Source organism: Perissodus microlepis, chromosome 20 (assembly GCF_051167445.1).
Source record: "Perissodus microlepis isolate ML-2025 ecotype Zambia chromosome 20, ASM5116744v1, whole genome shotgun sequence".
Taxonomy (NCBI): Eukaryota; Metazoa; Chordata; class Actinopteri; order Cichliformes; family Cichlidae; genus Perissodus; species Perissodus microlepis.
The window spans coordinates 32,787,450-32,891,206 of NC_140480.1; the positions used below are offsets into that span (position 1 = coordinate 32,787,450).

The 103,757-nt window shown below is 41.5% G+C and overlaps 3 protein-coding genes across 6 annotated transcripts; 2 read left to right on the forward strand and 1 right to left on the reverse strand.

Annotated features, from left to right (window-relative positions):
* Positions 1-373: 373 nt before the first annotated feature.
* On the forward strand, positions 374-13,147 carry slc35a2 (solute carrier family 35 member 2). 4 transcript variants are annotated; one of them, XM_084917442.1, is made up of 6 exons: positions 374-949; positions 2,301-2,483; positions 3,159-3,310; positions 3,749-3,871; positions 4,190-4,776; positions 5,362-9,340. In XM_084917442.1, exons 1-6 carry the CDS (start codon positions 901-903, stop codon positions 5,408-5,410), a joined length of 1,143 nt encoding a protein of 380 aa, XP_084773568.1. In that variant the 5' UTR covers positions 374-900; the 3' UTR covers positions 5,411-9,340. The 4 variants fall into 4 exon arrangements, 2 of the variants coding, with proteins under 2 accessions (XP_084773568.1, XP_084773569.1); XM_084917443.1 differs by lacking the exon at positions 5,362-9,340 and adding an exon at positions 11,275-13,147 and having other exon boundaries at positions 375-949; XR_014798930.1 differs by having other exon boundaries at positions 377-949; positions 4,190-5,280.
* A 10,525-nt stretch (positions 13,148-23,672) lies between these two features.
* slc6a8 (solute carrier family 6 member 8) lies at positions 23,673-66,282 on the forward strand. The gene is made up of 13 exons (XM_084916097.1): positions 23,673-25,341; positions 38,236-38,367; positions 41,069-41,339; positions 42,055-42,187; positions 51,283-51,417; positions 51,898-52,001; positions 52,148-52,272; positions 56,240-56,352; positions 56,696-56,833; positions 57,044-57,146; positions 57,483-57,583; positions 57,947-58,117; positions 59,436-66,282. Exons 1-13 carry the CDS (start codon positions 24,984-24,986, stop codon positions 59,568-59,570), a joined length of 2,019 nt encoding a protein of 672 aa, XP_084772223.1. The 5' UTR covers positions 23,673-24,983; the 3' UTR covers positions 59,571-66,282.
* A 6,410-nt stretch (positions 66,283-72,692) lies between these two features.
* bcap31 (B cell receptor associated protein 31) lies at positions 72,693-103,109 on the reverse strand. Its single transcript, XM_084916798.1, has 8 exons — positions 102,967-103,109; positions 99,367-99,466; positions 97,026-97,126; positions 95,979-96,123; positions 87,419-87,554; positions 74,622-74,748; positions 74,392-74,492; positions 72,693-73,559 (listed from the first exon to the last, which is right to left on the reverse strand). Exons 2-8 carry the CDS (start codon positions 99,456-99,458, stop codon positions 73,533-73,535), a joined length of 729 nt encoding a protein of 242 aa, XP_084772924.1. The 5' UTR covers positions 99,459-99,466; positions 102,967-103,109; the 3' UTR covers positions 72,693-73,532.
* Positions 103,110-103,757: the final 648 nt, after the last annotated feature.

Consider the following 103,757-nt stretch of genomic DNA (forward strand, 5'->3'; position numbering starts at 1 on the left):
GTAAAATCTCAGCAGTAGCCCATCTGGCAACTATGCCACATTCAAAGTCAGTTGAATCACCAGTGTTACTCATTCTGATGCTCAGTTTGAAGGTACAGGAAGCAGATACAAAGAAAACATGAAGAATTAATCAAACATGATGTTTTTGTTGGAGTACCAGCAGAATAAAGAAGCAGAGAGGAAATTATTTGATTAACAGTTTAACTGTTTTTTGATTGATCAGGTTTCTTATTAAATAAATAAAGTCATTTTAGTTTTTTATTTTAAAAATCATACAGTGAATTAAAATCAAAAACAGCAGACTGTAGTTCATAAAGGTAATCTTTACCCGTATGTGTGTGTTCGTTCATTGGATGAACGTCTCCTCCATGTTTGACCAGGAGGTGGCGCTGAACACTCAAACCATCTGACAGGTGAGGTCCCACCAGCAGCCAATAGGAATGCTCCCTGCTCAACCTGGAGGATAAGGAATTGATTGTTCGTCTGTTGGTAGAGGAGGAGAGAAGGATGTCTCACTCTGACAGTTTCTCTGGAGCTCCTGGTGTCCGGCAGTTTGTGGTCCTCCCTTCCTGCGCCCCGTTTTCTCCCACAGCGTGAGACCTCCTGCTCGCCGCTCCTGTCTCTGCAGCTGTAGTCTCTTCAGTTCCTGGACACCTCACATATTACACGAAGTATTTTTCTCCTCCTGATGATCCCGGTGGGTCCTCCGGAGCCTCCTCTCTCCTCCAGCCCAGTGTTTGTCGGACGGCCCCGGCGCTTTAGGCCGCGCAATACGTCGCGGAACGGGAGCTCCGGTGGGGTCTAAACTGAGAGCGGGGCTAGCTGGTGGGCTAACGGAGTGTTAGCCGAGCAGGCAGCGGTGTAAGGGCTCGGTTCGCAGGGCAGCACTGGGAGCGCAGCATGGCCGTGGGGGACCTCAGCAAGACAGCGACCCGCGGTCAGAGTGAAGGTGAGCAGTCCTCGGAGGGAGAGCCGAGAGCTGGGTTAACTTCACACGGCCCTCACGGCTCCGAGCCTGGGTCAGTGGGTGAATAAGACTCGGAGGGATGGAGAGTTTAAAACAATGAAATTGAACTTAACATAAATTAAATATAATAAAGTTTCTCGGTCTGTTTTAGCAGAGTGGTGGAGGCTAGCTAACTACCTGCTAAGCCAACCAGAGTAAACAGACTTAACGACGACTTGAAACTAGTTAACCAGAAAGATTAAACGGTGTGCTAGCTAGCTAATGCCGATAGTCAGGTGTTTATTAAATAAAACTTTAGGTGATTTTAAACGAGTGAAAAATAAACAGCAGCCTCAGCAGGTAGCGGCTAACTCAGCAGCTAACTAGTCCGTGTCTGTTAATGGGCTCTTGCCTGGCTGCTAACGCTAACACACTGCCATGATCAAGGTGCGGTGTGAAGGTGTGTTAGTGAGCGACGGCTGGTGACGTGGACTTTTAGCCCAGCGGAGTTTGTGGTTTAAAACACTCACACGCACGGCTATGCCTCTGCAGAGAACACACACTCCACTGTGCTCACTCCCCCTCCCCCTTAGTGTGTGTGCGCGCGTGTCTGTGTGCATGGGCTCGCAGGCCGGGCCAGCCACGGAGACCTCAGAGCCAGATGGAGTAGCAGAGAACCCGTTCTAGCTGATAAACGGCTCCGAATTGTTTAGAAATGTTGACAAACGTCACACCTTTGGCACACCTGAGTGGCTTCACATACATTAGGACAGGAAATAGACACAGCATGCAAACAGCCACCAGAAGAAGTCTCTCAACAAGGTGAAGGTGATGCTGCCTTCCTCCTCGGCTGTTTCCCATGGCCATCTAACGGACCGCATTGGACCCTTTGACGGGCCGGTTTTGGCCCCCATGCTGTATGTTTGACACCCCTACAGTACAGTGTTAAAGTTGCTTTCAGATGGAAGTAAAAGATAAGAAAGCTGCTCCTGAGAATCAAGTGAGTGTATTACTGATGGATTAAAAACTTTGCACTGAGGTTTAATTTTCCATTAATGGTAAGCCAATCAGTCAGCCGCATTGTGGCCTGTGAATGCTAAACATGCATCATGTTAGGCCTGCAGCATATGTTGCCATGGTGATATACCACGCTTATTTTTTTTTAATGGTTTATTAGTTCATTTTATTTGTTCGGTCCACTCAAGTTCTGTTTGGTTTCTTTGTGGCCCACAAAATACCCCTGATGCAGTCACGTCATCCTAAAGCGGAGCACCTAAACTTTGCTGCTCTTTTGTAAAATCTCTTCCTCGTATGAAAACTGTGGTGAGCCTTATGGTGAGCTCTTGTCCTGTAGTTAACAGACGGTTGAAGTACATCAGCCTGGCTGTGCTCGTGGTCCAGAATGCATCGCTCATCCTCAGCATCCGGTACGTCCGCACGTTGCCAGGCGACCGCTTCTTCACCACGTCGGCCGTGGTGATGGCGGAGGTCCTGAAGGTCCTGACGTGTCTGGTCATCATCCTACTGCAGAAGAGACGTGAGTAAATCCTACTGAGCTGCTTTCTTGGCTGTGGAGTTAGAAGAGTTAGTTGTAGCCTCGCAGGCTTTTGTAGCTGTTCTTGTTTGAAAAAACTGCATTAATTGATTGACTGATCAAAAATACTTAAAAAGATATAATTGATTAATCATCTTAAGGAACTTAAGACATTTTATTCCTGAACTGTACATGCCGAGCTTCTCTTTGCAGTGTTTGATAGACAAAAGAATTAATTTATTTTAGGAGATGATATAAAAATGAGTTACTTGGTTAATTACAGGAATATTCTTTGCTTGTAGCAGTGAGGGACGGCTTTAAATTCAAATAGTGATTTGATTTGGGTGGAGTTAAAACAGCCCTTACCAACAAAGCAGCAGCTTCCTCGTGTTATAATTATTCATACTAAATAAATACTCCAAAAAACTAGTATTTCTATTTAAAACTAACAAGGGCAATTATTTACATTTCATTATGTTTAACCCCAGTTTGGGTATAAGATGCAAAGCAGCCTCCTAACACTAGGGGGCAGCACCCCATCCCTCAATTTTGGGCCACTTACTCGAGCATGGTTTACTTTTTATTGCTGTCATCATAGACCTGAGCTGCTTTGGAGGCTACGATCAAAGATCAGCAGGCACAAAACCAGCCTTTAGCTCCACCCCTTTCTCTCTGCAGTAAACGTGAAGGAGACGGTGTACTTCCTGATTGACGTCATCGTGGTTCAGTACAAAGACACTCTGAAGCTCGCCGTTCCTTCTCTCATCTACACTCTGCAGAACAACCTGCAGTACGTGGCCATCTCCAACCTGCCGGCCGCCACCTTCCAGGTCAGACCGCGTTCACAGAGAAGGCACTCGAACCCGCCTCGTCTCTGCATGTCTGTTCTTATCGAAACAGCCGGGTGATTAACGGGTTTGTCAATTGACTGAACTTGGCATCTTTTTATAAACTGAAAGGTTTAATCAAACAATAACAGTCTTCTGGATCTGTTCTGTCATTTGATTCTAGTAGGACATAATCAATATTTCAACAGGAATAAAACTTCTAATAGTAATTTTATTTTATACTGTTCATATTTTTGGCATTTTTCAGATATTTTAGGAGCAATTTTCTTTACACGTTTTTATCTTGAGCTGCCAAGTTCTTTAATGACTTGTAAAACTTTTAATGCACAGACTTACAGACACTGAGATTTAATAAATGCTTCAGATCTGTGTACATTCGATTAAACACAGTTAAATGGTGACTTCCTTTCCCTCCCTCAGGTGACCTACCAGCTGAAGATCCTCACCACGGCTCTGTTCAGCGTGCTCATGCTCAGGAAGTCTCTGTCCAGAGTTCAGTGGATTTCTCTGTTGCTGCTGTTTGGCGGAGTCGCCATCGTGCAGGTGAGCTACCGCCACCTGCCGTTCCCCAGAAGCCCTGAAATTTAAGTTAACAAATCAGGCGGCTGCTTTGTGAAGCCACAGTTCACAGAGAGGCTTAAGAGTAAGCGTCTCTGCGGTTTCTGTGGCTCCAACTTTTAATGCTGAAATGAGCTGCAGACGGGGCAGAAAAATGCGGTGGGAGGTGAACAAACAGGGATGGGCGTAGTTAAGCTCTTCAGTCGGAATCGTGTGGGAACCTTTCAGGGACGATGTTCCCCGTAAACATGAAGCCCGGCTCGAATGCTAACCGATGCTGACGCATTGATCATCTCTCTGCAGGTGCAGCAGGAGGGCAACAAAGAGGCGTCGGTGAAGGACACCTCCACTCAGAACTACACCGTGGGCTTGGTTGCCGTGGTGATCAGCTGCTTGTCGTCGGGATTTGCCGGCGTATACTTTGAGAAGATCCTGAAGGGCAGCTCCGCCTCCGTGTGGGTGAGGAATGTGCAGCTGGGAATCTTCGGCACGGTGCTCGGCCTGCTGGGACTCTGGTGGAATGATGGCGCCGCCATCGCCGAGCGTGGCTTCCTGTTTGGGTACACCAGCATGGTGTGGTGCGTCATCTTCAACCAGGCGTTCGGTGGGCTACTGGTGGCTGTGGTGGTGAAGTACGCCGACAACATCCTCAAGGGCTTCGCCACCTCCTTCTCCATCATCGTCTCCACGGTGACGTCCATCTACCTGTTCGGCTTCCATGTGGACGTACTCTTCACTGCAGGGGCGGGGCTTGTCATCGGCGCAGTCTACATGTACAGCCTCCCCAAAGCGCCTGCCGGCTCGGCATCCGCGAGCTCCTCCTCCTCCTCCTCGTCTTCCACGTCCGAGAAGACGGACATAGACGCAGAGATGGAGGCGTTTCTGCCAAAGTCAGTGCTGGTGAAGTGATTCCTGTTTCTGTCTGCTCTCTCTCTTTCGGGCATCTCACTTCCTGTGTGCTCTTGGCGGGGTCAAAGGTCAAACTGGGCATCTATCAGAAAGAAAGAGGTTCATCTGCTGCTCGCTCACCTGCTTCCTCACCCCTCTGATGGCCTCCCGAGTCATCCTCCTCCTGACGTCCTGCTCGCCTTTTCCACACCTCCTCCTGAGCTCAGCCTTCCCTCCTGGCCTCCTTCTTTCCTTAACCTCCTAACCTCCTCGCCTCATCTGGACTATAGGATACTGCGCTTTCTTCTCCCCCTTCTTTCTCCTTTCTCTGCACCCCTGAACAAAAAACACAGACCTCCTTGCTTCCTTTCTCCTCCTCCAGTAATGTAAAGGAGGAGAAGATGGCCTCCTCAGACCTAAAAACTAAACCACATGCATTGTGATGCAGAGGAGAGCTGCTCCCTCCAGTATCGTCCTCCTTTTTGGAGGATGAGAGGGTGAGGAAGGTTTGTGTTTTTACCCCTCTCTCCCTCTCTTCTATCCTGCTTTTTCCTCCTAATCACTAATCTCTCCTCTCTCCTCCTCAGAGCTCAGGGAGGCGTGTCTCCTCCCTCTGCTGTCCACATCACAACCTAACTGCTCAAAGCACAACGGCAGCAAGAGGAAGAGGAGGATGAGGAAGGAGCCACAGAGTGTCAGAAACCCTCACCACCCTCAGTCTGTTTTCTCCTCCGCGGCGTCTCGCCAGCTCTGCCTTAAAACTCTTTAGTAAATGAAAAGAGACGCTGAATATCGATCATATGTTGATTATTGTTGTTGCTGGTGGAGGACAACGGCAACCGTAGTCTGATGGAAAGTTTTCACTGTGCAGCCCCCGTACATTTAAAGTGTCCTGTTTAAATTCCACCTTAAAACAGGAAAAAGGGACGGTTTCTATGGGAGCCCGAAGTGTTCAAGCAAAAATGTAACTTTGAATAAGTAATTTACATGTTTGTATACAAAATGTACACAGAAGTAAAGTAGCTTGAAGTGATGTAAGAACTTTTCAAATTCAATACACATTTTTAACCTAAAGGAAGTTCAGTGAAAATCACAACAATTTAAAATAAAAACGCAGCATTTGTAAATAAAAGTCACATGAATAGAAGCAGAATCGGAAAGTTAAAATTTAGAAAGATAAAGTGATAAAAATGTCGTTATGAAATGCAAGGAAGACAAAACCACAACATTTAATTAAATTCAATCAAAAGGTACATTAAAAATGCAACATTTTGAAACTTGAAAGTTATTTAGTCTTATTTTATTTTTCTGCAATAATCAGAAATGAGCTAAAGTCATTTATCTGGGTTGTAATGAGCTTTTGGCTCATTTGTAATCGTGTGTTGACTAAAAAAGCTAAATATGTGGAGAAATCATAGTAATGAAGACTAAAACCATAAATAACTCTCTGCTTTTGTTAAAACCTGCTTCCTTTTTTGTCTTTAATTCTGAAGTTCTCGCAGACGTCTGCTTCCTGTTTGCCGCCAGTGTTGCCCCTTTCCTTTTCTCGGCTGCACAGTGAAAACCTCCGGGGTAAATCGTTGCTCCTCCGGGTGCGTCTCCGCTGAGGGACTGTTTGTGTTGGTGCCTTTTCTCCTCATCTGTACAGAAGCCATACGACTGTGTTGGTGTAAAGTTTGCGGTGTACAGTTACGGGACTGTCCGGGAGGCTTTGCTTTATCTGCAGCTCCCGTGTCGGCGGGGAATGTGCTCGTTGATTGGAGCACCTTTAAACTACGATCGTAACGTGATGTTTGTTTGTTTTTGCCAAAATGTCCTGCCGCAGGCGTCTTGTTGAAGAAGGCGTCCTGCGGTGGCGTCCTGAATGTTTTTTCTGCTCCTGTTTGTCTCGATCATGTCGAGGCGGTTGTGGATTTTTATCTTTGTGTGTGTCTGAGCTGCTTCTCGGTGTTTACGTCGTTCAGCTTTGGGAGGAGAGGTTGAGTCGTTTTGGTCTCCTGATCTCTGCAGCAGGTTAAGATTCTGTGATTACAGCAAGTTTTGTTTTTCCTCACATCCACCACCGTCGCCGTGTAGCAGTTTGCCTCTGTTGTTGTTTATTTAAATCCTGCCAGCACTTGACGTGACCCCGTCTCTTCACGCTGGCCTGTTTGAGCCCCCGATTGGACTGATTGGTCCGTTAACACTCTCCGTTATTAGCCATCAGAACAGCTGTGTGGAGAAAAGAAAAAGCTCTAAATTAAGAAGGAGCTGGAAGGAAAGCTAGCTGTGTGCGGATAAAATGCTCCATCTTTAAAGTTTTTATACAGGCACAGCATTTACTGAACTACATTTCATTTAAAGCAGTTTACAGGTTATTATTGAAAATATAAATCTACTAATAAATTCTACTAAAATCTTGTTGATTCAGCAGCTTAGCATAAGTTTCCGTGTGAAGTGAGATGGTCTGCACTTCAGGCTCTTGTCACCACAGCACTGTAACTGCAGCTCGTGACAAGCTGCAAGAACTGTTACTGATGCTTATATGAAGCGCTATTCACTATAATTGTTTCAGGCTTCACAATACACTATACATATATGCAGTGGGATGTGGTTATGGATGGAGATGATTGAAAGTTGCTGCTCTCATGAGTCGGCAGCGGAGTCATGTTAACACCACCCACCACCAGTTTGGGCTGCAGCAGCGCCCCATTGCTCTCTCTGTACAGCAGGAAGTGGATAAAAAGGGGAAAGGGAGACGGATGCTAGCATGCGTGGTTCTGTCACGCTCGGCTGTGTCAGAGTAAACGCGTATAACCAAATAAGACGTGTGACAGGCCTGTGGATGCTAACCTGCCTGAGGGGAAGGTGCACTCGGCACATTAATCTGGCTTCGTGCGTGTGGTGTTAAAGTGCCACACATTAACGTCTTAGATTTGTTGTGCGTTCCTCGCAGCAGCTCTGCAGATCTGTAAAAGCTTCTTACTTAAAAAGGTTTTTTCCCCAGTGGAATATTTTTCTTGAAAATGTTGCCAGTTTAAACTAAAGAAGTTACAGTTCTCCTCACTTACAGTTAAACATAAACCACTGATGTGTAAAGATGACAAACTCTCAAATACAAGTTCACTAACTAAACCTCTGATAGATGTTTTTATTGTGTCAGAAAAAACCCTCAATTAAACCTAAAGTGGGATAAATGTAGCTCACAGTCTGTGAATATTAGGAGCTTGATCATTTCACGAGAAACTGACCTGAGGACGGAGAAACGCGGAGACACAAACACGAAGCCACATCTCCCAAAGCATAAAAATTAACTTTAATTATTTTTCCGATTTCTTATCATAATGATTGAAGGCTCTTTTTCTGTTTTCAGTGTGAGATTATCAAAATCAAACTGTGAAGGGACAAAAAAATGTTACTTTTATTTTCAGTTTTTGTAAAACAAGCAAACAAAAAACCTCCAGCTGATACTTTCTCTCTGGAAGTCTGAAATTAATATCTATCATACATAATAATATATAAGCTGTTTTTATTTAATGTGGGAATCTTTGGGGTGGTGGTGAATGAAAGGAAGAGGAAACCCAGCAGGAAGCTTCAGATTTCAGCCAGAAGAAGCTTTTTGTTCTAAGCTCTTCTTATGGTAATGACATAAATTTCTAGTGAAAATGAGTCCTTTTGAGTTCTGTGCGGCTAATAAAGGATCATTTCTGCACTTATTAAATGTTATGAATTGATCGTTGTAGATGATCATTTTAATCTCAATCTGACATTAAAATGTCTTTATGTAGACATATCAGCTGATTTATATCAGAGGAATTATGATGGGATGTTTATTTTTCATTAAACATCACATCATAAACTTCTTTTTTTTTTTTTTCATCAACGTTTTCTTGTGAAAATATAAAATTGAATCCCAATTTTCTCTCTCTTGCAGTGGCTTTTTCCACCTTTTTAGAATAACAAGACAACATTGATTCTTCTTTATTCACTCGAGGTAGAAACGGTGATAAACATCAACTTCTGCTCTGTAAAATAATCCTGTCACATCTTACAGATTCACAGAAAAATAACTTGTCGTTTGTTCCTCTTTACGTTTACTTTACCTTATTTTTCTCTACATTAAAAACTAAAATATTGCAAATTATATAAAATAAATTTTATATAGAAAATGATATTGACACAGGCTGATATCACTTTATTTAATTACATGAAAATCCATATTCATTTTATTTAGTTTGATTTTTTTCAGCACAGGCTGAAATGCAGATACTTGAACTTCAAAGTCAGTTTCCAGGTTTTCTCTCTGCTGACGCTCTGCAGCGCCTCCTGCTGGCAGTTTTAAACCACATCCTCGGATCAGATCCTGCTGCGGTTGTTTCCCGAGGTTTGTTTGTCCTCGGTGGAGATCTGCCTACAGGATCGGGTTTAGTTTCCTCTTCCTGTTGGTTTGAGTTTGTGTGAAATCTGTGTGAGCTGGTTTCATCTCTGATCTGTTTGCACTTGATTGTTGATTTGTATCAATGCCTCTGAATTTGTAAATACTTCCTTTGGTAAAAGTTTTATATAAATGAAGACATGGACTAAAAACTGTGCGGTTTGTCTTAATTTAAAGATCAGTGATAGTGAACGACACAGTGTCTGCTCTCAGGTTAGAGAGAGACGATTTCTGAGAGTATTCGGAAAACTTCGGGAAAAAATCTGGGAATTTAGAAGATACAATCGTGGAGAAAAAAAAAGTCTGGACTTCACAAGTCTTTAACCCTCTGTGGGAGTCGGCAGGTAAGGTGTGATATTCCAGCCTTTTATTCCAAATATGGAGACTTTAGTCTTCTTTCTCCCAACAGTGCTCCCGATACTCCAGTTAGGAGAACAATTAGTGTTCGGTCTTCTGGAAATCCTCCTCTGTATAAAATAACCCAGCTCTGTCAGAGAGAGAGAACAGAGCGCAGGGAAAACATGAGACGCTGGTTTAAACCAACAACACTGTATTTAAACATAAATATTAATATAGAAATATTTGTGATAAGTTTTGAGTTGGTTTTTTTTTTTTTTTTTTTTTTTTTTAAATTTATGAAAACCTGGTAAAATTGCGAAAAGAACATTTTAAATCATTTTTTTCTTTCTAATTTATTACTTTTGGATATTTTGAGGGTTTTTACAGCTTACATTTTTTAAAAACTGTTTATTTTTATACATAATATAACGTTATAAAAGTTATCAGAAGTGATCACTGTCTTTATGCGGACGTGGGGGACTCGGTCCTCAGGTTTAGTTAGATCCACGAAACTTTAACAGACTAAAGAATTTTGTTCGTCCTTCAGTAAAATGATTTTTTTCTGGTAGCGCTAAAAACACCGACTGTAGGGAGATAAGTGACGGTTTTTAAACGCTTATTGTTAAAGCCTCCTGTAACAGTAATGTTGTGTAACTGTAACTTATTATTTCACCTGTAATTAGTTTTTACGTACACTGACCCAGAGACTAAGTTACATGTAATGTATTATATAAGCTACGTCCTGTAGCGTCAGGAGATGTTTCTGTATTATCAAGCTAAAAGAAAACTAACTCATTTGTACCTCATACACTTACCAGCCACTTTATTAGGTATACCGTGCTAATACTAGGTTACTTCCAGAATTGCTCTAATTCTTCATGGCAGAGTCTATAATGGATCAGGAACACTACTCGGAGATTTTGGTCCGTATGGACATGACGGCATCGCTCGGCTGCGCACGCGTGATGTGAATCCCCTGTTGCGCCACGTTTGATCGGGATCAGGTGACTGCAGAGACCGTTTGAGTGCAGTGAATTGATCGTCAAGTTCAAGAAACGACTTTGAGATGGTCTGATCTTTCTGACATGGTGTGCGATCCCGCTGGCAGCAGCCATCTAAAGATGGAGCACTGTGGCCGTAAAGGGATGGAGATGGTCAGCAGCAGTGCTCGGGCAGACTGTGGGATGTTTGTGTGGGAAAATCCAGCAGATCATCAGATTCTTAGAAATACTCAGACCAGCTGGTCTGGCACAGAGTAACGTACTTCCCCTTTCTTCTTCACTCTGATGCTCAGTTTGAACTTCAGCGGGTCGTGTTGATCATGTTGATGTTCGACAGTTTGAAGCCCGAGTTCTTGGCTCATAGAGATTTCTTTTATATAATTTTATGTAATTACTAGAAACTTTGACCATATTTAATATGAATCTCCAAAAGTTGATTCTGTTCATCTGGACGTAGCGTCTGTGAGCTACGTCCAGATGAACAGAATCAACTTTTGGAGATTTACTTACCTGGATGATTGAGCATCCAGGTATCCAGGGATTTAATGTGAGCATTCAACAGAAAACAAGGTCAAACACGAGTCCTCATTAAGTAAAGCTTAAATACTGCAGTGCCCCTGTGATGTGATGAAAAGAAGATTTGAAACATTCAGCGTGTGTTGTAGCAGCCAGGATGATGTCTTTATCTAACCTCCTTTCCTCCTCCTCCTCCTCCTCCTCCTCCTCCTGCTGTATCTGTTCTGTAGGTGTGCAGGTAAAGAGAAAGGATCCTGAGATGGACCCCTGCCACCACCTGCCTGCTGAGATCCACACATTTCAGAGTACCCCCACTTTCACTCAGAACCACAGCACTCCTCCTGCATCTGCTGCACTAAAGCTAAAGTACTGTAGTCACAAATATTCTTCTAATAGTTTTCAGCTGCTTCTCATAAAGAAAACACTCCAGCGTGCACCATTAGGTGATTATTTGCCTTTAACACAACAAGCACACTCCAACAGCCGATAATGAACAACACACCTGTGGTTTGTTACGCTGTGACACTCATCCATATTTTTTATTCAGCCTTTTAAAGATTTCAGGAGCCAAAGAATAAAACTGAGGTGATGGACTGAATCAAAATGAATTCATTTCAAAAGTAAAGGCAAAAAAAATAAAACCCAAAAACATTTCCTCCAGGAAAGAAAAACATAGAAAAACCTATTTAAAAAAATCTAAAGGGAACATTATGACAGTAAATCAAAAATATTAAATACTAATACTAAATAAACACTAACACAATTTAAAAAAAAAAAAAAAAAAAAAACTCCTTTATTTTTTAAATAAAGTGGTCTATGTCATTTCAAAATAAAATCATTTGTCATTGTTTAAATCTGACAAATTTTTATTTTTTGTATTTTATTAAGTCAATTTTATTGTAGTATATAAAGAAAGGCCAGTATAATAAAGAAAATAAGTTTAATATTGGTGATTTCAAAACTGATGACTGAACATTTAGTTTATTTAAACTTGAAAAATCATCAAAGTTCTTTTAGAATAAAATATTATATAAAAAAACACAAAGATACAGGATATGAAGGAACAACATAAAACAAAATGTTATACTTGAATGACTGATTAGGGATTAATTCAGGCTTCGGGTACTGAGGGAAGCTGAATGGTTTGTAATGACCAGGTTTGTTTGATCGTGACCAAAGGAATCGTTTTTAGGATGCGTTGGAAAGAGTTTCAGCTGATCGAAGCATAAGAACTAAAAACGTTTCCTGTACGCTCGGTTTGCACCGACTCGCAGTGATCGTCTGATAAAACAGGAAAGATGAGTTAAAAAAGCAGCTCATAGATGGAAGAGAAAACCATTTCTCTTAAATCAGATGCCAACATGAAACACTAAACACTCCTGGTAACCGCGAGAACGTCTCTCACCATCAACACGTCAAACGTCTTTTTGAAGTCGCTGACGTTCATGCACAGAACGCCTCTCTGACTCCTTTTCATTGAATGTTGCTGAGGATTTCTACGAAAAGTGCCCTTAAGTGACCGTTTACAGTGTTTCCTCCTCAGCGTGCGACAGTATTTTATGCTTAACAACTGAAAGTTCGACATGTTGTGATTGTAATCGTATTCGACTCTGTGCCTTAAAGATTTCTCTTTTTTCTGAGATGTTAAAGGAGACCTGTTCTGCTTTTTTCATATCATTTTAAATGATCCAAATGCCACATGCCGCAGTCTTGTACGCCGCTCTAAACACTTCCAGTTTTTTAACAGGAAGTGCACCTCACACATTCTTAGTCCTTCCTCTCAATAGGCTCTCTGACGTTGACCAATCAGGAGAAACCAAGCTTCTTGGGTTTTTCAAACACAAAATGAGCTGAGTGGGCAGTGTAATGCAAAGATGAATTATTTAATGTGAATCATGCAAAGCTACTCTGATAGAGTTCCAGAATAAAAGCTGGAAATAAGCTGAACAGGTCCTCTTAGAGAGAGATCTGAAACTCTTGAGGCCATTAGTTTGAATTCTGTGAAGTGTTTTCATACTAACTGATGTTTCCATTTTTTTAAGATATGACAGAGAAATGTTTAAAAAAATAATCTTTGTGAAATTAAACTGATGAAAACGTTCAGTGCCTTTTCATTTCTTATTCAAGAAAAAAAATTGATGATCTGTTTTTAAAGGTCACAGACAGTTTTATAGACAGGCCCAGTGTTTTTTTTAGAGGCTCAGAAATATTTGGGAAAGTCTCGAAGCCTCCACCCTGGAGATGCAGTGGTTGATCAGATCATGAGCCATGTCTCTTATTCTCCGTACTTTCCTTGTTTTCATTCATTTCATTCATCCACAGATTTTTTTTTCCAGAGCTGTGCCGACTCGTTAAAATGTTTTTCTGGGATGTTTGCTCTTGAGTGTAACGGTGGTTTGCACCGTTTCACAAACCCTCTGTATTTCCTGTATTCATGAAGGCATCTCAAAGATGCTCATCTTGATTGATTGATTTAAAGATCTGAGGCTGTGCACAGAGGCAGATTTACCAGCTAGTATATTTCTCTGTTTATGAGACACAGAAACTTGAGCTTAACAAAATTTAATCAGCCCAGATTTGCTCATTATAGTGTAAATTTAGACTTCTTACTGCTGAAATGTAATAGCTGGAGTTTGACATGTAATTTGTCTCAGAGCCACCGAGGGGCGACAGAGGACGTTTTTTGAAAGGGAAGGAGGATGATGACCTTTGGAGATTCAGCTCCTCACTGCAACATGAATCCAGATTTTTATCACAATGGAAACTTAAACAAATCGAACAGAGCCGCCTTCTCATCCGGACTGTGGCTGAATCTGTGGGAAGCTTTATAAAATCCGGGTATTAGGACAAGCCACAGTTTTTCATGTGGTAGCCAAGACCTCCTGGGGGATCATATAAAGCTGTTAATTTAAATGTTTTACATAAAAACAGTTCCTGGTAAAAAGGAAGGGTATTTTTTTAAGATCACAGCAAGTTGACTGACTTGATTGACAAAATACCCTGTGTCATTTTTATTCAAATATAACAACAAGAAAAAAATGTGGAAGCGATGCATATTTATCTTCAGACATCTTATGCTGTTCATCATCTGTTTTCAAATGAGGTCATCATTGTCAGAATGCTCTTCTCTTCGCTGGAACGAAGGAGCAGAGCATCTCTAAGCCCAGATCTTGTCAAACATGGAGCAGACGCGCTGCAGCAGCAGAAGACCACACTGGGAGCTAAAAACTGGAAAAACATTTTCTGGTCCGATGAGCCGATTTCTGCTCCAACATTTGGATGTTTGGGCGAAAATTTGGTGTAAACAACATGAAACCATCGATCCTGCTTTGTAGCAACAGTTCAGAGTCGTGGGGGTACTGTCTTGGCACACTTTGGGTCCCTAGTAACAGCTAAGCATCATTTAAACACCACAGCATGCCTGAGTCCTGTTCCTCACCATGTCCATCCCTTTATGACGGCAGGGTACTGTCCTCTGATGGCTCCAGGATGACGCTCACAAAAAAACTCACAAAACTCAGATTATCTCAAAACGTTTTCTTGAACATGACGATGACTTCGCTCTACTCAAACGGTCACTAGATCTCAAATTTATATAATAATATTTACCCCAAAAGTTGATTCTGTTCATCTGGACGTAGTGTTTTCAAAACGCTACGTCCAGATGAACAGAATCAACTTTTGGGAATTTACTTACCTGGCTGTATCAAGACATAATAATATTTAATTATTAATTTTGTCAAATGCTTTTGTTACGTCCCTCTGCAGCCCCTAATCTCCTCAATGTTTTCAGCTGGTGCTAATTGGCCACACCTAGTCAGGTGTGGATAAAAGCACACCTGAGGCAAGCTTCCAGAGAGCTCACTTGTCTTTGCCTTGGTGGCTCCAGCCATTTTAGCCAACCTGTTATTCCATTTTAAGAAAAAACCTCTTCCTACTAACACTCTGGTATTCATCTTTTTTTTTATGTTGCGGCTTTTGAGCCGGGTTGTAACACTTTTAATGCAATTCAATTTTATTCATAAAGCGCCAAATCACAATGACAGTCGCCTCAAGGCGCTTTATTTTGTAAGGTAGACCCTACAATAATACATACAGAGAAAAACCCAACAATCATATGAGCCCCTATGAACAGCACTTTGGCGACAGTGGGAATGAAAAACTCTGTTTTAACTGGAAGAAACCTCCAGCAGAACCAGGCTCAGGGAGGGGCGGCCATCAGCTGCAACCGGTTGGGGTGAGAGAAGGAAGACAGGATAAAGACATGCTGTGGAAGAGAGACAGAGATTAATAACGAGTGTGATTCGGCAGAGAGGTCTATTAACACATACTGAGTGAGAAAGATGACTGAAGAAGAAACACTCAATGCATCATGGGAATCCCCGGCAGCCTACACCTATTGCAGCATAACTAAGGGAGGATTCGGGGTCACCTGGTCCAGCCCTAAATATATGCTTTAGCATAAATATATGCTTCATGGGAATCCCCCCAGCAACCTTGACTTATTGCAGCGTAACTAACGGAGGATTCTGGGTCACGTGATCCAGTCTTAGCAAAAAGGAAAGTTTGAAGCCTAATCTTGAAAGTAGAGATAGTGTCTGTCTCCTGAATCCAAACTGGAAGCTGGTTCCACAGAAGAGGGGCCTGAAAACTGAAGGCTCTGCCTCCCATTCTACTTTTAAATACTCTAGGAACAACAAGTAAGCAACAAGTAAGTGAGAGCGAAGTGCTCTAATAGGGTGATATGGTACTACAAGGTCATTAAGATAAGATGGGGCCTGATTATTTAAGACCTTGTATGTGAGGAGCAGGATTTTGAATGAAGGGAAGCCAAAACAGGAGAAATCTGCTCTCTCTTTCTAGTCCCTGTCAGGACTCTTGCTGCAGCATTTTGGATTAGCTGAAGGCTTTTCAGCGAGTTTTTAGGACCTGATAATAATGAATTACAGTCATCCAGCCTGGAAGTAATAAATGCATAAACTAGTTTTTCAGCGTCACTCTGAGACAGGATATTTCTAACTTTAGAGATGTTGCGCAAATGGAAGAAAGCAGTCTTACATATTTGTTTAATATGTGCATTGAAGGACATGTCCTGGTCAAAAATGACTCCAAGGTTCCTCACAGCGTTACTGGAGGCCAAGGTAATGCCATCCAGAGTAGGAATCTGGTTAGATACCATATTTCTAAGATTTTCAGGGCCGAGTACAATAACCTCAGTTTGATCTGAATTAAGAAGCAGAAAGTTAGCGGCCATCCAGTTGGAGATATCATATAGTCATAAATACATATTAGTTTCCGGGGGGAAATTCATGCAATAGGAATTAATACATAGGTTTTATTTCATTACGGTCCTGGAAGAGACGACCAGTGGAAAAAGAATCCAAGGTGGTAATTTTTTATTTCAAAAAAGGAAGAAATCATGAATCAACCTGCTTTGGTGACATCAGATACACTGAAGAAGAGATGACAGTCTTGTAGGAGATGGACACAAATCGCTGCTCTTTGCTACCCTCCAGGCTGATTTTTCTCTAGTTTTGCTTTTTATCAGCGTCCTTGTCACGACTGCAGGTGTAAAAGTGAAGATTATGGCATGAACAGGGTGATAATCTCATCTCTTCTCCTTTCATAGAGGATGCTCCAGTCTGTCCTCCGCTAAAGGAGGAAATAAAAGAAGCACTAAGGCAGATTTCTGTTGTGTTTAAAGACTTGGACCTGCTTTTAATGTTGCTTCCATGCGGATACTTCAGGGTAGGGCTGGGCGATACGGCCTAAAATTCATATCGTGATATAATTTGAAGCATGTGCGGTAACGATATATATCGCGATATATTCTTTTCTTCTGTATAACATATTTTACACACTATAAGGCACACTTAAAATCCTTTAATTTTCTCAAAAATCGAGAGTGTGCCTTATGTATGAATTCTGGTTGTGCTTACTGACCTCGAACCAATTTTGGCTGCAGAAATCTGTTAAAAAATGTTTTAGTACAACTTCGGTAAGCTGCACTGCTTGATGGATTGTCAGAGCATTACGGCTGCCGTAGTGAGGAGCTTCGCGGAGTAATCTGGGTCCAAAACTCAGGTCTGAAACAAACACAAACGGTCTAAATTCTTTCACCTTTAATAAAATGATCAGCGTTGCTGCTTTATCAGGTGTAACAATTAAGTTTAACATCCAGGCATCCATGAAAACAGAATTTATTACATTTAACGGAGTTAGAAGTCAGCAGGAAGTTGGCTCGCTAGTTTACACCTAAACATTTCATACCATGTTCTGACTGAGAGATTTTTGAAACTAATTAAAACGTACAGCTCTGCTGCCACTTCCAACATAAATGAAGACAGAAAACTAAACAGCAGTGGCGTTTTCAGGGTTACTGAAGTTGGACTACCTGGTATATAATGTTGTGCTACTGATTGCTAGCGACACAGCTATGTTAGCATAACATTAGCACAGTGAAGCTGGAGGATGAACGCCAACTTTTTTTCCACTCGATCAAAGTTAACGTGAGGGTCTCTGGTGGTCAGGGACAAATGCAATCGCACAGGCCAAACTTCAGTCAGGAGAACAACTGAGATTATTCATCCACAATACGAGGTTAGTTATTAATATACAGCAACAACATGGGAATAGAGCAGCTGCAAGAGAATTCAACATTAATGAATCAGTGTTACGGAAGTGGAGGAAGCGCAGTTTTTGGCTTTCCCCATATTTCAAAAGTGCTTCATCTCTTTGCTATGACTGTCGGCATAATTTGCAGATGATATGGTTGTAGCCGCTGCGATGCTTTCGACCAAAACAGGTGCAGCTTGATGACATCATCAACATGCGCTATCGCGATAGAGCGGTATAGTCAAAATCTCTATCGTTGGCCAAATTTATGTCGTTTCTATCGTATATCGTTTATATCGGCCTCCCCTACTTCAGGGTCGTGCCAATTTGTTAGAATCCTTCCTCAGAAAAACTGACTGCTCGTCTCCAGTCTGTCACTCTCTTATCCTAAATGATAAGAAAACTGAAATTGTGGTATTTGGCAGCAACGTTCCTCGTGGCCAACTTCGTTATGCCTTTGGTTCCCTTACCAGCTCCCTTTCTGACACTGTTAGCAATCTGGGCGTGTTGCTTGACAGCTCGTTCAAACTCGATAAACAAGTGTTTGCTGTAGTTAGATCTAGTTTCTACCAACTCCGTCTCATCTCTAAGGCTAGGCAGTATGTTCCGCATAAGGACCTGGAAAAGCTCATCCACGCCTTTGTGACCTCAAGGCTGGATTACTGCAACTCACTTTATTTTGGTCTTCATTCTACCCTCCTTCATAGACTGCAGACAGTCCAAAATGCTGCAGCACGCATTCTGACCAGAACTGGGTAGTTTGCCTGTATCACTCCTGTCCTAGCTGACCTGCATCGGCTACCCATAAAATACCACATCCAATTTAAAATACTGCTGCTTACGTTTAAAATTACCAACAACACAGCACCGAGCTACCTTAAGGAACTCCTTAAATCGTATGTTCCTGCCAGAGCATTAAGATCATCTACTCAGTTACTCTTGGTGCAGCCTAGATCTCGGCTGAAGTCTAGAGGTGACCGGGCGTTTGCCCTGGCTGCACCAGAGTTGTGGAATAACCTTCCGATTGTGATCCGGGCGTCCGATTCTATCCAATCTTTTAAATCACGGTTAAAAACCTATTTGTTTAATCTCGCCTTTCCTGCTTGTTAATGCTCGCACCTGACTCTTAGACTTACTCTATTTTTTCTTATACATATTTTTATGGCTTGTGCTTTTATTATGTTTTTATTTTGATATGCATTTTATATTACCCCTGTGTATTAGTGGCATTGACCTGTGAGTATATTTGATACTTTGCTAAGGCCTTATAATACTCGTGTTACTTCTCTGTCTCATATGTTAAGCACTTTGGTATACCGCTGGTTTTTAAATGTGCTCTATAAATAAAGATTGTTGTTGTTGTTGTTGTCACTTGCTGACGGGCATGACGGCGTTCCTTTCTCCTCGGGTTTCAGAGTTCTTTCACAACACTGAATTTTTGTCACAGCTACTTCACAGAGTTTCAAGTATTAGTCAGGGCCTTTCAGAGACCAACAGGCTGAGGCTGTTTCTCTGAAACGCAAGTGTCCACAGAAAAACATCCTGGGTCAGAAGCTCCAACCTGCCAGTGCTGGCTCTGGTTCGTTTGGAATTGCACTGAATTTCTGAACAACTGAAAGCCTCTTTGAGGATTTGGGGATTTTCTCCAAAACGTGTTGGACATAATTATTGATAGTGATAGATGTTGTTACTGTTTTCATGACCACGGTGTACCCATCTTCTGATGGCTGCTTCCAGCAGGATATTTGCTCACCTTTGGCCTCCTGACAAGTGGTCACCGCATGTTTTACCCTGAACGGCTTTACTCACTCTGGAGATTTGTTTCTCCGGCTGGAATTAAACCAGCAACCTTTCGCTTGCCAAGTGAATATGTAACCAGCTACACTGTGGCGCCTTCAAGCAGGATCAGCTCCGATCAAACTGCTTTCTTGAACATGGGAGTTCATTGCAGTCTTTTGAAAAGCTGTTAAAACCTTTTTTTTCGTGGTTAAAATGGATTTTTAACTGTTTATTTTATTGTCTTTTTATTTATTAGGCACCTGATTCTCTTACCTTTGGTATGTGCTGAGCAGGAGATTCACACCAGAAATGTGCAGCTGATAAATCTGCAGCATCCGTGTGACGCTATCATGTCAATGTGGATCAGAATCAATGTTTCCAGCACCTTGGAAAAAGTGGCTGGTGAGTGCATGTTACATTATACCCAGCTAGAAGTACACAACGTGTTAAAAAATAAAATAAAGTGTAACGCAGGCCTGCAGTGATCTTCTAGAAAAAGTTTTTATATGATTCCTACAGAAACTTTTCCTCTAAACAGAGCCGTTAGAGGTTCCTCAGAGAACCCTCTCTTAAGTTCAGAGCAGATATTTGATTAAACTCAGCTTCAAGTTGTTTCCTGTAGCGTCTCCTCAGTATTTTAACCTCATCAATCAGTAAGTTACAGATGTCACAGTCCTGCTCACGTAGCCTGACGATAAACGGTGCTTTGAAATAAAAATTGCATCACGTTCAAGTTGAGGCCTCTCTCACCTCGTTTTTACATGAAAGTACAGCAGAGTTACGGTTGCTGTTTGTCAGAACATATGAAAATATGACCTTCATATTTGTCACACACAGCAGGTGTTACTAATGAGCAAAAGTCACCTGTCAGGGTTTCAATCAAACATTCTCCTGTGTTGAAAAGGAAAGCCGTAAAAGGGACTTAATAAGAAGTTAGAAGCTTAGTGCTGAAGAACGAGACTGGGGTGACGATGGATCCTGTTAACTTGGATCTGCTGCAGAAACTGGATGGACTACAAATACTAATCTTAGGTCCTTCACCTCGTGTTCTTCTCGTGAACCACCAGTGGAAAATACGAGTCCATTTCACGTGTTTGTGAGAGGTGAAATGGACAGGTGCACTGAAGAAGCAACACCTTGTGGAATCTGTGCGAATGATTGTAGATGTGAAGAGAAAAGGGGGTCAAGCTGGTACCAGCAAGGTGTGCCTAATTAAGTGTCCACGTATATCACATAGAACAGCCTGCCACTGAAGTTTCAAGTCAGAAGGTCGTGTCCTGAACAGCGTGATGGTCTCTTCTCATTTCCTCTCATGAAGGATGCTTCAGGGTCAGTGAACCCTTCCTCAGAAAACCCAACCGTTGGTCTCCAGTCTGTCACTTTCTGACAGCTATGACGTCGTTCATTTCTCCTCAGGGTTTCACCAAGTTCTTTCACAACATCAGGTGTCTTTCACAGCAACCTCACACGGTTTCAAGTATTAGTCAGAGCTGTTCAGACCACTAACAGGCGGCGCCGTTTCTCAGAAACATAAGCATCCACAGAAAAACATCCTCGAGCTGCTCAGAAGCTCCAAGTTCAGCTTCAGAGCTTCTCACTCTGAAGTAAAATGAGAAAGCACTTATTTATCACCTGTTTGTGGTGGAGCTAATATTTTCCATCCAGCGTTTTTTTTTTCTTTTACATAAAACAAACGAATGAACAAACAATCCGCTCCTCTCGATCCACACGCAGCAGTGCACATCCCAGTTCCCGTTTATTTCCTGTGAGTTTGATCTCAGCTTGTACAGTTTTAATGAATGAAAAGTTGGTTGGGACCAAAGCTGTTATATTTTTATATTTTTAACTTTGAGTTGGGTTTAGTTGCAGTCACATTCCAGAGTTTTTCTTTTCTTTTCAGTTTACTTTTAGCATTTTAGTATTTTTATTATTAGTGGCAGGGGCAGATGCAAGACGTTCAGGACAGATAAAGTACAAATATAACATTTGCAGCCTGGCAGTGTTGGAATGAAACATAATCTCCCAGAGGTGTTCTGTTAGATTTATGTCATGCAAGCGTGGGGGTGAGTCGGTGGTATCAGTTCCTTCATACTCCAGGAACTGCCTGCGCACTCCTGCCACATGATGAAATTTCTGAAGTGTTTCTTACAAGTTTACCCTTCCCTCTCCTCAGATGTATTTATTCACCTTCTGTGCCTCTAAACTTTTATTGGGGCTCTGCACCCCCTGGTGGTCTGTTGAGTTACTGCAGGAACACTACCTTTGAGACCCCTTCCAAAGGATCTACTGCCAGCATTACAATGCCAGATGCCACAGGACACCCCCAGAGGTCCTATGTCTGTGCCACACCATACCTGGAAAATGCCCCACACCTCCCCCACAGTGTAACTGAGCCACTAGATACCCTCACTGTAAGAGTCAGGGTCTGTCAAAGGGGCCCAGAGGCCAGTACATAGGAGTGGATCCAAGCAAAGACACCAAACAAAAACAGTGATTTACAAGTTTATAATAAACACAAAGATAGCAATGAAGGCACTCAAACAGAGGGAGAGTGTAGTTAGACTTGGGAGGAAGGAGTGAATACCAGGAGGTGAGAGGAATATTGATCTCGGGGGCTCACTGGTGGAGGTAGAGGTCATGAAGCCTTGGGGAGGAGAACTAAATGAGCGTCTGAAAGGTGAGTGGGTGAATGAGGTTCCAGCCTTATCTTCCTGACGATCCAAAGGACGGACAGGTGGGGGGAAATGGTATGTAGTTTTCATTCTGAGGATTAGACTGCAGAGAAGTGAGGAGAATCTTGCCAATATGACCAGCGTCCAGGTAATTAAGCTGCAGGTGAGCAAAGTGGTGGTGCAAAGCATAAGCGAGAGCACAAGAAGCGCTGAGGACTGGTTATGACCATGAGGGAGCTGACGGACTGGTGGAGAAATGATGGCAGTGCTGGTCTCCTAAAGTGCCTCAGTGATGTCAGGTGAGTAAGGTAAGGTGAGGAACTGAGAAGGCTGACACAGGTAAACACCGGCAGGCAGCGGAGAAACACCAGAAGCTCACTCGGATGCTAACAGGCTCAGGGCTTTCCTTTATCTGACACTGTCAAAGCTAAAATGCTAATGCTAATGTTGAGGCTTCAAAATGCAGAGACAGCAATAGTGGCTACATCGATATTTCAGGTCGAGTCTGCAGATGCAGATACAGATACTGTCCTGTCTGCCTCCACTCTCCCCCCTCTGCACATGTCTGAACCATCTCAGCCTCAATAACTTTGACTACAGATGCCACCACCTTACAGTCTCCTATCACTTTCAGACCGCACACTCTGCATAAGATATACTACACCTGGGTGCACCTTCTTCCACTCTTATACCACTCATAGTCCTTAGATTTAGATCTCATCCACACTCCCACCCTTTCTTCTCTCTCGCTGCCTTCTAACATGACTTCCCCCTTTCCTCTTCCTTTGTTTTGGGCTAACAGTAGCACAGTTTTCCAATGAAAATGAATGCCTGATTCTAACCCTCCTAAACTTAACCTAATTGTAACCCTGACATTAAACCACATTTTGAGCCTCAAAAATGCATTTTATCCCCATAAATGACTGTTGGTCATCTACTAGAAGGTTGGTCATCATGTCATAACCAGTGAGAAACATTTGCTCAAAATAATTATTTTCTAAAAGCAGTTATCTTTTTAATATTAAAAACATAGGTTACTAATTCAGTTTTCCATATTTGTGTTTATAGTGAGTGAATTATATTGATGGGGTGTGGTTCGGTCATGCAGGAGAACTTCAAGCCTTTGCACTAGTTTCTCCTCGCTGAAGCTTTTTCCAGCTGCAGGTTTGGTGCTGACAGCTTCAGGTTAAGCCACAGATCACTCAATCTTCATGAGAAATGTGGTGTCTGGGATGTGAATTAATCTGAGAGACTCCTCCAGGAACACGGTTACACGGTTAAAATGATGCGAGACACTGAGGGTAAATAGAAGAGGGAGAAAAAGCGACGGGGAAGGAAGAGAAGAGGTGAGAAAGATATGAAGGGAAGAAAGGAGTTAAAAAGAAGGAGAAGTGAAAGAGAAGGGGAGGATAAGAGGAAAGGAAGGAAGGAGGAAAGGAGAGAGGGCACAGGGGGAGAAGAGCGAGGGGACAAGGAGGAAAGTCAGAGAGAGAGGGAGGTAGAGATGGAGAGGGGAGGAATGGCAATCGGGGGGCGTGGTATTTGTCGTGACGTCACACAGAGCGGCAGCTTCTCCTTTTAAAGCCGCTGGTCCCTGACGGACTGACAGACTTTAAATACCGACTCCGCCGGGATCTCTGACAGCTCTGCGTAGCGGGACGCACTCTCCTCGGTCCGGACGCGCTCTTCCTCCTCCTCGGATGGAGCTGCTGCTGCAATTCCTCCACAGTCTGCATCGCCGCCGGGACTAAAGTCGTGAGCAGCTCCGGTTCTTTTTTTCTTTTTTGATTAATTTTTAGGAGAATAATAGGACTGTTCTCGGTTCCGCCGTCCTCTCTGTCTTCCAGCAGGCCGCCGTCTCCTCCGTGACTCTCTGTTCCCATGCGATTCTTCAGACTCACATTCAAGTGTTTCGTGGATTGTTTTTGAGGTCGCTGTTCGATCGTCGGTGTAATTCCCTTTCTTTTATTTCTATTTTTATTTTATTTTTCAAATTAAACCCCTGTAATTCGAGAAAAAATCCCCCCCCCCCTTTTTTTTTAAATAATAGACTTTCTGGATTTGTGACCTCTTTTTAAAAAAATAAAAATAAAATAAAAACATTATTAAATCATCTGAAAAAGAGCTGGCGTCATAAATAAAAGACCACAGTCTGGATCCTCGACTGCACAGAGGAAGAATCACGTTTCTTCTGGTTGTGAGTGAGGAAGAGTGAGAGAGGGGCCGAGGATAAAGGTCCTGACCCGCTGTCTCTGAGTGACTGTTGGTCTGTAACTGGCAGCTGGCTGGTTTAGTGGGAGTCTGAGAGGAGGTGAACACGAGGTGTGGAAAACTGAGACTGTGAGACTAAAAGGAGAAAAATAACTCAGTCTTTAAAGAGACAAAACTTTCAAAATAAAAGCACGCTGAGGTGGACTGGTGTTTTACTGGTTTATGTGGTACCTGACTGGTTGCTTGGACTTGAGTTTTGGGGACTTCTAAAAATACAAAAAGCCAAATTAAAGGGAAAACACCACCCAGCCTTTGACTGGTATCTGACTGCTTTTTGGACTGAGAAACTGACTTTAAGGATTATAATCTGCAGGAATTAAAACACTCTAAAGTGGGAATCAGAGCTGATTATTCCTTCTGGTATCTAACTCGTGTCTGGGTTTAGGAGTGATTTAAAAAGACTGAAATCTGAAGAAAATAAAGGGATTCTAAGTGGGAACCATTGCTGACTATTCCTACTGGTCTGCCTGCTAACCTGAGTGGGAACTGTGGGGAAACACCTGAACAGAAATAAGCGATATTGCAGACAAAACCCGCAGGAATTAAAGGGGATACAGAGGCTGAATATTTGGAGCACTTCCTGACTGGTTCCCGTTCTGTGAATGATGGAGAAGCAGGCTCTTCCAGCCTCCTCCTGCTCTCTGGTTCTCCTGGAGGAGACCAAAAAGAGCCCCATAACTCTCTCTAATGGGGGCGGTGGCAGTGGTTATGCCCCTGCGGCCGCTAATGGCAGCCTCGTCCCGCTGACAGTGGCGGGGACAGGCGTCGCTGGTGGAGTGGTGGGCACTGCTTGTGTTGGACAGGACAAAAAAGGTGGTGTGGTCAACGGAGCGGGGCCTGGTTACCAGGAGCGGGAAACCTGGACGCGACAGATGGACTTCATCATGTCCTGCGTGGGCTTTGCTGTAGGACTCGGAAACGTGTGGAGGTTCCCCTACCTGTGCTACAAGAACGGAGGAGGTGAGATGCACCCCCACACACACACACACACACACACACACACACACACACACACACACACACACACACACACACACACCTGTACGGGGCATGTGCACATCCTCACTTTACCTAATGGTTTCTGCAAGATTGCTGTGAGACAACCAGTGAGACAGACACTTTTTTCCTGGTATCCACAAGCACAGATTCTTAGATTTGTGCTTGTGGATACAAACTGTCCAGTTTTTGTGCTCTTGGATGTGAACGGGAACGCTTATTTTAATTTTATAAGCAGATCTTTTCCACAGCTTCACGTTTGTGTACATGGGTGTGAAGATTTTCCACTTTTAAAAGTTCACATTCGAAGGCTGGACACCACCAGACACATTTTTAGGGATTAAAACACACATGCTGCATGTTTGAAGCTGTAGATAAATAATAGCTTAAGAGAAAAATGAAAGCTTTAAAGTCTTTTCACTTTAGAAATGAGGTGGGCCAGCATTATCCAACTCCCCAAAATGACTCATCCTCTGTGTTTGTGCTGATGTCAGAGAACATCCAGAACTTTATCCTCCTCACAGGTCAGTGTAGGTTTCAGTTCACCTTCAGGTGAGTCCAGGACAGAACAGGAAGTTCAGTCTAACTGTGGCGTGGCGCTGGAGCTGAAAAACATCAAAAAAATAAATAAAATAAATCAGAACTTTTCCTTATGTCAGTCAAACCAGCTGTTTGAATCTCAGATTATTTTACTGAATAATTCAATTTGTAGCTGATGGGGGAGGAGCTAAAATGACAGGGGGCGTGGTTTTCTGTAGAGAGGCTTGGACTCAGTTTCTCAGTGACATAATTGGCTGCATGTGTTTGGATGGTGGCAGCGACATGTGTGTTATTGATCAGAGTGACAGCAGCAGGTTCAGCCGATCAGCTTCCAGCACAGTAACGTGTGTGTGTGTGTGTGTGTGTGTGTGTGTCAGAGAAAAGAACCACAGCAGGCATAGAGAGGGAGATACTGTTACTGCACGTGATGCCTTTTACCATATATAATACGACTGTGTGTGTGTGTGTGTGTGTGTGTGTGAGTGTGAGTGCCTCGAGTTAACTGACTTTTATTGAGCCTGATGCTCCTGCACGCTGCTGCAGGGTACATTGTAAACGTGAGGCTGGGCATGGATGCCTGCGTGCACGTTGTCACCTTCTCTCCAGTTTGAAGGGACTCAGTGAAATGTAGGAAAGCAAGACTTGTATTCAAAGGAACTTTATTTCAAAAGAAAGGAATTAGCATCACAGGAAAAATGATGCAAAAACATGGATAAACCCAGGAATCTCCAAGCCTCACATCCAGTGGTGGTTACAGTTACACATCTGCACTGGTATTTAAATACCAGGACTGTCTGTCGATAATCTTAAAAGAAATCTAGTTGCTTTGAGCTCAGGCGCTTTAAAATTCAGCAAATCCTCAAATTTTAGATGCATTAATCAATAATATAAACGTATATCAGTAAAGTCACAAAAACGTTTGTAAAGCTTCGTTTTCTGTTTTGTTTGATCATAGATTTATAAATTGATTACAATTGATTACTTTATTTTTAAGTCACTCCAAACTGACTTCTTTTGGCCTCGTTGGACACTTACAGATGTGGTTTTAGGTGTTTTTCTCCCAGTTTAATTAAAAACTATTTAATTCAAATGAAGTTTTTTGGGAGTAGAGGAGGTGTCAGCAGGTGGATTCATCACCTCTGTTTGTTCTGTCAAAGCTGAACTTTAGCAGCAGAGAAAGAAAGGAGAAAAAAGTTGGATCCTTTCACCTGCAAAGGTCTCGTTCACACAGTCGACCAGTCTGAGCTGGACGGAGAGGAGGAGAGATGGGAAAGGTCTGAATGTTCGCAGAGAGGAGGAGGAAGAGGAGGAGGTCAGACTTAAATCACAGAGAGCGAAGAGAAGAAGTTCAGCTCTCACATTGCAGACCGTCGTCTTGTGACTCTGTAAAGGTCACCTGCTTCACATATGAAACCAAAGTTAAAGGATCATTCTGGCGCTTTTTCAGCCTTGTCAGCAGCCTCAGTTATTGCCTTCGTCTTTGAGAGACGACTGTGTGTTAACAACTGTTTAATGGAAGCCACAGGGTTCAACAGAAGACTGTAAAAGCTGTGTAATGATTAAAAAAACACCAGGTAGAACATCTCAGAGCTGATTAGGTTAATTAGTAACATGATTGTTAATGAAAAAAAGCATTCCAGAGACACTCTGCCTCTAAGCAGGACCTGTTAGGTTTTTATTTCCAGGTCATTTTAAAATTTTAACTGCTAGAGTAGCTTTGTGTGACTCACTGCTCAAAATCATCCTTCTTTGTCTTATACTGGTCCTTGTCACACTCCCTGGTTTAGCTCCTCTCCCTTTTAGTCAGAAGAAACTTTCTTTCTTCTGACTTTTGCAATCAGGAAACGAGAGAAAATGGCAAACAATAGCTTAAAAAGGGAATGTGCGAGTCTAAGAAGACTATCAAAAAGACCACGAAACCAAATGTTGCTCAGCGAGTCAGCAGAGAAAGCTAAATTACATTCATTTGTCCTAAGAAAACACAAAAAGCCAAACCTGTCACCTCCATAAACGGTTTATTTTGTAGGATGCATTAAAATTTCAGATGACGTCTCCACATTTAGTTTGTTTCACTCTGTGTGTAAACCTGGTGACTTTGTGCACCTTCAGCTGATTATTGTAACTTGCATGCAAATCACGGTGTAGCATTTCATATCAGTACACGAGGTAAACGCGCTGCACGCACGCTCCATCGCGTTTGGTCTGAACGGATCATTCCTGTATTTAGTCGCTGACTCTGATTTAAGATGTGAAATCAGCACTTTATGCACACGTTGCACCTCTGAGACCGTTCCCATCAGGCAGACATGTGATCAGTGTTGAAGCCAAATCTTGAAAACTGCAAAGACCTGATTTTCTAGGTTGTTTTCTCCACAAGAGGGGAGGGGCCATGCAATCACTTCTATCTGTCTGCTCGTTTGTTCGTTCACAGTCTAACATCCACAGTTTTCAAGATATCACGGTTAAATTTTGTATGATGGTAGATATCAATAACAGCTCGAGCAGATTTAATTTAGGTGTAAATCTGGTCAAGGCCAACATAAAACTTAGTTTCTATTGGATCATCTCGAAACTTTAAATCAATACATCAGCCATTGATCGGCATTTCTTTGATCGGATTATTTTTTTAACCCTTGTAATGTCCTCGGGATTCCCATACACTTGTTTGCCATACACCTGGGGTCATTTTTTTTTTGTTTAAAATATTTGTTGCTGTTTATTCCTCCTGTTAATCTTTAACAGTATCTGGTTAAATTATTCATTCAGCTTCACAGTCTGGTCTGTAGTTGTTTTATCAAATTTTCCGCTTTATTCTTTTAAAGCTGTTCTGAGGAAGAAGGTTAAATATTCATAACTGGTCTCGTCTCAATTTACTGTTGTGTAGACTAAGCTGTAGACTAAGGCCAGGTTTTTGTAGCTACAGTATCCGGACGACCCATAAACGTGTCACATGCAGACAAACGCAAAGTTACTGTTTCAAAAAGAGGTCGGCTAAAAAGACACTCGCTGATGTGCAGAACCTGCAGAATCGCTCATCCAGGAAGCTAACACGCACGTTATGAATTAAATATTCCCAAATATCTTTGTGAGATAAGTGTTTGAGTTTTACATCAGACAGACAAAATTTTATAAAACAATTGTTTGGCCTGCTTCAAGATCTTGTTGTTGAGGGTTGAGGTTAGCTAGGGTTAGGTCAGGTTAAGATGACTGAAGGTAAAATGAGGTGAATCTTGGGTTTTAAGAGGCTTGGCAAAGAATTAAATAGAATTTCTAGTACAGATAACGGTCACATGAGAAACTTTTAGCAAAAATGAGGAAACTCCTCATCCGAACGACCTCAGATATGGTAGTGAGCTCACTCTCGTCCCCAGAGATAAACCTGCCAAGTTTAAAGTGGATCAGATGAACGGTCATCGAGTTAGACAAAAAGGGACAAATGGCAGTTTCCTCCATTATCAGTAAGGTAAAGCTTCTTTATGTTAAATAAAAATGTTTTACAGGCTACTTTCTACTTTTATCTGAGTAAATGTTGACACAGATGTGTTTTACATCCTTCCTTTCACTCCTCCTTTGTGTCCTTCCCTCATTCCCTCTGTCCTCTATCTTTTTCTGTCCTTTCTGTCTTCGTTGTCCAATAAATCCGAGTCACTTAGATTTATTATCCTGCAGAGCGTGTTCATGCTGCAGTCACCCTACCAAGGACACACACACACACACACACACACACACACTCACTATCATTCTCTGCTTCAGTGATTATAAAATGACCTGCAGCTCAGTTTCATCTTCACAGATCAGTTCTGTCCTTCAGATCGCTGCGCTCGTCCGTCTGTGTGCGCCTCTTCTGTCTTTGAGAGGACCGGCTGTAGTTTTAAATATTCCCAGCGAGGACATTTTGTCCAATCTGTTGTTTGTGAACGTTTGTGTGCATGAGAAGTGGATTATTTCAAGGTTCAGTTTGGTGATGAATATTATGAATTCCCTTTCTCTAATTCTTTCTGTAGAATTGAAAGGGTTAAGAAGAGGGTACCGGGATCCTTGAGGGCATTCTCCGAGTGCCTAAAGACTTACCAAAGGTCAGTGAAAATGTGCCAAGGGTCCTTGAAGGTGTTCCAGGGTAGCATTGGGATCTTTCAAAGGATGACTTCTAGCTTCCACAGATCATTGAGGAGGATGCTGCGGATGTTATACGAGACATTTCAGTGTTTTAATTTTAGAAGGACATTGAGTTGAAGGCAGAAGACCTGGAAAGGTCAGTGAAAATGTTGCAAGAGTTCTTGATGGTTTTCTACGGGTGCTATTGATTTGAGACTCCATAAGTCCCAGAAATTCTCCCAGGGTTCAACCAAAGGCCTCCAATGGTGCTGCTGTGGTTTTTGGTGGTCCTGGGAGCATTTGCAAGGTTGGTTGAGATTATACTAGAACCTAAGAAAGATTTTTCTGGAACATTTAGGTTTTCCAAGGGTCCTGCAAAATGCAATTATTTGCTAATCATTTACACTCTGTATATCTGATAAATAAATAAACAACATATCAAATGCTGGAAAAGACCCTGGAATAATAAACAAACTGCATAATTAAGCTTGTTTGGAAACAGGGAGGTCAGCTGTTTATTTGACCATTCTCCAGTTACTGCAGTATTGATCTGCTCTGTAGTCAAGCAGTCTGATTGATCTGATCAGAAGTGATTGTTCCTGCTCTGCTTCATGTCTCCATGGGAACGTTTTTTGGTGAGGTGTCAGGGTCGGAAGTCAACGTTGGATACAGATTTTGTGTGCGGGTGTGTTTCCCTGCCAAATGTGACATCATCATCATCCCTCTCACCACGTGGACCTGAGATTAACAGGAGTGGCCTGTAATCTTTTAATCCTGTTGACAGAGCTCGCTCCTCCTCTCCTCTCCTCTCCTGGATTCAGGAGACAGACACTATCTCTACTTTTAAGATTAGACTTCAAACTTTCCTTTTTGCTAAAGCATATAGTTAGGGCTGGACCAGGTGACCCGGAGTCCTCCCATAGTTATGCTGCTATAGGTGTAGGCAGCTGGGGGATTCCCATGATGCACTGGGTGTTTCTTCTTCAGTCTCTGTGTGTTTATACATTTATACACCTCTCTGTATTTAATCAATAGTTATTATGAATAATCTCTGGCTCTCTTCTACAATGTGTCCTTTGTCCTGTCTCCCCCCCCCCCCTCACCCCCACGGCAGATGACTGCCCCTCCCTCGTTCTGCCGGAGGTTTCTTCCTGTTAAAAGGGAGTTCTTCCTTCCTACTGTCACTAAGTGCTTGCTCATAGGGTGTCATATGATTGTTGATGATTTCTCCGTGCTATTGTAGGGTCTTTACAACTAAGCTTGATTAAGCTTTATAAACAAAACTGTATTGAATAGAATAGTTAAAATGTTCATGTTCACTTTTGAAGTGGTTGCAGACGGAGGGACTTTTAGGATGATGTTCTTTGAAGTCCCGAAACGTGCAAGTCAGAGTTTCCTGAAAGAAGTAGTAATCCTGAACATCCTGAACATTTCTTCAGGATGTTCCAAAGGCTCAACGTGGTCTTGATGGTCCAGTACAGAAATTATTTCCATCAGTGATGAGGACTTTTTATAATTTTTTTATGAAACTCATATAAACCTCAATTTAGACACAGAATTGTTTGGTATTTGATTTCTACACTGTTTTTCTTATTTTTTTACAGCCTTCAGCTGTTCGTTGAGTCATGTTATGGATCTTTCTCTCTGCTCAGGTAATGTGGGCCAGCAGATCTGCAGCCAGACGAGTCTAATTTCAGCCGAGCTGAGGTTAGAATTTGGCAGCTAGTGTTTGTGTGATGTCACTGAGGATCCTGGCAAGTAGACAGGAACCTGTTATCTCACTGTGTGTGTAGTTTTATGCAATCAAAGTGAATGATGAGTCAATTAGCTGGAGGTTTGTATGTTTGATATCAGCTATAGAGAATTCTGAGCGAATTAATGATACTTGGGACCAGGTACTACAAGGATAAAATCTATATTCCTATTTTAATGAACTGTGAACTGTGAGCATGTATATTATATACTTTCACTAAGTCATGTGCAATTATTTAATAATAATAATCTATATCTTTCCCTCTTTTTGTATTAACTAGTTTAACCTCCAAACAAAATCTATAATAATAAGAAATGTCACAGTTGTGAAAGAGACCCCATACATTTTTACCAGACGTGTTCAGGATGTTTCTATTGACAAACCAAACGTCGGCACTGATGTTTCACTGAAATGTTTCACGTATGACAGAAATTTGTTACGTGGTAAATATTTGATCAGTTGGTGTTTGCAGTTTGGAAAATCAGTTGAATTTAGGCTTATCTCTACTATTTGATTTTAGCCTGCTATAGTCACGCCCACTTCTCGTGTTACTGAGCCTTATTTAAGTAGCAAACATAATATCTGCACTCACACAGTAATTGACCTTTTGTCGGTGAGTTGGCAGATTAAATAACAGTTCATAAACCTGTAATGAGGCTGATTTGGATGATACGTAAACTGCTTTCACACAGTTGCCCTTTCTCATACGTGGCAGATAAGAGGAGATGGTCCACATCACTAATGGAAATGTTACAGGGAGCTGCTTGAGCAGACCAAGCTGAAGACGAGGCTGCCTCCTGGGCGCCTCCTGGGTGAGGTTTTCCGGGCATATCCCACCGAGAGGAGGCCCCCGGGCAGACCCAGGACACACCGGAGTGATTATATCTCTCGGCTGGCCTGGGAAACCCTGGACAAGCTGGATGGATGGAAGTTTAAATGTTTGTCTAAAAGGTCAACATAGCAGCTGACAACCACAGATTAAAAGTGTTGGAGTGTTTTTCCTCAGGTGTGTTAGTGAACAGTAGAGACACATAGACCTGCACAATTCATTCAGATACGAATTGGAAGTTATCAGGGCAATGACGAATCTCCTGCTCTGTCATTAGCCCTGTTATGAGTCTGTCAGTCCCTCAGCACGTCAGTGCTTAGCCCACTGACTTACCTCGGATTAACCAGCTTAGCTAGCTAACTGTAGCGCTGCAGCTTAGCGAGGTAACTGCAGCTGTGGCTCTATTTGTTTCTGACTTACTTTCAACTCTGAACTGACCACGTGTGGGACACGTTAGGTGACGCTACCACAGCACAGGGTGATATTCTGCCTTTTTTCACGTTGGACCTTTTAACTGTCAGTCCTGTAATTACTCATGTAATCATCCCGAAATCTTGGTAATTGATTGAACTGCAAACAACTGAACAAAAGCTAATATGTATTTTTTTTAACACAACATGTGACTTTCATGCAACGAGCAATAAGCATTTATACAAATTTTACACATTTCTCTGATGTTTTCCCAACGACATAACATAATGTCTGCCTCTAACATTTTGGTAATGTGTTTCCATGTGTAGCTACAGTTTTGTGCATGTGTGTGTCTGCTGTGGGTTCTCATCAGTTTGGCTAAATGTCAAGGTAAAATAAGATTCTAGAATTGTATTCTAGATACAGAAAGGTCAAAGGCAAGATTGTAGAATCTAATCAGTAGTCAAAAGCTGGACTCTTGAATCTTGTCATTAGCCAAAGATTAGACGACAGAATCTCATCAGTGGTAGAAGGCTGGACTGAAGAATCTCGTCAGTAGGACTCTTGAATCTTGTCAGATTGATTAGTTTATGCACTGCTGGCGACTTCCACCATCTCTGATGCTATCAGTCTGAAAAATCGACTCTCACTGACTGGCGGTTCATTGTCAGCTAACTAAATGACCTGACAGACAAACTCGGCCCAGCTTACTTTGATCAGGATTTATCTGTGGCAGCTCTAACTCAATTTGAAAATCAGAATCTCCATAGAAGATGATTTAAAATCGAACTTTTGTTTTAGAATAACTTCACTTTCGCTAGCTGGATCTACTAAACTGACCGAGCTGCTTAATGCTGATAATTGTTCAAATAATACATTAAATTTTCTTCTAATGGTATTTTCTCAAAAAGCTTTTTCGCTTTGATCTGACTGCACATCTCCTGCAAACTGTATTCAGTCTTCCTTCAAAATTATTTTTTTAATGCGTAATCTGAGTTTTGGTCAATAGTGTACAAACAATCTGTAAAAATGTTTTGGAGCCGTCAAACGCCTGGGACTTTAAAATTTAAATGAAGCATCTTATTATCACATTGCTTAATGCAAAGTTAACAGTTGGTGTGTTTCAGTGCAGCTGACTGTGATGAGGCTATAGTACTCTGTAATCCCATTAACACTGAGTTACTGATGAGCTAACAGCATTACACCACTTAGCTCTGACCGTGTGTGTGCGTGTGTGTGTGGGGAATTTTTATCGAGCTGCTGGCATAGCCGACCCCCCCCCCCCCCCCCCCTCTCTCTCTCTCTCTCTCTCTCTCTCTGCAGTCGTGACTCACTAGCAGCTTGTGTGTTTTCATGCTAAGCTAACCTTGGCTAACACAGAACAGTGTTTGACTATGAGCGGCAGCAGGCCTTCGCTAACCCACGTTGATTCACTCGGGCTTACGTCATTCATCAGGCTGGCGTCATTCAACCTGTCGTGCGTCTCATACGTCATCAGCGGTGATGTGAGCGGCATGTGAAGCAGCCTCACTCTGAGAGCTGGTGGTGTGCACCTGTTTGTGTGCCATTGTGAGGACCAGTGGAGGTTTTAGATATTATGAGGACATTTGTGAAAAATGTGGACAGTTTTGGATAATGAAGATATTTGTCAGCACAGTGGATTATTTAGAAAGTGAGGGCATCTTCGGAAAAGGCCTTACATCAAAGGTGAAAATTGGACAAATCTTGTAGACATGTAGTTTTAGATACTGCGAGGACATTTGTCAACATTGTGAACAGCTTTTAAAAGTACAGACATTTTTAGGGAATGATGGATACTGTGACTTTGTTTTCTGGAGGACATTTGTGTGGACATCTGTGGATATACAGATTTAAATATGTAAGCTCAACATTTAGTTGAGCTGTTTTGAGGGTTCAAACCTATTTTTAGGCTATAGATTAGAATACTAGCAATGCATGGTGTAAGCCAGGGTCCTCACAGTGATAGAATAACACATATGTGTGTGTGCGAAGCATACGGGCATTATTCTTTGAATGGACACAATGATTACAGCTTTTTAACGATCTAGAGCATTATTATTATTTAAAGATGACCTCAACTTAAATATTTGTTGTTTTAATGAGCAGGTATTCAATCAGGCTAAATCCACAATTGCATTTTTATGACTTTTTTTTTATAATGAAGGTTTTAATGTTGAAATATAATGACCTGAGTTGTGTTTATTCAGGCAGGGTTTTCTCATGTTTGTCTCACAGCTGTACAGGCAGGTTACATTTTAAGTGACATGACCTGGAATGATGTAACTGTAGCAGCTGAGCACGGTGCAGTCAGCCCAGGTTAATTCCTCACTACCTCACATTACCTGCTCCTCTTCTGGCTTATAGCAAGCTCTACAGTAAAAACCGAATCAGTGGCCGTGCTTTGCTTTAAAAGATGGCTGGTCTGGTTAAAAGACCTGCACACCCTGGACAGAACAGTTGGTCAAGGTCGTACAGTCAGGTGGCACTTCAGATCTCTTCATAGAGAGACAGCAAACTGAAAGAGTTTACTATGAACTTGAATGTTCAATATTTCCTAATATTTTTTGTTTTATGAAGACGATTGAGGGATTGACGGGTGGAGAATCTGAAATCATCAATGTTTTTGTGCAAAACAGCTAGACAATGCGACTTGTTTATTTAACTTAAACAACAAAACTGTTAAAATCCAAGATTAAGGATTAAAATTTAATCTTCATGAAATTTAAAGAAGTCCATTCATTTTCTTTCCAAGCTCCTTAGACAACCATGACCCGGATGACTGAGAACCTTCACAGACATCCAAGATTAATATTTATATACTATCTAATTTCATTTTGTGTCTGTCTGAAAACTCGATATTGGACTTTTTTAATGTACCTTTTTGTGATTGCACAATCATTGGAAGCATGGCAAACCAACGAGAGGGAGCAGAAGGAGAGGGTCAGTGGTAGGGTCAGTGGAGGTGTTAGCTGCTGGAATGAAGCAATATTGGTGAAATACTTGAAAATCATCAAGTCTGCTTGCAAAGCCTACATAAGGTACACTGCTGTAGGTCTCCACACACTCTGTTCTCAGTCGCTGCTCTTCTTAGCAGAAACTACTGCAGGCACATCAAGCCCAAACTTTGTTTTCATCATAAATAATGGTCCAATTAGCAGTAAACAGACTACTGAAAGATGTAGTAAATCACATTAGGCTTATTCATTTAACGACTCTCACCAAGTGATTTCTCTGAAGGGAGAATTGCTATAAATAAATAATCAATAACCATAGCTTTCCCTCACTGCTCTTTACTGTGCATCTTTATTATTTCAGTCTGCAAGTAAAGTCAAAGCAAGATCAATATTTAAATCTCCCACACTTCCATGCACATTGATTACATCAGATGCAACATAACAGGTGTAGCTGGGGTGAAAGTGGGTTGCAAAGAAGCTTGCAGCTGTGCCTGATCTAGCTAAATCAGCTTAAGGTGCATGTGCTACTCGAGCTACCTTTGCACAGTACTAAAAACTCCACATAAAACTGATCTTGTTACTCACAGGGAGTTTATTTTACCCTCCTCTTTGTTTAAAACTTTAACCACATGTATATTGAACACTGTTATGACAGGAAAAACATCTGAATAATGTTTAATGTTGTGGGTTCAATTTCATGCGAAAAATAAAGGAAAAACTTAATGTTGTGGCTGCCATCAGAGTGCTGCTGTGGGAGAAACCATCTACACTGGCTGTAAACATAATAAAGTACCACTGAGCTGTTCCCTTAACATTGCAGTTATGATATGATGATAGTGGCCACCCCTCTTTCTCCTTGTGTAAGAGCTGAGAGCGTAATGGCAGCCACTGTTATGTAACTGCTGGCACACAGCACCCCCCTCTCTGCCCCCTGCTCTCTCTCTCACCCCTCCAGTGTCATGCCAGTTTGATTCCATTCATACCAGTTCCTGGTGGCAGTGTGACCCAGTTACCCCTTGCTGTTTGTGTATGTGTATATATATTTATTTGTGTGTGTGTGTGTGTGTGTGTGTGTGTGTGTGTGTGTGTGTGTGTGTGTGTGTGTGTGTGTGTGTGGATCCGCCATCACGCCAATTAAAATACCAAAGTCGGAGCGAGAGAGTGAAGAGGAAGCATAATTGTTCATTCATGTCTCTCGCTGCAGTTCAGAGTGAAGGAGAGGAAACTCATTCATTCACTGTTTCTTTAGATCCATCAATAATTCATCACTGCCAAAGCATTAAAATGTAATTCTAACATGTACGGTTCATGTTACACTTCATTCAGTCACATTAAAACATCATACAGGAGCCGATTTCTGCTCCTTCTGCTCAAAAGAAAACAAATGAAAGATTTATTCGTTAAAATGTTTGAGAAGCAAAATAATTTTATGTTTGATTTTATGATTATAGACATCATGCAGCTGAGTCTAACATGCAGAAATGAAGATTTATTGATTGATTTAAAATAACTTTAAAGAAGATTATTGCCTTTTTTGTTAAAACATTAACATTACATCTGGAGAATCTCAAGTAGAAACAAATTATTTATGACTGAATAGTTCTTTATTTTAGGTCAGAAACTTGTGAAATAATCAAACAAGATAGTTTATTTATCTCAACAGCTCTAAACACAAGTTATAACAAACTAAAACGAATTAGAATATCTCAGTTAAATAAAATCCAATGCGACAAAATCAAAAGGTTAAATATGTTTAAAATTCCATAAAAGAAAGTCCAATTAAGCAGAAAGCAATAATTTAAGAAAGCAACTCCAAAAATAAAAATATAAATATAGAAGGGAAAAAAGGTGATTATGACAAAACCGAACGGCTCTATGGAATAAAATGGCTCAATAAAGCAAACATCACAAAAGTCTTTGAATTATTAAAAAAATCCTCCACTGTGCAGATGTAACGCAGGCTGAAACTGTGTATGAGGCTGTAAACATGTTTCCACTGTGAGGGTTTTAACAAGACTCGTACCGACCCATTCTTGGAGCCAGCCTCAGGTGGCCGTTAGAAGAACTGCAGGTTTTTGCTGAAATTTCATGAGCAGGAAAACTGAAACTATATAATAAGCAGCGCATCTACATGCTGTGAGAAAACTCTTGATTTTGAAGAAGATTTTCTTGTGCAACAGTAACAGAACGGTTAGAGTTTTCAGATGTCTGAACGTCCCTGAACACGTCCTCACCGATGACTCTGTCTCCCACAGGTGTGTTTCTGATCCCCTACCTGCTGATTGTGTTCGTTGGAGGAATCCCCATCTTCTTCCTAGAGATCTCTCTCGGTCAGTTCATGAAAGCGGGAAGCATCAACGTCTGGAACATCGCGCCGCTGTTTAAAGGTGCAGTACGCCACAAAGTGGGACTTTACATTTACCAAAACAAAACTCTTTAGTAGGACTTTAACTACTTTTACATTATTTTTTAAGTGAAATTTTATAATTCCACCTCTGCAGCGTAGCCTTTGGAATATTTGGCCCATTAATCTGATCATGGGAAGTTTTCTTGCTGTGTGTGTGTGTGTGTGTGTGTGTGTGTGTGTGTGTGTGTGTGTGTGTGTGTTTTTATTACCATTATAAGATTTGTTCAGATTATAAATTCCACTGCTAATCACTGCATTCTCATGCTTTTCAGTGAATAATAATGAGATATGCAGCTGCAGAAGCCTTAAAATCCAAACGAAGGAGATGAGTTGGACCTAAATTTACAGAAATGTTTGAAAACCAGAATGTCTGTCATAGATCAAAGGACAGAGCTTAAATACAGTCATGGCCAAAGGTTTTGTTCGATTGTTCACAATCACAAGCATCTCATAAGTTTTCCTTCCCTGTTTTTAATTTCTGAAGATTTCGTTATTCCTAAAATCCCCTCGCTGGAAAAAAAAAAAAAAAAAGTCCTGGGTATGCCGCTGCAGAAAGCAACCGTCTGACTCAACGAGCTGTTGGCTTCAAGTGCAAACTTGTCGTCAGGCTTTACAAACAGACCAAAGATATTTAAGAATTTTACATTCAAAGACTGAATAAAGGCACCATGTCGTCAGATTTAGGTCAGTAGAAGTGTTGTTGGCCGATCCATATGAGCGGGTGAGTCTGACACGTCAGTCTGTGAGCGCACGTTCAGCTTTCTGTGGCGGTTTATCTGCAGGCGGTAATCTGAGATCTGCTGTACGTGCCTCCACACCCGTCTGGAAAACTGCACGCACGCACACACCCACCCTCAAACACGCACACACACACGCGCACACACGCGCACACACACGCGCACACACACGCACACACACACACACACGCACGCGCACACACAGACACATACACACAGACTGTGCATTTGTGTATGTGCTCGTTTCCTTAAACTAAACTTGACCTTCAAATTAACCTTAACCATAAACATCTCTTTACCATAAAATTTAATCATTTACATCATGATGTCCCATGGCCCCACAACACGAGTATTACCTATACACACACACACACACACACACACACACACACACACACACACACACACAGTAATAATGCATGTCTTGTACCACTTAATAACGCTTGCACACTGCATTTTTCAGAGGGCTGATCTTTACAGGGGACCACGTGACCCTTCGGCTCTATCAGTAGCTAACTTTACTACACCGGCCTCCCTTTGACCTTTAGTGCAGTATTGACAAAGCTCCGCCTTCACATTCATTCAGTCTGATACACTTACAGGGAGCAACACCAACAGTCAACACCAACTGCTCATTCATCTGTTCTGCGAGTCTCAGCAGGAATGGAGCTAAATATGGAGCAGCAGGAGGAGCATGAGGATGCATGTAGCAGAGCAAAGAATGAGCCAATCACAGGCAGATTTAGTTTTATATATTAGAAAATACAAGGATGGACCTTAAATTAAATAAAATAAATGCATGCAAATAGTAGCAGACAGATGTCCAAACATACATGGAAACACATGAAAAGTCAATATTTGGTATAAACATGTTTAAACACGTTTAAACAGTAATTTAAACAGTAATTTTAGCAAAAATGGCAAAAACGTTGCTGTTGTTTGTCTGTAGTCACTGAAAAATCCCGTGTGATCAGATTTTGTCCTCACACAGAAACTGTGGGTTTTTCAGGTTAGACTGTTACATGTGTGTTGGATGTGGTTCAGTTTATTGTTGGTCGTCAGAAAGAAAACACGTGGTGCTGGGATGTGGGCCACCTTCAGCTTGTGTTCAGTTTAATAGATAGAGTTCAATAGTAGAGTTCATTTAATTCACAGTGCAGTCTGGATTTTACTGACACACATAAACTCAGAAATGTTTGTACAAACAGAAGCTCGAGTCTCTATGAAATAATTATTCATTGTGCAATGAAAGTCATCAAATGTACAAGAATAGAAACAAAAATGTTCTATTGTTTGCTTCAGTCTTTGTATACTTTATATATAGCAGCAGTCGGATGGTTTATACAGGCTGAAGACCAACAGTGTTTAACAGTGTCAGAATAGTCACACAAAAACTACAAAGTATAAAAGATAAAAGAATTTAATAAGCCAGGCCTGCGTCAGATTGGCGACCTGTCCAGTAGCCTGCCCCTCAGTCTGTGGTAGCTGGGCTAGCCTCCCACATGACCCTGATGAGGATAAGCAAAAGAGGATGGATGGATAGTTCAACATCATGACACACGTTTCAGTGAAGTGCGTGCGTGCGTGCATGCATGCATGCATGCATGCAGTTGCAGGCTAGCTCTCAGTGCTCCGCAGTGTCAGAGAAGATTAGGAAAATATCTTTGATGCATTTACAGAAGAAACAACCAAAACAGTTTTGTGAGGATCTGTTGCTAAATGACACATTTTCTTTGATTAACCAGGAGAAAGTATGAGTGAGCATCTTTATGCCTCATATACCAGCAAAAAAAAAAGCTGTTACAACCGGGTAAATGGTGACTAGACTTTAATGACCCCAGTCAGCACAAAGAGCTTTAATGATCTTATGCTTTCATCTCTTTCTGTTAATAAACGTGTTGTTTTCCACCTGCTAAACTCGCCCTGTGCTCTCGTCCTCTGCAGGTCTGGGTTATGCCTCCATGGTGATTGTGTTTTTCTGTAACACCTACTACATCATGGTGCTGGCCTGGGGCTTCTACTACCTGATCAAGTCCTTCACCGCCACGCTCCCGTGGTCCTCCTGCAACAACGAGTGGAACACGCCCAGCTGCATCGAGATCTTCCATCACCAAGGCTGCAAAAACGCCAGCTTTGCCAACATCACCATCGGCAGCAGCAACATGACCTGCGCGGACCTGGCCGACGCGCGATCGCCCATCATCGAGTTCTGGGAGTGAGTTTTAAATCTGAATGTCTCCAACTATTTCCTGTTACTGAGGTTTGTTTTGTAGAATATTCACAGAAGTATTTGTGACGTGTTATAATGGCTGAATGCAGCTGAGAGCCACAGACTAAGCAGGGAGGTAAGAATTAGAGATGGACTAACACATTGTTGGTGTGAATGTGATGACAGAGAAAATAACAGCAGACGTGTCCTGTAGTTATAGGTGAGAATGAGGCGCTCACAGATGTGATGTGCAGCTTGTGAAGCTTGCAGCTCCTTTAATGGCCACTGGAGCTATTTTCAGCTCTTCGATCATGATGAAGGCTCACATGTGCTCCTGTTTGTGGTGAGGCTGTGTCGTCCTGGCAGCTTATTAACACAACAGAGCAGGTAATGAGGTGAAGAGATGTTTGTCAGGTGACTGAGCTCGTTAGATTTTCAGTTTCGAGTCAGTCAGCAGCGCGCCGTCTCTGAGGAACGAGGTGGCGATGATGTTAAAAGACTGTGAATGTTGGGGGAAGCGCTGCTGCTCTCAGCCAAATATAGAGTGCAGTGTGTGTGTGTGTGTGTGTGTGTGAGAGAGAGAAAATAGGCCCCCTTTAGTCTTTTTTAACAGCTGCACAGTGTTTTCAAAGTTTTCCGCCAGCTGTTTTTTGCTCCTGTGGAAAGCACAGATCTGCTCTGTGACTCTGACGCTGGGCTCTTTGTGATCTTCTCTGCGCAGAAACAAAGTGTTGAACATCTCGTCTGGTCTGGACGAACCGGGGAAGATGAACTGGGAGCTCATTTTGTGTTTGATGGCTGTCTGGGTTCTGGTTTACTTCTGCGTCTGGAAGGGAGTCAAATCCACCGGGAAGGTAAAACGTTGTTTTTTAAATGGAGTCCCAACCTGTGTCTAGCACTTAGTGTCACCTTCCCTGTTATATAACATATTAATATTATTAACTGAGGATCAGATCAGAACATCTGCATGTGAATGAGTCTGTGTCCAGATTATTATAACGAACCAAAACCAATTAAAAATCATAAGTAGATGTGAAAAAAACACACATCCAGCCTGAAGAGGCTTTGGTGCATCTTCGATGTCTCACATCGATTGTTGTCTTGTCTGAATTGCTTAAATTCTGCACCCATCAAACACACCCTACAATACTTTTATATACCACCCAACGAGACTAACACTAAACATGTTTGCTCAGCACAAAAGTGAACTGAAACGAGCAAACCCACTCTGGAAACTAACAGAACTGACAATGAATCAAAGTCAAAACGTCAGAATAAAATCACAATAACAAATTTAAAAAACCCACAAAACTTAAACAACTCCGGTCGGTGTCCCAGGAAAAGTTTATACAGTTAAGAATAAACAGAAAAGTCCCACGAAGGACACAGAAACTGAAACGTGTCGAACAAGTAAAAGTTAAAAATGTGCTTCCAGTTTAACCTTCGAGTGACCGAGTCAGCTTGTTGTGACATTTTTAATCATCAGAACGTTTCCTGCCACCAAGCTGGTAAGTTGCATTTGACTGAAAATGATGATTATTGATATTAGACGATGAAATGAAACGGTTATGATAAACATAAAGTAGAAAGTGCTGGAGGAAGAAAGGGAACATGTTTAATGTCCTTTATGAACCCTTTCAGTCATTTTAGTCGCTATGGTGATTTGTTTGCTTCACGATCAGGAAATAGACTCGATCTTGAGTGCTTGAAGAGAAAGTAGCTGGACTCCTCTTTGGCTCGTGATGTTTGACTAACAGCTGATGAAGACTCCCAGTATTTATACCTGTCACCGGGGAAAAGTGCTCAGACTCGCTGTAGATGGCTAATGGTTTGTTTAATAAGCCGCCATCTTTGCTCATCACTTGTCCTTCACAGTGGACATAGACGCCCCTCTTTACTCCTCTCTCAAACCATCTTCCTAGTTTTAAAATTTAGCATCTTCAAAAGAGTGTCTCTGTCCTTAAAGGTCAGATTGAGTCATTCTCTTAGATTATTTTTAAAAATTTGCAATAAAACTGAAGATACAGAGATCTTGTCTGACTTTAAAATGCCACTGTTTGAATAATTCTTTACAAAAAGAAGTTGAACAGAGAAGACTTAGTGCTTCCTGCTGTCATCCATGTCCCATAACTAAGAAAATATGTGTGAAACTTTGTTCCCTGAAACTAACTGACCATCCTGAGTTAAAATGTCATTACCACATCACACTGTGACGATCAGGAAGGTGGAAAAAATACGGGACTGTTCCTTTAAAACTACAGCCTTCAAATGACGTGTGTGTGTCATCGGATTGTGATGACGAGACTGTACACAGTGCCGTCAGATGGCAGGCTAAGAGTTGCTATGACTACCCTAGAGGTGGTGGTGGTGGGGAGGAGAGTGTGGGGGTGTGTGAGGTGGCGGCATGTGATTGGTTGTCTGGTAGGAGGGCAGCTGACTGCAGTGGGACGTGACTGAGAGCCATTCGGAGAGCGAATGCCCCCCTTTCCTGTACTGTAGGAAAACTCCACTCGGGGACAAACGCGGACATAAAAAATCTGTCCTGGAATTCGACCCAGATCTGCAGCGCAGGAGCACCAAACTCTCTCTGCATCACTAATAATCATACAGATAAATAAATAATACAGATAATTTAGCTATGAAATCACACAAACTTCATTTAAAAATTTTAAATGGTTCAAAAAAACCATTTTGAACCAAAAAAACAACAAAACAACTCTGTAGTTATTCAGATAGTCAAAATTATCTAAACAATTAAATATTTCATTTTCTTGTTTTATTTTCGCTCAAAAACAGAGTGTACTTTATGTAAACAAGGTCTGGTGGCCCTAAAATGTATAATGTAGGCTAAATTTTGTGTTAATGTGTTGGTCTTAAGTAAAACTAAGGTGTAACACTGAATTAATTGACAATTTATACTTTAAAAAAACACTCAAATGAAGTGGGGACATTTTTGACCCCTGAGGACCACAGGTGTATGGAAATCGGGAGGACATTATGAGGGTTAAACAGCACCTTTAAAAACAGAGTAAGGTGGGGCCTTAGCCTTTAAGGTCTGGACAAAAACAAAGATGAGACAGGAACAGAAAGAGAGAAGGACAAACAAACTGTGTTGGAGTTGGTGAAGCCCCCAACCACGTATAAAGTTTTCTACATGAGGGAAAACTACTAAACATGCATAAACACCTAACAGTAACACAGCTCACTGTTACCAGTTAGAGGCCCAGAGGATGCTTATTAGCCACGGCTGCGGTGGAACACCCTTCAGAGTGGCCACGCCCCTAATCCAATTATCCAGGTTGATAAGTTATTACAAATAAATGAACCTTTGAAAGAGTAGGCTGTAAACATGTTTATTTTTACGGTAAGGTTAGATATTTCAGCATCAGAGCTCACTGCTGGAGTCTGCCTCAAGTGGCCATGAGAGGAACTGCATTTTTGGTGGCTTTGATTTTCTTTTGACCCTGGATCTGGTTGTTTGGTCAGCAGTAAGATGATGTGTCGTCTCTTTTGGTCGAGTGTACCAAATGATGAAGATGCCAGAAAGGAAGACACAAGGAGGAAATCCAATATTAGGGCAAAGAGAAGAAAGAGTAGCTAGTTTGCTAGTGTCTCCTGAGGGAAATGTTACCCAGCCTTCTGGTTTGCACTGAGATTCATGACTGTGGTTTCCTAAAGATTACAGAGGACCTGTTATTCTATGACTGTGCACAATGTTTTGAACATGAGCAGAAATCCTTCTGAAAGACCTCTGGTGTATAAAAGTGCATTTCTTATAAAATAAAACTAAATGTAACATTGAGGCAAACAGCTGCCAAACAGAAGCAGCCTGACATCAGAGCCTCTGACGCTGGAAGCAGACAAACACAAATGAGCACAGAGGAGTGAGTCACGCCTGTTCGTGTGCTGACTTGGTAGGAATAATATTAAATGAGAATAGATGAGAATAAATATTTGAAAGCCTGAGTGCATGCCTGCCATTTATCCCAAAACACCACCGCTGATGCACAGACAGAACTTTATGATACATACTCATAAAGTTTAGAAATAGAGCAGCCCTTTGAATGGCTGTTATCATTCCTGCATCACCAGCAGGCTGTCTCTTTCATAAACAAGGAGGCTAATGAGTTTTAATGACTTTAATTCAAGGTTCTTTATTTGTCACATGCATAGTTATACAAGTATAACACACAGTGAAATGTAGCCTGACACGCTCCTCGACATGTGCAAAAAGGGGGGGGGGGGGGTAGAGGAAGAACATTTTATATATATATATATTACATTACACACACATACATTGGGTGAATGTGCAGTAGTAGCAGCAAGCAGGTGAATTCTGTACATTAATAAGAATAGACATCTGACTATTTTACAGGATAGACAATATAAACATATTTAAAATTAAAGGAATTTGGAATGTACATTGTGCCTTGGTTTAGAGTGTCTGGAAGAGAGTCCTGTCTCAGTCAATTATAGATGATGTGAGAGGGCGGGTGTGTGTGTGTTTAGGGCCCGGATGGCTTGGGGATAGAAGCTCCTCTTGAGTCTCTCTGTCCTTGCCCGGATGATGCAGAACCTTCTACCAGATTGCAGAAGTTGGAACAGTTTGTTGCCAGGATGGGACGGGTCCTTCAGTATCTGCGCTGCTCTAGTCCGGCATCTCCTGGTGTAGGTGTCCTGAAGCGGGGGGAGAGCAATCCTGCAGCAGCGTTCTGCTGTACGGATCACTCTCTGGAGAGCTTTTTGGTCCTTCACACAGCTGTTCCCAAACCACGATGTCATGTTCTGTGTGAGGATGCTCTCCACAGCGCCTGTATAGAAAATCCTGAGGATCTTTGGAGAGACCCTGAACTTCCTCAGTTGTCGTAGGTGATACAGGCGCTGCCTAGCCTTTTTGGTCTGGACCTGAATGTGGGCAGCCCATGTCAGGTCTGAGGAGATGTGGACACCAAGATATTTGAAGGACTGCACCCTCTCCACTGGAGCTCCATTGATGATAATGGGCTTGTAGTCTCTGTGCTGACCCCTTCTGAAGTCCACCACCAGCTCCTTGGTCTTGCCGACGTTCAGCTGGAGGTGGTTGTCCTGGCACCATGATGCCAGATTCTTCACTTCATCCACGTAGGCCGCCTCATCGTTGTTGGAGATGGCACCCAACACCACTGTGTCGTCAGCAAACTTCACAATGGTGTTGGAGCCATGGGTGGCCACACAGTCTGAAGTGTAGAGGGAGTAGAGCAGTGGCGAGAGGACACATCCCTGAGGTGCTCCTGTGTTGATGGTGATGCTGTTAGAGATGCATCTACCCATCCTCACCACCTGAGTTCTGCCAGTGAGGAAGTCCAACACCCATGCACATAGACGGCTGTTAAGTCCCAGATCCCTGAGCTTTGTGAACAGTCTGCAGGGCACTATTGTGTTAAACGCTGAACTGTAATCAACAAACAGCATTCGCACATAGTTACCCTGTTTCTTGTCCACGTGGCTGAGGGTGGTGTGCAGGACGTGGGCGATGGCATCCTCTGTGGATCTGTTGGATCGGTAGGCGAACTGCAGCGGATCTGTGGTGTCTGGTGGACCTGATGGTAAACTAAACGGGAATAATGGGAATGAAAAATGATTGTTTCTCCTTTGAAAGATGAACAAACGTCTCTCCAGGTAGGCAGGAAAGGTGACATAGATTCGGTGACTTTTACCCAGGTGGCATCTTTGGTTGCCTGGTTACTGTATTTGGTTTGGGTTAAATTGGGCCCTTTTACAGCAATGACAACGTATTCCCAAGCACCAGCTTCAAGGTCATGATAGTGACGACTTCAAGTAGATTTTATATGCACTTGAGCACATAACCTCTTCAGATTCTCACCATTATCTGAACTGCTCTCCATTTATCATTAATTGGAAAGGATGATAGGACACTTTTTGAAGTACAAGCACAGGTACACCAAGTGTCTTCTCTCTATGGGACGGCAGATAAGAGGTATTCAAGGAGCTGATAACTTAGAGTACATAACAAACCATCCAAAATTTATTTTGAGCACCAAGGATCTGATTTTTAATGCACATAAGTTAAAGGAAGAACTTAAAGTCTTACAGAAGATATGCAAATGCTGTTTTTTGTTAATCTCTTACAGTAAAATTGTGAATTTCTTGATGTCTGATGTTAACAGGACAAATAACAAAAAAAAACCCATCAGGATACAGGATGGATTTAACTGGAACCCACAAATAGAACCTTAAAAGGTTTTTAATATTTTCTTTGTATGTTTTAAAATAAAACTTCATGGTGTTAAAAAGTCTGAGATCAACACTGAAAATTCTGCTGTTTTCTATTTGTTTCGCTTTAATCCCAAAATATTTACTTCCTGCTGAAAACGCCAGCTGACCGTTAAGTGTTTGACAGATCTGGAAGAATTTCAGGATATCCTGCTGTTTGCTCCACCCACTTTTTCCTTTAATGTCAGCAGTATTAGAGCTGCACGAACAGTACCAGATCTAATCATGTTGTCCTTACACGATCTGACAGCAAAATAAAACTATTTCTGCAAGCGCAGAAAACCGCAGGTGATATTCTACAGCTGATTCATTTGGACTGTGTTGTGATTTAGAGGTAAAGTGTGTCTGATGTGCTAAAAACAGGAAGCTGGCATCTGATATGATCCATCTCCACCTCCTGGCTTTTCCGCTGTGTTTGTGCTGTTGGAGCCTTTTGAAGCATTTTTAATGGAATCATCTCTTGGCTGGCTGTGCAGCAAAAACATCTGTGCTTGCAGTTCAAATGCAGAATCCAGAACCAATGGGTGGCGTCACAGTGGCTATGTCCCCCCCTTATACACAGTATCTGGCTCCAAGGAGCTTCTTGTGATGTCAGGAGTGTTTTTAGAGTTCAGGTGTGCAGGAAAGCCCAAACGAGCCAGCACGCTTTGGTTTTTCCGCAGTTCTCCGAAGCTTTTAGTTGTGTTACAGCTCTGCTTTGGATCCAGGGTTTGAGAACTTTGTGCACCGCACTTTTACTAACTTTCAGTCCAACAAGAAAAGTTCCTCTTTTCTCTGAATAACAGTCAGACTTGTGACACTTTCTCTTAGTTCTGCTTTAAACGCAGGGCACGGGTGTTATCTGGGCGCTGCTTCAGTGGAAGGGCTCAGACTTATTTCATTGATTACCTGCAAACAGAGATCAGGACTTCTTTTGTTTCTGGATATTTTCATTTATTTCCGTGGTTACATAAAAATGTGACAGACCTTTTACGTGCTCGCAGACTTTTTGACCCAGAGAACAAAGGGAAGTGAATCATGCTCTTTGAAAACTAACCAGCTGCTGTTAGGTGGTGTTAAAAGCGTGATTAATGGGAAGAGCATCTAACAGTGTAGGAGTGTTTCTGAAAAGCTGGAACACAGTGTTGCTGTCGAGTTAAAGGTCGTCATGACAAGCAAACACACATCAGTTTTGTTATTACTCCATTTTGAAAAGGAAGTCACACTAAGCTGCTGCAAAACTAGAGCACATAAACCGCATTAACCTCTGACACACATCTGTAAACACACACTCGCACACCCTCGACACACACGTTCCCAGGATCACATAAATGGCTTTTTCTTCTCTTTTTTTTCTTGTTTTCACTGCTTCAGTTTAGGGTGTTGCCAAAATGACCCAATCAAAAACAGCTTCACTTATCAGACTGAGCATGTGCAGTAGAAACCTCTGCGCTCACCTGAATAGAGACGAATCCAGCGGCTTCTTTCTGTGTTGCATTCGTGAACCCCGTGTCCTCATATTATCTGGGTCAGCTGTGTCTTTACAGCAGTTTGATGAAGTGAATGTAGAAGATGTTCAGTGAAAGGGCTTTTAAGTCCGCAGGCTGGACTCTGCAGGAACTTCCTGTTGGTTTTTATTTAATTATAGATAGAAATGTTCTGCCGTGATCCGGGTCAGGTTGCAGAGATGCCCAGACCTCCTCCAACTCTTTAGGGTGGGGTTCCCAAACTAGCAGCGGCTCTACTTTGAGCACCTCACGAATGAAAGATCATCCACACAGGATGAGAGTAGTAGTGACGTAGCAACCGTAGACCATGTGATGTGAGTAAAAATCTGAGGAAAGAAGAGCAGGTGGGTCCAAAGTTAACGTTTTCTCTATGTTGAGGTAGGCAGCTGCCAGCACTGGTGATAGTGCTGATTCAGTTATGATGGGGGGTAAATACACTAAAGAGCTGCCTGCAGAACTAGAGCCTGGGATGTCTGCTAGCAAGGAGATACATGAAGAAGTAAGAGCGCTGATGCTTTCCAGAGGAAGCTGTTTTCACGCTTGTACTCTGAGTCTTATTGTTTGGTCACTCTGCAACCAGGATGTGACAGTTCATTTCTTACACGGTGAAGAGAGGAAAGTTTGTTTTGGTCCCTTAAATGTGAAAAACACTCAAAACCAAATCCTGACATGTTAGTTTTGGGACACAGGTTCACACGGTGTGACCTAAACGTCAGAGCTCCATTCATGGGGTAGTTTACACACATACGGTATCTCTTATGTAAGAGTCTGTGTGTGTTTGTGTTTTTAGTCTCATGGCAAGTCAAGCCGCGTTCACAGGGCTCTCAGTACCACCAGAAACATTATCTGCTGTTTGTCTTCAGCAGGAGGCTGAAAGCTGAGCATCAGGTCAGAGCAGGGCGAGACAGCCTGAGACACACAGAGAGAAAAGAGAGAGAGACAGACAGCCAATCCAGTCACAAAGGCAAGATGTCTGCTCTTAAAAGAAACATTAGTTTGAATTATTTTTACAAACCCACATTTAATTGTGCATAATGTTCGACTTTTTCATTGTAGATATTAATCTTGTTTACAGTAAAGTAAACAGGAGACAGTAGAGACGAGTTCTGACATGATTATGTACTTGACTGAAGTGTGACTTCGGAGTATTTGATAGTGAGAAATGCCCACAGTCACCTTCGGCCCCAGAAAATAAGATCGCAGTGGGATTAAAGCTGAAGTGGAGTCTTGGATATGTGGAGCCACAAACAGACCCCTGGGTGATGGCGCGGTGGCTACATGCATGTTTTGTCTTTGTTACTATGAACATGTTTCTGTTACACCCTTGTCCTTACATCCAGAGATTTCTCTCTTTAGTGTCACGTGACTGTCGGATGAACAGGCTTCTTTAAAAGACCCAAAGTGAGACGACTCGTTAGCAAACCGGCCTACAGATTCTGGCATTAATCATGCTGCATATACAGAGATCTGTTGATTTATCAGTGAGATCCAATTTATATCAGTTTACATAAAAGTATCAGGATTAAAAGAACTCCCCGTGATGAACGAATGCAATGAAAATGAGAATAATATGCCAGAAATGGCTGAATAAGTAGAAGATCAAAAGGTCATGTGCAAGCTTTAAAAATATGACTCACTTTGAGAAAAGCTTCAAACAGACGACTGAAATGTTTTTTCTGATTCCTTAACACACTGAACCGAACGACCTGAGCTTCACACTGAGTGTGCGTCAACCTGAGAAGGTGCTCCGCTGTGATTGCACTGACACTCGACCCTAACTGGGACCCGACGCTCTCCGTGGTGTTGAAATGCCGCATTCCTCCGTGTGTGTGTTCTGTCTCAGCAGGTCTCAGATCAGGTTCATTTTGCTTTCCTCTCATTTGTTTTCGTTACCTGATTCTCACGAATGGAGCGTTTGTTTTTTTTTTTGTTTTTTTTAATGGCAGAAACCCCCTGGAGATTTTTAGGTCAGGAAAAATAACCCCTTCTTCTTCATTCCCCTTATGTAACACAAATTCACTTACCTGATTTTGATTAGGTAAATGAATTTGTGTTACTCCAATTCTGCAAACATAAAACCGTCAAACGCACAAAAGTTCACTGTTGGAGTTTCTAGTTGAAGCTTTGACAGACTGATGGATTCAGTGAAAAAAGTGTGTGTGTTTTATGATAGTATGGTTGTGTTTCAGATTGTGTACTTCACAGCCACCTTTCCCTACGTGGTCCTCATCATCCTGCTGGTCAGAGGGGTGACCCTGCCCGGAGCCTACGATGGCATCATGTACTACATCAAACCCAACTGGTCCAAACTGGAGGAGGCTCAGGTCAGTTCATCATCCTGAAATCTCACTTACAGGCAGACTTTGTCATTGCATGGGGCAGTTTGAATCACTGGGCCTCTGATATTAAAGGGTCTTGAATTTTAGTTTTTGTCATGTGCGTTCATGGTGAATACACCAGCAGGATTGTCTTTAGGTTGTTTAGGTAGAAGTTTTAAACCTAATGTAAGGAGTAGAAAGCCGAGATATTTGTGTTAAAACATAAAAGTAACAAAGTGGCGAAAAAAAGAAATAAAGTACAGATACCTGCAGTATTTGTACTTCGTTACTTCGCACGTCTGTTCGGGTGGGTGAAGCACCTGAAAGTGCACGAGTGGGAGGTTTAAATCCAGTTTTAGGCTGTCGGGGTGGCTGTTGTTTTTTATGGCTTGAGCATCCAAGATGCTGCAGCGTTTGTCATCAATTATTGATCAGTTATTGTCATTAAATGTTTGCATCAAACATCAAACCCATGTGACTCCACAGGTGTGGATAGATGCTGGCACTCAGATCTTCTTCTCCTACGCCATCGGCCTTGGTGCTCTGACCGCTTTAGGCAGCTACAACCGCTTTAACAATGACTGCTACAAGTACGACACACACACACACACACACACACTTCACCAACTCCTTCAACCTCAGTCATCATATCTAAACCCTGTAAATCTTTAAATTTACTCCACCTTAAACCTGATTGTGACCTTAAACGCCTTGTTTCCTCTCCTCTTCCTCACAGAGATGCCTTCATCTTGGCGCTCATAAACAGCGGGACAAGCTTCTTCGCTGGCTTTGTCGTGTTTTCTATTCTTGGCTTCATGGCTGCGGAGCAGGGAGTCGACATATCGCAGGTTGCTGAATCAGGTATTTACTCACACCGGACCTGTTCTAATAATTTCCTCCAATGCACTTTTTTATTCTTGGGCTCTATTTTACACGATTTACAGTGTAAATGATTATTTTAATACGCTGCCCATCAGTAGAGCTTCAGTTCATCTGCTGCTTTAGCTCCTCTCTATAAACGCTGGGAGGTTTTCCTCCCAAAAAGCTAACATCCATCTGATTGGCAAACTTCCAGAAGCCTACAGAGGGGCAGCACTGAGTACTGGTGTCCATGCTGCGCAGAAAGAAATAAGAGCAGGCTGAAGCCTGAGCTTTGAGCTCATGGGGATTACTTTTACATAAGTGCACAGGGCTATTTGAACCTTGAACCATGTTCAATATAAACATAGAACATAGTAACATTATACACGAAACATGAGATAAAAAAATCAGATCAGATCATCTAAACAAACGGTGTCGTTGGTGGTGCTCTCCTATTTCGACCCCAAAGCCTCTGAGGCTGGTTTAACAAAAATGCATCATACTGAGCTTTAAATATAGATGGTAACTGGACTGGTTCTTACATAGCGCTTTTCTACTCACTGAGCACTCAAAGCGCTTTATACAACTCGTGCAGTCACCCAATCACACAAGCACTTTATCTAAGGTTTTTTTTAGTGCTTCTATCTGACATTCACTCACATTCACACTCCGATGGAGCGCATCAGACAGCAACATGGGGTTAGTATCTTGCCCAAGGATATTTGGCACGTAGACTGGAGGAGCCGGGGATCGAACCACCAACCTTCCAGTGAGTAGGTGACCAGCTCTACCACCTGAGCTGCTGCCACCCCACTGTGCTTTGGTTTTCCAGCATAACGAGGGTAACTGTGACAGCAAGATAAATGAGAAACACAGTGAATCTGAAAGTATTAGAAGTCAGATTGTTAGTTGTAAAGATGGAGGATGAGCAGCATCTCTGTATCACTTCTCAGGAGGAGAAACGAGACCAAGAGAGTTTCACTGTAACGATGCATTAAATGCATTAAAATACAAAAAAAAGAGATTGTTTATGGGATGTTTAAAATGGAAAGAATTACCTTCATTAATAGACTCCAATATGACATATTTAGTGATATTTGGGTTAAATGGAAACATTGCATTTTGTCAAGGAGACCCGATCTTGTTTGAATCTCTGTAATTATGTATGCCATATTTCTGAATTGTTATGTGTGTGTATATATGTATATGTCAGTATGTATGAGGGCATAGGCGAATACATATGTATGTAGGTATGTGTATGTATGTCTAAGGATATGGGGGTGTGTGTGTGTGTATATATACACACTAGATGGTACACCCGTTTGTTTATTTTTGATTATTTGTTTATTTTGGTTTATTTGTGTTCATATAGGTTGCTTATTAAAAAATAAAATATAAAAAAAAAAATACAAAAAAACATCCAAATCTTTACTCTCTGTCTCACACTTTTGCATGTGCTATACATGCATATAGAAGCAGCGCTTCCATCCACTGCGGTGCATGTTCCAGTTTTGATAATCCTTGTTTTAAGAGCCAATCACAATCCAGATTCTAGGAAAAACAGGAAGGGGAAAAAGTGTCAGGTCACATGAGGTCAGCTGATAATTGTGTAGCCTCGACGATTTCAAATGGTGGTTATAAAAATAATGATTACAGAAGGATTCACTTCACTGTAATGAAGACCTGAATGAACCCGTGTGTGCGTGTGTGTGCGTGTGTGTGTCAGACTCCAGCCAGCAGTGTGTGTATTAATAGCTAAGCATCACGTGATGTGGCATCACAAACACACCGTTATATTTAGCTTGTCCACAGAAGGCTGCAGCTCTGAGCGGCTGTTCGGATCAAAGCTTTTCATTTAAACTTAATGAAGACTTTATGTAACCACAGAGCTAATGTTTACAGCCAGGTGAGATTACACCTGGCCTCCTCAGCCCCCAGATAAAGAGCAACAGTCCTGGTGGAGGCGTGGTTGTGATAAATATACAGTTTATGATAAAGGGCCAAATGCAGGTTTCATGCAATTTGATACCAAAGGTGTATCTACTAAAAATCTGACGAATTCGAATCTTAGTGACCTCGACCTCAAGGTCAGAGCAAGAATTCTGAAAACTGCAATAACTCAAGGCTGAGCTGTAACACTGTTAAACTAAAACTGATCATTTTTCCATCCATCCATCTTCTGATGCCCAGATCTCCAGCTCTTCTGGAGGGATACTGAAGTGTTCCCGAGCCATGATAGACACGGTGTCAGCCTGCCCTTGATATTTCAACTCTTCCACTTGGAGCAGTAACTCCACCCTTTTCTGACAATCATACTCTGAGACTTGGAGGTGCTCAAGCTTTCAGTCCGCTTCATTTCTGTTGTTCAGATTTATGAGCAGTTGAGAATATTTAGGTTCATTTAAGGTTCAATAACATCAGTGTTGCTGACTCACTGATTTATGGTTGTTATTGACCCTCTTATTTATGACTTTGGTCAGGTGAAAGCAGCGTGATCGATATTATTATGGAGATTTTTTAAAATCTGGGCTGGTAATAATCAAAATGAGTTTTATTGTATTTCAATTTCTCATTCATAAATGTTCAAGCCTCAGAGGTTAAACCAACAACACTACAACAAAGCCTCATCCAAGGTGTGGCATTAAAAGCATCTTATTTTATCTAGTTGCTCTAACGGTAAAGTACAAGTTAAGATTATATATACACTTTATCCCAAATGATCATGCACTGTTTATCAGAAAAACTGGGATGCCAAATCAATCAACACACCCTGTAAGAAACTAGCTTCAATAAGCTATAATAGCTCAATAAAAGAAATATAATAACGTTTAATAAAAAGGCTCAATAAGGTGAAACTTGTACAACAGAAAGGAGCTCGGTCATACAGAAATAAAACTGCTTTATAAGTAAAAGATTAAATAACATTCAGTAGAACAACATTCAAACCAATCAATCGTATAAAGTTATTCTTTAATGTAAAACAAATAAGTAAACCAAAACAAAACAGAAGCTGGATCGCTGTGTTCCTCTCATGTGTGGCTATAATGAAATGTGCATTAATGAGTTACTAAAGTCTTCATCACGTTCTCATTTCATCTGCCTGAAAATATTTTCGTGTACCTCTCAGGAATGGTGTGTGTGTGTGTGTGTGTGTGTGTGTGTGTGTGTGTGTGGACAGGAATCTTTTTATTTAATCTTGCTGTAAAAAGAACAAAAGTAAATCCAATTTACTGAATCCAATCTGACACGTCTATACTGGTTTAAAGTATTAGCATCACTGTTTGTGTGTGTGTGTGTGTGTGTGCGCGCGTACGTGTGTGTGTGTGTGTGTGCAGTATTAACTGTCGGATTATTTAAGCGAGGCCTTTCACCTCGCATGCGACAGCTCTCCAGTGCATATTTCTGTGCTCGCGTCACAGCCTGATGAAACAAGCCGTGATTTGTCCTGCTGTAAATATTTGTACTGCACCTTTTAATCTTTCTGCATATCAGCAAATTTATTTTGTGGAATGTGAAGCTGACTATAGCTGAGCAGATGAGAACAACCTACTTTCAAACCTGGATGTTTTATGATGTTTCTGTTACAGCATGATGACGTCAGCCTGTTATTGCTTCATTGTGACATCGCAGAGTGTTGTGTTGAAAAAATAAAATGGGTGTTGTACAGCTCTCTCCGCGCCCTTTCATGTGATACAGTACTTGATATGGTCAAGTCAACCTTGATTGTGGATAATAACAATGACATCATGGTCAAACGCTTAGCCAACCAATTTCATATTTATGACTCTTTTCTTTTCATATTTATACTGTAGAGCCAGAAAATGAGCTGGTGGCACTGCAGCTTTAAATTCTGCACACGTTACATCTTCTGTGCACATGTTGGAAAAACATACTGTATGAGCCAAACCTTGAGCGGCATATTAAAATCCTGTGAAGTCTCTGATGTCTGTGTTTGTGTGCGTTTCAGGTCCAGGTCTGGCCTTCATTGCGTATCCGAAGGCAGTCAGTCTGATGCCGGTGGCCCCGCTGTGGGCGGCGCTCTTCTTCTTCATGCTGCTGCTGCTCGGACTGGACAGTCAGGTGACCAACACACTCTGTATCATACCTTTAATCAGCTGTGCATTTTCTCAATAAGTTTGCAGGAGTAACACGGAAATATAAATATATATAAACATGGGTGTCATGTGGTTATAAACTGAATTTATGATATTTCGCGCAGGATTTTGGTAAATGTTTAATAGATCAGTGGTCCTAATGCAGAGCCTTGGGGGACACCACAGATGATTGGAGAGAAATTTTAACTGGTTTTCAATATTTTACTTGTATTCAGCTTTATTCCTCCACTTCTGTTCAGCAAAGAGACACTGAAGACACTGTGTTTTCCAGATGGATTGATGATCTTTCTCCATGTTTGTCCCTGCAGTTTGTCGGGGTGGAGGGTTTTGTTACCGGGATTCTGGATCTGTTTCCTGGAAAGCATTATCATCGCTACAAAAGAGAGATCGCTGTGGCGATATGCTGTTTACTCTGCTTCATTATTGACCTCTCCATGGTGACACAGGTTGGATGAACAAAGACTTTTCCCTCAAAAATTTAAATTTTTGATGATTTATACCATTTTTAAATAAACTGTCTTTTCTTAGTAGCTCGTAGTAACAAAAATAAAAACGCATAACGTGTGAAGGAGCTTATGAGAGAACAAGAAACACTTCAGTTGATGAACTGGTTTACTAAATCGACACTGTTCACTGAGCCGTCTGTTCCTCTGCAGGGAGGGATGTACGTCTTCCAATTGTTTGACTACTATTCGGCCAGTGGGATGACTCTGTTGTGGCAAGCATTCTGGGAATGCATAGTAGTTGCCTGGGTCTACGGTATGTAATAAACACAAACACACACGGGCAGTGTAGTGCTTCATAGCAACGTGATCATAAATAGAGCCATTGTGAAGTATGTCAGTGAGGTAACCCATCTCAAAATAGGTCTGAAAATCATCTCAGATGATGTGATATTAGAGGTCACAGGTCAACGTGTTTTTTGTCACAAGCTAATATAAAATACAATATCACAGAATAATATGTCAACAAAAGACAATTAAGCTATGTCATAGTGTGAATACAATCATGGAGAATTTCTAGTGTTTTATGACGTGAGTGGGGAAGAATCCGCAGCATCTTCCTGTCTTTGACTTGCTGATTAATGAACTGCAGGTGCTGACCGCTTCATGGATGATGTGGCTCGTATGATCGGCTACCGGCCCTTCCCCTGGATGAAGTGGTGCTGGTCTTTTATAACTCCATGTGTCTGCATAGTAAGACTGAACAACACTATCCCATCCAGAAATAGAAACCCACAACCACACACACCAGTTTTCCTCCAGGCTATCAGGCACTGATGCCAGTTTATTAAGAGCAGAGCGCATACGTACATTTTTGATTATTGTAGAGGAACAAATTCAGAAAAGATTTATATTGATTATACACTTATTATTACCTTTTGCTGTCTCTTGAGCACACAGCAGAATCATATTAAAACTAACAGGCATAGACCAACATTATTCATCAGTTCTGCTGTGACAACATAATGAAATCTCACAGTATCAACAACACAAATCATGTAAATGATGCCAAATATGTGCCAATCTTCCTCTTTAATCTCCCCTTTCTTCCCGTAGGGTATCTTTCTGTTCCACCTGGTGAACTATAAGCCCCTGACCTACAACAATGTGTACGTGTACCCATGGTGGGGCGAGGTGATCGGCTGGTGTCTGGCTCTGTCCTCCATGCTGTGCATTCCTGTCAGCCTTCTCTACAAACTCTTTAGAGCCAAGGGAACCTTCAAAGAGGTAAGCACCAGCTCACACTGGACGTGCACGCTGAAACAAAGGGTTATGAATGTATTTAAAAAGCATAGTTACAGACTTATCGCACATGCAACTTTAAATTGACCTAAAACTGATGTAGTTACTATCCAGATACCAAAATTAGCCATTTTTCTCTCACGAGACCACAAAAAGTTTACATTTAGATTTTATAAGGTAAAAATGTAAAAGGCAAACCTCAGTCTACCTGAAATTTGGTTTAAAATAAGGTGTTATGTAACTGTATGTCCCAGCGCTCGTAGCTTGGTATGAACGGCAGAACATGTGACTGGGCTTAAACTAATGCAAACACTCCTATTGAGTGACAGCAGAGGTCATTTCTAAGATATCACATCACGCTGCCCAACTTTATATAGAGTCGTTGTTGTAACATAAGCACACGTGGTGACACATGTTACCCTTTAAATTCTGGGAAATATACCTTAAATGAATAATAAAACACATGCAACATTACAGATGAATTAATTTAACTTTTCTTCTCTGAACTTTCTGGTTTTTTTAAGCTTGTTGAACCAACTTTGGCTAAGAATTTTTATTTTACAGTTAATCACCTGCTACAGTTTTGTAGAACAATTCACTTTAACGCCGCTGTATTAAATACAAATAAGTCAATAAACATGCATCATGATAAGCTCAAGGATCTGGAAGTGACAGGTTAAGTTCGATGGAGAGGGGAGAGCGAGTACGGTTGGACTGGTGCTGTTGTAGAAAGTCTGGAAACATCGAGCTTTCTAGCTAGCACCTACACCTCTGCTGAAATGGGTTAACTTGACTTATGAGTGTAACAGAGGGGCACATAGAAGGTTAGGTGGTGGACTGGTTGGAGAAAATCACCAAACTACCGGTTGCTCCCCTGAGGTGCTGGCTGCCACTAGTTCTCCTTGCGATTGCTTTTATTGTCAGCAGACCACTTAGCGAGTAGCTAGTGAGCATTTGCAGATAAGTTGTCATCTTCCATGCTAATTTTAGGTGACCATGGCCATCAGCTAGTTATCAAAGCAATCACAAGGATGTTTTAGGAACAGTATCGTCTTTGAAACCTAGTGACAGACTGCAACCTCTTACCAACCAGTTGTGACTGAGGCCTTACTAAGGAAATTTTGTTGGGTATACGTCTAGAGACACAAAAAGTATTTGCTTTGAAATGGAGATAATTTAGTTTGCACAGTCCAGGTCAGCATGTCTAACTTCTAAACAGGAAAAGGTTTAATCAAACCAAGCGATTCCTCCAGATCACATGACTTGCAATCTGTGTGACCACGCGTTTGTTGATGTGTTGCAGCGTTGGGCCCACCTGACCACTCCGGTGTGGGGAGCCCATCACTTGGAGTACATGGCCCCGGATATCAAGTCCTTGAGCTCCATGTCGCCCGGCACCGATGACAACAAAGTCATCATCTTCGAGAGTGTCATGTAGGCAGGACTCCATCCCCGTCCATCCATCCACCTCTGACCAGACAACCGACAGCACCACACTCGAACTCGACCTTCAGCTTTACCTCCAACCCATACAGAGGCCTCAGAAAGGACTCGAAGTGATTGATTAGATTTGTGGACTGATTGATTGCCTTTGCCCTTTGATTAATTGACTGATGGGTCTCCTTGGACCTATTGATCAGTTGGTCTCTTCATGTCACCAAAATGACCAATACTAAAGATTTTTTTTAATACCTAGAAAAGAACAAAGCAGAAGAGGAGTGACACAGCTCCTTCAGAAAGCTTCATAATTCCAACAACCTCGAACAACCAGGAAAAAGAAATACTCTCCATGAATGTGGATAAAATGCTAAATAAGGGTAATCTAAAGTTTTCACTGAAGGCAGAATCATTTTGTGTTCTCTAAAAAAACAAAACAAAAGAGTGTCTGCTGTCGAGGTCGAAGTTGGAGGTCAGGTTTCCTCCATCACCGATGATCGGTAGTATCAATGCTCTTCTCTCTGGGTGGGTGGGATGAAACGTTAACTGATAAACTGCCATTACATACAATCATCTCATTATTAAATGTTAAAGGGACTTGTGCTCACTGATTTTTATTTTTTAAAAAATGGCCGTTTATTCACACAGACAGAGTTGTAGACAGACAGACTGACTGACCCCCAGAAAATTAACAGAGGTCATTTGCTTTGCAACAGGATTTAATAAATGATAGGAAATAGTCTGAGACGCAGTCCCGTCATCAAACATAAAAATGGAAGAAAAGATCAACCGAGAACCAGAACTATCGGGTTGAACGATCTCCAGGACTGGAGAGTAAAAAGTTCAACCTCCTGTTATCAAGCAAACCAGCGGTCCAGGAAGCCAGACTGTGCTCAGAGAGTCCTGAAAACACCCTCAGACACCCTTTGAGCACTTTGATTGTTGAGGCCCAAACCCTAAAACTCAAACTGCTGCCCTGATTCCTTTTGAACGTTTCAGTATATCGGTGCAGCTCTGCTGAAGCTAAATACTACAAATCACCAGCTTTTTACTACTGATCCCAGAACAATCCTGGCTCCTGAGCAGTGTCGTGCTTCTCTGACCGCTGACCTCTGATCTGCAACAACAGATCTGATCTCAGAGGGAAATGTCCAGAGAGACTTCAGTCAGAGTTATAACAAGGACTTTAAATTGAATCCAATCAAAAACAATTAATAAGATCAGTAAAATCTCCTCAGAGCTTTTAACCCCAACCAGATGCAAACACACAGATGCCGTCAGCTTTTGAAACTGATTTGAAACTAGACTGAAATCTCACTGGATCTGACCTTTAACCCCTCCCTGTCATGTGTCTGACCTCCCTGTGAGGAGGTTCAGGCCTGCGTGCGAACCAGGTCAGAGGTCGGGCTTCGTTCAGTGTCCCCCAGGTCGACTGAAGTGCCAAATGGGGCGCTGCCTGCCCTGCAGGGCTGATCCTAGACCAGGGCTCCAGGCTGCCAAAATCAACCTGTTAGCTCTTCTCTCTGCCTCGTCTCTGTCTCATCGATGCTGCAGTCCTCCATCCAAACCTCACTTCTTCCTACTGAACCACTGATGGTGGCACCTTCCATCTCACATTCTCAGTTTCATACACTTAAACTTTTCCTGTGTGATCAGAGTTCATATCATTCTAGCCGTTTTTTTTTAGGGCCTCCCTTTGGGTGTTGCTCCTCAAACAAGCAACGCTGCCTCTGTATGTGGTTAACCTCGTCTCCGCACAGTAATGGAAATTAGACATTCGCACTCTAGTGACTGCTCTGTACGTAAAACCACCAAGAGGTCCAATATTAGAATCTATTACAAAACATTTAACAGGTTTCTAAGATTCCTCAAGAAAAAGAAAAATAAATATCGATGTGAGATTGGTTTGAATAAAATACTTTCTGAATTGAAATAAGAAAAGCATCAATAAAATGATAATATAAGTACATCGGCGCTCTTCCTTACACAATGCATCGACTGAGTAACACTAACTCACATTCATGAAGTTAGACTGCAATATATGCACAAAAGTATTATAATTAATTGAAACTTAAAACACTTAAACACATTTTTAAATGACAAAAATAAACTAAAACAAGAAATCACACTCACACTGTCAGTCGTAGACAAATTTATGTAACTGTACACAATTAAATATTATTATTTGTATAAGATTAACAGCAGAAAATGACAGTAAGGGGTCATTTGTATTGCTTAAACTGATAAATATGATTTAGCTGGGTGCTACACCTTTTTTTTTTTTTTTTTTTTTTTTTTTTTTTTTTCTTTAACTGAAAAATAGCACGGGGCTAATTTCTAGTGTTAATGATTTTATAACGTTGGAAATGTGTGAACCCTGTGCAAATCGTCTGCACAAAAAAGCCCCATACAGAAGAGCAGACACTAAAGTACTGAAACACACTTCAAAAAGTGTTTAAATTTAAGAAAAATTGCTGAAGTGAAATATGAACCTCAAAATTAGCTACAAAAACTATCAACAGGACTTCCACTGATTTGCTTAGTGGACCCAAAATGCACCTTTAGTCTGGAGACCAGAAAAAGACCTGATTTGACTTTAAAACCGAGTCCGTGTTCACCTGCCGTCCGGTCAGCTGGTGGAGAGATGAGAGCCGGAGGACTCAGTGTGGTGCCAAGCATTGCCTTACATTGTTGTCTTAACTCTAGAGCCTGAACGGTTGACTAGCCAAACCCAGAGCCCTACAGGACGTCCTGTGTACGGCTCTGGTTTATATCAAACCAATCAGCAGTCTGCGGGGGCGTGTCTATAACTCTGTCTCCTAGCAACCCCTCACCATCCACCCATCATGGGGAACTATAACAATTAGAATGTCAAATATGCGAAAATTACCTACATTTGCACATTACTGTAAAAAAAAAAAAAAAGAAATTGCTAGCACTTTTAAAAAAGAATCGTGTTAGAAATCGCGTTTTGTTTTACATATTGTAAGATTAATCAGAGATTTATTTTATGGAGGCTTTTATTTTGCTGATACATACAATATGACAAATATATATATATTGAATATCTTTGTGTGTTATCTATATTTGATGCAGTATATAATTGCGATAATGATGATGATGATTTCTGGCTGATTGTTCACGTTTAGCTGACAAGCACAAGCAAAGCGGTGCCTCGAGCTTCAGGCTACCTCACTCCTCATTCAGACTTTCAAAGCAAATTTCTTTTGGCTTTTTATGCAAAGTTTTGTCAGCAGTACCGACTGGTAGCAGGAGGGGGATTGTGGGAATCTTTACAGTTCTCCGACACCAATGAAAACAAAAAGTCATGCTTTAAAACAACTTAAACTGGGGATTTTTATGTTGATTTTTTTTTTAAATTTAATGTTGCTGATACACACTGATGCTGCGAGGCCTTTGACCAGGTGTCTGACTAGCTAACGTGAACAACCAGCGTAGGGCGGGGCTATTATTCCGGCGGGCTTGCTGCGATGCAGTGATATGAAGACTGTCGAGGTTTCGTGTGGATCTGAGCAAACTTCAAAAGGGAATTGTTGGGTTCTCTCTTTTACTTTTACTGACTTCTAATGTTCAAAGTGCTCAAGTGATTTTTAGCTTTAGATGATTTTTATTCTTTGTGTTTTAATCAATATCAGTGTTCTCCCAACGACCCCCCCACGGCTCTCACGTCATTACTTGAGTTTGATAGAAAAGTATGACAAACAATCCTTTAAAGTAAATTTGCTGATAATTGCTGACTGTAACTGCCATTTGAAGTCATTAGGAAGCTCCTGCCACTCACTATCTCAGTATAGTGAGGTGGTCAGACCTGGAGTGACAATGCCAACATGCGTGCAGCTGAAAAGATAAACAAAACAAACACTAAGATACTCCACCGGTTAGTTTAAGACCTTAATTACAGCCAGATACCCAAGAACTTAAAGAACAGCATTAGCAGAATCAGCAAAACAGACACAAATCTGGTTTCTGTATTTAATCTCTGGCTTAAAGCCCTGTTCAATCAGAACGGATGGAGGTTTTAATCCAGTCAAATAAATGAGTCGGATGAAATTATTGAGTTCAAAAACCTGCATCCTTTACAACAATGATAACAGTCGCCCTCTATCATGTTTGGTTTATGCAAAGTAAGAAGTCAACATAGCATAATGGACACAAACAAGACAAACTCAGTCATTTTCAGACCAAATGGAAACCTAATTATGAAGACCAAACAAAGGGACTTAAAAAACAGTATTTGGGCTGTAAAGTCAAACATCATCTGCATAAAAAATGCTTCAAAAACACAATTCTTTGGATTTGCTATGACTTCTACTTTTCAATTATATCAATACCTCTGATGTAAATCTATATTAAAAGTTTGATGTTTTAAGAAAAAGCCCATAGTTAGCCTGAGAATCTTCCCGTTTTCTTCAGAATCAGTGACCTGAAAATAATTGTGCTTCTCGCTGACAAAAACGTGAACAAATCAAAAATAAGGGAACAAAAAATAATGTTTAAGAGAAAAATAAAGAAGGGTTTTAAATTAGAGAAAGAAGAGGAATCCTGCTTATGAGGAGCTTGTTGTGGTTGGAACTTTTACAGTTACCCAAATACACAAAAGACTCTCTTACAATTCTCAAAGAGCAAACCACCTTAAATGGGGTTTAAGGGAAAGAGTGCAGAGCTCAGATGAGGCAGTTCCCAGAATGTTTAGGATTCATCTGTCGATCAAACTTTTCATATTTAAATGAGAATCCAAAGCGAGGATGCCTTTTGTGCAGCGTTCTGCTGCAGTGTGCTGGGACGTCTTCTAGGAGCCAAAACAAAAGTCGTCAGCTCAAAAATACTTCAATACAAACCCTTCTTTCAGTTATTGTACACAACTAATTCAAGAACTGATCAAAGACAAAGTTTCTAATTTTTAAAATGTACAGATGACTCGCTAAGTTATCAGTAACTAATGTCACTGATAACTATTTCATTAATAAAACTAAACTTGCAGCAATAACCAATCAAACTCAGTTTAATGTTCAATGTTTGATTTTTTTTAAAAGTTGTATTGTAGTGTTCTCGTCTTGTTTCCGGACTGGAGCCTGGGTGGGTCAGAGTGTGAAAAAACAAAAAGAATCTACAGCCATTTAAGAAAATGAACATGTATGTTACAAAATCAATGTTGTTTCATGTCAGTTTGTGTGTGTGCTCTTCTGCCAAAACACATGTTGTGACAGAGTCATTAATCCAAAACTGTGACTGGAAACGGCCAGGCTGGATGCTGTAAAACACACCTGCACAGGTGCAGGGAGGTGGCTCTTTTTAGTTTTCCTCACTCAGGCTGAAGTGAGTGATGTCACAGGTGATGGTGTGAACTGAACATGCTATGCAAACGGTTGTGCTTCAGCCGGCGTGTTTCTGGACGAACAATCAGACATTCAGACAACAAAAATGACTCAATGCAGCATCTGGATTCTGCATTCAGTTTTTAAGTTTTATATTTTAATTCAATCAAGTTAAAACGTTGCTTTTAAAATCTTATGAAAGAGAACAGAACGGATGCTTTTTCTACATTTAAATTTTATCCCTGAACTTGTCCATGTTGCTCTGACTGTCCGATTGTTCACTTCAGGTTTTTGATAAATGATACTTCGCTCAGCTGGTTTCCTTCAGTGGAGAGCGTTTATTTCCCAGAATCCTCCTGCTGTTCTCAGACCCATGTAAAGTAGATAACACTCACAGCAGAGATGTTAGCAGAATGTTTAGCGGTTATTTTACAGCCGATAAGTTGCCAAAATATTTAACATCCAAATAAACCAGAACTACGGAACCCTAAAAGGGAACACGCAAAGAAACGAGATGATGCATTAAGGTTTCGTTTCTTGACAGAACAGGAAGGTTTTCTGGGAAAAGCAAATAACTGGTGCTGTGGAAAAACAACCAAAAATATCACTGTGTGAAATATTTTTTTGGGAAGCTGACCTCAGGTGGGATTTTTGCAGCAGTGGAACCAGCAGGAGGCGCTCTCCTCCCCTGGGAAATGTCATCAAGTTTGGGCTGGAAACAGAGACAGAGACCCCTGACAATTAAAACCTGCTGAAATCAATTAAGGGTTCAATAAAAACACTGAAGTGTACACAAGATCAAGCTAAAATAATTGGAAGTCAAGTGAGTGAAATGACTCTCACAGTAGCTTCCACTGAAGGCAAAGTACAAAACCAAACAACCATCCAATCACAGTCAGGCAAAAGTACCGTAGCTAAACATCATCTCATTAATTGAACCCATTCACTGTAACAGATTCTGAGTGAACGTGTACACGCAACAGACAGGAAAGACTTCAGCCAACAGGTCCTGCCTCTGTCCCAGCTCAGACACAGCTACATGGTGCCCTCAGTGTTGTAACTGTGTCTTTGTGATTTGTGTAAACCACAGTCTTCCATACATAACTGTAGAGCAGACTCTTGATTAAGTAGCTTAACGAAGTAACTAGTAGTCGTACTAATGACAATAACGTAACTCGGGGGCTTCATGTTAACGAGTCACCAGCCAAAAATTTTACAGAGTCAATGTTAGAGAGTTAACTTTGAGCCCTGTCGGTGTCACCTGTGTTTCATCGACCTTTGACCCCTGCGAGGGTCTCCATGCTGCCAGCTGCTGTGATCACTGTGCTCATTCACCACCCAGTAAACTAACAGCAATAAAACTAATGTCACAACAAACAGCTGATCTATCTGTGTGGTTATTGGAGTATATAAGGTCCACTGAAGGAGAGTTATTAACTGGTTACATCCCACTGGTTTTACGCTCACATTAATAAAACTTCACTTTTATTCACACTTTTTTATTTTGTCAATTACAGACTCAGATTTTCAGGAACCTAAAGCAAAAAACAGACTGATTCAGTCAATGGACTTCTCTCTGTGACCAAGAGGAGAACATTTCATTTGTTTACATAAAGACAAACAAAAGTTAATGATGGAGTTCCACAAGGTTCTTTGCTGGGGCCAATACTTCTTCACCATCACACTTCCCTCACACAACACTGCTCTACAGCCAGAATGCTTCTGCCCCTTATGTAGTCAAACATTGGTGACTGTGGTACTGAAACTGATGCTTTAATCTATTAGTTGGCTCCAGTTTTAATGGGATGCTGCTATTTCAATGCTGAAAGCGAAAGTTTTTAACTTAAAGTGGGAAAATGTCTTCATATACATCATAACGCCTGAATTTTAGAAAAGATTAGATGCTAATTTTAGATTGCCAGTCTTCTTAAACAACTCATTCAACTTTAATGAAATTATGATTGTATTAATTTTACTATAACAATTGACAAATGATAACTTTTCAACCTTCTGACCTCATATGTGACCTTGTTAGTATCCTTTTTAAAGCATGTAAAAATACACCACAGGCAATGTTTTTATTTTTCTTCCACAACAAGCTTTTGAAAGTACTGTTCTTGAGAGATCACTGGGCGGACTTAGGAATATGTGGCATAAATTGGATGGATTGATGTCTTCTCATCCATACACAGACATGTAGCCAAGTGATGAAAGCAACATATCTACATGTATAATATTCTGGGTAAATGCTGAAACTGATGCTTTGTCACAACATCTTACCCTCACACACCTTGACTTTCCTGGCAGCCTTTGAGAGGGAATAATTCTCATAATTTAATATTTTATAAGATGTCTACTCTATAATGACATTCTTTTTATGAATAATTACAAAAAAGGTGACATATCAAACGACAATTAAAAGGTGAGAAGACAAGAAGCTTATCATTTAAAACTCATCTAAACATTAAATAGCTTGGAATCGGCTATTTTCAATGTTATATTTTTGGATTCACCTCTTCAAAAAAAGAGTAATGTTATCTTGGAAGTAGATGACTTCTGAAAAATTGTTGACAATTGTAATACAGCCAAACACTACATACAGTTCCTTCACTATGCAGATGACACCCAAGTATCTTTATGCACAAGTCCATCTAAGACAGTTAAATTACAAATTTATAAAACATCTGTAGCATCTGTCTGTAGATGGGGTTGTTTGTATTTGATGTAGCACAGACTGCAGAAATACCCATTTTTATGTCACCTACTGACTTCTAAACTTTGCATTTTGAAGCCTAAACATTTGCAATTTGGCAGCTAACATTTTATTTTTTGGAGTGATCATATTTAGACAAGAGTTATGAATAATTTTACTAAGTTCTGAATAATTTGTTAGCAAACCACATCTACCATACTAAGCACCATATTAGTCAAACTAAGTAGCAGCATTTCACTCAGCAGCGCTGGGAGGCAGACTTGTTGGACAGTATGTCAGATTATTCCATAAAAATGATGCAGAAAGTACCACCACCACCAGCACAGTGAAGGGGTCCAGTTCCAAACTATAACTTTAAACCTTAACATTACCCATATGGATAAGTTATTAAGAAAACTAGCCCATTATACAATTGCTATGATGGGAGAAATAAGCCAGAAAAAAACAAGAACAAAAACAATTTAAAAGAAGAAACATTTGCACCTGGATGTAAACATGTTATTTTCATCTCTAAATTTCTATATTTTAAAATAAGAGTCTATCTCTATTAACTCCAATGGAGGCAGCTTCAAGTGGTAACTAGAAGAACTGCAGCTTTGAGTACTTGTATGCTAGCTTAATCTTTCAGCCCTGCAGGTTGTTGCTTATACACTGAAGCCCCTCTCGTGCACTGAAATGTCCTTGGCTTTATCCATGAGCACACAATTTAAAAAACAGTTAAGAACTAGACAGTATTTCAGTCCGTCACATTAGGTTTACACTAAACTTCATTACCTGTGTGCTGCTCCAGGTGAACAAAACAGGAGGCAGAGGGCGGAGCTGGACCAAACCATCTGCTGTCACCACATGGAGGAGGGGAGATGTGGTTTTATGTCAGGGGTGAGGGAACTCCAGGCCTCAAGGGCCGGTGCCCTGCAGGTTTTAGATGTGTCCTTGAGCCAACACAGTTGATTTAAAGGCTAAATTACCTCCTCGACATGTCTTGAAGTTCTCCAGAGGCCCGAAAATGAACTGGACATTTGATTCAGATGTGTTGACCCAGGGTGATATTTAAAACCTGCAGGACACCGGCACTTGAGGCCTGGAGTTGCCCACCCCTGCTTTATGTACTGAGTTTAGTTATTGGCCCATTTCAGTGCTGAACAGCTCACCTGTAAGTCTCCTTCTTCTCCCATTGTGCTCCATAGTCTCTCACTTTCTGGTAGAGCATATCATGTTGTGAAATCTTCCATTTTCGACAAATAAAACCTATTTTTCGACATAAAATAGGTTTTATTTATTACACTAGTGGTCTTTAAACTGAGGGTCATACAGCCCCTACAGGTGGGGGAGAGTAAATATAGAATTAAGAATGAAGTTCAATGAATCCGACTTCTGTGGGGAAAATAAAAGTTTGCAGAATGACTTGTTTTGGCTGCTCTGCATGCTCTTCTTCACTACATCCATGCATAATGTTTGCGGTCTTCCTCTTTTCCTCCTGCCCTGTCCCTCCTCTTGCTCGACGTCCTGTCTTTTTGTCAGTGCCACTATGTCCAAACCATTTATCACAGCAGGTCTCTCTACCACCTTGTAAACCTCTGCTCCACTCTTGCTGCCACCCTTCTGTAACAAATTGCTCCAGACACTTGTCTCCACCTACTCCACCCTGTCTGTGCTCTCTTCTTCCCCACTCTCATGCACTGTCAATTGCTTTGGATGCTTGATATATTTTAAACTATCTCGAGCCGATCCATGATGGCCACTCCAATCATGAATGAGTTTGAGAAGCAGACCTCTAAATTTCAGAAGAAAGGAAAACTTTCTTAGGTAAGGTAATGGAATATTAAAACTCTGGGTGTACGTACGCTTGCCTCAATGATCCATTAAAATCAATCATGGTCTACTTCTAATGACTTCAGTGATCACTGATTTGTCTGATTTGAAGATGTTTTTTTATGTGTAATTATTTTATTTAGGCTTATTGAAGCTGATTGCTTCAGTAAATTGCAGCCAAACTGTGTCATCCATTTACTCTCACAAGGGACACGGCGTTAAACTGGTTCGACTTTGACTTGGGGGTGACAATCATCACTCGGACAAACTTTGATCTATTTTCCTTTTGTTATCCAAATTTATTCCAGATCATCACAGAGCTCTTCTTACTCTGAATTACAGATATGGCGCACAATATCTATCTGCCAACAGAGTGCAGCTTGTGACCTGTGTGAATATAAAATGACACTTTGCATCTGTTGAGCTTCAAGTGTCAAATCAAATATCTGAAAACGCTTTTAGAAGCTCAGCCTGACTGTAACTGATCACACACACGAGTCGAGCAGCTGCTAAATATACCTTTAAGTCGGTGTGCCCTCCACTCAATAACGTGTTGATCCTGGAGACCAACATAGAAAAAAAGGACTAAATGTTTTATTCAGTTCAGTTAAGTTAGTGTCTGAGGTCATAAACTGCGCTTCATTCAAAGTTTTAAGAATTTTCCTGGACTGACTGAACTTCAGTTCTTGAATTCTAACAGTTGTCAAACAGGGCTGTCAGCTGTCTGCCAACCGGACTTTTGCACAACACAACTGATGGTCTCAACCTCATTAAGAAGGCAAGAAATACCACAAATGAGGCACAAAGCACAGATGTGAAGTGAAACCATCTCAGGTGACTTCATCATGAAGCTGACAGAGACGTTCAAGGGTTTGCAGCGCTGGTAACACAACAAAGGGCGGCTACTTTCAGGAATCTAAAATATAAAACATATTAAGACTTATTTAGTAGGATTTTTTTTGTTTGCTCCGTACTTTTGCATGTGTTCGTTCATAGTTTTGATGCCTTCAGTAAGAATCTACAATTTAAATATTCATGAAAACAAAAGTTTGTGTCCAAACTTTTGGTAGTATATTTGTTTGTATTAGGGTCCCGGTACTCAGGTTTCACCTCTCAGTCCAAAATACACACTTATTAGGTTAATTTAGGTTCTCGAACTTTTTCACAGAGACCCCACAACGTTTCAGTGTTATGAGGCAAAATCTTGTGTCTGAGGAGGAGCCCAAATCTTTGAGGATATTTGTTCACATTAAGTTTCTTAACTCTACTTTCAACCACAACTGCGTGCCAAGTCCTGTACGCTGAACCTAATTCTATCCCATCAAACCTAAACCCTGAAACAGACACAAATTTTAAGAAAATGTTTTTACTCTGATCAGTTTTTCACTTAGTCTTTGGTTTAGACTTATGGCAGAATATCCTTATAGCTGTCCTCGTTTCCAAACTGTAACTTTATGACTGTGATCAGAGTCTTGTTGTCCTCCTGTGGTCATGTGATGTGTTTAAGAAACATCTAAGAAAAGTAAAGCAGGCTACAGTCCATGTTAAAGGAGATTCAATCCGACGATATTTAACGAAACACACCAGATCTTCAACCAGCAGGACATCAAATTTTCTTTCAAATCCTCTGCTGTACTGCATGCACTGTGGCCATGAAAGCAGCAGGTCTGTTGATCATTATAAATATTCACTGAGGCCTGAACGGCTCAAACACAGTCTGAACTTCCAGGAAGCAGCTGACAAGAAATACTGGAGGCTTAAAAAAAGTCAGCGCTTGGATCTATGGAGAAAGCTGAGCCAGCGGGATGGTGGGAAGGCTCGGCCGTGCGGCTCAAACCAGTTTCTAATGCCAAACGCCCATTTAGACCAACAGCTGCCTTTTTAAGTGTGAAGAGGAGGTGAAGATGCGGCACCAAGTTTAGCCACGAGAAAGAAAAAGAATCGACACAAAGTTTGATCTGAATATAATCGTCCTGATGAAGGGCTCTGTCGGAGTTTCTGTCAGTTTATTGAAGGTTGTGACTGAAACAGAACAAACACATGCAGCAGATCTTAAACCACTGATTGAGGTGGTAACACTTTAACTTACAGGGTCTGCTTTCAGATCACTTCCAGGAAACATTCCTCAAATTTTATTTGAAAAATGAAATGTATGCTTCTGAAAAACCTCCGACTCCTTTAGAATCAGAATCAGAAAGTTTTGACGTTTTCCATTTTACTAAGAGCCTGAATTTGATTTTTTCCATTGGGAGAAACAATTTATTCTATTTTTTACAGGAAAGATCGAGTGAAACGTTTCACTGCATCAAAAAACCCACGAGTGATTCTATATTAATGATATTAAAGTATATGGCCATAAAGTTCAAATTCTTCTTCAAATGGAGGAAAAAAAAAAGTTAGCCTCACTCATAAAATAGACGACAGAAGCTTTCATAAGAACTTAAACCCACAATGAACAAAATGTTCTTTAACAGAAGTAAAAAAATTACTGTAAAAAAGAAAAACTCCAGATAAATTGTAGGTGATTAAATAAAACACTTTCATCCATCACCACAAACAGTTTGTTTTACATATTAATATTTAGGGGATCGCTTCTTAACCTGTGTCAACAGAGCGGTCACAATATGGTTGAATTCAAAACAGAAAATATTTTTCCTTCTGTGACGTCACTCAGACACGCAGCCTTTGAGATTTGGAGACTAACCGCAATTACAGTGCGTTTAAAGGAGAAAAGGCTTCAAAATAGTCCAAGTGGAAATGTGGCAAAATGAGATGTTTATTTTTTTTAAAGAAAGAACAAAATAATGCATTAAAATATCAAAATCGTGATTTTAAAAAAAGTGCCATTAATTGCAGAATAAACCTCATGAGAATTAAAACGAAAACAAAACCCGAGTAAAGACGTGAAGTGACGCTCGTACATGAGAACTATCAGAAATCGACCCACAGCCAAACGGTAAACTGAGGTGAAAGCTGCGTCCACTTTCCCCCAACAAAAACCAAGAAACCAGAAGTTCCACATAAACAAGAAAAATAATGATTAAACCTTTTCAGAAAAAAACCTGCTCGTGTTTTTATAGAGGGATAAGGTGGTGACTCTGATCCATCCTCAAAGATAAAAGCACTTTTTCTTTCAAGCAAAGAAAAAAAAATGGTTTCATGATCAGCTGATCATCAGCCCTCCTCCCATCACTAATTTCCTCTTTTTTAAGCCTATAAAAACCTGACATATCAAACCCTTTTGCACCACACGGGGTCTTACTGTTGTTGAAATCATCCATGTTTATTGTGACACGTCATTAAAGACACAACAACAAAAATCTGATCACGCCACACAAGCAGAACAGACACAGGTGCCTTTTCTTTTCTTTACTTAACATTTTGTAATGAATAACCGAAAGTGGAGCATCAAACAGCTCCAAAATTTAAAGTGTGTGTTCAGCACACGGCTAACAGTGACGGAAGAGTTCAGGCAAACCAGAAGAAGAAACCAGAGGAGACACCGGAGTCTTGTTTTGCTCGTAATAAGTGATCTTTGCTGCAGCTCCAAACATTCATATTCACAAGAGTCTCGATGGAAGTTACAGTTTAAGAAAGAAGGAAATCTGACGGCACAGCCATCCTTTGGACTTTTTTTAACCATGATTTTAACCCAGAATGTGCAGAGAGGACAAAATGCTTTTATTTTGGAATGAAGATGGTCTTTTCCTGCAGGGAACAGGATTCATTGTTTGGATTTACTTTGCTCCACAAATGTTAATCAGGGAATGTCCTCAGAAGAAAACAGTTTATGGAAAGTGAAGGAAAAGGTCAGCTGTTTAAAGGACAACAAAACCCCAAAGCTGGCCTTTAAACAGCAAAGTGGACAGAAGAGAGAAAAACAGAAACACTTCAGAGGCGTAAACAGTGACACAGGAAGTCTGACAGTAAACCGACATTCTTATGTTGGAGCTCAGTCTGATTAACCAATCACAGCCATCGGTGATGTCAGCTGGCCCAAAAGTCGGTGACATCACATCGCAGAGGTGGAAGCAGAGGCAGCAGACAGTTTGCTGAGGACGGTGATGAAGATGAAAGAAGCCGGGAACCGTCGATGTCCTCCTCAGTCTGATTTCTTGTCGCTCTTCGCCTGCAGATAAAAAACATAAAAACAGCTGATCGCCATGACAACATGCAGCCAAACCATGTCAAACCGTGTTGTCCGTGTCGGGTAAAGACAGACATCACAAACAAATTCATGACGAGCATCATCACAGAGCGTTAGTTCTTTAAGCTGATACGGCGTGTTTCAGATCTGCGATTAAATCAGAGTGTAATTTGTGACTAAATTTAATGTGAAAATATGAAAACAATGTTGCAGGAGTCTGATCCTTTATTTAAAACTGTCTCTTATTAGGACGTATAAATATAACGTCATGTTAGATCGTCAGCTCAGCCTGAACTGGATCCAGAACACGAGCAGCTGAAACTCGAGACTAAATCACGTGATTTTACATATATGTTACACAAATCTGCTGTCAGAGTTTGTGCGGTATATGATTTAAGCTGGACGAGCTGCTGTAACTGTAACTGATCTCACACACACGCTAAATATCGCTGTGCCCTCCGCTCAGTGTATCCTGGATAATCCTCGTTTTCACACTTAGAAAGACCAATGTTAAAGAAAAGTGGACTAAGTATTTTATTTATGGCCTCCAGTGAGTGACTGAGCTCATCAACTCATCAGTAAATGTTTACAGAGGTCAGGGCGGAGGGCCATCTCTCCCATTAACCTCTACAGGACCAGAAACCTCTCTTTTGCAACCTCAGGTATCGCCCCCTGGTGGATAACAGAAGTGAATGCATGTTTAAGCAATGACTAAACAAGGGCCGTCAGGGGGCTCTGTGCCTTGGTTCCTGCGTGCTTTTGCCTGTTTTTTAAATTCTTGTTTTGGAGATTTTAGTGTGTGTGTGTGTGTTACCAGGAGTTTGCTGTGCTCGTCCAGCAGTCTGTCGTACTCCACCGTCAGGTTCGCGGACTGTGTCTTCATGGCACGAACGTCGTTGTCCGACTTCTGCAGAGCTGTGAAACAAACAGATTTCTCATTTTCACTCAGATCTCATCTTCTCTGTCTCAGTCTTCCTCCTTTAACTTCTTCTCCTCCTCATCTCTTGTGGATTTTACCTACTGACTGCATTTCCTCCACCTTACCTTTCTTGGTGGCTTCCAGCTCCTCCTTCAGGCTCTTCACCTCCTCCTTCAGAGTCTTGTTCTCCTCCTGTGGTCCTGGTCCTTTCTTCCCAGCCTCCGGCAGCTCAAGACCAGCCTCACGCAGTTTCTAGAAAAACAAATAAATATTTTTTAAAAAAAGGAGCCCTTTAACATCTGCCAGGTGTTTGCTCTAATTCACAAAACTATTTAAATTCTGGTCCAGAGACCTGAAAGAAGCCTAATGCATATTTGAAATCTTTCCGTTTGACACAGATAACTCCAAACTTTTGACCCAGTTTGAGTCCAGAGAACCGTTACAGCAACACACCGGCTGTGCACCGCTGCTTCATACCACAACTGTGCTCATTGGTCCATACCTGACCTTTTCATTCATCAGGAGCTCGGTCATGGCTGAAGGTTTTGGCAGTGACACATATTTTGTGTTTCCTGCTTCGCAGCCTGCATTTAAGGGCTGACCACAGATTCTTGACCACTTTAAAAACTTCTGAAATGCTGACTAACGGAGATTTTGGGAGAACAAGTGAATTTGGAGTTTGTTAGAAAGTAGCGCTTGACTCTTATGAGCCAGACGTTGACTTAATTTAACACTGCCAACAAAAAACAAAACAAAACAAATAACAGCAGCTGAAATCTTAACGACCCGTCTGCAGCAAACTGCATTTTCTCCAAACTAGGGATGGGCGGTATAAACGATATATGGTAGAAACGATATAAATTTGGCCAACGGTAGAGATTTTGACTATACCGCTCTACCACGAGTTGATGGTGTCATCAAGCTGCGCTTGTTATGGTCGAAAGCATTGCAGCGGCTAAAAACAACATCATCTGCAAATCATGCCGGCGACAGTAATAGCAAAGAGGCAAAGCAGTTCTGGAATACAGGGAAAGCAAAAACTGCGCTTCCTCCACATCCGTACCATTGATTCATTAATGCTGAAATCTATCACAGCTGCTCTATTCCCATGTTGTTGCAGTATACTAATAACTAACCTCGTACTGTGGATGGATTATCTCAGTTGTTCTCCTAACTGAAGTTTGGCCCGTGTATAGCATCCTGCCATGCGATTGCATTTGTCCCTGACCACCAGAGACCCTCACGTTAACTTTTATTGCATGGGAAAAAGTTAGTGTTCATCCTTCAGCTTCACTGTGCTAATGTTATGCTAACGTAGCTGTTTTGCTAGCGATCACGTAGCACATCATTATATACCAGCTAGCCCAACTTCAGTAACCCTACAAACGTCACTGCTGTTTAGTTTTCTGTCTTCATTTATGTTGGAAGTGACAGCAGAGCTGTACGTTTTAATTTTTTCAGAAATCTCTCAGTCAGAACATGCTATATCATGTTTAGGTGGAAGCTAGCGAGCTAACTTCCTGCTAACTTCTAACGCCGTTAAATTTAATAAATTCTGTTTTCACGGATGCCTGGATGTTAAACTTCATAGTTCAATTCAATTCAATTCAATTTTATTTATATAGCGTCAAATCACAACGAAAGTCGCCTCAAGGCGCTTCATAGATACAGAGAAAAACCCAACAATCATATGACCCCCTATGAGCAAGCACTTTGGCGACAGTGGGAAGGAAAAACTCCCTTTTAACAGGAAGAAACCTCTGGCAGAACCAGGCTCAGGGAGGGGCGGCCATCTGCTGCGACCGGTTGGGGTGAGAGAAGGAAGACAGGATAAAGACATGCTGTGGAAGAGAGACAGAGGTTAATAACAGATATGATTCAATGCAGAGAGGTCTATTAATACATAGTGAGTGAGAAAGGTGACTGGAAAGGAAAAACTCAATGCATCATGGGAATCCCCCGGCAGCCTACGTCTATTGCAGCATAACTAAGGGAGGATTCAGGGTCACCTGGTCCAGCCCTAACTATATGCTTTAGCAAAAAGGAAAGTTTTAAGCCTAATCTTAAAAGTAGAGATAGTGTCTGTCTCCCGAATCCAAACTGGAAGCTGGTTCCACAGAAGAGGGGCCTGAAAACTGAAGGCTCTGCCTCCCATTCTACTTTTAAATACTCTAGGAACAACAAGTAGGCCTGCAGAGCGAGAGCGAAGTGCTCTAATAGGGTGATATGGTACTACAAGGTCATTAAGATAAGATGGGGCCTGATTATTTAAGACCTTGTATGTGAGGAGCAGGATTTTGAATTCAATTCTGGACTTAACAGGAAGCCAATGAAGGGAAGCCAAAACAGGAGAAATATGCTCTCTCCTTCTAGTCCCTGTCAGTACTCTTGCTGCAGCATTTTGGATTAGCTGAAGGCTTTTCAGGGAGTTTTTTGGACATCCTGATAATAATGAATTACAGTCGTCCAGCCTGGAAGTAATAAATGCATGAACTAGTTTTTCAGCGTCACTCTGAGACAGGATATTTCTAATTTTAGAGATGTTGCGCAAATGGAAGAAAGCAGTCTTACATATTTGTTTAATATGTGCGTTGAAGGACATGTCCTGGTCAAAAATGACTCCAAGGTTCCTCACAGCGTTACTGGAGGCCAAGGTAATGCCATCCAGAGTATGAATCTGGTTAGATACCATATTTCTAAGATTTTCAGGGCCGAGTACAATAACCTCAGTTTTATCTGAATTAAGAAGCAGAAAGTTAGCGGCCATCCAGGTCTTTATGTCTTTAAGACATTCCTGCAGTTTAACTCATTGGTGTGTGTTATCTGGCTTCATGGACAGATAGAGCTGGGTGTCATCGGCATAGCAGTGGAAATGTATGCTATGTCTTCTAATGATGCTGCCTAAGGGAAGCATGTATAATGTAAACAGAACTGGTCCTAGCACTGAACCCTGTGGAACTCCATAATTAACCTCAGTGTGTGAAGAGGACTCTCCATTTACATGCACAAATTGGAGTCTATTAGATAGATATGATACAAACCACTGCAGTGCAGTACCTGTAATACCTACAGCATGTTCTAATCGCTCTAATAGGATATTATGGTCAACAGTATCGAACGCTGCACTGAGGTCTAGCAGGACAAGCACAGAGATGAGTCCACTGTCAGAGGCCATAAGAAGATCATTTGTAACCTTCACTAAAGCTGTTTCTGTGCTGTGATGAGCTCTGAAACCTGACTGAAACTCTTCAAATAAACCATTCCTCTGCAGATGATCTGTTAGCTGTTTGACAACTACTCTTTCAAGGATGTTTGATATGAAAGGAAGGTTGGAGATTGGCCTATAATTAGCTAAGACTGCTGGGTCTAGAGATGGCTTTTTGAGTAAAGGTTTAACTACAGCCAGCTTGAAGGCCTGTGGTACATAGCCGATTATTAGAGATAGGTTGATCATATTTAAGATCGAAGAATTAATTAATGGCAGGACTTCTTTGAGCAGTTTTGTAGGAATGGGGTCTAAAAGACACGTTGATGGTTTGGAGGAAGTAATTATTGAAGTTAACTCAGAAAGATCAATTGGAGAAAAAGAGTCTAACTTAACATCAATGGTACTAAGAGTAGCTGTAGATAATATTACATCTGTGGGATGATTACTGGTAATTTTTTCTCTAATGATAAAAATTTTATTTGTGAAGAAGTTCATGAAGTCATTACTAGTTAACGTTAAAGGGATGGTTGGCTCAAAAGAGCTCTGACTGTTTGTCAGCCTGGCTACAGTGCTGAAGAGAAACCTGGGGTTGTTCTTATTTTCTTCAATCAGTGATGAATAGTAAGATGTTCTGGCTTTGCGGAGGGCTTTCTTATAAAGCAGCAAACTATTTCTCCAGGCTAAATGATGATCCTCTAAATTTGTGACACGCCATTTCCTCTCCAGATTACGAGTCATCTGCTTTAGGGTACGTGTTTGAGAATTATACCACGGAGTCAGGTACTTCTGATTAGAGACTTTAGTTTTCACTGGAGCTACAGTATCCAGAGTCGTACGTAGTGAGGAGGTGAAATTATTAACAAGATAATCGACCTCTGTTGGGGTAGCGTTCAGATAGCTGCTCTGCTCTGTGTTGGTACAGGGCATTGAAGATGATAACAGTGGGTGGATTATATTCTTAAACTTAGTTACAGCGCTTTCAGAAAGACATCTACTTTGATAAAATCTACTCTCCACCGCTGTGTAATCAATTATTGTAAATGTAAATGTTATCAGGAAATGATCAGACAGGAGAGGGTTTTCAGGAAACACTGTTAAATGTTCAGTTTCTATGCCATATGTTAAAACAAGATCTAGAGTGTGATTAAAGTGGTGGGTGGGTTCTTTTACATTTTGAGAGAAGCCAATTGAGTCTAATAACAGACTAAATGCCATGTTGAGGCTGTCATTTTTAGCATCTACATGGATGTTAAAATCACCCACAATAATTATTTTATTTGAGCTCAGAACTAAATTAGATATAAAGTCTGAGAAATCAGACAAACTCTGTGTAAGGCCCAGGTGGACGATAGATGATAACAAGTAAGACTGGTTTCTGAGTTTCACAGCTGGGGTGGACAATGTTAAGCATCAGGCTTTCAAATGAATTAAAAGTCTGTCTTGGTCTTTCATTAATTAATAGGCTGGTGTGAAAAATTGCTGCCACACCGCCCCCTCGGCCTGTGCTTCGAGGTTTCTGGTAGTTAGAATGACTCGGGGGTGTTGATTCATTTAAACTAACATAATCATCCTGCTGTAACCAGGTTTCTGTAAGGCAGAGTAAATCAATTTGTTGATCAATTATTAAGTCATGTACTAACAGAGACTTGGAGGAGAGAGACCTAATATTTAATAATCCACATTTCACTGTTTTACTCTTTGGTTCAGATGTGGATACTGTACTGTTCTTTCTTTTTGATTGTTTATGTTTAAGTTGTTTGTTGCTGGTTTTTAGTTTGTTTTTTGTCTTTTTGGAAGCTGACACAGTCTCTATGGAGATGGGTTTTTAGGGGGGTAGCAGGAGGAGAGAAGCTGCAGAGAGGCGTGTAAGACTGCAACTCTGCTTCCTGGTCCCAACTCTGGATAGTCATATTTTGGGGGATTTAATAAATTTGTCCATATTTCTAGAAATGAGAGCTGCTCCATCCAAAGTGGGATGGATGCAGTCTCTCCTAACAAGACCAGGTTTCCTCCAGAAGGTTTGCCAATTATCTATGAAGCCCACATCGTTTCTGGGACACCACTCAGACAGCCAGCAATTTAAGGAGAACATGCGGCTAAACATGTCACTCCTGGTCTGATTGGGGAGGGGACCAGAGAAAACTACAGAGTCCGACATTGTTTTAGCAAAGTTGCACATCGATTCAATATTGATTTTAGTGACCTCCGATTGGTGTAACCGGGTGTCATTACTGCCGACGTGAATTATGATTTTACTGAATTTACGTTTACCCTTAGCCAGCAGTTTTAAATTTCCTTCAATGTCGCCTGCTCTGGCCCCTGGAAGACAATTGACTATGGTTGCCGGTGTCTCTAGCTTCACATGTCTGAGAACAGAATCACCAATTACCAGAGTTTGACCCCCGGCGGGTGTGTCACCGAGTGGGGAAAAACGGTTAGACACATGAACGGGTTGGTGGTGTACCTGGGGCTTCTGTTTAGGACTATGCTTCCTCCTCACCGTGACCCAGCCGCCCTCTTTCCCCAGCTGCTTGGGGTCTGCCGGGGAACAGCTAGCGGGGCCTACGCTATCTTCGGCTGCACCAGCTACAGGGGCCTGGCTAGCTACGGGTGAATGAAGGGTGCGAAGCCGAGTCTCCAATTCAGTAATCCTGGCCTCCAGAGCTGCAAATATGCTACATTTGTTACAGATATCATTACTGCTAAAGGAGGCCGAGGAGTAACTAAACATCTGACACAATGAGCAAGAAAGTGCAGGAGGGACAGGTGAAGTAGCCATGGTGCTAACGAGTCGGCTACGAGCTAAGCTAAGCTAGCGAAACAGTACAGAGACAGTGAGTGAATACTTTGGCTATAAATTAGGTAGTGAGTACACAGAAAGTGTGCTTCGGATGAAGCACGTGAAGATTATACTATGAAAGAAGAATGTATTTAAAAGTTGTTAATTAAATTGCTAAGCAAATAAGCTACTCAGAAACACCACTGTGTTTGAGCAGGAACAGGAAGTGATACTCTACCGCAGAGCGAGCGAACACCAAGTGACAGCGACAGTTACACCTGGTAAAACAGCAACGCTGATGATTTTATTAAAGATGAAAGAATTTAGACCGTTTTTAACTCTCAGTGATGCCGCAGAGTTCGTTTGACTTTGGGACCTGAAGCGGAGTTTTGGACCTAGTTTTGGATTACTCCGCAAGCCTCCTGACTATGGTAGCCGTAACGCTCCAGCAATCCATCAAGCGGTGCGCCTTCATAGCTTACCAAAGTCGTACTAAATATTTTGTGATAGATTTCTGTGCACCGTGTACCACATAAAATCGGTTCGAGGTCAGTAAGCACAACCAGAATTCCTACATAAGGCATACTGTCGATTTTTCAGAAAATTAAAGGATTTTAAGTGCCCCTTATAGTGTGTAAAATATGTTATACAGAAGAAAAGAATATATTGCGATATATATCGTTACTGCACATGCTTCAAATTATACCGTGATATGCATTTTAGGCCATATCGCCCAGCCCTACTCCAAACTACTCAAGAACAAGAATTCATGCAGGGTGACGTGAGGAAAATCAGCGTTCGTGCTCGTTTAAACATTTTCAAATTTGATTCACGCTGCATTATGAAACCATAACTGTGTGTGTGTGTGTGTGTGTGTGTGAGACCAAAGTGGTGGTGACATCTTCAGTTTCCATTTCTGCTGAGGGAGGAACTGGAGTCATGAGGATTACTGGATTTATTTCATTTCATAATTCATTCGATTAGTTTTGTAATTTTTTTTTTTTTTTAAAGCAGACGGTGGAAAATCTTCCTGTGACTCGCTGTAAGCTGGAAACAGACAGAACCTAATTGAGAAATATTCAGAGCATCAATAAGTTTGTCAGACCGATGCGTTGGCGTATTCACTCAGTGTGACGGAGTTAAACAGCTGCTGAGCTTTAGTCCTTTAACTGACGAGGCCATAAAACCTGGTTTCACTGCTCTGAACTGAACCCGACGGCACGAGGTCATCAGACCGACGCACCAAAGATCACAGAGCAGCGAGCGGTCGAGTCACAAACTATAAATTTACAGTAAAAGTGAAACACGAGCAGCTTTTTTAAAATGTAGAAACAGATGTAAAAATAAAAAGGCAAGCATTATAGGAGGTTAACAAGGTTATTACAGTGAACTAAACTAGCTGTGACAAAACATTTTAGTTTTAAAAAATACACTTTTGAAAAAATTCTAACTGTATCATTATTATTGTTATTATTATAATTATTGTAGGGTCTTGACCTTACAGTATAAAGCGCTTTGAGGCAACTGATTTGATGCCATTATAAATCTAATTGAACTGATTTAGTTTTGTGCCCTTCAATTAAATTAATTTCCTCTCTTGTAATTTTGCTAGTAAGTATTTTTGAGTCATTGACATGACACAGCTTGAGTAAGTTTAGGGTCAAACAGTGCTGTATCTATCCAGCAGAGCTTTATGTCACAACATCACTGTAAGGAAATACAGTGTTTTCCAGAAGTCTTGAGCCACCTCCCCATTTCTTTATAATCTGCTTCAAAGGAGACAGACAATCTTGTAATATTTTAAAGTGCTATTAGGCAAAGCTCTCCTGGCTTTCTCAAGACCTTTCACATTATAGTCTCGGGAAATTGGCTTTTTTCATTCATTTGTGTCCTTACAATAAATATCAATGTGAAAACTGGAAAAAAGTAGAGGACAAAATAAGAAGTGACAAACCTAAAAGACAATGAACTATACAGAGCAGATGGAGAGGAGCTGGAAGTCTTAAAGAAACAGAAAAAAACGCCTCATCTGAAACTGTCTCAGTAGATGGACGCTTTCAGGAAGCTGTTCTTAGGAAAGGGGAAACCAGGAGAGAAGGGAGAGGTACTCCAAATTACACAAGCATTGAACTGAGAGTCAGCAAAAACACATCTTATGGAGTGACGAGTCACATTTTACATTTTTGCTCATCAATATGTACAGAGGCGAGGGGTGCAACAGTGAGCGTCTGCAAGTCTCTGAATGGCAAATCTTCCTTTTTCAGCCTCACAATGATCCCAAACAAAGCACAGGGATATTAAAAAACACACAATAAACACCATCAGGCAGGGACTGGCCTCCCCAGAGCCTGAACTTCAACATTATTGAAGCAGTGTGGGATCACTCTGACAGCGAACACAGCAGCCACCAGCGCCCAAAGAAGTGCTTTGAATGTTTTTCGGGGCGGCTGTGACACATCGACAGCTACATTTATTGGCAGCTAATCAGCTTGTTGCTTATTCTTTCACTCACTGCCTGTGGGAACAGCCCTTTCTCTCCTGTATTCGGGTACAGCACATTAACATTGAGGCTGCTGGCAGGAGTGTGTTACAGCCCTCCTCTGTGTGTCTGTGCCAGGCTTTGCCCTCATAGATTATCTCTACAAGAATGTGACCTCCTGCAGCTCCTCTCAGCTCAGGACTCCCTCTAAAAAAATTCTGTCAGTGGGAAAGGATAAAAGCTTTTAATCTGCTGCCACAAACAAAAGCAGGAATGCAACACTCTGAGGACTTTTGGCAATTTCTTCCTCTCGTGTTTGATAAACACCGACCTTGAACTCTTTGCTGAGTTAATTCTTTGTCTACACCAAACCAAAGACAAAATAACTCAAAATAGGTTTCTTTTTTTAAAGAAAATCCTGCCTGCTTCGTGGACCCACAGGAAAAAAAAAAAGATCTTACAGAGCAAATAAATTATCTCAGATCTGCAATTTCGACATTAGTTAGTAGTTAGAAGTCCCTCTGTGTAATTACATGGAGCAGAGCAGGTGCCCAGGATCATCTTACTGGCCTTTACAGTCACACACACACACACACACACACACACACACTCTTGTTTTGATATCTTAGTGAGGACATCTCATTGATGCTTTCCTTAGTCGCTTACCCTAACCACCAACCTAAACCTAAGCCTGACCTACCCAACCTAATTGTAACCCTGTCACTAAAACCACATTGAGTTTCAAAAAATGCCAAGCACTTTTGTCCTCATAAGTGAACGTTGGTCCCCACAAGTAACGCAACATTACAGCTTTCAGTCCTCACAAAGACATCTAAACAGACACACACACACACACACACACACACCTCCCTCAGTGTAAACTGTGACCTGTGTAACTGTGTTTGCAGTAAAGTGACTCCACCCTGACAAATCAGTGAGTGCTGCACGACCACTTGCGTCTTACTGTAACACCACGTGTACGTTTGACCTTTGGGGCTGCACACACACGTTTCATACATAAAGTTACACAAACGCTGGGTCTTAAGAGAAGACTCCTTGGAGCAAAACATCCTAACAAAAAAACAAAAAACAAAAAAAAAAAAAAAGACGGCCACAGCTCGTTATGAAATCTGAGAATCTCCTGTGGCCTACTCAAACCTGTGAACACATGAGCATAACATCAAGTTTTTACTTATTAGTGTTGTCACCGATTCATTTAAACTTTTTTTGTATTACTGACTCTTAGATGAGTTTAAGATTTAAAAAAAAAGGCCAGAATCAAAGTATAACATATCATTTTTAAATATTATTGCTGTTTTATTGTTTTTAACATTATAAATGACTTCCCTAAGCCCATTACAACAGTACACTTTGGAAATGAAAATGAGATGAATTAGTTTTCACTCCGACGAGCATCTGACACTTTCTGATCACAGTCACTGAGAAAGAAGGCATAAAAGACAAAAGGCTTCAACATCAACACTCTGACTACAATTAGCAGAAGTGAGGCTTACAGCTGCTTGTGTCAATCACAGCAGTTTCACCACTTCCAACATGACGGTTTATTTAAAACAAACAAACAAACAAACAAACAAACAAACAAACAAATAGAGTTATGAAGGAAGAAACCTGTCCCCTTTGGCCAAAACTGCGTCTTAGCCGACTGTAGCACGTCTCTGTTTCTGCTGTAAAGCTGGACACTTTAGTATAGGGCTGTATGGGGAGGACTTACTTACTTCTACAGCCTGCCTCGAGTGGTCATTTACGGAACTGCAGTCATTGCCATAAAGAACATTTATGCTCAATGAGGGCAATTCTCAGCCCACGTCATATATTTAAAAACTCAATAATTTACATTGGAATACTTTTTTTAAAAAATCTTAAAATATGTATTTTCTCTTATTTTACTATTACCTATTGCACAGCTGCCAGAAAGCTGAACTTTGCCTCTCTGGTTGATGAGATCAATCAGCGTGTTGTTGGGAAACATTCAAGGGAGTTTATAAAATCCTTGTTGAGTCACTGAGAAAAATTCCCGCTGCCGCCAAATATTCCTGAAATGTCGAACGTGTAAACACATTCATGGAAGCCAAACCCAGAGCTGAAGTGGGGTTTGATGAAATAAGGTCAGGACCCTTTACCACAGTTTACACACTGCCATAGTTTCAACCTTGGGAACGTTGCTTTGGATGGACAGTTTGTCCGTTCCTCACCTTGGGACACGGTCAATGAAACAATGTCAAACATGGATCCTGTGTGTGTGTGTGCGTGGGGGGGGATACGAAGCACAACACAGTATGAGCACGAACAGCCACCTGGTAAACTCCTATTATCAATCATCGAGGTTTCTGCCAGAAAACCTAATAGAACCAGCTACTGTGATAGCGAACCAGGATGGGATTCAATTTAATAATGCACAAAGTGAGCTAGCACCCCTATCTGTCCAGAACTAACAAACTCCTGTCTAAACCCAACCCTGCACCACTCCACTATTTCAAAACTCAGATTTAGTCTTTCAAAGACTTTTCAAGAATTAAAACAATATTAAAACGATGTGAATATAGCACTTTAACCAGACAGCTGGTTTACCCTTTGCTTTAAATGCTTAACAGCTACAACTTCAACTTGGTTACATCTTATTAAACTAAGACAAGAGTCAAATTCAATGTTAGCGATTAACATTTTTTGTTATTAGTCAGCTCTACTGTGTATCATCATGACTCAAGCAGGACACTCAGTGAGTGGCACATTTCTCTTTAACAAACAACATCTACAGCGTCTGTGCTGCAGACCTACTACATGCTAGTTAATCTGCAAGTGAAGCTGCAGTGAGCAGCTAACTCAGGGGTGGGGGAAGTCCAGGCCTCAAGGTTTTAGATCTCACCCCAGGTCAACACACCAGAATCAAATGATTAGTTCATTACCAGGCTTCTGGAGAACTTCAAGACATGTTGAGGAGGTCATTTAGCCATTTAAATCAGCTGTGTTGGATCAAGGACACATCTAAAACCTGCAGGACATCAGGACTTGAGGCCTGGAGTCCCCCCACCCCTGCACTAACTGAACAGTAGAAGGGACCACAGTTACTGTTAGCTGAGCACCCTCTAGTGTTCCTGTCTTGTAACTACATCTCAAACTAAACGTGTGATCAGAAATAAACGTCTGATAGAAAAGAGACACTGCAAAAATGCTAAAAACATTTTCAGGGTCAACATTTCTGTCTTAGCAGCAGTTTTAGCAAAGACTTCGATAACCTCAGCTGTTCTGGGGTCGGGGCACAGAGCCTTCCAGCTTGTCCTGGGCCACCTCCCGGCTGAACACGCCTAAAATGCCTCACTTAGTAGGCATCCTTGTCAGGTGACCAAGGAGCAGCAGATCTACTCTGAGCTCTTTACACTGAAGGCCAGCAGATGTTTTACTGAGAGAACCTGTATCCTGGGGCGATCGTGGCTCAAGAGTTGGGAGTTCGCCTTGTAATGCTACATCCACTGAGGTTGTGGCCCGAGAGACCTAAGGACACACTAGCAGGAAATAAATTCCATAATGCCTGCAGGGATACGTGTTGCCTTATTGTGAAGCAGGAAGGAGAAAACAAAAAATTCAGGTCTCATTTCTAAGATTTACAGCAGAAAATCTGCCATGTTGGTGCAGAAAAGCAAAGAGATTCGGTGCATGGTACAAATCGGCGTGATGACTCAACAAACTGAACTCTGAATGTGCTGAATCAATTTCCAGATGAAGGATGACGCTTCCAGTCATGAGCATGTGGTGTTTGCATCAAACAGGAGTGCAACTATAGAAACCGGCACAAAGAGGATGCACTAGAGCAAGAACACATTAAAACTAACATGCAGGATAAAATCGAACAGTCAGGGCCAGGATGGAAAATGGAAAAGCAGCTGGGATGAGCCAAACTGCAGCTTCTCAGCCGTATAAAACAATAACTGGCTCACAAGACAAAGTTTAAACTCCAAAGAAGAGAAGCAAACAGTCTCCTGCACAAAAATGCTCCACCGCAACCACTTCAAGAAACCCAGGAGTCATTTTTATTAAGTTATGGCTCTTGTGGGGTCTGCCTCTCAATCACACCGACCTAAAAATACTGCCTTTTCCCCTCTCTGAGCAGCACCCAAAATTTTTTAATTGTTGTAGTTGCTTTTAGAGTATCTTGCTCTATAAAATGTGCCTGGCATGCTGTGTTTGTTCTTCCAAAACTCAGGACTGAAACTCGGGAATCCGCTTCTTCCAGTCTGGAGTTTCTGCAGAACAGTGAAGCTGGATGGAGTTTTATTATGAAAAACATCTTTTCCAGAAACAGCCAATCCTCAACCACAGAACAGAACCATTTTTACCAAATATCACCATGACGGCAGTGTGACCCATGACCTCTGACGACTGGTTTTCGACCAGCAGAACTTGAAAAGCTCAAAACTCTGTGTGCGTGTTTTTTTTTCACCTCTTGCAACATCTCGTTGTCCTCCATGTATTTCTTGGCGGCATTGCTGGCGCCCTCCGCCTGCTTCTTGAAGGCTTCGTTGGAGGCCATGAGTGAAGCCTGCTGGGAGAGCAGAGTGGCCAGGCGACGCAGCAACCTGCAACAGACAAAACATCAGTGTGTGATCACACTAAACAGACTGCTTATCAGCCTCCTTTAATTTGATAAACATTTCAGCATCACCTGAAACTCATTAGTAAACATCCTGGAGAGTGGGCAGTACCCACAGGAGAACCATTAAATATCTTCCAAATGAACGAGCTTTGAATTTTGTGAATTCCAGCAATCGAGTATCCAAAACTAGTGATCAGTTTTACAAAACATCCCAAGATATTCCTGCTAAAGAGGGGCAGCAGATTCCAGGGGTTCATTTACATTTTCCACAGAAAAATTGCATAAATGTTGAATTACTTAAAAACAGAGTTGTCCAGACTCTGCTATTGAGCTAGCAGGCTATACCACACAGCGACATGACCGAACAGTGGACTCCGGTAAGTGCAAAGGAGGGGGGCTCTGTATGTATGTGAACAACAGCTGGCGTACCAACACAGTGATAACAGACCGTCACCGTTCACCGGACATTGAATATCTGACTGGTAAATGCAGGCCCATCTACCTACCTAGGGAGTTCACCGTTGTCATAATAACAGCTGTTTACATACCACCAGATGCTAATGCTAACTCGGCGATCGCACTCCTGCATACAAACATCAATAATAAACAGAGCATTTACCCTGACGCTGTACATATCGTAGCAGGGGACTTCAATCACGCTGACTTAAAAAGAGCAATCCCCAAATTCCACCAGCACGTCAAGTGTGCCACTAGGGGTGACAAGATTCTGGACAAAGTTTATTCCAACATCAAAATGGGCTACAGGGCCAGACCTTTGCCACATCTGGGTCAGTCTGACCACTTGTCACTGTTTCTAATCCCTGCATATGCCCCCCTCAAGAAAACTGCTCCTACCATCACAAAGAATATTACCATATGGCCAGAGGGTGCCTCTCAGCAGCTGCAGGACTGTTTTGACAGGACTAACTGGGATATCTTTGAACATCAGGACTTGGAAATGTTCACAGACAGTGTTCTCTGCTATATAAAACACTGCATAGACACTGTTACAGCAGTCAAATGGATCCGGGCTCATCCCAACCAAAAGCCCTGGATGACCCGGGAGGTCAGGCAGCTGCTGAAGGAGAGGAACATTGCGTTCAGGTCTAGCAACAGGGATCACTACACCACAGCCCGATCCAACCTGAAGAGAGGCATCAGAGAGGCGAAGGGGGACTATAGGAGGAGGATTGAGGACCATCTGAAGAGTAATACCAGCCGGCAGGTGTGGCAAGGCATCCAGCACCTAACCAACTATAAGATCAATCTCGGAGCTGCGGACGGTGACCTGGAGCTGGCAGAGGAGCTGAATATCTTCTTCGCCCGCTTTGAGACCAGGGTACCGGAGGTATTGGAGCCACAGCAGCAACACGCCACCCATAGCAGCACCACCCTCACCCTGGAAGAGCACGAGGTGAGGCGCATGCTGCAGGCTGTTAACCCGAGGAAGGCGGCGGGTCCTGATGGTGTGCCAGGTCGAATATTGAGGGATTGTGCAGAACAGCTGGCTGGGATCTTCACCAGGATCTTCAACAAATCCCTCGCACAGGCGACTGTCCCACTCTGCCTGAAGTCCTCCACCATAGTCCCCTTGCCTAAGAAGCCCCACATCACCGGCCTGAATGACTACAGACCGGTGGCACTCACCCCAGTGGTAATGAAATGCTTTGAGAAGCTGGTCCGCAGACACATCACAGCAGCCCTGCCCCGCAGCCTGGATCCACATCAGTTTGCCTACAGAGCAAACCGGTCCACGGAAGACGCTGTAGCCACAGCACTCCATGCTGCATTAACACACCTGGAAGAGCATGGTAGCTATGTGCGGATGCTCTTCGTGGATTACTGCTCAGCTTTTAACACCATCCTTCCACACAAACTGGTGGCCAAGCTACAAGACCTGGGGCTTCCATACAGCACCTGCATGTGGATCAATAGCTTCCTCTCAGGCCGTAGACAGAGAGTCAGAGTTGGCCATCACACATCCTCAGCCCTGAGTCTCAGCACTGGCCGATAAAAACCCTGAAAACTATACATTTCACACCTGAGCCTCAAGTCTCGCGGCCCGGTACCAAACGACTCACGGACCGGTACCGGTCCGAGGCCCGGGGGTTGGGGACCGCTGATTAAGAGGACCCGAGGGAAGCTCGGAAAGCTAAGCAGAAGTTATTTGGAGAGGAGAGTGACTGTTGCTGGTTGAAAAGAGAGGTAAAAAAAAACTTCAGTGGTGTGGAAACATTATGGGTTCGCGGAGTCAGACGTGGATCAAGTAGACATAGTGTGTAAACTTTGCTACGGTGTCGTAGCTGCACCACAGAGCAACACTGCAAAGTTCTCTAAACATAGATGTTTACATTTTTCATTTATTTTTTATATTGCAAACATTTGCACTGTTATCAGTATTTGCACACTATTTTATATTATTTTTTGACAATCTTTAAAGTCATTATTCAATACATTGTTATTGTTAAATAAATATCGTCAAATAATCGAGATCTCAATTTCAGTGAAAATAATCGTGATTATCATTTTTGCCATAATCGAGCAGCCCTAGGATCAGAGGTAGATCCATGTTCCCAGTAAAGAGGTCCGGGATTATGACATCACAAAGTCAGGAGTTGCTTCACGCATGGATACATGTATAGTAACACACTGTGACCCCTGACATTTCCCCGCGTGCTGTGTAAGGCGTTCGTGCTGTGTGTGGCGTCGACAGGCGCTGATGTAATTGTAGCTCACTGTGGGTGGAGGGCGGGGCAGGTACACTGAATATCTGCCCCCATTCATGTAAGTTGTGGGAGAGAATCACTGAGCTGCAGCTTTGGATTAAAGGAGCAGTCCAGAGTTTATTCTGAGTGGGATGGAAAGTTTCAGAGCACTTCTGCCAACATAGTTATCAGACAGAAAAATAAAATGAAAGTATGAACCGTGCGTTTCCTCTCAGCTCACATCAGACTCCAGACTCGGAGACTTTTGATGTGAAAATTGATGCTTTTAGTGCACATAAAGTAGGTTAACAAGCAGACAGTTTAGCATTTGATTTTAATTTTAAGTCTTCACAACAGTTTGCCTAGTTTCAGTGTTTTTGTTATGAATAACCTATTTGAATGAAACATTAAACACAGGAATGTAAAATCAGGCTTCTCCTGCAGAGATGAGTAACAGGACGCTGAAATTTGAAGCTGACTTCACTCTGTAAAAAACCTGCAGATGTGAAGCTTGCTCGGGGTAAATTTACCACCTCGGTGAGCAGTTACCTCGTGGCTGCTGGTTCACCATCATGTGAGGCTGAAGCCATGTGCCAGTTGTAAATATCTCATTGGTGATGCATTCAGGAACATTCTGACAAACAGCAGAAACCAGCAGGTTCTGTCTGTGCAGTTTGACTCACACTCAACCTGCAGCTATTTTCAGGGTGTAAAACTTCCCCAGCAACACACAGCGCTGATAAAATGTCAAATACACACTGACCAGTTTCTGTGAGCTGCAAAAGTGACCCAATACACATTCACTCTGATCGATTATGCCCAAAAAACAGTCTCACTATTATTTAGGGCTGCCACAAACGATTATTTGATAGTCGACTAGTCACTGATTATTTTTGCGATTAGTCAATTAATCAGATCATGCATCCATTGTACGTAAAACTACAGGTTATTGCACCAGCATGCATCTGCTCTTATATAACTATCATTAGCTTACAGCTTTAAGTGTTTAAGGTATGTGCTAACTAAAAATAAAGACAAGATGGTAGTTTATTAAATTTTAATTAAATGTGCAGATTGTTTCGGTGGAGTTTAATAAACTCAGCCGATTTACTCAGGAACAAATAAAATACTGAAAAAAACAAACAATAACATTTTTAAGTTATCTACGTGACTTATATATCATGTTTAACCTGAGTAGCGAAAGACGGCGGTGGGTTTGAAAATGATTTGCCGGGAATCCGCTGCTCTCACGGGCTCTAGTGAGCCTTGCCCCCGGCTAGCTATCGAGCTAGTGGGTAACAGACGTCTCCGAAAACGTCAGAGCGCTTTTGAAAATATGTGGTGTCTTGATAAACTGAACAGATATTTGAGGTTTACACAGCTACATTCTCGCCTGAAAACACGTTAAACGTTTATTTTGTGACCCAGAAAGAATAATAAGAGTAATATTAAAACTAACTAGCTGCTGCTATTGTTGTAAACTGAGCTGGGCCGCGCTATGAATTCTGGGACAGAGCTACTTCTTCTTCGGGGTTTAACGGCAGCTGGCATCCTTGTACATGCAGTGCTGCCATCTTCTGTTTCAGTCCGTTATTACACTTAAATCCTACTACTCATTCGTGCGTCTTTTGGGATCTTACAAAGCTTCAAACGACACGTCGACTATTAAATTAGTCGTCGACAATTTTGATAGTCGACGTAATCATGACTAGTCGACTAATCGTGGCAGCCCTACTATTATTATTGTGCTAAATATTGTAATTTCAGTTATTAATTCTTGACTTTTCAACAGAATTCAAATGAAATACAAATAACTGGGGACAGAACAGCTGGAAGAGGAGCTGGAGAGGTCATCTGGTAGAGAATTACACTCAAAACTAGCAGGTGATTTAAACCACAAAGGCTGTCTCTGCAAGGGCAACAGTTGGTTTCTGACAGATTCATACAGATCTGCAAAGTAGCCAAATGGAGACCAACAGCCTGGTCACATGGTGCTGAAAGGGGACCAAGGTGAGAGACTCAGCAGGACACATTCACTTAGACCAAAGAGTCTTTGTTTTGCTCAAGATGAATCACACTGGGTGACTCTGGGCATTTATGGTGAGGCAAATATGCACTACTGTAACAACGAGAGAAAACAAAATTTGCCTGAAAAGCTACACCTAGAAGTATGTTCTCCTTATTGATCTGTGCTGCTGTGTTAGCATAAGTAAGGCTGAAAAATATATTGTTAACTGTTAATAACACCACAACACAGCTCAGCGGATGGTGCAGAGTATTGTAAAGGTATCGGGACACGCAGGATGATACATTACTTCTTAAGTAGTTAATAAGCAATGTTTTACTTCTGCAAAGGCACCAAGTGATTGTTTTAGCAACATCACTGTTCATGGTTTAAAATTCCCTCACTGCTTTTTCCCCAGCCTTGAATGTTTACTATAACAACATGGAAAATGTTGAAAAAACAGTGCATTAGTCAGGAACAGTGGTGGATTATTCCACACATGTCGCTGGATGCCATATTTGTTGCAGCAGGAGGGTGTGCGTGTGTGTGTAGCTAGGTTTAAGTTTGGTGTCTTTAGCGGTTTAATAGATACATCAGGTTGTAAGTCTGATTTATCTTCTGCAACACCACAGCAGCCTGTTTGGATCGGTGTGTAAACTGCTTCAAGGTGACCAAAAGTGGAGTAGTTTACACGAGGAATAAAAGAGATTTCTCCATCTCAAGTGTCTCTAGGAGGAGCGACTGTCTGTTCCAAATATGGCTGTCAGTTACTTCACAGGCCTGAAATAATCTGACCAGGCAGCTGCCAGAGCTTCAGCCTTTCCACAGTCTTCTTCTTGGCTCAGGCTGGAAATTCTTGAGCTGGAGTTCCCGGTCACAGCGGCCTGGCAACGGAGGGCACGGTCTAAACTTCCTCCTGGCATCTGCTTTACAGCAGCTGTCGCATCACATGCTGCGCTGCCACGGTGAGTCACAGAGCAGCAGCTGCTGCACACCAAAAAGTACCCCAGAAGAGCAGCAACAAGAAGGACGTGCTGCTGCCCCCTGCAGGCGACCAGGGGGCACAGAACAACTCTGCAATCAAAACTGCACCAAACTGATCTGTCCTGATTTATTGTCACTTAGACCCACCAGCTGTAGGTCAACCAGGATCCGTCAGGGTCACATGACCACTGACTGCTCAACTAAATATTTAGAAAGATTCAAAATAAAATCTCACACAACACTCACGAGAAGCCAGCTGACTGTAGCAGCAGCAACTCCAGTAAACTGAACCGTCAGCAAATAATTGTTATCAATAAAAGCCCCCAAAATACGCATGCAAATGTCATAAATTTCACAAACTGCTGTGTCGTAAGTAAGACCCTCTAAGGTTCAAGTAAAGCTGCAAAACTAATATAAATCTCTCAAATTATCTACAGGGTGTTGATTTGAGAGCTTGCTGTATTTTACCCTCCCGTAAAAAGACGTAGTCTTAGTGTAAGATCAGTGCATTCAGATCAGGCTTTTTATGCATTCAAATACTGTGAAAACTCAGGATTCAGACAGGCTGGTCTCCAAGTCACACTTTGTTTTGCAACTTTCTGATGAACACAGCAGACAAATTTCAGGTATTGACAATAACTGTGATACATACAAAAAGTAAATACTACTTCCAGCTGTTCCTTTTAGGGGTCACAGCAGATCATACACCTCCCTCCTCACCCTGCCCCAAATAAGACATGATATCAGAAATGATCTAAGACAATGGATCTGAGGATTTCACCTCAGGAATGAAGGAGTGGGTAATTTCAGTTTTTCCTGCTGTAAAAAGGGAAATCTATTTATAGATTTCGCCATCCTCACATACTGACTTCTTAAGTCAGTATGTGAGGATGGCGAATGAAACAAGCCTTCTTCTTTGATGGATTTCACTGGTAACTTTATGGATTTTCAGCCCAACAACAAGCCGTCAGACCAGTAACAACATGCCATGTTGCTGAAGTCTGAGGTTAGTTGTACTCAGTCACGTCTGACTCTGAGTGGGTGAGCCAATCAGGCTGCTTCGCACCTGTGAGGTCTCTGTCCAATCTGGATGGGGATTTACACTGTACAGTGGAAACACACACTGACAGACACACACACGGTCAGCTGCTCATTCTTTCCGCCCGACTTTAAATTCCTCTGAGTTTAGATCAGTCGGCCTGTTGGGTCTATTCTGGTGCGACTGAGTATCCCACTGCAAGCTCGCTTTAGGACAGAAGTTCAGAGAGAAGTTCAGCTGCACGCTGGTCCTAACTCCCATTTGTGGTCGTCTCCTCACTCCTCAGTGCACTGACGACCCTTTCGCTCTGTTTGCATGCTCCTGTGGAGGCTTCGACTGATTCAGCACTCCCAAGCAATCAGCCTTAAGGGAAAGTCGGCTATAAAGTCGTCCCAACACTGATGAAGGCTTACTAATAACACTCTTACAGTGCAGCATCCGCTCTGTGTCAAAAATGGAGGAAACTCAACAAGAGTCTGTGGAATCTTCATGGCATTAAATCTCTTAATTTGCAGTTCTTTTCGGAGTTTGTGGTGAATGATTTCACCGCTCATACAGCTGGAAACAATTTTACACTTCAGCTCCTGATTTTAATTGTGTTGAAACTGTTAGATTTAGGCATTAAAAACCACTAGTTTCACCCCCATGTGACACTTAATTGGATAAATGGTTAACAGGATGGTGACGGGGTGTAGAAAAAGTTCCTGGTTTCACTGCTCTGTTTTCTTTTACAGCAGGATGACAGACTTTGGTGGAGAATGTGGACAACATACGTGCTGCAGACACAAAAACTATTACTGCTGAATTACAACAGAGTCAAAGTCTGTAACACAAAAAGTGGCCATGTGTCCAACAACACAAACAGACTTCTGTATTGTGACAATTTTAGCACAGGATCAGGCAGCTCTTTGCCTCTTTTAAAACTTAGTACGTTTATTTGCATTGTTTGTTTTATTTTGGATCTATTTTTGAAATATGTTTTAATTTAATTAATACTTTTTTAATGATCTAACAAAAAACAAGGAATAAGAAGACCGTGTCTTTAATTTTAAAAATTGCCGCAGTTCAGAAATGTTGCACCTTCTTTAAAAACCCTGAACACAGCTGATCTTTTGTGATCTCTGAGTCTAAGCAGAGCTCGGCCTGGTTACTACCTGGATGGGACACTGCCTAGGAACTAGTTTACAGCACCTTATCTTACCCTTCCCTTTATAAAGAGACTCTTAAGTGGGAGTGGGAGGGCGAAGAAGATGAAACCACCTTTTCTGTGATTGAAATCGAAAAAAAACAAAAAAAAACAAAACAAAAAAACCCACCGGAAAACCCACAGAGCTCAGATCTGTAACGACAGCCCATGGAGGAGAGTCGGTCTGGCTATAATGACACACAAACAGAATTTAGACTCCATGAGGTCGAGTATTCCAGATGCACGAGGCAGCATCATGTATCATTCCCATCCTGATCCAGAAAGTTCGATCAGATATTAGTGGCGATGTGCCGATCTATGAAGCCGATCTAGTTTGACCGTTTAGGTCGTTCTCTGAGCAACTATCCGATTGCTAGCACAAAAGCTAACAGCTGTATCCTTGGTTTAAAGTCTTTCCAGTGAAGTGAGGCTACTGTGGCTGATCCTAAAACGTAAACAGCTTGAGGTGAGGGGTGTGTGTGTCTTACAGGCAGAGCAGCAGGGCGAAGCCAGCAATGTACTCGTTCCTCTGTGCTCTGAACAGCTTCATGTGGATGTGCTCGATGGCTGTCGGGTGGTTTGCCAGATCCACCTTCTCCGTCACACTGTACTTCCTCACCTCACGGAAAGCATCTGTACAGGAAACACACGGAAACGTCACCTTTCTGCATCTTTAATTCACAGTAAACTTATTTTGTAGCTGCACTGTAGCTCTGCTGCTTCCCTGCTGGCTGAGGTACAAAGTCGGTGCTTACTGGGAGCAAACTATGTCCTACCACACACGCACACAACAGAACTGATTTCTGGCACAGGTACTGAACTGTTAATGGTTGATGTTTTTAAAACCCGAACTTAAACAACTGTTTAAAATAATTATTATTAGTAGAAAACCTCTTGCTCTAAGTAAACTCTCTGTGAGGCCGTTGGCAGGAAAAACCTGGTTTATGTTAGAAGCTAGTTCAAATCACAATGTGTGGTAAACCTGGGCGGATAAATGTGGCTACTGAGCAGAGAAGTACTGGATATACTGTCACAATACAACATGTAATTACAGTTGTACTTCCTAAACAACATTTAAGCATATGAAAAAGTAAAGCTGTCTTTCTGCACAACCAAATGAGTAGCTTCTATGTTTAGATGGAAACATCTCGAATCCCTGTGATCTGCGATCCCTGTGATCCGACTACGACAGATGTTATGTATCTGGGAAAATTTTGCAGTTACTTTGATGCTTTACAAAATCACAGACTGATGCCGAACTTTAATTTAGTTTTAAATGTTATAAAAGCCACACATTATTTCTGCCTAACACTCCTTTGATAAAGAGTTTGGCAACATTTCATCAGCTGGACTCTGAACACGCTGTTATTACAAAGTAAGGAACTGATGGTGCCGTTGTTTACCCGTGCTTCATCAAACTTGATTGAAATGGAGCTACAGCAGCGTCCTCCACAGACTGGAAGAATGCAGAATATCGACTACACTTTGGCTAAAGGCCACCTCCCAACCAATCAACAAAAGCACTGCAGACGTACCGATGAGCAGAAAGACGAGGATGGCGATGGCCACCATGAAGGCGGTGTTTCCATAGAGAGTGATGGCCTTTATGATGCGAGATTTGAAAATGCTGTTCCACCTAAAAAAACAACAACCAGGAGAATAAAACACAAATCAGTCGGCAACAACAAGAAGAAGACAGGTTCACTTTTATACATTTTTACATTATAGAGACATTAGAGTCACTTTTCTTTTCTTTATTTATTATTTTACTCTTTGTTTGGAGTAATCTGAATGAGTTTTTTGTTATTTTATGAAGCCATTATTTAATTTTTAAATGTTGTGTTGGACACTACTGGTGCTGCAGGACAGGAACTGAACTTCTGGGATAATTAAAATCCATCTTATCGCATCTTTTGGGAGCCAAAAGTGATCCAAGCATGCTTGAAGTGATGGAAAAAAAGAAGAGAGCAGAAGAGAAAGGATGGACGAATGAATGGTGATCTTAATGTTTTACAACACAGCAACTAAACCTGGAGCTCTAGCCCCCTCTAGGGGCCAAACAAAAACAGACATGAGCTCAACTGTGCAGTGACCTCTGCAGGAAGCTGGTTATTAAGAATATAGTTAGTACAGTTTTATATTTATTTTTATTTAGTTTATATTATATAGAATGTTTTTTTTTATTTTTTATTTGCTTTAGTTTGAGCCATTTTCTAGAGTCAGTTCTTAGTACTTTTAGAACTTTTAACAGTTTCAGCTTTGGGTTTTTTTTTTCCATATGAGGGAGTGGGATACACCAAAGTTTCAGTCTGAATAACCACATTGTTATTATATAAAATTGCACATTTTCATTTTACACAGTTTAAGTACAATTTCATTTTGTTTTATTTTTTTTTATTTCGGTTGTCTAAAAAACAAACAAAAAACATGTCGACACCTTGTTTTATTAAATTGTAATTATGGTTAGCAACAAAACTGTTAAGTAAGTTTAGTTTTTGTTTTCCTGCTTCCTGAGTCATGAATCAAGAACAATGATATTGCGGTGTGAAACTGACTAAAAGGGACAACAATATTACTTATCCTTGTTGTTTCTGGGTTAATGTACCATCCAACAAACGCAACTGTTGCTCAAAGCCTACATAAGCAGAGGTCATGTTACTGCATTTATCTATGTTAGGTTACACCATTGCTAAAAACAGTCAATCAGATAAAAATGATAAACTTTCTTTCACATATGAAAATAACAAAACAAAGGCTATTTTTAATTCTTGATATCTAGTCAGATAAAATAATTTAAAAAAATCCTCTATGAGGTCTAGCACTAAAACTTCTCTACTTTTATTGACTTTTTCTTTGTTGGATTTCTGCTCCTATCAGCGCTGTGCCATGTGTGCGTAGTTAATCAGAGCTCATCATTCGGCAGTCAGGAGGTCTTTTAATGTGATCACAGTCACACAGAGCTGCTCTGTTTGAGGACAAACTGAACTCTGCTGCTTCCATCAGCGAGCTTCACGCTTCTCCAGCTAAAAATTAACGGCCAAAGCTTCCTCTCATGAAGCCAACAGCACACGGACACAATGTTGTAAATGCTTTGCATTGGCTGCTTTAAACCCAGATGGGCCAAGATTTATCTCGCCGTCTGTTTGTCGTGTGACAGTATCGAAAATCCATGAATGGGGAAGTTTTCAGTAAGGCAGAGAAAACATTCAATATCCAGAATTGTCTAATTGTCTGTAATTTTTCCCATGAAAGACACATCCATCAGCAGGGTTGTTAAAATGTCTGCAGAGATTTCTATAGAGGTACTTTCTTGTGATTGTGATACTTTGTTTTGTTTTCAAGGTGTACTAAACTACAAAAGGATCGGTGTAGGGATGCATGCATCAAAACTGGTCCCCTACCAGCCCAAAAGCTCGGCAACAATGAGCCGACATTACTGGTTGTGTCATGTGCATCTGTGAAATCGCCACAGCCTTATCACCTTTCCCTCTCTGTAAAGTGGCACTCTGAGCTCCAGCTGATACATCAACTCAAACAACGGCAAGCATAAACTGGGTGGAACAAAAAAGTGTCAGCAGTTTGGAGATATTCCACACTGGTGCACCAACACCTTGTTTGTATGTTTGCAAATGTTTTTATTGACTGTAAACTGCGGTCAAACCCAGCTGACTGACAGCTTAGACGATAATCTCTCTCATTTAAAAGTGAAATGGATTGAAAGTCATTTCTTTCCAGCTGCTAGTTTACTACAAACTACTGACCTTTCCAGGCAGTAGTTTGTACTGGCAGATATCTTAAGCCAAGGTAACGCTATCAGATTTGAGCTGGAAAACGCTTGAGGCCAAGACAGGTGTGTGTGAGTCAGGTGTTACCCACCTCTTGGGTGAGATGAAGGGAATGCAGAGCAGCAGAACTAAGAAGACCTCAGCGTAGAGGAAGGTGGCCACCGCAGTCCACTGCAGACTCATCCTGACTTCTGAACAGGAAACACAGAGCAGGTTCACATGTCAAAAACACCATCACATGGCACTTGATCATGACATCTACAGTTAATCGTTCTCAATAAGCAGAAGAACAGAATAACTACTTTATTGCCATTCACAACGTACAGCAGTTAGTGCACATTAGAACAAACTGTATGACTTTAATCCACCCAGTTATCAGACACTTTCATCCATCAGTGCTCTGGCTGCCTCTGGTTGATGTGCTGCTCTGATGTTTAATATATTCATTTCATCAGATTGAGAATTAACGTGATAACATACCAGTCACACAAACTACCCAACTGACCGAGGCAGGAACAGTGTGCACGTAAAACACGTAAAACTCAGACCCTAACAAAACTTTAAATACAACAGTTAAACTGAAAGTGGCAGTTTCACAGCACCTCTGCTTAGCACCAATTGCATTTTAGCTCCTCCTGGTTTGCAGCAGTACCGGCGAAAAGTGTGAAGCCAACCGTCTTTCTTTATAATTTGCTAGGAAAATTGGAAATACTTTAGATACAAAACACATGCAAACATAAGTATATTAAGGCAAAAAACATATTTGTATTAGCTTGAAAGTCAATATTTGCTGTAACTGCCTTTATTATTGAACACAGCCTCTTTTAGTCAGCTTTCTTGTCATTCAGGTCTTCAGGAATGACTCTCCAGGAAATTCAAAGCTCTGTTCTGGATGTTAGCTGGTTTCTGGGAACAAACTCCCAGAAAGCCTCAGATCAGCTGAAACACTCAGTTTATTTAAATCCAGGTTGAAGACTCACCTGTTCTCAGCTGCATTTGAATAAAGCACCAAATCCACAGTGTTTTACTTTTAAGCTTAAAATTTCAAAACTTACATTTAACTACTGATTTTATCTACTGTTCCTTCCTGTTTTCCCCTCCATTTTAAATCATGCTTTTTATTTGTTTTTGTTTTTTAATGTCTCTGTAAAGCACTTTGAATCACCTTGCTGTTGAATTGTGCTATATAAATAAACTTTTTTGTGGAACCTTTTGTTCCACTCTCTATAAAGATGATCTCACACTTCAATAATGTTGAAGTTTGTTTTCCAGGGAGGCCAATCAGAATCCAAATCCTTTTACTGTCATTAAACATCAGACATTCAACAAATACAGAAGCAACTTCCTGTGAGCAGCATTTAGAATAGATCCATCCATCGCAAACACACAGAGACAGACAACCACTCGCACTCACATTCACACCTGTGAGTCAATCATTAAATTCAGAACAAATAACAATAGAAACAAATATAAAAATACAAACAACATAAATGCAAAAAGTTTATACAGATGTGCAAGGGTTCTCTGTGCGGTGGTGCTAATATGTATGTTGTTGTGTGTATGCGTTGTATGCATGAGAGAGATGTGTGTTTTGAGGTGGGGCATGTGTGTGTATCTGTGCTCAGTATGATGGCTTGCGGAAAGAAACTGTTCCTGAGTCTGGATAGACCTGTAGCGTCACCCTGAGGGCAGCAGGCCAAACAGGTGAGACGCAGGATGGATGGAGTCTCTTGTGATTGGCTCTGTAGATGTCAGTAACTGACATCTATTTTATTTTAACTTTTAGATGCATTTTATTGTATTGACGGTGTGTTTGAGATCTTTGTCTTACTGAAAAATGAATCCAGTGGTGAACCACACACTGCTGGCTGAAACGCTCCAAACTATGACAGTCTCCACTGTGTCTAACAGATGGCTGTAGACACTCACTGTTGTACTGCTCTCCCAACCTCCAGACAAAAAAAAAAAAATCATATCTGGATCCATTGCTCCACAAGCATTCTTGTGTAATCTGCCTCTGACCTTTCTCCCAGTTTCCCTTCCTGAAGAACGGCTTCTTGACAACCAGCCTTTCATTGAGACCATTTCTGAATTCACCTGGTAGACATAGCTTTTTAGGCACGACACTTTGCCCAGTTTCCTCACATTTTTTAAGGACACATTGAACCTTGTCATTTGATTTTTGGGGTTTCCTCTGTTTTCTTGTATTATTGTAGGGTCTGTATTTTACAATATAAAGCACCTTAAGGCAACAGTTTTTGTTATTTGGCACTATATAAATAAAATAAAATGTAACTGTCAGCCACGTGTAGCCACAACACTGGCTCGTCCCTTGAATTAGGTGCCTTTTTATAATGAATAGTTCACAGGTTAGAAAACCAAAATAAAATTCTTTGAAAATGGAACATGGACTGGACTGAAAATGAGTGAAAAGGCAGAACAAACATCCAAAGAAAAACATTTGAAAGATTGGAAAACTATTACTTTAACACCACTTTGAAAAAGTCTGACTCTTTGGAAACTAAAGAAAAAGAAGCGAGGAGTGGCTCAAGACTTTCACATAGTTCTGCATGAAATTTAAAAAAAGAAAAAATGTAAATGGGTAACTGTCATGTTGCTGATGTTGTGGAAGCCAGATTTTCACAGATCATACTTTATAAAAATGTTACAACCCCATGAAAGTGGATTTTCAGTGTATGGCTTCTTTCAGCGAAGCTTAATGACATTTTTCTAAAAATGCACTCCTAATCCTGTTCTAAGATTAAATCTAATAAACTCATTTACTTCTTCCACAAAACTGAAAAGCAACACAGCCCATTTTAGAGCAACCCGATGGGTGGAGGCCAGAGACTTCTCCTTATTCTGAGATTGACGTCTTTGTAGACGATCCCTGACAACAATAAGTGAAAAAGACAAAAGCTAAAACAAAAACTGAATAAAGCATTTGAGTGTTTTCTTTTTTTTCTTCCGTTGGCTGTGTGCAGTGTGAGCACTCGTGAGGAGTTTGCTTTGCTTCAGATATGGCAGCTCAGAACAGCTGTGTCATTGCGGCTCCGCAAAAACTGCAGAAACACAGCGGAGCATCACGCCTCCTTACACATTAAAACACCGATAACGCCCCTCATCGATCCCACAACACTACTCCCTGTTACAGCTCACTTCAGCCAAGAAACCAAACCAAACCACAAATATTCACTGGCAGTACATTTTACCAGCTGCGACACACAGATTAAGTCCTGAAAACTCTCAGCTGTCTGACCTAAAAACTTTACTATCCTACCAGCACTCATTTCACATCTTCCCAATTTGCAGACTCTCCAGTGAGCTGATAAATTTGCAGGTCTGTGTATCTGCTGGAAATAAAGTCAATAAAATGAACTATGTGCTGGGAAGTAATTAAACTTGTTTTTTTTTTTTTACATTAGCTAACTACCATGCTAGCTAGTTTCCCCTTACTAGTTACGTTTTCTTTTAGAATTACCCAGGTTATTACTGAAGGTTCAGTCTATTTTCTGGAAAACCGAGCATTCTGTTTCAAATTCACATCTATTCCAAGCGCTTGTTTACAAAAACAAGTCACTTATTTCGCGCCACTCGTTGAAGCTAACTGTTGGTTGCTGCTAGGAGCAATTAGCCTCGGTAAGCTGGAAAGAATCGGGGTGCTGATTGTTAGTGAACAGGTGGGACTCACCTTAACAAGCACCGCACACAGGGGAGGAGATGTGTCCGCACTGCACTTCCAGGAGCTTTAATTCTCCACTGACTCTGCTGTTAGCTGCTAGTTTAGCCTCCTGCTGTAAACACTTCCGGGTATTTTAGTGCCAGCTCATCTTGAAATACGATTGGACACGGAGCCGGAAGGGCGGAGGCACGTGACCTATCGTTGCGTCACTTTATTGTTCTATAGTAATCATTTAATGAATTTATAATTATTATCTTTTTGTACCTCACGTGATATTACATCTTTTGTTGAATGAAAAATACCATGCGATAATTCCAGTAAATTCCTTTAGTAGCTTACATTGCTTTTTAACGTGATAATTAATTGCATTTCAATTAATTTGAATGTTTTTTAAATTCACCATTTATTGTGTAAATTTTTATTTTATTTTTTGGTACACATGACCCTCATAACAGCATATTGTTGGAGGTGTATGCACATAAGCCACGAATTAATGAAATACTACGATCTGCGTGTAGTCTCTGCACATTATATTTTAATCTCTGAAAAAAATGTAACTTAAATTTAGACCACCATCTTTTGTAGCATGTTACATTTTATTTGTATCAGATACGATATACATATAAAATATGTAGTATACAGATTAAACGCTCATTTAATTAGTAGTTCCGTAGTCTATCCAACAGAGGGAGACATTGTCCATAAAAATCAGGCCTGCTTCAAAACAAGGACAAGAGCCTGCTCTCTGTTGTTCTATTTCCACAGGTAATTATTTACATGTGGAACTTGTATTTAAAAAA

What these genes read in the sequence shown, in the direction of transcription:
- bcap31 (XM_084916798.1), bottom strand. Translation starts at nt 99,458, where the DNA reads ATGAGTCTGCAGTGGACTGCGGTGGCCACCTTCCTCTACGCTGAGGTC. An exon ending in CCTCGTCTTTCTGCTCATCG is followed by an intron (nt 96,124 to 97,025) that starts GTACGTCTGCAG and finishes TTTCCTGTACAG; the next exon opens with ATGCTTTCCGTGAGGTGAGG. An exon ending in TTCGCCCTGCTGCTCTGCCT is followed by an intron (nt 87,555 to 95,978) that starts GTAAGACACACA and finishes TGTCTGTTGCAG; the next exon opens with GTTGCTGCGTCGCCTGGCCA.
- slc35a2 (XM_084917442.1), top strand. Translation starts at nt 901, where the DNA reads ATGGCCGTGGGGGACCTCAGCAAGACAGCGACCCGCGGTCAGAGTGAA. An exon ending in TGCCGGCCGCCACCTTCCAG is followed by an intron (nt 3,311 to 3,748) that starts GTCAGACCGCGT and finishes TCCCTCCCTCAG; the next exon opens with GTGACCTACCAGCTGAAGAT. An exon ending in GCGGAGTCGCCATCGTGCAG is followed by an intron (nt 3,872 to 4,189) that starts GTGAGCTACCGC and finishes ATCTCTCTGCAG; the next exon opens with GTGCAGCAGGAGGGCAACAA.
- slc6a8 (XM_084916097.1), top strand. Translation starts at nt 24,984, where the DNA reads ATGATGGAGAAGCAGGCTCTTCCAGCCTCCTCCTGCTCTCTGGTTCTC. An exon ending in CATCGCGCCGCTGTTTAAAG is followed by an intron (nt 38,368 to 41,068) that starts GTGCAGTACGCC and finishes CGTCCTCTGCAG; the next exon opens with GTCTGGGTTATGCCTCCATG. An exon ending in ACCTCTCCATGGTGACACAG is followed by an intron (nt 56,834 to 57,043) that starts GTTGGATGAACA and finishes GTTCCTCTGCAG; the next exon opens with GGAGGGATGTACGTCTTCCA.